The sequence below is a fragment of the Clinocottus analis genome, unplaced genomic scaffold (assembly GCF_023055335.1).
Source record: "Clinocottus analis isolate CAN_PGR_092001 unplaced genomic scaffold, fCliAna1.0.p SCAF_17, whole genome shotgun sequence".
Classification (NCBI taxonomy): Eukaryota; Metazoa; Chordata; class Actinopteri; order Perciformes; family Cottidae; genus Clinocottus; species Clinocottus analis.
The window spans coordinates 5,640,943-5,753,682 of record NW_027175898.1 but is presented as its reverse complement, the minus strand read 5'-3'; the positions used below and the strand labels follow the sequence as shown (position 1 = coordinate 5,753,682).

At 43.2% G+C, this 112,740-nt stretch overlaps 8 protein-coding genes across 21 annotated transcripts; 6 read left to right on the top strand and 2 right to left on the bottom strand.

Moving 5' to 3' along the window:
- Window positions 1–2,936: 2,936 nt before the first annotated feature.
- gchfr (GTP cyclohydrolase I feedback regulator) lies at window positions 2,937–5,083 on the top strand. 2 transcript variants are annotated; one of them, XM_068580742.1, is made up of 4 exons: window positions 2,937–3,065; window positions 3,097–3,161; window positions 3,702–3,796; window positions 4,413–5,083. In XM_068580742.1, the coding sequence occupies exons 1-4, from the start codon at window positions 2,969–2,971 to the stop codon at window positions 4,540–4,542; spliced, it is 387 nt and encodes a 128-aa protein (XP_068436843.1). In that variant the 5' UTR covers window positions 2,937–2,968; the 3' UTR covers window positions 4,543–5,083. The 2 variants fall into 2 exon arrangements, with proteins under 2 accessions (XP_068436843.1, XP_068436842.1); XM_068580741.1 differs by having other exon boundaries at window positions 3,030–3,161.
- A 1,475-nt stretch (window positions 5,084–6,558) lies between these two features.
- On the bottom strand, window positions 6,559–36,458 carry dnajc17 (DnaJ (Hsp40) homolog, subfamily C, member 17). Of its 2 annotated transcripts, XM_068580948.1 has the most exons (12): window positions 36,259–36,458; window positions 30,698–30,767; window positions 29,069–29,127; window positions 28,891–28,978; window positions 28,537–28,613; window positions 27,729–27,840; window positions 26,772–26,821; window positions 25,361–25,438; window positions 23,437–23,517; window positions 22,674–22,793; window positions 6,863–7,004; window positions 6,559–6,694 (listed from the first exon to the last, which is right to left on the bottom strand). In XM_068580948.1, exons 1-11 carry the CDS (start codon window positions 36,337–36,339, stop codon window positions 6,879–6,881), a joined length of 942 nt encoding a protein of 313 aa, XP_068437049.1. In that variant the 5' UTR covers window positions 36,340–36,458; the 3' UTR covers window positions 6,559–6,694; window positions 6,863–6,878. The 2 variants fall into 2 exon arrangements, with proteins under 2 accessions (XP_068437049.1, XP_068437048.1); XM_068580947.1 differs by lacking the exon at window positions 6,559–6,694 and having other exon boundaries at window positions 6,734–7,004.
- LOC137788119 (cdc42 effector protein 3-like) lies at window positions 16,462–17,172 on the top strand. Its single transcript, XM_068580949.1, has one exon. It carries the CDS (start codon window positions 16,462–16,464, stop codon window positions 17,077–17,079), a length of 618 nt encoding a protein of 205 aa, XP_068437050.1. The 3' UTR covers window positions 17,080–17,172.
- A 4,344-nt stretch (window positions 36,459–40,802) lies between the features above and the next one.
- Window positions 40,803–53,575, top strand: inf2 (inverted formin 2). 9 transcript variants are annotated; one of them, XR_011077657.1, is made up of 23 exons: window positions 40,803–41,039; window positions 43,983–44,384; window positions 45,097–45,212; window positions 45,412–45,571; window positions 46,353–46,386; window positions 46,661–46,802; window positions 47,020–47,152; window positions 47,374–47,952; window positions 48,360–48,505; window positions 48,606–48,667; window positions 48,762–48,864; window positions 48,986–49,071; window positions 49,188–49,288; window positions 49,388–49,458; window positions 49,548–49,655; window positions 49,749–49,819; window positions 49,934–50,054; window positions 50,150–50,314; window positions 50,581–50,683; window positions 50,796–50,948; window positions 51,268–52,082; window positions 52,345–53,069; window positions 53,148–53,179. XR_011077657.1 is itself a non-coding variant. In XM_068580016.1 (23 exons), the coding sequence occupies exons 2-22, from the start codon at window positions 43,988–43,990 to the stop codon at window positions 52,390–52,392; spliced, it is 3,714 nt and encodes a 1,237-aa protein (XP_068436117.1). In that variant the 5' UTR covers window positions 40,803–41,039; window positions 43,983–43,987; the 3' UTR covers window position 52,393; window positions 53,148–53,575. The 9 variants fall into 9 exon arrangements, 8 of the variants coding, with proteins under 8 accessions (XP_068436117.1, XP_068436119.1, XP_068436118.1 ...); XM_068580016.1 differs by having other exon boundaries at window positions 52,345–52,393; window positions 53,148–53,575; XM_068580018.1 differs by lacking the exon at window positions 52,345–53,069 and having other exon boundaries at window positions 51,268–52,077; window positions 53,148–53,575.
- A 271-nt stretch (window positions 53,576–53,846) lies between these two features.
- Window positions 53,847–58,174, top strand: adss1 (adenylosuccinate synthase 1). The gene is made up of 13 exons (XM_068580024.1): window positions 53,847–54,086; window positions 55,024–55,126; window positions 55,220–55,282; window positions 55,384–55,434; window positions 55,553–55,619; window positions 55,738–55,845; window positions 55,932–56,013; window positions 56,098–56,224; window positions 56,405–56,559; window positions 57,142–57,266; window positions 57,399–57,496; window positions 57,593–57,742; window positions 58,015–58,174. Exons 1-13 carry the CDS (start codon window positions 53,898–53,900, stop codon window positions 58,065–58,067), a joined length of 1,371 nt encoding a protein of 456 aa, XP_068436125.1. The 5' UTR covers window positions 53,847–53,897; the 3' UTR covers window positions 58,068–58,174.
- A 454-nt stretch (window positions 58,175–58,628) lies between these two features.
- siva1 (SIVA1, apoptosis-inducing factor) lies at window positions 58,629–62,388 on the top strand. Its single transcript, XM_068580824.1, has 4 exons — window positions 58,629–58,803; window positions 59,187–59,360; window positions 60,422–60,575; window positions 62,170–62,388. The coding sequence occupies exons 1-4, from the start codon at window positions 58,683–58,685 to the stop codon at window positions 62,216–62,218; spliced, it is 498 nt and encodes a 165-aa protein (XP_068436925.1). The 5' UTR covers window positions 58,629–58,682; the 3' UTR covers window positions 62,219–62,388.
- Window positions 62,389–66,557: 4,169 nt separating this feature from the next.
- On the bottom strand, window positions 66,558–73,609 carry zbtb42 (zinc finger and BTB domain containing 42). 2 transcript variants are annotated; one of them, XM_068580931.1, is made up of 2 exons: window positions 73,490–73,609; window positions 66,558–72,216 (listed from the first exon to the last, which is right to left on the bottom strand). In XM_068580931.1, exon 2 carries the CDS (start codon window positions 72,200–72,202, stop codon window positions 70,607–70,609), a length of 1,596 nt encoding a protein of 531 aa, XP_068437032.1. In that variant the 5' UTR covers window positions 72,203–72,216; window positions 73,490–73,609; the 3' UTR covers window positions 66,558–70,606. The 2 variants fall into 2 exon arrangements, with proteins under 2 accessions (XP_068437032.1, XP_068437031.1); XM_068580930.1 differs by lacking the exon at window positions 73,490–73,609 and adding an exon at window positions 72,561–72,749.
- A 5,084-nt stretch (window positions 73,610–78,693) lies between these two features.
- On the top strand, window positions 78,694–109,394 carry akt1 (v-akt murine thymoma viral oncogene homolog 1). Of its 3 annotated transcripts, XM_068579996.1 has the most exons (15): window positions 78,694–78,846; window positions 80,819–80,838; window positions 82,628–82,814; window positions 95,560–95,688; window positions 97,335–97,446; window positions 97,752–97,878; window positions 98,444–98,575; window positions 98,708–98,773; window positions 99,346–99,414; window positions 99,561–99,686; window positions 101,401–101,529; window positions 104,511–104,725; window positions 104,912–104,999; window positions 105,221–105,323; window positions 107,472–109,394. In XM_068579996.1, exons 3-15 carry the CDS (start codon window positions 82,769–82,771, stop codon window positions 107,549–107,551), a joined length of 1,422 nt encoding a protein of 473 aa, XP_068436097.1. In that variant the 5' UTR covers window positions 78,694–78,846; window positions 80,819–80,838; window positions 82,628–82,768; the 3' UTR covers window positions 107,552–109,394. The 3 variants fall into 3 exon arrangements, with proteins under 3 accessions (XP_068436097.1, XP_068436096.1, XP_068436098.1); XM_068579995.1 differs by lacking the exon at window positions 80,819–80,838; XM_068579997.1 differs by lacking the exon at window positions 80,819–80,838 and having other exon boundaries at window positions 78,694–78,903.
- The last annotated feature ends 3,346 nt before the right edge of the window (window positions 109,395–112,740 follow it).

Sequence of the window (112,740 nt, the reverse complement as noted above, 5' to 3'; positions counted from 1 at the left end):
CCCTCGTAAATCTCTCTTCTGTATTAATTATGCATCATGTTGTTTCCTGTTAGTAATCGTCCAATCGATCCCAGTTGTAGTCGTCCATAGAGACACCAAATCCAGCTCTGAATCGAGCTGCCGAGAGGAAAGACACACTGTGTAACAGCGTGTCGTTCCAAACCTCTCAGGACATTACTCTTAATCATTGAGAGAAAGTCTCCTAAAAACAAACCCTTCCAGCGTGCACAACCACTGAAACCGCATTCTGCTTTTTCTCAACAAAACGTTCACCTGGTGACAGCGCCTGACATGTTTCACAGCGATGCACGTACAGCGATGTTGGGTTGTGTAATCCCTCGACCCAGCGGTATCATCTATCAGCGAGCGCAGCATAAAAAAGTGGAGAGGTGAACTTGGGTGAAAAGAAGAACGTAACCCTGCCAAGGCTGCTGTGTAATATCTCTGCAGCATGGAGACACTTCACGTAAGCTGCCGGGTGCAATCTGGAAAACAGCAAAGGAAAGGAGGTCAATGATGAATCTACTGGCAGAGGAGGGACTGCGCGGCGCTGCAGAGGGGACTGCAGTTCCCGGGCAGTTGCAGACACACAGAAGTATACATGCGAAAGTCTCAAGAAGAAACTCATGGCCCAACAATACAGTGATTCATCACAATTAGGCAGATGTAAACCTATACGGAGTGTAACCCTAACACCTAATCTGTCAGAGAGCTGCCTGTTGTCTCTGCTCTCCCACCGTTTAAATCTTTCCACTGAAGAATGGAATATTACTGCAACACACACCTCCAGTAAATCATCGTATACACACACCACCTGCTGTATAATTCATTCCCGTTCAGTCCCCACGAAGCGATTTAAAGCGATGGCTTTAGCAGCGCAGCTCTCCTGTGCAGGTCTTCAACCACACATTCACAGTGAGTAAATCCGTCAGACACATTTATCACAGAGCGCTTGATGTTGTGTGTGGGATATCTAAGGGCCTGGGGATTTACACACTGTGCTGATCTGACAGTGATTTGTGTTTCTATTTTGAATAAATACCACATGTGAATAGATTTTCCTGTGTGGAATTCAATAATTGTTTTTCACTTTGAATGTGTAATTTTACGGCTGCAACATGCATTACAGGTTACGTGAAGAAGGATATTTTCATCAACCCTGAGCCTGTTGCAGGACAAGATCAAGGTGTTGCGTTCAATTAATTTATTATATCATATAAAAATAATTTGCAGTATGGATATTGCTTTTTTGTCTATTTTTAAGGCCTCTGCATAGTAGAGACAGATTAACATCTTATATGGTATTTAGTTATTTTACTTTTTATAACTATAGTATAGTGAGGAAACACATGTTGAAGCTCACAAGGTTTTCTTCCTTAAGTTGCACACGATTCTTTATATACTAGTAGTTCATTTGACGGAAGCGCCGCGGCAACAGGCCATCACACTTTAACCGAGCAGGCGAAGGCAAAGGCCTCATCAAAAGATCAAGCTGCTTCCTGTGGACACACTGGGGATGTGCTCCACTGTCCCCACAGGTCACAGAGGAGGTGACCCCGCACTTCAATAACTAGCAGCAGATGAGCCGGCGCAGGAAGACGCCGCTGGAGTCCAGGAAGTGGCCCGGGTATGAACATGTTTAGAGAGAGTGTTCTTTTGCAAGAGGGGGGTCCCCAGTATATTTTTGGGGCCTCGGCGACGACCCTGCTGCTTTCCTGTTTTCTTTGCTGAAGCCGCTCTCAGGTTAGCGGGGACGGATTAAAAAAGCAACATTCCAGAGGAAAACTCCTCCAAAGGATTCAGACGGAAGCTCATTCATCTCTTACTTAGATTACCGAAAGACAAAACAATAACATGTCTACCCCCCCAAAGGGAAAAGCAGTGGGACAGTTTTTCTTCATTCAAATGTTCAGTATGTGAAAGATGTGGTGGGTAAAATCAAAGGGAACGAGCAACTCAAACTTCATGACAGTTATCTTGGAAGCCAGTAGGTGGCAATCTTCTCAGAAATCCTCACTAAGCACCTGTGTCCCTCTGAGTGAAGGGGCCACAGATTACAGCCTCTACATCCTTTCAGGCAGTAATGACATTACCATAGGAGACACACTCAACAGTATTCATTCGTTTTCACGATGCAGAGTTGTGTTAAATGTAGCAGGAATGTATGATCAAGTCTAAAATAAACAACATCTAATGTAACAGTAAACCACTTGGGCATGATTAGGTGTTCACTGATTGTAGGACAGATCACTACTGAATGGGCTCTGGTTTGCTTCATGTTAGCCTCTCACAACATCCAGCTTTAAATTACCCTTCCCACTGAGCATGACATGCAAAGCCTTGCTGAATGTCCACCGGGCTCCTCCGGCATCAGTGTGACATTTCCTTCATATTGCTGATTTTATCAAAGTCCTCTGCATTGTTTTTTGCTCTGCGTCTCTGACTATCACTTTCCCTCCTCTGTCACCAGGCTGATCCAAAATTATTACTGTTGCGCTGAGGAGGAAATTAAAAAAACTCTCAGGAGGAAATGACTTCGCGTCCCAGACACTGTGTTGTTTTTCCCCTTGTATTGCATAAACTGAATCCATGTGAATTGATGGGCAGTGTGGGCTAAATTGTAATGTTTCATATAATGTATATGTCTTTGCAAAAAGCAAGACCTGGAATAAAAAGAAAACGTGTAATGCAAGTGGCTGCACTGTCATGTTGTTCTGAACTTTGCTTATTTAAAACAGCAACAACGTGAGTCAACGGCAATGCAGATAACTATACTAGACATGTTTACTTTTTAAGGACAAGGGACCTCTGCACTGAGGGCATACCATTCCAAATAATGAGCACTCAGCACAAAGTGCATTTCCTGGCCTGCATGCACACGCTGGCCACCTTTCCTAACGTCAACAAACAAGCGATCGCATCAATTGAGCAAGACTTCAAGCGCTGCAGCGAGCAACGCTGTTGACAGATGCTGCAAGGAGGGCTGCGATTGGTCCGTGGTCGTGGGTGTTTCCGCATTCCGGGAAGGGCTTTTCTTCAGGAGCGCAAACTGAGAGAGGACCGCCGCCGCGTCCCCGTGAACAAGCCCCTCCGGAGGAATAGCTGCGCGTCGCCAGGGAGCAGGGATGCCTCACATGTTCGTCAGCACGCAGATCCGACTGGTGTGTGTCTCACATCTGTATAACTGGCTTGTGTTGTTGTTTTTTTCTTAGAAGAGACGCGCTCGAGTCGGGGAGATTCAGGGATTTGTTTATTTGCCAGAGCAGCCTCGCGCAAAGCAGTAATCAGTCAGCGTTGCCGCTCGCAGATTGCGGCGATGTAATATTCCGCATGCTGGAAACAACAAACAGTCAAGCCGACAAGCGGAGCGAGCAATGTGCGGATGTTGGTTGTTGTTTTTTTGTGCCAGGGTGCCCTCAATCAAAACCACGTGTTCCTCAGTGGTCGACCTCTTGTTGCGCTGTTCCTGTATTTGACTGTACGACTCGGGCAACCTAATTCTATAGCCTGAGTCTCTCGTGATCTATTTATAGTCCGTCTAGTAATTATAGATTATGATGTGCACCTGCCAGAGGGCTCCTGGTGTAGCCAGTGATATGCAGCCAGAGACATACAGATATTGTTTTCCCAAAGCATTCATGTCTCAATAAATCAATTCAACCATCAGCTGTTTAGTTAATGTACTTAATTACTTCTTACAGGAGACTGGTCCAACAAATGTGGGGGATGAATATTCAGATCCAGCGATCATGAATTACCTGGGAGCAAGGAAAACAACCATGCTGGGGAACAATTTGTAAGTATTGCAAATCCTTACGTGAATGATGCAGGTAACTCGTCAAATGTGGGCAATATATGAAGTTACAGAGTAAACGGAGAGATTTGTGGGCATTGTTCAGCTCAGGGCATGCAGCGTCTCACAGGACGAAGAAGCTCTACCCTGATTTGATTTTATGAGACAATCTCACGAACAGGGAGAAGTAAACTGTAATGGCACCGCTCTGATGCAGCATCGGCTCCCAGGTGAACTGTGAGTGTGACCACACCATGTTTCCATATTTAGGCAATTAACACTGGTCTTCATTTCATTTTGGCAGTTGATGCGTCCATATTGATAAAAGAGCTGAGATCAGGTCACATGGAGGGGGGAAAAACCCCATCCAATGTGGTTGAGGAAGGCTGCTGCTTTGCACATTTAGAATAAACCATTCAAGCTGATGCAATGCAGCTTAGGGAAGTGTTGTCATTGGCAATCTGATTCAAATGCTGCTGGGAAATGAACCAAGGTGTGGAAGGAAGTGAACAAGCACCAGAACAATTAACAGCATTCAACTTTCCAAGCAAAGTTTACTGAAACGCAGAAATCCCACATCTGTGGGAAGTTGAATGACTTTGTGTTTATGCTCATTTAGTTCCGAGTACCATGTGGACGACCCGCCTCGCCTGGTGTTGGACAAGCTGGAGAAGATTGGCTTCCGCGTGCTGACGATGACGGGGGTGGGACAGACGCTGGTGTGGTGCCTCCACAAGGAGACGGAGTGATGGAGCGAGTATTGACTGTATCAAACAGCATCGAGCAGCCTTTAAAAGGGATGAATGAACCATACTGAACTCTGTCAACCTTTCAGCTACAGAATCAGCCTTTTGTCAAATAAAAATAAAGTCCAAGAGTTGAGATTATCCCAGACGTAAAGTTTCAGATCAATAGGTGACAGGTCACCAATTTCAAGGGAATATAAAACATTCCAAGGTATTTTGTCAGGTCCTTAGTCCATATTGTTTGCTATTTACTCGGTGAGTGGTGACCAGGAGGCAGTGTTGAGCGAGTTCCAGTTGAACTGTTAATATATAAGGATGTAGTAAAACGTAAAGGCATATCTCTAAATTCAGCCGTAGCAAAAGACGTACAATTCGGCAGATAAACATTTGTCCTTCAAGCACCATGTAAAGATGTTTTTGAAAGTGTATCAGATGCATATAATTAAATAATCTAATGATGTGGATTGATTGTGTAATTATGAATAGATGGAAACAATTTGAAATCCTGGTCTAATCTTCTGATAATCCATTAAACAGACAAACATTACACGTGAAAAAGGATTAACATGCCGTTATTGTGAGCCCTCGCAGCGCTGTGGCACCTTACAGGGATGCCGCGCTAGCGCTGCACGCACACCGAGTGCAGCAGTCAGCCTGTGAGAGCCAAAAACACTGGGTGGTTTCAGTACCGCCCCAGGTCTGGGAGCACATGTCTGGGGCCAGCCCGGATCACTAACCCACAAACCAGAAACTATTCCAGCCAGCTTACAGCCAAACTCTTACCCTCACACATGACTTGGCGTCCACAGAGAACACATACGCTGTTTGCCTACTAAGACGTGACCGGTTCTGACTCGAACATAAGGGAAATGGGCCGGAAGACGATACTTTGAAGAGTCCAAGGCTGTGCGGTAATGTTGATGGGACGGAGCGTACAGCAGGCTCATCCTCCCATCCGGATTGGCATGCAGCACAAGCCACTGTCGGATCACGGCGGGGTTGGTGGTAATTGTGTTTCCTGTAATTGTATTTCCTCTGTTGTCATTTGGACACAGTTTGTGTGTTCCTGGGCTTTTTGTCTTTTTCACATTGCCGGGATATGAAAAAGGCTATGCATAAACAGAACCATGTGATGAGGGGATTTTGCAGGAGGAGAGGAGCAGATGTCTCCCACCACACCACTCTGCTCCACAGCTGGACATTGTGTAACAGAACCACGGCCAGGCAGTGCAGGAGTGGTAGAGAGATGGCTGGGTCGGATGGTGCAAAGCTGCCATGTGGCTCCTAAATAACACAATGACAGGAGAAATACAGGCCCACAAACACAGACGCAGCATTACGCCATTGTCTCCCGAGGGACAGGAAAATAAGACTATTTGGAGGGATGGATGTTCCACAAGCAGAAGACCTTGCAACAAAACAAAAACAGTGACCGCAAACAGTTTGGCACTGTAACGTCTGACTTAATGTGGGTCACAGAGCGGTAGCATGTCACTTCAGAGAGCATGAATAAGCAATAGAGTATCTTCTAGGCATCGGTTACATAATCCTATTGTAAAACAGCTTAGAGTAAGAGCCCAACTTAGACTAAATGTTAGTTCTTTTTGAAGCAAGAGACATGTTTTTTTAAATTGAAGATGAGCTACAGCATGTGACATCAGGACGAAGGCTGCAGTGAAGTGGATGAAATGAAAACACTGAGGTGGGTAGGTTTGCCCTAAAAACAAGCAAAATTATTGCTACAAAATCATGTCTGCAGAAGTTAATTTACTACTCACGCGTAGCGGAGCAGTTATCACGAGGTAAAAGGCGTTCAGAAAGCATTTCAGTTGGTTTTACTGGTTTAACATATTTGACCATGTGGAAATGTAATCCAATGAATTTAATTTAAATTTCTGTTTATTGTAGTTCCTTGCAGACTCATTTTGGAACTGCAAGCATGAACTGTTTATTTTAAACAAAACATTCAATCTGGAAATAAAATATTGATCAATAATAAATTGTAAAAATCTCACTGGCATCCCAATATGGTAACACAAGTGGTGTGCAGTAATGACTCATCCCTGCAGCCTCAGTATTAGGACTCGTACCTCCCTGTCTGCACTGAAGGAGGCCTCACTTCTTCTCTCTGTAACTCCCTCAGTCATCCTGCACTCTTAATAAAAAGAAATAACAGGCTGATAAACACCATAGATGTTTTTTTAAGTAAAATTATTTATTTTACCACACAGTGTATTGCATACAAAATAAATCAAACCACATAAAAGGCTTTATGAAACTAAAGCCTGAAACAGGTGTTTATTTAAGAGGTGCCGGCTGGTACCGAGGTGGGTGCTGCGCTAGGACCTGGCAGCCTCCTCGTCGTCGTCTCGCTGCATCTGTTCTATGAGCTTTTGGCGTTCGGCGGCCTGCCTCATCCTCATCATCACCACGCTCTCGTAGTCGCGCTCATTTGAAATGGCGCCCTGCAAGTGAGAGAGACACACAGAGAGGTTATAACATGGAACAAGTTAGTGGTATCTGAAAGTCACAACTCATATCTGATAATACAGACAAAATGAGGCTGTATTGTTAGTACTTGAGTCCAAGAGTTCAGTCTTTCTTTTTTAAAGATTTACAAACAATTGGAACACAACTAGACAAGTTGAATAGAAGAACATTTTCTACTCATGTCATGTCCCATGGAAAAATGTGTTTTACAAGTGAACAACTTTGGGTTTTGCATTGTTAGTCGACAAACAGTTGAAGACATCAGCTTGAATTTAAATCGGTATTTACAATATTTTCAGAGGAACATTACTGAGCCATTGCACTGGAAGGTTATCGAAAACATGCCTGTCTTTTACATCATGACAACATCGGCTTGGGCAGCACATGGAGTGAATGACATCGCGGTCACCGTCCGCTGTCTGTTTGCTTTCACGGCAGGGCTTGTGGGCACACAGCGGCAAAGAGGGGGGACTCCTACAGATGCCCCTCATCTCAGTTACCATCAGCATCACGGCGGAGTGAACATGTATGAGACAGCAGCCTGCAGAGCAACTCTGACAGGGTAATTCCGCTGCCTGAGGTCATTAAACCCCAAAATGAGGGCTGGGATTAAGCCTGGCAGTCGCCCTGCCTCTCACTGTGTGTGAGTGATTTCTTTGAAGGGCTTGGACGACGATGGCGACAGAGTCTCTTACTGCGGGGGGAATCGGAGAGGGCAACTAATGGCTAATCAAGCAGAGTGGAAAACAGGCGAGACGTGTCTCTCTCACTCTCACTCTCTCTCTCACACACACACACACACACACACACACACACACACACACACACACACACACACACACACACACAGCGGTCACAATTGCCACACACATTGTCTGAAAGCCATGGAGACACTTTTTAAATGTTTCATTTGCACCTAGGATGATGCAATAACACACTTATTATGGACTCAAAGAGACTGCTATACAATTTGAAGCGGCGGCCATGTGTCCACAGAGTAAGCCATTGTTTTATAGGATTGTATTCAGGAAGTCTGCTGGGCCAAGGAAGTGTCTCTTTAACAAGACAGTGAGCGAGAAAGCGAGTGAGTGTGTGAATAAAGGACTGGGCGAGTGAGAGCAATCTGAGGAGGAGAGGTTGATTTTTGTCAATGCTCAGCATCTGGAAAACATCACGGGGACTCCAGCATCCATGTGCTAAGAGAAAGAGGGTTAGTATAAAGGAGGAGGAGAAGAGAGGGTCGGTGAGGGGAAGTTACTCCCCCTCAACCCCTGGATTGAGGAAAGCTGCTATTATCATTCCAGTAATGTGAGCTCAAGCCCTTGTCTGACACGTAACTCTGAAATATCACGCAAACGACATTAGGTAAATAAACAACTCTTGCATCTTCAAATTAAACACAAGCAAGCAAGCGAGATATAAAATGCTCCCTCTTTCCTCAGCAAATATCTCTCCGCTCTACCCTGCCCTCTTCTGGCCACTACACGGAAGTGCAGTAAGAGATTAGTCTGACCACTCGCGCTGTAACTAAACACTCGCTTGTGTACGTGCGTGTGAGTGTGTGTGCGTTACAGTAACACTGGGGCCCAGGGTGAGTAAGAGACCACAGAACACAAACAATGGGCCTCCGTACAAAGCCACCGCAGAGGTAGTATGGTAGTAAAACACACACCGACACACACAAACAAGCTGAGCATTATCTATGTGACATCAGCACATGGCTAGGCCTCCAACCAGCACACCCCAGCCCAACCTCCGGCCAAAAATGACATCATGAACCCAGAGCTGTGAGTCAGGCAGTGTAACACACACACACACACACACACACACACACACACACACTCACACTCTTTCCCCACACACAGCAGGAGGCATCTTGCTGCGCAGGTGGCCATTGGGCTCCCTTGGCACAAGTTGTCAGATCAGCTGCACATTACACTATTCCGCCATGTGTGTTTGTGTGAGCTGTGTGGGAACATGTAAGCGTGTGAGCGCGAGTGAATAAAGAGGTGAGGAAACAAGTGAGTGTGTGTCTGCAATAGAGAAGGAAGAGTGTCGGCACTACGATCAGCATCTCTATATAATTGGAGAAAAAGAAAAGAACTATTCCAGACAACAATCACAAACAAAGAGGGGATTTCTTCCCCTAAAAAGTGTGAGAACGGTAATTTATATGCAGACATGTCATGTAGTGTCTTAAGAGACTCAGGTTTAGCTTCAGTGCTGCTTGACACAGAACCTGCAAATCTCATTGGATCAGATCCAAAAATTTCCTCTCAACTGGGTGTAGATCTTGTGATTGTTAAGGCCATTGTATATTGTTCAAATCATGTACTTTCTGTGCACTACATCCATTACGTCTCCCTACTCATTTATTCAGGTTTTCTACGTAATTTGTTGCATACACATAAATATTACTACTGCCAACGTCCCTGTCCTTTGTTACTGCGCTCCATTGATGCGAACACCACACTACAACCTCATTGCCAGAAAGAGGAGACACAAGAAGCAAGAAAATGCTTTATTCTACCTCTCAGTTTCCTTGAAATCAAAATCAAATAATATAAACTCATGATCATTTTGCCGAGTTAATTGTAGTGACACAATGTCTCCGCTTGGCCAAGAGCATTAACCCCATGACAAAATAAAAACTGTAGCATTAACCCTATGACAAAATAAAAACTGTGAATGTAAATTAGCACAAAGGAGAAGCACGCACAGAGAAAGTGAGAGACGTATGGCAGAGACGCGCTTGTGCAGCAACCTGATGAAAAAGGAAGCATTCAAAGTATTGAAGCTTCAAGTTAACAACTCTCCAAGAACATTTGGTTTACCGGTGTCTCTTGTCGGATTTTATTACTTCAGGAACTGAAATTACACTTTAGTGACTTTTTAAACATTTTTAAATACCGTTTCATGCTCATAGTCTCTTCACCTTGCATCCTGAGAGGCTACCAATGTGTCTTTGATAGTTTGGTTACTCATTAACACCCTGACCCTTCAGATATCTCTAACACTGAGCCATGAAGAGACTTTACAGAGTGTGCTCCCAAGAGAAGAAATGTCTTCTCCTTAACAAGCCCGCTCTGTGGTCCAGGCTGACATGTCCGCCTCTATTGCACTCTGGTAAAGTTAATCAAGGAACTATTTATCCCGAGCGTGTGCGGTGGCGTGGTGTGTGTTTCTATGTGTGTGTCACAGAGCTATGGAGTAGGTGATTTATGAGAGGCGAACACTTATTTAGAAATCATTTGTGTGAGTGCGTGTGTGTCTGGGGGGGGCGTAGCACTCCTGCTAACTCAAACAAACAGGCAGGGGTACCGCACCACGCAACGCTGGAGCCAAGGTGAAATTCCTCTGCAGAGAAAAGTCAAGCTTTGTAAATGGTGGTGGATTAATCATCATTCATTATAAGACACGGCAGACGTAAAACCCTTAAGATCTCGTCTATTATGCTGTTTTTGTTAGTGAAGGACAAGCACTACACAGAGATTAAGGCCCAAATCTACTTCCTGTATTCAACTTCTTCAATGCACATGTCCTGCATACTTCTAGCTTTTGGAAAAAACTCCAAGACAAGACCTCCTTATGTTTGACAATGGAGGCCAAATAATGTGTGAGTTTTTCTGTCTGAACACAATGTCTCGGTGAATACATCTAGAGATCACTGACTGTGACAATTATTGCATCTGAATTTACAGCCATCCCTCAAAAATATCTACTGTTATTTAATAAATCAAAACAGAAACCTTGAGACCTCGTGAACGCTCACTCATAATTTCCTTGCTTTCATTGTTCGAGGCGGTCAATTGTGTGATCGTGTGTTAACGTCAGCTGATTACGTCCATCCAACAGCGCAGCGACACGCCTACATGTCAGCCTATCCTCTTGCTGCGGTCTCTTTAAAAAGATATAGGCTTCTCTCTCTGCCTTTTGTACATCCAAGGTGCAGTTACACACTCGCCTCCACCTCCCCAAAAGCGCTGAGTCCTTGCAGACTTATCAGCCTCCTCGGCCCACTTGTCACAGCAGAACCATCAGCTACCAAAACACAGAGTCTCTGGACTCCACTTGGGGTTCATCCCTTGATTACAAATCTCCCAGAAGAGCCTAAGCGCCGAAGACTTTCTGTCAAGACCTTGTTATCACTCATAATCTGTAATATTAAACCCTTATCTTTTCTATAATACTCTTTTCTTCGTCTACGTGTTTGACAGTACAGCGCCTGAATGAACACTGTGCCGACAGTGGTGGTTGCGTGTCGACTGTGGGTTCAGCCATTAACAATCAAAGTGCAAAGTGAAGGGGGGGAAAAGGCAGCAGTGGATGTGAGGTACCGTGGAAGTGTGCGTGCGTGTGTGTTCGTGTGTGTGCGTGTGTGGACATGTACGCATGTGGTTGTACGTGGTCACGGTATTGGACAAAGAAGAAGCCTGTTGGATGGAGACGGAGGGCCTTTGGAAACTGTTAAAGTTAAGGAAACAAACAGTGAAAAGAGAAATGGCAGCAAAGGCCTGAACTCCTGGTGCCCTGGCATTTCTCTTTATGATGGATGAGCTCAGGGATCCTAGAATAGTGAGATGTGGGGGTTTGGCCTCTTTAATATCCAACAATGCATCGTTGTAAAAGCAAAACTATGTCTTTCACATCCTGGCCTTACGGGAAAAGCCCTCTGATTGCAATAGATTTCTTATTAAAACAAAAGTGGCCGCAGGACTTGTAAGAATGCAGCCTGACCTTGGAGATGTCTAGAAGAACTCAGACATTATGAGGGGAGAAGAGAAAAGAAAATTAAGTCAAGGTTTCAAACATTAAGTTTTGAAGTATGTGTTCCCATATCAATGTGAGACCTTCACTGTTTAATGTGCACAACAAACATTACCTGCTTTATATTGTTTATTTCATGTCCCCAGTCTACAAAGAAATTTAAATATCCCAATCATGATTTTATATTATTTATTTAATAACATGTATGGAGAGGGAAACTTATTGAACAGTTGAGAATGGCAGCAGAGGAGACGGCGGCTCAATAGTTTGTAGTTTACATATAATTACCCTGCAATAAAAAAATTATGATTCATTTTTTAAATTATAATTATTTATATGTAGAAATTAATTATGCTGGGATTTGTAAATGGTGAACAGTGTATGATGAACGGTGCTAGAAGGCCAAAACAGGTCTCTCAACACTTTGTCTAAAACGTACATAAGTAACCTATAACTGCATGCATCAGGTTATTAAAGCATTACCTCATCAGAAATGTACGTTTCTTCATGAATTATCTAGCCGATCCCCCCCTCAGTGTGTTGGACCCGACACGGCCTTACTTAACTGATTAGAGGCTACTGTAAGCGCTGTCAGGTGGGAATGAGTCGGCTCTTGGTTCAGCACCTGGACTTTGAATGGTGTCAGATCTCAGTCAGGAGGCAGTCACGTGACTGAGTGACTGCACTTCCTCTTAACAGCCTGCCAAGTTTCAGTTGAAGATCATCATCGAGTCATAAAACCTTCGCAGACAAACAGTCATGACGGTGGTTGGGATGATGCAAACTTGGATGTTCTCACAAGAATTGGCGAAAGCCTATTACAAAGAGTAGCTCCGGGAAACTGCTGTAGAGACAGGATGGCCCAATTTCAAGTAAGGAGTTGACGGTCCAGTCTCATTGTCTGGTTTCAAAGCACAGTAAGTCCTGTGTTTGTCGTAATCGAAAAATTCATATAAAAATCAGTTTGGGCTGTAAATCTAATCTAAATGCTGGCAGTCCGAGGGCCTCAATACAGCGGAAGCTGGAGAACACACAACAAAGGACCAGAAGAATATCCACCAAAGCCTCAGTTTGGGCTTCTAGCGCCAGTCAAAGCAATATCTGGAAACACTCTTTATCCTGCAACAACAAAAACACGCAGCATCCCAGATTTCAGGCCCAGCATAGCTGCATCAAACCACACTGCCCGCTATGGTCAGGCCTTAGAAAAGAAGATTTCACAGAAATCCAGCTCGGGTTTAACGCATCGGCCCAGAGGCTACACAGCATGACAACCAAACTAGAAGAGTGAGCCGAACGGGGGTCAGACAGAAGGTTGTGTGAGGTCATTTCAATACAGCAGATAACACGAGCACTTCACCCTGATTGTCTTCCAGCATTGCAGCAGTATTGTGGCTGTAGCTGGAAGGAGGAGGGGGTTTCTACAAAGAGAAATGTTCTGTTTCAGTCTTGAGTAAATGTTATGATCATTTTGTTTGCGTGAGTAATTGTGTCTGGTCTCGCAGACTGCTCTGGTGCTAGAGAGCGGAGCGGGAGAACAAAAGAGGATCAGGCGGCACACCCTTTGTTTATTGGATCAATATGAAAGGACTAGAGGAACAGTGAAAGATATGATTTGTTCATTTTATTCACATCCTGTATGTTCAAGTTTAATGAATGAGGAGGAGGAGCATTAAGACTCTGAACAAAGGGATCCACAGCCGTGACCTTGTTTCTGCTGGAACGCAATGTCCATTTTAAGACTGGGATTGCATGTTCATCTTAATATATTCTCTTTAAAAACTTAAAAAGGGGCACAGATTGTCTATGATAATACAAAATGTACTCTCCAAACCATAAGACAACCAAAAGGGCATGACCAGCACCAAATTACTGCCTTTAAGAGCACAACAAAATGCTGCGACCGTGCCACTTTTAACACAAACTAATTCCATGGAGCAGAAAAAGAGTTTTGCTGTTCAAACACAATTTCCATTGCTGTGTTGATAAAGCATTCCAAAAGGCAAAGACAACACGCTGAAGGCGTGAGAAGTGGAAACGCAACAAGTTATCTTTCTTGTGCAACCCAGCGTGCTTGTACATACATGTCCGTTTGTGAGAGTGCGCTTTGATTGCACAGAGGAGCTATAGGCCTCCAGTCAGGCAGAAGGGCCTGTGCAGTGGGCTCGACTCGGGGCTTTAGACATGCGGACAGCAGGCAGGAAATCAGGAAATCGGCAGAGCACACAGACAATGACATGGAGATTAGAGATCAGTTAACCCCTCCTCTGAGGGGCTGACCTGTTTGCCCACTGACTATGACTTCTTTTTAGATACAAGCACACAATCTATGACACACACACCTATTCACACTCCACATCCTCTCTCGCAAACAGCTCTTGAAATGAGTTGGGTGCCATAGTTTCTCCCACATTTTAATATCACAGGAATTAAAATCAGCAGCTCCCGTTTTGCACCCACTTTCCCACAGGTAATGGGTGCAGTCATCCAACCAGCAGGACGTATTTTAACACTCATGAGTAAATGGCCAACATTCACCGCAACCAGGATGATATCATCTGATGTCTGGCAACCATTTTAAGGTGGGATGACTGCAAATGTAAAGTAAGAAAACAAATGGAAGGCAAGCCTCCACCTGGATACCTTAACACGCTTGTACTCTGACCTCACCTGGCTTATCTCTTAGGCTGAGAAGACTTTCACAGGCAACACACCTGGAGAGCTCTGCAATGCGAGACGGAGTTCACACTGGGAGAGATTAGCAAAAAAAAAAGAAAAAAGACAAGACGGATCAAATGTCCCGGGACTGAAACCACTCACCAAGCAACAGCAAAGGACGGTAAGAAACACCGGACGGTTAAATGTTACAATTTAATGTAAAAGTCGACAAGGTTGTGACAGGAGAGGAAAGTCCCTCACTAGGTTTCTGTTTAAGGATGTGCAACGTAACTGTTGAACAAGTCCCATCATGTCAAGAAAGAGTTTGTCAGGGTGTGCAGGTAGACGCGGCTCAGTTTCCTGACGGAGACGTGTGTGCATGTGTTGGATTCAAACATTCTGTATTTGCTCAGCCGGACAGGTAAGAACTAATCAGTCTTTATCGATCCTATTGCTCTTTTTATCCAAATACACAAACAACCGCAAGAAAAGGAAAAACCTTGGAACCAATTTCTTTTAACTAGTGGTTAGATTTTCATCAGATAAATTCCTCATGCGTGTCAAAGATAGATTGTTTATGGCAGCATGAGAAAGATCATTTTAAAATTGTTTCTTGGCCAATGTGTTTTAATGGGCTTCTTTAATTTCTACTTGGCCATGAAGTGTTTCCTGAACATGATACTCATGGCAGAAATCCTAAGACTCCTCCTCGGCCAAACTGACATGTTTGGAAAGGAATGCTGTTGTATCCACGCTATCCAATCTCCCGCTGCTACTAAAGTGCCGATAAAACCTTTACGGGCCAACAAAACCTGTTTGCTGTAGTGGCGTACAAATTTACAGAGTGAGTGTTTCAAGTCACGAACACAGATCTAATGTGGGTAAAGCTGTTTGGGAGACCGTAAAATCACAGACACTGGGCACATTATGTAATCGGTATGCCAGAGTTGATTAACTAAGTTCTGTTTTACTCAATAAAATGATTACAGGTCACGGAACGCAAACGTGCTCTTGTTTTTTTTTTTCATGAAAAGTTAGACTTTCATTTGTAGTATTGTATTGTTTCATATTGACAGAGAAGAAGAATGATTCCTCTTAAGTTTGGCTAATGGATGTGAAATTTGTATAATAGGAAATCCCCTGACTAAAACGGATAACTTAGTTTGAAATGTAATGCCGACAGTGTTATTTATGAGGAAAAAATATTGAACTCTTTTTCCATATCCAGTCACTGCATAACTCTCACACTACAGCAAAATAAACTGACTGCATCCCGGCTATTTAGAGTTTTCACAAAATCAAAAACATGTGTTCCAAAGTCAAATTATTATGATTTCTGACAGAAGTTTTGGTAAAACCTCATGTTCTCCTAAAACAAAATGTGAAGAGATATATAATTCCCTTACATGCAGGGCAACAGTTACCATTTGGGAACCTGAATTGTTGTTGGTTTTGTTACTGGAAGTCCTAAGTAGGCTGAATGACTTCCTTTAGGAATGGCTGCAGACCACACCTGATTTATGGGAGGGGGGGGATGGGATTGGAAAAGTAAATATTTAGAAATGAAAGCTTCAAAGCATTGTTGGAACAGCCCCCTGCTGCAAAATTATATTGAATTTCATTAAATCAAAATCAAGGGGAGCAGGTGCAATCTCTAAAAACATTGGCTGCCGATTCACATGAAGCTGTCTGATTCAGTGCAATACCCACATCTGGTGCTCCATTAGAAGAGCAAGCACAGACCTGCTCAATATTGGAGCATGGTGTGAGAGACGCCTCGATTATCAAAAAGGGGTTCATTATGTAGCATCATGAACTTGGTATTAGACTTGGGTTGGCAAAACTATAACTTCTCTTTTCTTGTGTTTGATGCAGATGGAATTGTGTTCATGAGCTTCACCACTTCCTGAGGATTCACTGTCAAACAAAAAGGAGGACACACAAAGACTGAGGAGCTATATAAAAAGGACAAATAGAAACATTCCGGTCTCAACCAGATCCGCCACGATGCCACTTCGAGCATCGATGCACAGAAAGCCATCTTCTCGTTGGCCCAGCAGGAACAGCAAGCGCAGGGAGGTGCTGTCTGTCAACATGATTAGCCTACCACTGGCCGATTTCCGCCACATCACACATATTGGCAACGATGCACACACAGACAGCTTTGGAGACCTGTCCTTCTTAAAGATGGGCCATAATCTGCTTCTGCAGAGCTCCCAAAGTGAGCAGAATATCTTCCTGGCCTGCTCTCCACCGCCAAAGCCTCCTCGTCTGAACCTCGATGAGGCCGACGGCTCCGAGAGCCCTGACTGGCATGTGCGCCACCTGCACAGCGCCGGACAGAGGAGAAAGAAATGCAGCTCTATGCCGCTGCTGGACAGTGAGGAAGGGGAAGCAGAGATGGAAAAGGAAGACGGGTACCAAAGTGGGAATAATGTTGCTCCCAATCTGGCTCACAGCCTCGGACGGGGCAGCCTGAATTCAGACAAGGATGAGGACTCCACAGAGACCTGTGACAAAACTGTTGGACAGCACAAGGAGGAGGACAGTGGCTTTTCATTCAGCCTTGATCTGGGCCCTTCAATCCTCGATGATGTTCTCCAGGTGATGGATAAACGGGAGTAGCCAGGCGTTACAGGAAGACTTTATTAAACGTGTGGAATATGGGGGGACCCGCTTCCACACACGCCTGATTGTGGACAAATTAATATCCTCAAGCTCATTGAAATTGATCCGGAGGTATATGATGGTGTGATCCCATTGCTACCATGTACAGACAAACTTACCTAAACTATGTTTTAATGGAGGTAAACTACACTGAAAACACTGATACACAGGATGATTACTATGTGACTTTTTAACTTGAGTTCTCAATTAAAAAAGGTAATTATTAACTAACTTTAACACTAAACAGTCATTATTCTCCTTTGATACACAGTTTAAGTTAATTATTTAATCCATGATGCACATTTTCACCTACTTTTACTTCCCTCTTTTGCTATTGAAATTCCCCAAACCACATAGCACGGCACAGCACTGAAGACGTCTGTTAAGACTTAAGAGTGTTGTGTTTAAGAAAAGAAAAGCTGCGGCTGGAGTCCAAGGTCCTCGAGCTGTGATGTCTTGGCTCTTGGCGTGCTTGCCAATCTATTGTGTGCAGAGGGCAATTTTTCCTCCGCACGCATCCCAGAGGCCCCACTCAAAGGTAGACCAAGGTACCCCCCATCTCTCATTCCCAACAATGCAGTGAAAACAAACACTTAGCCCTGCTTCCAATAAAAGCCAGCCAGTGGTGGCAGGTTGGGCTGCAGACCAAGCCAGGCCACAGGTCCAAGACCTTAAAGAAAAAAAAAAGAAGCAGGCTGTTTTCTTAGCTGCAAATCAGAGTCTGATGCTCTGGTGAGTGGCGCACGAGAAGGAAAGTGGTAAAGGGTAACGTGATACTTCCACATATGCAGGGGGTGTCGAGGGAGGAGGACCAGAGACATCCATTACTGCAGCAAAAGTCCTGATGAGGGTTTAAACACTACCTTCTGACCAAACAGACACCAGACACTTGAAAAAGAAAAGTGATTCTCACGTACACTGACGATGCGTGCGTTCATGTTCATGCAGTACGCATGTGTGTGCCAAACCGAGATTTGTGCAGACAAGCTAGGTCCACTTTGCCCAGGTCTGGAGAAGGGAGAGTCAGGGCAGAGCCTCAGTCTGTGCCTTAGTGGGAGGTTGCCAGGAAAGGCCGAGGGGCAAACCCAGAACCAGTCGCATTCCTGCGTTCCCCACGGGGTCATGCTGCGAAATATAGGAACCACAAGCGTCCCGCTGGGAGCGATAGATTTAGCATTCTATGTACGTCCAAACAGAAACAGCAATGTTTGTGGATACGTCTGCAGTGTATGTTTGTTTTGCCATCTCCAATTATACATCAGATATCACTGACCATCTTTCTCTTGTATGTTACAACAATAACACATTGTGAAACCTTTTTTTCTGCAAAGAAAAATGTACTGTTTTGTATTTTGGGGAAGTAAAGAAAAATATCTTTCACATTCCAAGATTGGTGGTTTTGTGGATAAAACTGCTCTCGTCAACATTTAAAAAGAGGTCGTATGAGACTGTTTACACATCTTGACGGACAGACGTATATTTGGCTTTTTAGCGGTCAGAAGCCACTGCGAGGGCCGTTAGCCTCGCCGAACAGTTTCTACAGAGTGTACAGCCTTGGATTATTCACTGCAACATGCAGTACAACGTTATTTGAAGGTGGGAAAACACACAAACCCAAATTAGACGGACATGACGAGCAGGATTTTTATGAGTCACAAACAATGTATTACAGTAAACTGGACTTTGTGATACTGGTGTGCCTCACCAAAGAGGTGACATTCAATAGCTAACCAGGGTGTGGCTGCAATTTCTCAGACATTTTTATACAGGCCACCTTTTCCAGATAAGCAGGAGAGAGTTATTCAGTCACAGACTTTACATTGGACAGTTATCTACTGTCTGCTTCATTTATTCGCAAGAGAAGGAAGAATTGTTCAATATCACGCAGATACAGTGGAAACAAATGATTGAGCTAATGAGTAGATGTGAAAAAAGAAGGTATTTCATGTCCTTCAACTGTAATTGATAAAGAAATCTACTGACACATGTTATGATATCCCATACTTATTCATTAATGTCTTCAAATATTCACATTTTCTGTCTGTTTTTTCTAAAAGGAACCTTCCTGCAGACAAGAGTCCTTGGCTGCTTTGACTCGTCCACACAAGAGCTCTCGGTGTGAAGAATCACATAAACTTAAGCTCAACAAGTGTTCAGCCACATGACTGATGTGAGAAGAAAGAGCCCATAATTGAAGACAAATCATCTTGTCTGTGCAGCACAAACTGACCGAGCTGTGAAGTAACCCATCACATCTGGTACCACTTCTCTCCCTCCAAAAAAACTAAACTTGCTGTCATACAGAATACCAGGAAGCTCCGTCATCTCGCTGAAGAGCAGCTCTTATGAGTTATTTATTTTGTCAGGTACTAACTAAAAAACTAAAAATATTGTTTTGGCAAATACGTCTGTCTACTGTAATTGAGTCTCCCGGTTCAACCTGATGTTACTGAAATATGCTGCATGGTTCCACACACACACTAAAGGGGATTTTTTGAAAGCGATATTGTTTGAGCGCTGTGTATTGCGTCAGGATGTATTATAAAGCTATAGACACGAGGGCCAAGCAGACTCATAACCGCTATCCCCTCTCATGATATGCATGATGAATTGGGCGTAATCATGAAATTCTGACTACAACATAATCACACCCGACATTTCCTTTTGTGAGAAAATACCAAAATGCGTCTATACAGTTCAAGCTACCCAAAAGCGTTGTATCCTTTCTATAAACTGTCTGGGATTCTGTTCCAATTTTACAGAAACGATTCATCACCAAACACTCCAACCTCGTATATTACGAGGTGCGCTGCCTCTTTCGTTTTTTTGTTTTTTTTTACATATGAACTACTCTTAGTTGTTTATTGTACCATATGATTTATTGTGAGTAATCCTAAGGGATGCAATGTGAGCTTGAGTTGTTTAAGGCACTATTAAATTAAATTGACTTTTTATTATTTACTATATCCATCCGTATTATCAGGAACAAATCAATAACAACAACAACAATATGATGTCCTCATTTTGGGTTTGCTGTCAGCAAATATCAGAAGCCCGCTGGTCTCCCGAAACAGAAGTCTTATCTCCAATCAGAGAGCGGTCTGACCAGGGTTGACTGTGCCAAAAGCACGGCAACATACAATGCATCTCTTCCAGACTTAGAGGCTACTTTAGATGAGAGTGCACTTTTTGAGCGCGAGCAAACCGTTGAGCTGGAAAAACAATCCCAGAATAGCTGATCTGCTGCATCTGGTTTGTGTCGTGACAGGCCGACGATGACTCTCCAGCTCAAAAGGAAGGAGCAGGGCTCGAACACTCAAACTAAAATCCTTTATGATAGGTTCATGTTAAATAATATGGTATGTTAAACTGCGCAATAAACAATGAATTAAGACACAGGGATTGATGACGGGATTACATCTCTCAAGAGACACACACACACCTTACGTCTGGCAAAAACAGAACAAATGGTGAGATACTGATTCCTTAACCAAGACAGTCTGGAAGGTGAGATGTGAGTCATTACTCAGACTCAGTGGAATCGGCCACACATGTGAAATCAAATATTGATGCAGCCGCCATTTACAGCTTTTATTAAACACTGCAATCACATGTAGAGTATATGAGCCCTGCGGTGTTTCTGTTCGCACACAGGCCATAATTATACACCACAGACAAACAAGAGTTTATGTTATGTTTATGCACAATGACTGATTCAGAAATCACTGAGATGTGCAGAACAATGGTACAATGACTTGGGAAACGACTTCACTTTACATGACTTCAGCACTTCTTTCATAAACATTCCCCTTTCCCAATCTGTCACTTTGACAGTTTATTATGTCAGAGGGTAAAGACAAAACAAAAACACAGTCTATAGATGAAACTAGATCCTTTCCCAAAAGAGGGGACACAATTGAAAAGCCCGGAGCATGAGGAGCATTTCCACACAGTCTGGAAGATGGAAGATGTGGCCCTTTCCCATTTTGTTTAATTCGTGGTGAGTATAACTCGCTGAATGCAGTGAAGGGAGGGGGCGGGAGGGCTCTTATAAATTATGGACAAGGTCTCTGGATCCCTCTTAAGGGGAATTTGTCCCCCCAGTAAACTGGGACTGAGGCTGAAGTCATACGTCTGCATCTCTGAGCTCCCTGTAGTGAGACCATGACTCTCTGAGGACAGTTTTTGGATTGATGAGGTTAAAGAAGCCGCTTGCCCAAGCTGCTCCTATGTGATTGCAGCTGGCTGATGTGGGCTTGTGTTGGGATGGGAAAGACAATAGGAGAGGAATCTGACTTTCAGATGTCAGATAGAGTCCGTAGAGAAGGACCTCCAAGGCTCTGGCTTCTTATAACCTCTATTTCTCTTTCTCAAATGCCCCCCATGTCTAGGCCAGATGTGGAACAACATGACTAATATTGACACTGGTTCACCCATTATGTAATGTGGGGCCTCTTTAGCAAGACGTATTCTCGCTGAGGGCTAATGTGAAAATTACCCGGCCAAAGGTGCAGGACAAAAAAAAGAAAAATGAACCAATCCGCTTTGGATATCTGTAAGGCAAACCGGGTTACCATAATAACATTTGAAGAGATTAGAGTGACAAGTCCCAGTGTGCAGGCTGAGTCTCACATGCTAGCCTTGACAAGGGGGTCTGAGACACCGCACTGAGTTTAGGGGTGAAACCCAGTTCAGCAGCAGCTCTGGAGACACAAATAAGTAGACGGATAGAGTCTGCTGAGCTGAAATCCCTCACAGTTAAAGATCACAACATTGGAGAAGAGAAATGGACACAGTGGGTAAAAAAAACATTACTTCATACTAATCTAATGACAACGAAGAAACACGTTGTAGAGTCTCAGTGGATTCAGCTGAAATTAGATTTTTCAAAAGAGTTCATCTCTCTGGTGTCTGAATGTGGGCGGGCAGCTGAAGACAAAATATTAGGTGCGCAAAATCAATTAAAAACGTTGATATCGCAGTATTGACTACCGTGATTTTCCCATCACAAGAGGCCACACGTACGCCTAAAAGGAAACATGATTTTCTTAAGGAAGCATTTTGGGTTTGTGCAGCAAAATTTAAATCTAAAAAATGACTATTTTATATGATGCGATATCAGTCGCAACATATAGACGAAGGCACCGATCACAGATGGGGACATTCGGTCAGACTTACGTGCCAGGCTACCATTATTGCACATGGCTTCTTCTGTGTTGCTTTGCGGAGCGCAGCATTCCTGGCGTCTCTCAGGTCAGGCCTGTTAATGAGTGGCCGACCAGGGGCTTTGGGCCAGTCCCAGATCAGCGCCTCACCTCTCCAAATCAAATAAACTGAGGTTTATTTAACCAAACACATTGTTCTAGACCACGCGAGGGGAGTGCAAGCACTGGGGTAATACTCACACCACTGATACAAAAATAAAACCTCACAAGGCTTACATACTTCCCTTTGTGAGACAGTGTTTAGCCAATAGTATTTTTGTTGGAAGCTGTGTACATGGGAACATTATGTGTAACATAACATGCTTTATGAGGGAGAATGCATGGTACCTGTGAAGATGTGAACTGGCCAGGTTGAGACGCTGGAGCAATAACCTCGGGTTGTCCCTCGAGCCACGAAATCTTCAAAGGGTTTTTACTCAGGCCAACTTCATTTTTAGCTGCCAGCTCCTAAAAACACAAAACATGAGTGGATATTTGGTTTTGTTTTTCTATCAGTATTTATTAGGACAAAAAGAACTTCCTCCTTCCCCCGTCCTGATAGTTGTAAGAAATTGTGTTATATCCTTCTTACACCTGGGTATTATATACATATGAAAAACACATGTAGACGAGGACAACAGTGGATTGTAACTGGGCCAACTCCCAGAGCAAGACTGGGACCTGGAGATGGACCACAGGACCTGTGCCCAAATCCCTTTAGACTGGCAGACATGTTCTGTGGAGGGAAACCACACGTTGTGGAGAGGAAACCACAACAAAATAGTACACCATCAAGACAAAGGGCCTGAGGATCCAGACAGTGTGGAACAATGAAGCGGCTCAAGTTCTTCCGTCCAATAGTTCCCATCCGCTCAGAGAACTCGACACGGCAGAATGACTACAACATTACTTTAGGTTGCAACAACCGTCCTGAGGCTGGGAAATCTAAGACGGGTGTCATTCTTAGTAATAACTAAACTCAACAGGTAACCGTAGACTAAAAATAAGTGAAAAACAAATGTGGCTGCATAAAAATGTCTGTTTTGAAGAAGATTTGTATCATTGAACCAGCAGAATGAAGACACTGAGCGGGGAAGAGTTGGGTACTTACAGCTGCTCTCACAGTTGCAAATTCAACCACAGCGCTTCCTCTCTTCTTACTCGACACGATCACATTCGAAACGTCTCCATACTAGAGGTAAGAAAGGGGAGAATGAAAGAAAAGAGGAGAGAGGCAGAACATTCAAATTAGTATTGCCTTTCACAGCAAAACCCATAAGCATGAAAACACAAAGCATATGCAGACCGACAAACTGAAAACATGGGTGAATACAAAAGACTTTTGGAATAAAAAGTTAGGCTTTAATATGCGTTTGGTTATTAAACCTAATCTCCAATGATAGGGTTTGTGTGTTCGGGACTGAGTTAGTAAAGCTACAACGAACATCGTGTACCAAAGTGAGGCAAGAGGCAGCATTGGATCATTTTAGCTATTGCTTGTGCAATTGCATTTGATAAACAATATTTTGGGATGTAAACTGAAATTAGACGCGTCTCGAATCCAACTCCCTGCCACCAATCAAAACAGGGAGGAAAAGCCGGGCAAAGAGCATCTCAGAAATTCCTGGATCTCTGTCCAAGAGATGGAGAGAAGAGGAGGAAGACTAGAAACAAGCAGGGGAGACAAAAACCTGGTCCCTATTGAAGGAAGCCATTAGCAGTATTTTTTTTTAAATCCCTCAGTGTTTTGTCATTATTTATAACTGAGGCCTTTTGTATGAAACCTCTTCCCGCCAAAAGCAGGGGCTCGTGAGAAAGGAGGATGATGGACGGAGCCTTAGAGAATCTCATCCTGTGAAAAATTAGCTTTCCGGGAATCGGAAAGTCCATGAATGCTCGTATCTACCAAGGACATTCTGGAGCAAGCCAACAGTGACAAAAGAGACTCTCAAAGGTCTCGGTTTTCACAGAATATCAATGTTTTAACATGCTTTATTTCAAGCGGCCAAAGTAGACAACTCTGCACACGTACGTATGCACAAGTATACACATAACATACTTTCCCACACAGCGGTGGCTATTTTGACTTGCCCAAAACTTTAACTGTCACTCATTGTGTTTGCAATCTCAAAAGCAATCTTTACCTAAAATGTCCTCCCTCCCTTTGCTTCAGACGTTAAAAAAGAAACAACACTTCTTGTTTCACAGTGTTTACGATGATACAGGCCTCCTGCCTGGAACCATATTGATTGAGTTCGTGCAAAGGAGCAATTCATACGCCTTTTTCTGGACCAGCTTGACGTCACTGACACTCGCCCTATCCTCTTTTCAGGCCAACCTATGCCCCAACAAAAAGCCCTTGTGACGGATCACGGCAGAAGGTGGTACTAGGTTGCATGAGAAGAGCACATTTCCTAATGCCCCCCTCGGCAATGCTTAATCACCTGGTAGGAAGGGCACAAACAATGGCGTGCATGGCTTTAAAAGAGCACTACAACATTGCCCTCAGCACTTTCACTGCAACAAAACTTAATGGGCCTTGTTTAAGGGGAAGAATAAAACAATCTACAGTGATGTCATGCAGACCTCAAATATGGCCGGACTCTGCAGGCAAGTTTGTTACAGCATAGCTCTGCTTTGGGACAGTAAGAATAGAGATACGATGAAACGATTAATGGAATTTTTATTATTTTATTTATATTTCAATAATAATATGTAACCTCATATAAGGAGTTTAAGGATCATTTAATCAGAAAACAAAGATTAAGTATTCTGATGTCTGTTTTTATTTCATGCAGTTTAATAAATTCCCCACATTTATGCAAAATTCCTCAGAAGCAGTCTTGCTCATTAATTTTCAACACTGCCTACGATGTCGAATATGGATATATTTAAGAGGTAGTTACTTAGCCTTAAAGATTATTTCATTATATCATTCAATTGAAAATGGTACAGATACTGATAATTGTGTGAAAAGACAGGAATTATAAAGGGGTGTTTTTCTGTAACATTGTGGAAGAACTTAGGATGTTTACCTTTTGTAGAAGTGTGAAAATAATATCTTGAGAGTAGCCGCCATTCGTCTCGTCGTCTTTTTTACACTTCCACTTTAACTAGAATGAGAAAGTAGACAAAAAGAGAGGTCTTTATTAGTCAAGAAGTGCATGAGAGTGTCTAATCGTTAGAGCACAGTTGGTTAGACGCTGCTGATGAGGAGATAAAGTATGCCAAGTAACCGTGGCTGTGATGACACAGATTACTATAACCAGCAGGACAGGCTGGAGCTATGGGAAAGAAACATTGTTAAACTCTTGGAACATCACCCTGTCACCACCTGTGAGACCTGCAGTCAATTTCCATTCATACCAAAGATGACTGCCGGACAGTGAGAATGGTAAGAATTAACACAAACACTACAGGATGAACTGCTAAACTACGACTCCACAGAAAAAGCTCAACACCAGACACAACCATGACAATAACAAAGTCGTTTGCAAAAGACGCTAAGCTAATGCATGAATTTATTGTATTTATTTTGAGTCCTTAATTGTCTAATAGTCTCAGAGATTTGTTAAATCTAAAAATCAGGTTTGTGTTAACAAAGCCAGGAGAAGCTCAGATAACCACAGAGGGAGACCTCTGTGGCCCAAGTCTTTGGATGATTTTCTTCTCTGCTTAGGTAGTCAAAAATGACTCAACTATATCTTTACATATAGTCGTTTGTGGCTTTTTTAATGTTCAGAATGTTAAATAAAAATAATAATATAATATAATAATAGCAGATCATTTTGAATCGGGTTAAAGATATATTACTTTTACCGGACAGGAAAGGTATTGTACCCAATCTGATTCTAGAAACTACATAAGAAATACATTTAAGGAAAAATTAGATGCAATTAAATTCCCAAATTGTAATTTTATCTTTGAATGTCGACATGACATGAGCCAACAGTCTCTGAGATAGATTTATGTACTGATGCACCACGATAACGTCAGTCTGACGACTGCCGTTTGTTTTTCCAATTGAATACACAAATGTTGGGGGAATATACTGTTTTTAAAACCAGATTTAATGTCTAAACAGATTAGCTAACATCCCCAGTGTCCGATAATATGCACAGGCTCGGCAGTTTCCAGAAGGAAATATAATAAGCTCTCTCTTGGCATAGTTACAGGTCTCCCGAGGACATCAGGCCCACTCTGGAGGAAAGGGCGTCAGAACAGCCCGTGCGCTCAGTGGCAAGACAGCGAATGTGGTCTCCAAATAATGAATTACAAATGTCTTTGGTTCCATCAAAAGCCCTGTTGAGGTTCTACCTTCACTTTTGTTCAGATAGAGATGTGCCTCTTTTCCCATGTCCCTGTGTTACTCTTAATAAACTGTAAGCCTCATCCGGACTTCTCTATCTCGTACTCTGAATTAAAACCTATAGTTGCAAACCTTACCTTCAATTTTGGGGTCACATTGCTCTTGAAACATCTCTCCACTCCTGAATCTGATAATAAAAAAAAAACATGAGATGGAAATAAGATAGTGAAGTGAAAAGACAGGGAACCAACTGTTTTGTTGAGGAAAGAAATGCAGCACTCGAGATAGCAGTCAAGTCAAGCAGATGGTCAGCGATTTTGGGCTGTCATATGGAAAATGTAAAGCCCTTAGTACAGTCTGATGATCCACCGAGTGCCTCTCGAGAACAGACAGAGCACTGATCGAGCGGAGGGCTGCGGAGGCCTGACTGCGTGCAAATGGAGGAGACTTAAAAGACGTGCTGACTATGCATGAGTAATTGTCCAGCCACAAAAATGGATCCAAGTCCAGGGCCAAGAATCAGTACTTCCCCTAAATACACACACTTCCATAGCCTTCTTTTACAAGTCTCTTACTTTTTTCATGTGACCGAAATGGAGACGCTGTAGCTTTAAAGCAAAAGTATTATCAGGCGGTTAAAAGTTTGATGGAAAACTCTGTGTGTGTGTGTGTGTGTGTGTGTGTGTGTGTGTGTGTGTGTGTGTGTGTGTGTGTGTGTGTGTGTGTGTGTATGTGTGTGTATGTGTGGTGCTTGGCATTGCTCTGTTACCATGTCACTTTCCGTACTGCCAAGAAACTAAAATAGACTTCATCGAGCGCAAAACAAAAATTCAAAAATACATTCACTTATTTTTATTGGGTTTTTTATGTGAACAATATTTGGCAAACAACAGGGAACCGAGTGACTGCTGTGGTTTGACTGACAGTATGACGGTTGGGAAACAGAGTTTCACTCCGCTGAGGTTTTCGGGATTGTTAGAGGACTTCACTGGATCTAACTGGATTTATCCAAGCAGAACAGGACTGCGCTGAACTGGTTTGGTGAACAGGCCTGACGCAGACTGAGCTTGGTTAAATCTTGGAAGTGTACATACGTCCGTCTCTCGTTTGCTGCTGCTGTGCTTCTCTCTCTCTCTGGATCTGCTCTCTGATGAGCCTCTGTTCCTCCTCAAGCTGCCGGGATCCCTCCTCTCTCAAACGGGCTATCTGGTAGAAACAGACACACGCAATACTGTAAAGTGCTCAAACAGACATATTCAAAACACAGCAAATTATGAATCTTTCTTCTTCGTTGATCACTGATGTAATTCATCACCGATATGAGTCTCACATTCTAAGTCTGCTATTTTGTTTCTAGGAGAGAGTGCAGACAATCTTATTTCTTCAGTTAAGGCAATAACCCCTTGAGATGGGAAATAAAATGGAACAGTGCCACCTAGTGGTTACCTCCTCACCCCGAGGCACGTGGCCACATATTTATATGCATTTATTAGCACATTAAGCACAGGCCATGACTCACCTTGGAAGCGTTTACACCATTTTTATTTAGCATTGGCTTTCTAGACAAAGTGCACAAAGTCATGCAATATCACCTAATGGGTTTACTGATAATTGAGATATGGCAGTGAAGAAATAGCCTCTCTCAGACACAGCCTTTGTTCCTGGCCCAAGTCTTTGAATGATTTCAAGTAAATCAGAAGGGAGTATTTGACAAAAAACAGAATAGAAACACCTGGGTGCACTTCAGAGTTTCCTGGATGCACTGGACTACCTTCTTCCCAGTAAACTGCTACAGGCCTGTCGTACAGTGACATACAGTATTTATTTTGAACTTTCAACGTCCGCCCCGGGCAATGTTTGCTGTGTAATCATCTCGCATATGGTTTCTATAAATTCTCTTACCTCTTCTTCAAGTGTTCTTGTGATTTGCACCTCATCCTGGCTCTGAGCTTCTGCTTGTTGCTCTCTGGCCTCCAAGTCTGTCAGAGCAACACACATGCACGCAAACTGTGATAACAGACAAAACTGTGCAAAACTAATTTTTTATTTTTTTATTTTTTTAAGCTGCTCTTGTTTAATTTCCTGCTTGATAATCTATGCCGTCAAAATACGTCAAAATATACTAGCCAGTTAAACCTGGAATATGTATGACAACAAAATTGTTTAATATGACCTTTTACAATCCCAATAGAAAAATTGCTGTATAATAAAAACAGAAAATCAAGAGCTTTGAGGTGTTGTACCAAAGACACTCACCGAGCTTAACTTTCTTCCTCTTATCATCTAACTTCCTGGTTCGTTCTGCTGCTTGTTTCTTGGCAGCGCAGATCTTGTCATAAGCAGCCTGAAAACAGTATTAGACACCAGGATGAATCATGTCTGTGTGAGTGTGTATCAGCAGTTAAGACTTGGTGAGAGGCATCTGTGGCCTTACCTTGGCAGCGGCATCAGTTAACACCTCAAGAGCCTGGGACAACTGGTAGAAGAGCTCCACTAGAAAGAAAAGGGACGAGAAAAGCCAAAACAATGAAAACCCTCAAGTAGAAAACACTTTTTCTTTTTGCATCAGGAACCATTTTTTTACACATGGATTTGAGTGGCTACAATTAACTCTCAATTGTTATACACCAGAGATAAAAAGAAAGTGACGTGGCGTCAAGAAAGGGAGGAGAACATTGCATCTAGAGGGGACTTATGCCAAAAAAAGGAACTATGTGCTCAGCATGATATCTTCAAGCAGAAGCTTGGACGCGGGCCTGAATCAAAACGGAGACCTTTTATGCTTTAAAAAGGTGACATGAGTGTCACGAAGACTGTTATCTTCAATGACACAGACTACATTCCAACACAGACCTTTAGCCTCTCCATTTATCTTCCATTAGAGACACTGCCGCAATGCCCACGCATAACTCTCTCTCTCTCACACTCACACACGCACACACACACACAGTCTCCATCAAACAACGCCACACTACTGCATTATTCTAGACAAGCTTAATCATTCACTGATGTGAGGCCTAACGGGCCGATACTGTTTCTCCCTGTGGGGACCGGCAGTGCTCACTAACAGGAGGCTCTGGAGATCGTGCTGCCAGTGGAGGCAGTCAGGTTACCTTCACGCATATAATGGGCTGGAATGAAATGAAACTGGGGGGGACCTGCCATGCCCACGAGGCAGCTCAAAGTGTCACAACATGGGTGGTTGAGGAAAGTGAGGAAATACTGGGAGAAGAGGGGAGGGGGGTACTTCAGTCAATGAGGAATCATGACCCCCAAGTCACCTCTAACATGCATACAACCATCCCCTGAGGAGCAGCAAATCCCGAGACTTGCTCCGCTCTCGTGCGATAGAGAAAGAGTCTGTCCATGTGCGGGTTCAAGTGTTGAGGCCCTCCAAACCACGTCTTTTCCATTTCAGGGAAACCGACCCCCTGCCTTTGCATTATCCCTCTCTACCCACCAAACCAAACCAATTTCCCAGTTTTTTTTTCTTGACATAATCAGGAATTGTCTGAACTCTCCAGAAACCACACAAACCGCACTTGAAAACACGCCTCAAGGCCAGTCTTTGTCCAAGGTGCCTTTTTTTATTTTATTTAACCCTCCCAACAAAAAAAAGCGACATTGGGATTTCCTGCTCTAATTGTTGACATGCTGATTGGCGACAGGCCGCAGAAGGACTCAAGCCAACGACTGTGGGGGTGTGGAAAGGCTGGTGGTGATGGTGGTGCTGTTGGTGTTTGGCCGGTCCTGTCTGGCTAGAAAGCCAGCGGGAGAGACGGGCGCTGGTTAGACGTCTTACAAAGTTCTGTGGCTCGGCCGTCTGGCAGGGCACAACTTGCTGACAGCGCTACTCTCGAGCGTTCATTTATGGTTTTGGAGATTGAGTTTCTCTCAGTCAGGCGATTAACGCGAGTACGTCAGAAAACAATTCAGAAATTGCATGAAGAAATAACACATCTTGCTCCAGTTCTACTAGGAGACTGAGAGAGGTCAGTGGCTCAGAATGGAGAGACGGTGAAGATGGACAAACACAGATAAGCACACAAAGAGGATCGCTCACCTGCTTTTGGGTTGTCTGGGTTCTTGTCTGGATGGCATGTCAAGGCCTTCTGTCTATAAGCTTTCTTGATCTAGGAGAAAAACAGAAGAACCCCCAGAGTTATGGGGAGTGGAAAATGTTGATTAGGAACAAAGTGAACGAATCATCCACTTAAGCACAAAGTTTGGCCATGTGAAAGTTAAATTCTTACTCTCAATACCAATTATCTTTATCCTCGTCCTTGGTCCAGGAAACCAAAGAAACAATGGTCCCATTGGAATAATGCCATAAATGTAAGAGTGACATGAACAAAACAGTGGGAGTGAAATGTGGTCTGCATTTACATTCTTATTTTTATTTTTTTTAATGGATTGTATTATGGGGATCAAATCAACACCTGAGTTGATCCTCTGCTTCATGTCCTTTTGACATGTTGTTAATGGACTCAAACCACTTCGGCACAAACTCCACAGTGAATTATCCCGCACAAGAATTCTTAACTATTCTCAGGCCCATCGCCAGTGTGCAAGATGAATGTGTCCCAAGTTGCGGCCTAGTATGAGTCCACCTTTAGTCAAACTCAAAAAATGTTAAAACAACATGCACAAACAGAGTGCCATTGTCCATAACACATCTGAGAAGGCTGCCATTAATATTTTAGGCAGGGAGCCAAAACTTTTGGGGGGCGTTCAGAAAACCAAAGTGGAAAGATTAAACAATACTTTTGAGTATTGTAATGTCATATGAGGTTTTAGTTATAGCTGATTTTTTAACTCTAGGTCACTGCTTGGAATGTTAACCATTCATTGGTCCTTCTAGGGATCAGTTAATGACAAGGTGGCTTTCATTAGATCTCTGCTCTTCTGGAGAAAGAAGGGAAACTTTCCGAGGAGACAACCTCAAAAACACACGCTCATATGCATTGCAGGCTAAACACTTGGCGTAAACATCCACTATACATCCAAGCACACACACACTGATATACACTTTTTCACCAGTCTTAACCAGCCATGCCGACGTTGTGAATATTTTTCCATTTTTAGCAACTCCAATGAGTCTCCAAGACAACTTAGTCAACTTAAGCGCATTAGGCTGGTTGTCTATTGTCCAGGAACAAGAGCTCAGACGTGAAGCCTCAGATAGCGCCTTAATGTCACACGTCCTTTCTTCTTTCTCATGGTCAACATCAAGTTGTTCTTATTGTTGCAGTTCCAGTAAATGGGGACTTGGTTCATTCAGAGGGCTTTGAGAGACTGAAAATCATTGTGAGATTGTTTGTCTTGCTGCTTGGCACAAAGAGCCTCCCTACAGATCGAAACTGACACATGGGGCTGTGGACCGGGGCCAAACACGTAGAGTATGCTTACTGTTGGCCTACGCTTACTTCCCTATTCTAGCCTCCATGTCTCCTTTTCCCTTTTCTTTTCTATGTGTTCGCCATCATACTCTTGTGGCTTTGTCCAAATTTCTCCAAAGACTTTTGGTGAGGTAGGTACAAGAAAGGAAATGATAACTCAAGCTGAGGTTTGAATGCATCTTCATCCAGGCGTGTACAGGTTTCCAGTTGAAAGAAAGGCAGTTCCTCTCTGGGACCAAGATCAAGCAACGGGTAAAAAAAAAGACATATGAAAGCCATTGCATTGGGAGTAATGGATTGGTTTGTGCTTTCACAACGCACAGTAAAAGAGAGTCTGCTTTAAAGGATCTATACCAGTGTGTTAAACGGTTTTAGTTCAGAGTTCAGGCATGGTTTTATTTACTAACCCTCCAAGCAGCAATTTCATAAACTTGCATGTGTTAAATTATAATAAAAATCCACCACAGTGGACAACTCTGCATTATTTTTGTGTCGGTGTTGTAATGCAGTTAAAGTGAAAATTGATACAAAACGTATGGACTACATTACCTTCCACAAGAATAGTGAAAGTTGCAAGGTGCTTACTGTAATGCAGTAATAAAGAAGGCAGAATCGCTGCTCTAGTCCTTTAAGAGCTGATGCTGTGTCCTGAGTTCACACAAACTCTACTTCTCATGTTCATCATCACCTAAAGCCAGCTGATAAGATAAACACATCTCCACATCTGCTGGAAACACGGCAGATGTTTGACATGGTCGGGACAAAAGTCTAGCCAGCTGTGCTGTTTGACAAGTTCAACCTGTCATCATGGATGTTGTTCTGGTGGAGAGCAGCGAGGTTGCACGTCATCACCTTTGTCTCGCCGAGTTCAGTTCAGTTGAAGATCTAGTTAATACTTTTCTTCATTCCAGTTAATTATCCAACCTTCTTTTCGCTCCATCTCCTCCACCTTTCTTTTCCGTTTCTCTCCCTCACGCATCCTTCCCGATGTGCCTTGTTTCTCCCGCGCCTCCAGTGTCGTTTTGTTAAATAATACATGATTACTTCCATCAATGCAGTAACACGCTAGCCTTAATTGATGCTGGAAGACCCTGGAGCCCTTTGGTCCTACAAACTAGAAGCAAAAGCGGGCCAACTTTTGAAGAGGTTAGCACATGTGTGGATAAGAGCGCTCAGATTGAGTGGCACCTTCCTACAGGACTCGACAATTACTGTCGTTATTATCTTTGTGCAGTTCACCATGAGCTTTAGGGTTCCCAAAGGGGTTCCTAAATCAATTAAGAGTAAGACCATGTAAAGGAAAAACCATAGGAACGCCTAGGCTGAACCTAGATGCTGCCCACTGTCCCCTAATATGAGCAGATATATGCATATTTGATTATGTTATGTCATCCATCTCTTTCAATTCAAATTATTCAAGACTGTCACATGCCTTTTTTCTTGACTGCAGTCCAAACAAACCGAATTGCAGAAATGTCAACTATTTCCCACGCTTCAGTTCACAGGAGGAGCCAAGAAATCAAGGAAAGACTGATCATGCAGCAGCAGGCTTACAGTAGCCTAATGCTTCGTGACCAGTGAAAAACAGACTCTCTGTACCCGCTTGATCCCTGCCTGCCACAGTCGTAACTGCATGCCCACATCTTGTCCTCATTACGCCAATCTTTAGTGCCAATTATAGTTGACAAACTGGGCCCAGTGCAGCCTCAGCACAGCCTCTCGTCTGTGTGGCTGATTAGCTGCCTGATCTGCCATGGGCCCATCCTCCTTAATTACAATGCTCTGCTATTTACGGGACATTATCAGCTGGAAGAAAATAATAATAGGCACTGCAGGGAAAAGGAAGAGGAGGAGTGAAGACAGGGCAAAGATGATGTGACCGCAAGTAATAAGAACAATTGGATGTAATAAAGAGAGAAACAGTGAGACACTGTGATGGGCTTTCCATGTGTTTGTGAACCTGATGAAACAAACCTCCAGTCAAACTCTGCATTCATTCAATAAGACCCCTTGTTCACTTCAACAGTTATTCTTCACATCTTGATTCAAGACTAGACCCGTGTGCATTACCATTCCCATGAATTCAACCAAATTGACACTTTGGTGATTCTGTTTTTTGTTTGAATCGCATAACGGTTTGTCTGATATAATAACTGTAGCACTGTGCAACACAGATTAATGCATTGAACGTGAGTCGGCTTGGCGCCTCTTTCTGATGTTAAAAGACCTGAAATATCCGTCAATTCCAGGCGCCCCAGGATGCAATAGTAAACACACTTTACCTACCCTGACCAAGCAGACACTCAAAGAAGACATTCAGGTATGGAGTAAATACGGTATGTAATGTACCATACCACGTCAGGTACACAACAATGTAAGTAGCTGAACAAACCACAATGCATTTTGTGTGGTCTTGGCTGTTACCATCGTCTCACCAAGCAATCTGTGGTAGGTACACACACTTAGCAATCATTACTCAAGTCCAGCGGATATGCATGAGAATGACTCTTTAAGCGGTGGATAGCCTTCAGCATCAGCTTCCCGCAGCACACGGATAAAGTGAACCCCAGTCATCCATAGTCATTAAATCATAGACTGACATGCCAGTTCCTCCAGCATGCATCAGCCAGCCAAACTCATAAGAAGGTCAACAGCAGTGATAAGAGAAAGGGATGCTAAATAGAACCAGGAGGATATGCAGAACGTAAATCTCCTACGTCAAGACAATGTTTTACAAGCTGTGGCTGAGCCCACATAAACAGGCTGTGGGATGCGCTTCTTCTCCTAAACAACATGCCCGATAGCGGTGGAACAGCGGGTAAAATAGCTGGGATAAGTAGTTCATCTGATGGCATCTGTCTTCACACACTTGATGACTTGACTCCATGCAAACAACACACACACACACACACACACACTCGCTCTCGAACATCAACAGACCTCACAGAACCAGCTTTCTGCATGTTGGAGTCTCAATTGTACCCAAGCCATAACCGCTAACTTCCTCCAGGATAATACTCCAGGGAGGACAGGACTTTGAAATCCAATTAAGAAATTACATTCTTCCCTCATTTTGGCTGTAATTTTTATTTCCCATTGGGCTTGTGGATTCTCGATGCTGGAAACTGTGATGAGAGGGGGTCGTGGGGAAGAGGCAGTATTCAGGATATTATGGTAAACCACTCTGGACTGGGAAAAGAAATACAGAGTAGTTGATGAGTTCAAAAGACATGCAGGGAAAAAAAAGACGTTTGTCCTGTGCAGAGGTGAGCATAACTGATTTGTAGAGATAGCTTGTCAATTTGTATGACAGCATTTTTCAGGCCTCATCAGATATATTTGTGATCAGATATGTTTGTTTAGTTTTAGATAAAGAATATACTAAAAAAACATAAATTTAATTTAGCATCCATACTTTTGCTAATTTGTTAAGCACTGACATAATTAGTCTAATAATCGATTGGTTGATAAATAGGAAAATAATTGTTAAACATTGTGACAATCAAAGAGAAAAGCCAAACAGTCCATTTTTCTGGCTTCTACATTATGATCGTTCACTGCTGTATAACATTATTGTAAATTGAATATTTTTGGGTTGTGGACTACGGTGTCACCAAAAACCAGCTACATTGTCACTGCCATTTTGTACCTAAATTAAGATTTTATAAACCAAACCTATTTATTGGGGGAAATAACTGTCAGGGTACTTGAAGATTATTTTTTTTTTGCAGCCTTCGAATATATATTTACGATCACCAAATGCATTTCACGTCATTCTCGCAAAAGACTGATGCGTGACCGCCCCCGTGTGGCCTTTTGGTGTATTACAGCTCTGCGATTCAGCCATAAGCCCGTCTTTATGTCTTTTGCTGCATGCGTCTCATTTACTGGACCGAGCATTTCCGTCCTCGTTTTCATTTGCTAGTATTTCTCCTAACAGAAAAATACTCCTGTCTAGTTAACATGCACGACACACACAAGCACGCAAACACACACAAACTGCTGCATGCTCCATGATAGCAAGCTAATACAACCTCCTGCTGGCAGGCAAACACGTCACACAGTCTCTCCTGGTGAAAACACAAGTGCTGTGACCTTTAACGTTAACTAAGCCAAAAGTCCGAGGGACTGTCTGCTTAAACAGCCTCCTCCAGTCCGCCATGCGCCTGTAAAATAACGACTGTATATCGAGCTAACTAGCTTATTAGCTAGCTCATTTACACACCTCTTTCGATGTAGCAGTGTTTCCAACGTCGAGTAAACCATACAGATCCAGCTTCAGGATATCTTTGGCCTTTCCAGACATGTTTGCCGACAACGAGCGACGATACCAACACAGAATAAATAATAAATGTGAACGCAATGTAAACGTTTGGCTAATTCTATGGTTTGTTGTTGTTTTTCCCGGTCAGGAAGCATGCGTTTTACGTCTTCGACCTTTCAACTAAGATGCGCGCGATGCACCCTGGGAAGTGTAGTTTTTGTTCCGTTGTTCCGTTCTGCTGTTGTGAAATGGTTTTACAGTGTGTATCTGAGCCGTATTGTGATCTCAAACATGTATCTTCATTTTTTACTTCACAGCATTATGATGCTTTTGCTGTTACGGCTATTTTAAATATGCATAGTTGGGAGTAAAGAAGACAGTAAAGAATGTATTGGTCTTCATTATTTTTTCACGTAAACCCATGGTCAATGCGAACATGTTAAGCTTAAGTTCCCTAAACTCTCTCAAGACTTGTGACATGTTATTTTTTAATAATTTATACGTGTTCAATGTATCGTGTTGTAATGAGTACAGAGTGCTCTCTCCTGGACAAATTGTGAAACAGCAACACTGTCTCCAAAAATGACCTCAAACTCTTACCTGTATTTTAAGGACTACATTGCAAATCTGCCAATAAAAACATAAATTATTGTGCTTAAGTCAATATCAGCTCATAACACACTGCAAGGGATCAGTCAGGTTTTACAGGAGTAATTACACCTTTGTTCCCAACTTTGTTGTAATAGTGGGCCGCTGGGCTCCACCTTTGTTTATTGAATACTGGTGTCGGCTGTTTTTACTAAACCTGACAACACCTTGTATCAATTGTAAAATGTAAACAGAGAACTCTGCTGTTTAGACATAGTCACCCATGGCCATTTTATGTGTATGTATCTTTTTAGTTGCAGCTATATACTTTTTAAAGTCATGATTATAGCTTTTCTGGGATCATTTCAGCTTGTCGGCTAATGCGGTGTCCAAACTAGGATCCACATACTCTTGACACTTGAGGGGTGCTCGATAGCCACCAGGATGAGGAATGCAGTTAAATACTAAAGAGGGGTGAACTATTTGGGTTTTCTAGATATGGGAATGTTGTTGTTGTTTAGTGATAACGCAGCCACTGTTGCCACAATGGATCAAACAATGTGATGCAGTATCAGGAACTTGCCCTAACATGTTATATAGCAGCTCTGTTTTTCTAAAATGTAAATCAATTAAAGGTTAGGGCAAAGCTACATTTACAAGCTATTCCCAGGTTATTAAAAAAAGATTGCCTTCGCTTAAGATAACAATCCAAACAAGCGGTGTCACAGCCTTCTATTGAGGAAACTACCAACTAATCCTATAATCACTGACACACCTTTATAAAGATCTGTATGGGTAACATTGTGACAGTAGGACTAGTAGGTTAAGCGTTTTGACTGAAAATCAAAACCACTTGATGTGTACCTACCTACATTTATACACAACAATAAAGAGAAATTATGTAGACTATTGAGTTTTGGTAGCTTGTTTCCAACTGTGTTTCATCATCCTGTTCAACTAGCTAAGCGAGTTGTTGCTCCATTCAAACAAAGTGTGGCCAGGCTCAACTATCTTGCACATTCTGTGTTGTTGCAACTTGGGTATTGCAGCTGATTTCTTAGTGGTCTCCCTGATAGAAATCCCATTTTCCTCTGGTTAAACAAAAGATCTTATGGTGCCGGCACATTGGCTCAGGAGACCTAAAGTAGCATAACAATGCATTTACCATGAAGCTGATTCCCTCCGAGGCAGTGAAACTTAATTGCCTCGAGCAACGGGGGTATTGATAACAAATTCTCAACAAATTACCTAGATCGTTACTGTCTTTAAGGAGATATGCAAACACATTCAAGCAGTTGATCGTTTCTTGAACATCTTGACTCCCACCTCCAGGATGATTTAGAAATTTCTGGATAATTGTCTCCATGCGCTGTTGGTACTTTAAGTGTGACACATTAGCATATGCCCTCTCATACACTTCTTTGATGAAGTAGTGGATCAAACTGGGCCTTGGGGAGATTTTTACAATTCTCAACCCCTGGAGCCATGTAAACAAACCATCAAGAAAAGATGTGTCAGTGTGTCTCCAGATTATGTCTGGATTCTGATTTAAACAATTCAAATGATAATTTGGGATTTAGTTTGAAGTAAAGAACTGCAATTTTAGTGAAAGAAAGGAGTAGTTCTGGTCTCGGTCATAGTTAACTAAAAGTCTCATGTTAGGCAATAATCTTAGAGCATGCTTCAGGGCGGTCAGACCCAAGCACCCTGAGGGTTGGACATTGTCTCAGCAATTCTCAAACAAAGCTGCATTCATTCAGAATGAAACAGAGCTGATTTGTTACTGTGATGGGCATCTTGTGCTGTCGAGAATCGTGCACTGGCTTAGATTAACGCGGGTTAATTTTCCTCCTGCAACGACTGCCCGCTTGAGGTCAAACCCAGCTGATGGGATGGGGGTACGGGAGGAGGGCCTACAACCACTGGCTGCATTCTGCCTCACAGTCAGCATCAAGCCAGAACACGACAGACACACCAAGTCCGGAAGTTAGGCAATTTTGCCTCCAAAATAAAACGCTGTCCTTAAAATTAATTTATAAAGTATGCAATAGAACAGTGGTTCTCAACTTTTTCCACTGCTGTACCCCGTGTGTAATGTTCTTTCAACCAAGTAGCCCGTAACTAGTGCAAAGCATCTTTGGTTGAATAAAAGATATATCGTTTATACACAGCGCTTTATCAGTGTCTTGTTTACGAGGGCGCAGGTTTGGTCTCAGCATTGGCAGGGACAGCTTATAGGACAAGAATAAAGATCATTACTGACATTGTATTGCTATTTTACCTGTTATAACTAGCAAACTCTTTTAAAGAGGAGAAAACAAATACAGTCACGTGTCAATTATGACAGGGCCTAGAGTCCTATCAATATTTAATGTCGTAGGGTGAGGTTTCCAATTTAAAACTCATATGTTTTGCTCCGTTTACAGTGAGCGTCACGCTGGACTTTTAGATCACCGCAAACGGAGGATGGATATGTTTTTACTAGCGGACGCTTTACTGTCTCATGAGCTGCCACATAACTAGCAGCAGAGTTTGGACTTGATGTACTTCCTGAAAGTATATCTACTTTACTCAGTTTGCTGCAGCAGCTGAGGAATCGTTCATCTGCAGCTTCATACTTTTCAGCAGATGCTGTGTGATTGTTCTGGAAGAGTCTATTAACATTACATGTTTGGTTTGCTAATTTATCAAGCACACACGTCAGCAGCTACGTTGGCAGTGAAAGCTAATTAAAATGTCCACACAGAATGTAACTCTACTTTTCTCCGTGACTTTTAAAAAAAAAATTATTCCATCCATTATCCAAACCGCTTATCTTCATTAGAGTCGCGTCACGTGGCGCTGGAACCGGAATAATTATTTACCGTTGATTGTTTACTGAGGGTGTAAATTGGTGTGTGAATTACAAGTAGCCAGCTGCAGGGAAAGGTGCTTGACATTGATATAATAGAATGTGACGCACATTTTAGTAAAACAAATAAAACAAAATAAATATTTCCTTGAAGAAATTTTCCACTTGGCTAAGCGTTAAATCGGAGCCGCGGTGTTGCCGACCCCGCTTCCTCAACCTGCACATCATCTCCTCCTGCAAGTCAAGACTCACGTAGCGTTTCTGATTCGCCACTTCAGCCAATCAAATGACTGCATCTTGCATCGGCGGCTCGAAGGCGCATTGGAAAACGTGGAAATATGTTTTTTCTCTTCTGGGTGACGAGCATAGATAATAATATGAATACGTTTAGAAATACATTGTGCAAAATGATTTTTCCGTATTGGTGAGGACAATTGTGTCTTTTCCAAACTTTGGTTGTGACTAGTCCCTATGGACTGTATGCAAACCTACGCCCTTGCTTATTTATAATAACATACATACAATTAATTTTATGAATGACTATTTTTAAAGGATTTCAGAACCACTGCAATAGAAAATACATTTGATGATCTAACACATCAGTTAGGTAACGTTACTTATCAGTTGCAGTTCACCTAAATTGTGCAAGTTGTGACTGAGCTACTACTCGTATCCAAATACTTCGGTTGGACCTTTTTTTTATAGGTAACGTACGTTACTCCATTTATAATTAACCTTTTGTTTGTTCGTTTTTATTTTTAACAATAAATTCTCACGGCAAGGTTTTTTTTTTAAAGTTGGCAGCTCTGCTTAACGTTACTGGAGGTAACCGAGCTAACGCTAACTTAGGTAACTTAACGCTGCATTTTGACGTGAGTTTTATTTTCAATCTTTGAGGTTTGTTCGAGTAAACATTATAAGGGTCAAATCCTATGTTTGAGCCCATATTAGAACTGCGCGAAGCTTTTAATTTTAAATGTATGAATATACACTCAGCCATGAGTAACACGTGTTTTATTCTGATGGTCTCGACCGGATGTCACAGCGCTGTAATGTCGTCGTCTTGATGCGGTCCGACTCTCAAGTGAACGAAAGCTCAGGGGCCGTAACGTTTTGAAAACGGGTGCCATCCGCATACCACACAAGACTTGACTTGCCACACTGTGCCCAAATCTCCGGGGCACCGTGCACATCTTTTTTGTCAGTTTAAAATGTCCGGATGACTGCAAAGCACTCCCTGATTTGAGACCACATCAGAGGACGCGGCTGTTCAAGTGTCTTCATATTCATGGGATAAAAGCAGGTAAGGTGTCATAGTCATCATATAGGTTATCTTTACTGATGCACCGAGGCATCGGGATGTGACACGTGTAGCAGGAAGAGTAATGTTAACCGTCACCGGTGGTTGTCTGCTGTCAGTTATTAGGTGACTACAGTCCCGTTATGCCCCTTGGTATGTGGGGAAATAAATCGCAGCGCAAAGTAGTGAATTTGCACCGATAATGTTGCTCCTAATGTCCGTTTTTTATTGTCATAATGGACCAATGCACATAATGAAGATTGGCACACACTGGCATTTGCATTTTAGTCTGACAAGATTGTCGATCCATCCTGGAGGAGGCAATCGTCTCCTCTTACCCTCCTTTCCTCGAACAGAGCGAAGAGGAAGACGGCTGTGAGGAAAACAGCTGTGTTTGCCAAAATGCACTTGAACGGAGTATTCCAGTTTTGAGTCTGTGCGTTGGACCATATGGACCAAATGTATTTGTCAATGCAGATGTTTAACCGATCTGACAATTGCTGTATTGCTGTCTGCAGAGTCTGGGAATACAGGAAACTACACCTAAAAGGATACACTGTGGAGTTGCACAGTGTGTTTGTAGACTTTCAGGCCTTTCGGTCACTCCCTTAAATAGCAAAGGGAAAGAGAGATGTTAGGAAGTCAGTAAATGACTCCCAGATGTTTTATGTCGTAATAATCGCTTCGGGAAGGCTGTAATAAAATGTACTGCATTGATGAAGCTTGAATAATTACCTGTATATGCAACATTTGCAACATTTGTTTGTGTATCAATAAATCCACTATCATGTCAGTGCTCAAAAGCTAAAATATAACATATAAGTATCCAACGTTTATTTCCCAACTATTTTGGTGGTTTGAAACAAAATGCAGTGAGAGATAGACGTTTAAAACTGGCCCGTGCTATTTATTTAAAGATAATATGGTATTTACTCATGTATTATTGCTGACTTGCAATCACCATTTGTAGAAAAACATGCAATCATGCCAGTGAGCTTTGCATATGTCTGAGAGGAAATAAATCAGAGGAGATATTTCTGCGTTTTCCAAGGTGTTGATGCTGTGCAGTAGCAGTGGGCTGCTGTGTGGGCGCTTCAACAAGAGGGCAGATGAGTAGGTGTGCAGTGAATCAGCCCGCTATTAGTGGTACATGTGGGAGACTTGGCAGACAAGGTCAGCGTGTGAAATTTTCTTATATTTGAGGACAAATGGAATGCACAAAAGAATGTGCAACATCTTTTTTCTGTCGCAGTTGATCTTTGATACGGCTTGACATGTCACCCGGATGTTTACTCATGGGCAACATTTTCTCGAGTCATCATCCATAGAAACGAAAATGAAGTTTTTCAAAAGAAGAACATAAGGCGTCACCGCAGTGTGTTTATCTGGAGCCGAGTTTCCTGTCCAGGGAAAGTCTTTTCCTTCCTTGTTAGAGTGTTTGTACACGCAGCGATTCCCTTCAACTGTCTTCGCAATAGCTGTCGCTTTGCAGGACGTGAGTCCATTTAACAACACTCTTGGTAGCTTCACAAAGTGTTCATCTTATCGCATCAACTTGCAACTTTTGTTCCTCACACTAGACATGAACGCCAAATGTACTCGAGAATCAGAAAGTGTTTAACTGGTTTTCTGGCCACAACTCCTGTTCTCCTGAAAGGGGGCAGGGAGCCATCCATCCATTTTGTGGCCACTGAACACAGCCCTTTGAAGAGTATTGAGAAGGCCTGTTGTAAAACACCATTGTCTGTCTGCTTGCTGCCACGGTAACACTCTCACACTGGCAGCAGGACTAAAACGCTGCAGTCAGAGCCGACAAATGCCTTGCCAGAATATGTGAGAAAAGGAAGGGAAAAAAGCCTCTTTTTACCTTGATTCTGCCAACTGAATAGAAAACCAATTTGTCAAATTGTTTAAAAGGTCATTACTTTAGCAAATTACCTTTTGAAAAGAGAGAAATCACAAATATCATTTTGCTGTGTAAGTTTACGGAGCTCCTAAAACACATAGAATTAAAATGATGCAGGATTCCTGAGGATAGCCTCATATGTCTCAATGGTAAGATATAAGACTTGGAAAGTCCTTCCAGATTGACTTGACTGCCCCTTTTACAGAGCATTGTGTTTGTACGTGCTCATCACTCAATGCCTCGTCTGTATATCTTATGTTTGCCAAGTGTGAAGTCAACAACAGGAGACAGAAGGACCACTCAGGCATGTCTTTTTATTCTGCACCCCCTAATATAACAACTCCAGCACTGGGAGAAAGTATTTTTAGACTTTTGGAGAACATTTCTACCATTTTTTGGCCAGAGCTCCTGTTGATTTTATTAGATTGGGAAAATGTGTTTTTACTTGCAACTTGTATTTAGAAACGTGTATGTTAGGCTGGTTGGTAAAAGAGGGGACTGTGCTCTCAAGTAATAGCAGAAACGGTCACTTGTAGTGATCAATGTGTGCATTCACGTCAATGTCACGTAATGTTGGTATATGATGTTTAAGAACTGTTGCTCCTAGACAGTTGTTTCTATGTTTTAGCTCATCACGAGTGTGCCTGTTTTGTCAATGTTTATATCCCAGACAGCCTGGCTTTGCAGAGGTTCGACAAGCTGACGGCCATTCTCTTTAGGATTAGATTGGAATGTTTGGCAGAGCTGGTGGGGACCGGACTGCTGACATATCTTTGAATCATCCACAAATGTGCAGAGTTATCATTTCCTATTCTGCTTTCCTGTCTGGTAGGGCGTTATTTTGGCCCGCTTACCCTTGTCTAAATAGCAATGACAACGTGGTATCCTGGACAATTCCATAAATATCTTTGTAGACAGACAGCATCCGCCGTCCAAAACAAGTAGCATTCTTTTTTAGAGAAACTATAGCTGAAAACTGTCTCTTGTCATCTGCACACATTGAAAAAAAACTGTGACCGTTTCCCTTCTGTCCTCCACAGCCATCATGTCAGGGAAGTCAGATGGGAAAAAGAAGTGGGCGGCAGTCAGGGGTCGCCTTGGCTCCTCGCAGGACTCTGACACCCAGCAGGAGGCCAACCTGGAGAGTGCCGACCCAGAGCTGTGCATCAGACTGCTGCAAGTTCCCACCGTGGTCAACTACTCGGGGTTGAAGCGTCGTCTGGAGGGCAGCGATCAGACATGGATGATCCAGTTCCTGGAGCTCAGTGGGTTGGATCTCCTCCTGGAGGCCCTAGACCGACTTTCGGGTCGGGGATGCTCTCGCATAGCCGATGCCCTGCTGCAGCTCACGTGTGTCAGCTGCGTCCGGGCTGTCATGAACTCCTCGACTGGGATCCACTTCATTATCGAGAACGAGGGATACATTCGGAAGCTCTCCCAAGGTTGACCATATCCCTTTCTTTGGGAAAAATCATCACATCTACCGCACTCATTTTTCCATATAGTGTTCGTTTGAGTATGTCTCAGAGTAGCTTACACATGGAAAGGGAGGCCCAGGTGGTCCAGAAAATATATACAGAATAATTAGGTCAAGATATTTAGAGCAGCCTGTGTATTCTAAAGAAAGCCAAGTTTAAGGACCTGGGTGGGTTTCATACATACATACATACATATACATACATATATATATATATATATATATATATATATATATATATATATATATATATATATATATATATATATATATATATATATATATATATATAATGTAACATTTGGAATATAATAGGTCATAACGGTACGACAGCATGACTCACTGAGCTGAGCTGCATTTTCCTGATATGTACAGAGATGATTCAGTAAGGGTTGCTTCAGGACATTCCTCAAAATGTAGTATCACAGTGAGTGAATATTGATTTCTCCAACTTCAGATACACTCTCACACACACACACACAAACACAAGTTTATCTACAGTGCAACACATCATCCTCAGAGGGCAAAGTTCAAGTGAAGTTGTTAAATAAAGCATCTTGCTTGAGTCCACACACAAAGGGGGATGACTAGATATGGAGGCTTTTGCTTTCAGAGAAACTAGTGTAAAATATGAGTGCTTGACCTGTACTGATGTGTGTGATCATGATGCTCTGCAGCTTTGGACACGTCCAACACCATGGTGAAGAAGCAGGTGTTTGAGCTACTTGCCGCCCTCAGCGTGTTCTCCGCAGACGGACATCGGCTGGCACTGGATGCCCTGGACCACTACAAGGCAAGAAGATGTAGAAGTTTATTTATTTAGTTATTTGAAAAGTTAAGCTGTTGTTGGATTGACCTCACGTGATACTGCGCTCTGAATGATAAGTACCCTAACGACGCCCTCTAGTGGTGGGTTGCATGCACAAGCGTTGTAATCACAAATCTTCCTCATTGAAGTTTATGACTTACACTGACTTTAATTTCCCCTTAAGGGAGTGAAGACGCAGCAGTATCGCTTCAGCGTGATCATGAATGAGCTGCAGGCCACAGATAACGTCCCTTACATGGTGACCCTCCTCAGTGTCATCAACGCCCTCATCTTCGGGAGAGATGACCTCCGGCAGAGAGATAAGATGAGAAAGCAGTTCATCGGTAGGTTCGCCATTCAACGGCTATTTAACAATTAATTGGAAGTCTGGAGTCCCATCGTGAGTAATGTCACGCTGCGGTAAAGTGAATGCAGATAGGAAAGCAGGCCATCAGCAGGAGCTCCATTACAAATATGTCTGTCACTGATATGTCTAAGAATAGGTCTAATGGCCTTATTCTCACTCATATAACGCCTGAGAACTAAGCAAACCTCAAGTGTATGAAGCATTGTGTATTTAGACTTTATTGCTGTATTCAGATTTTACACCAATAACAGTGACTATCACAATAGTGGGAGTTTAGAGAACATGTCATCACTCTTGCACTGATTAAATCACATTGACCTAATGTGATATTTAATGTTGTCTCCTGAGTTAAATTCCCTCTCGATCCATCCATTTTTCTGTAGTGGATTTTTCTTTTTTTATAATGTCCGGTGGAGTCTGTCCCTGCATTTACTGCACAACAGTTTCACTAACCTTGGTCTGAAACCTGGACCTTTTTTGCACTGAGCTACCTCTGCCTGAAGATCACCACGGTCGAGATAGTTTGACAAATGTCATCAATGCAGCAGCTATATTAACCCTCCGAAAAAACATAAAAACGCCACCCACCACCTTGGACCAATCAGCCATTTGTTTGGCCACTCATCTTGTGATTGCTCACCTGTGACTTCTTGCCAATTTCCTCAAAACTAACATGCCACTGTGGAGATGTCAATGACACATTTTGGAGATAAACCTTCTTAAAATACTGATAATTGAGTGTTTTGATGCTCTTGCAGGGCTCCAGTTACTTGATATTCTGCCAAAGTTAAGGTGAGCCTTCTTTCCATTGTTCTCATTTGATTTTATCAGTTTTTCTTAGTCTCTGAAGAAGATTTTATGCAACAAATTAAGTTTAACTTAAGAGGTAGTTTGAAAGTCCGTAATCATTGAGAGTAAAATGGCTCTTTTGAGACTCGATGTTGCAGTTTGTATCTATAATCAGGCAATAATTTGAGGCCCTTGTCATTGTTTTTCAAAAATGTAAAATGTCCTTTATTCGTGATGAGGTGTCCCCATCAGTGATCTGTATGAGTGTCTTGTGCAGGGAGCAGGAGGATGAAGACTTGATTATTCAATGTGAGACTTTTGAAGAGGCAATGGCTGAAGATGAGGAGGAACTGCTTCGGGTGTATGGTGGCATTGACATGGGTGATCACCTGGAGGTTTTCACTACACTCTTTAACAAGGTGTGAGAGCTGACTGTTTAGCTTTTTAAACTAAGATAGCCCGATGAACAAGGAGACAGAATGAATCAATGTTTTGTTACAGTAAAGAAAACGTGTCTTGATGTTTCTGATCTAAACTGTTTTTTTGAGTTTTTCTGGTACTGGCACACATTATTTAACTTGTGTTAACCTGACAACCTCACTTAATTTGTGCATATGCATGTGCTGTTGTGTGCAGGTGAGCAGCTCTCCAGTCTCCCTCCAGCTGCTGTCCATCCTGCAGACGTTGTTGGTGCTGGGGCCGGGCCGCTCTGATATCTGGCTGGCTCTGGAGGCCATCACTAACAGAGCCATAATGCTGGCCCAGGACTGTGAGTCAGCACTGAGGCAGCAATACATTCACTTTAGGGCAAGTCTCCGGAGAGGCCGATGGGTAGCTAATGGCCTCCTCTGGTTTTTATGTGGGAAGGGGAGTGATTATCCAGGAAAAAAGATAATCGCAATGAAACAGTGTCAGGGTGGCTGGAAGCGTATGTTTTAGTGAGAGGAGTTTAAATTGGGGTTCTTATGTGTTTTTGTGTTTGTGCTCCAGCTCAGATGGAGTCCTGTGAGAAGATCATGCAGCGGCTGACGTTCTCCAAACGCAGGAGCTATGGAGGTCACCATGAAATGGACGGGCAGCTTGTGAAAGTGGATAAGGCCGTGCAGACGGATCTGCATCATCGGCATGAAGAGAAGTTGGAAAAAAGCGGTGCATCCCCTCAGAAGCCACTGTGTGCCGCTCCTCCGCCACCCCCGCCTCCACCTCCTCCTCCACTCCCTGGTATGATGGGGTTCCAACCTTCTAACCTGTGTCCACCTCCGCCCCCACCACCTCCTCCTCCTCCTCCTCCACTTGGTGGGTTTGGTGGACCCCCGCCACCTCCCCCCTTGCCCGGCGGTCTAGGTATGCCACCCCCACCACCTCCGCCACCTCTACCAGGGATGGGTGGTGGACCACCACCGCCACCACCTCCCTTACCTGGCATGCCAGCTCCACCTCCTCCTCCCCCGGGCATGATTGCGGCTCAGAGTACCCAGGCTCTCGGGTGCGCTGCACCCTTAAAGCTACACCGATGCCCCACCCTGAGGATGAAAAAGCTCAACTGGCAGAAACTCCGCACTGTTACTGGTGAGTGGATTCATCGTTCATTAACAGCAACTTCACAACTACAAACTGTTATCTACGTATGATGGCAGTAAACAAATTTCAAGAGTATCATGTGTATGCTATATCACCTTTTTGCCTCGATCCGTCAAGATATTAGTCACCCCTTTTGGCCATTTCAGAAATGGACCATTATGGGAAATGCGAGTGAAGACATTGGCAGAAGGCCTCTGTGTTGAGAATAGTTGATTAGGATGGAACAATAACATAAGCAGAACCGTTCTTCCAAATTCGAGTGGGTGTATCGGAGGATTCTCCTGGATTTTGGGAAGGAAAACATCACTGTAAAAATGGATTTCAGCCATGGTAGGATGTTGATGCAAAATGGAGCCACATGAGCTCATGACGGGTTCCTCTCTGCGCGCTCACAGATGGTCACTCCATGTGGTCCTCGGCTCAGGAAGAGCCTCCTCCTCCGGAGCCGGACTACAGCAGTATCGAGCAGCTGTTCTGTCTCCCGGTGACCGAGCACAAAGACAAGGGGGCAGCTGCTCCTGTCAAGAAGGAGGCTAAAGAGGTGTGCTTGGTCAACACTCGACACCGCTCAGAACAAACACACCTGATTATCAAAGCTGAATAATCAATATGCCTCTCGAAAATCTCTTTTTATTCTATAGATAACATTCATTGATCCAAAGAAAAACTTAAATTTGAACATATTCCTAAAGCAGTTCAAATGGTAAGAAATTCCCCCTCCTTCCCCCCCAAAAAAAGTGTATTTCATTTTTTACATCTTTTTTTCTAAGTTCGAATTTTGTATTTTGTCTGTCCAGCAAAAATGAGGACTTTGTAGCCATGATTCAGAAGGGGGACCGTACCAGGTTTGATGTCGAGGTGCTGAAGCAGCTCATTAAGCTGCTACCAGAGAAGCATGAGGTTTGTACTCTTACCTATTCTCCATCCTTACCTAGAAACATTTATCGCCCACGTACCGACCATTAAGGGCCTACTTTGGAAATGGCAAACGTCTGAGTCACTGTCTTGTGCTCTCACGTAGATTGAAAATTTGAAATCCTTCCAAGGAGAAAAGGACAAGTTGGCAAATGTTGATCGCTTCTACACCTCCCTTCTCACTGTACCATGGTAACCTTTTATTTGTCTTAGTTTTTGCTGCAGGTCTGTTATTTTTGCCTGTGAATTATGTGCATACTTTATACGTTCATACCTGCCTTCTTTTGCTTTCTGTCTCTTTTCTCCAGTTATCAGTTAAGGATTGACTGCATGTTGCTGTGTGAGGAGACTTCATCCGTGTTGGATATGCTCAAACCTAAAGTCAAGCTGGTGGAGGAGGCCTGCCAGTGTAAGAAACCCTAGGCCTTCAGCTATATTCGTATGCACGCAGTTGTCATTCTGAGGTTATACATTATACTCAAATTAACGCATGTAACAAATCTCTCAGCTCTCAGAACGAGCACGCTCATGCCCATTTTCTGCAGGCGCATCCTTGACGTTGGGAATTTTCTCAACTATGTAAGAACCTCTTCTGACTCTTATATATTTTACTTTTAAGCTGACATTAAGACGGAGTTTGTATTTTTTAATCATCATTCCACTTCCAGGGAAGTCACACGGGGAACGCCGAGGGGTTCAAGATCAGCTCTCTGCTCAAGCTCACAGAGACAAAGGCCAACAAGAGCCGCATCACGCTGCTTCATCACATCCTGGAGGTACACAAAGTGGCTCACAGCTGCCATAACTTTTTTTTTTTCCCCCTCTCAGTTATGAACCTGTTTAATTACTTAAGTACTTGTTTTGCAAAGGAAGCGGACTTGAAACACCCAGAGCTGTTGGCGCTGCCAGATGATATTGAGATCTGTGAAAAGGCAGCAGGGTATAGAAACCTTTTCACATCTACTTCTGCGCATGTGCTTCATTATGTTTAAATTGCTTCTCGGCCGCTTTTTGACTAGACTTATAATCAATTGGTTTAAACTTTGTCCTCTAGAGTTAATGTGGACTCCGTTCAGTCAGAAGCCAATGCTTTACTAAAACGACTGAATGAGACGACCAAGAAGGTCTCCAACTCTGTCGACGAGTTGAAGGAGCAATATGAGAAAGTTCTCCAGGTAACACGATCGTCTCTGCTTTGCCTACAAATGGAGCCAACATCAATACTCCATTTTGAAACTGGATCCAAATGCCTTAATTTTCTCTGCTGCAGGAAAGTCTGGAGGCATGTCAGGCTTTATGTGAAAGGCTCTCTGCAGTTGAGACGCTGAAGAGCGAGCTGGCTGTTTACTTGTGTGAGGATGCCAATCAGCTGTCGCTTGAGGATCTCTTCGGAACCATCAGGACTTTCCGAGGACTTTTCATCAAGTCACTGAAGGTCAGGGACGATACTTTGTTTACGTTAGTAGTTGCATGACTTTCCCTGGGATTGTCTTTTTATATTGTGTAGTTTTAGATGTACAACTTCTCAATCACTTGTGCCATTTGTGAATGAATATGGTTTTCTGTGGAACATGGGGATTATTATCTACGGTGACAAAACTGGAAAATGTTGCTTTGTCTCTTCCGAAATCATACAAAAAGAAATTGCCATGTACATTTTGTACTTGACAGTGAGTGACATCTTTACTTCTATGATAACAGGAAAACAAAACCAGAAGTGAGCTGGCAGCCAAGGCAGAGAAGAGAAAGAGGCAGCTTGCAGAGGAAGAGTCCAAGAGACAAAAGGGAGAAAATGGTAAAATCAGTAAGTTGTAAACGGCCCCTCCTTTTTATTCACTGTGCTCTAGAAATTCCAAACCAAGATGGCATTTGAATGGTGTGTGTTTTCAGCCCACTTTTTACCTTTCTGTTACCAGTCAAGAAAGGCTTTGTGCCAAAGGACGACGGCTGCATCATTGACCACCTCTTGGCGGATATCAGGAAAGGTTTCAGCCTCAGAAAGACCAGGCCAAGGTGCGATTCGGAAAGCCTCCCTTCTAGTGAAAAGCGTAGGGATACCTGCCCGTCTGGTAAGGACAAGAGACTGTGGCCTCCATTCGCAGTTCCTCGCTGTGCTCCTGAGCCACTTAACTGCGAGCCACAACACTGCTTTGCTGCTTTTTATCTCAGCGACTTGATATATGCTTAAACACCACCGGGCCTAGCCACCATCAGCTAGCTCCATTGTTTAGTTGCTTTGTCACGCTATCTTAGCATTTGTTTGCATAGAGAGCATTTTCTTTTGCTGCAGCTTTGCTCACTGTGAAATATATCAATCCATTTTTAAGATAATAATGATCTAAATGTGTACACCTTCACCATCAACACTATCTTCTTCTCACCCTTCAGGACCAAGTGTCAAGCCTGTAAACGAAAAAGCTGGAGAAGTGGCCGCCGTTTCCTCTCCCGCCAATCCTCAGACGGAGGGTCACCAAGCCAGCACAGGAGAAGTGAACGGCTTCATCAGCCCATCGGAAAAGACCCAGAGTGCGGTTCAAAACGGACAAGGTGTGCTTCTCACGGCACTCCCAAGAGAACCGGCCTCCACGATTCAGGCACACCTAGAAAGACCTGCGTCACTGCAGGAGGGGCAACACCCACATACGCCGGTCGTATCACCACCAGTTACGACGCAACCTCAACCTCGGGTTGAAGCGGAAGATCTCCCATGCCTCCCCACAAATGGCTTTTCATTGGATTCAACTGAGACGAGCATCCTGAGCCCATCTTCCCTCTCGGATTCTGACCCCCTCGAAGCTGCGTTCGATGCCACTTCCACTCTGGTGTCTGAGAAACCGATGCCTGAGAAGCCAGCGGACATTCACGTTAATGTTCAGATAAAGGAAAGTCCTTTACTTAATGCAGAAAATGTGACACAGTGCAGTGAAAGCACTATACGGGGAGATGAAGGTGAAACGGGTCATAAAATAAGCCGTCTAGCAGAGACTGAACAAGAGAAGGGTCGAGACGAGTGGAAATGCATTATAGTTAAATCATCCGTGACTACACTCAGAGGAGGCATCGAGGGGTGCGATGTCCCAGATGGACTGGAATCGGATGATCTCCCATCATTGTCTGAAGCAGTGCCTGCATCCCTTCAGCCCGAACCAAAGAAACAGAGGAGCATCTTTAAACGAAACAAAAAGAAGAGTAACCAAGGTAACCTATCCATTAACTTGAATAAAGATCGTGTTTGGAATGCTAGTCGCCTGATGTGTCGTAAATGGAAAGTAGTAATTTGTTTTTTACTGCATTTAACATTTTATATTACATATTTTAAGTATTTTGCATGATGTGTATTTCAAGAGAATGCTGTGTGCTCATTTTGATTTGTTGATTTTTTTAATATTGAATGGATTTGAATCTCTGAAACCGTTTTGTTTGAATGCTCTGTTCTCGTTCTGACTCTCTAAAACACAAGGTAACAGTGGGAAAGGACAGACTAAACATAAAAAAGGCTGTGTATTGCAGTGAGGTAGGTCAAATCAATGGGATGGCAAACTGTAAGCAGGAACATCATCCTAATGAACTCAATCACCTTCAAAGCGTTGTCCAAGTAACACGTCATTTGTTGGTCTAACTGAATTCTGGATTTCATTTGTCTCTGTTGTCCGGCTTTTAACACTCGCTCTCTCTTTAAAACTTTTTCCAACTCTGTTACGAGACCAAAATATTAATTCCAATTGATCTAAACGCACGCGTCTTGCTCTGATTTTAATGTGGGTCAAACCTGGGAACACTAACCCTAAATGTGCCCTTATGTACAGCAATTAATCCTCTGGAATCAGTGGTTAAGTAATCTTGCATCACTTTTCTGATCTCAAATCTTCCCGTTTGTGAAGTCATTGTGACGTCATTGTGGACTGAGTTATTTCATGAAAGCTGCCACTTTTGTGTCTTTCCTTCCATATTTTTTTGTCCATTACCTAAATCTGCAACTGGGACTGTTCAACATACTAACGCAGTCTGGTGTGCTTCCTGTAAACTGTGCTTTAATCTGATTTTGATGTAAATGCTGATTGTGATGTAAATGCATTAAAACTATTTTTTACCACAAAATAAGTTTACATTTTAAAGCCAATCCAGGCATGCCTGCAAGTGAATATATTTCACAACGTCAAGTGCAGTTAAGCAAATGGATTTATTCACATGTAAATGCAAAAACTTTAAAAGGTATTCAAATAATTTGTTTTTTTTTCTTCTACTAATTTTAGTCTTTGTTCCCGTAGGTGACTCCAGAAAAAGGAAAACAAGAAGAAAATGTTAATTTCACACGGGAGTTGTGAGTGGAAAGGATTCCCATTTATTTAGTGAGACTATAAGAAAGTAAACATCTACAGCTGTGTGGATGTCAACATGTCACTTTAAGTAAATCACTTGTATTTTTGTGTGTGTTTTGGATTCAGAACTATTCCAAAAAAAGTTAATATGCTTTGTTTTGTATAATTGTTGTAATATGCAGTAAATGTGTTTTTTGCTAAATGCTCTATTTAACTTTCAGCACCAAGAGAGAGAGACGACGCAATGTTGTTGGTTCAAGATATTTAATTAACTCATCAAAACAAAAATGCTGTTTATTTCTTTATATATTAACCAGATTATATTTAACAGCGACTTGTAAGAAAAGCATCACATGGATTGTAACTTTTAATGTTAAATATATTTTAATAAAAGTGAATTTAGTGTTCAGCTGTTTGTCTTTAATCAACCAACTCACGACATTGAAAAGCTCTCATGCAGGCTGCATACAATGCGCGTTATAAATGGATTTAATCTATCTCCATTCATCCCCGTGCGTGCTGCGTAAAGGCTATTTTCTCGTTGCTCTCACAGCCCTGGAGACAAGTTGCCGGAACACAGCGACGCGCTTCTGTGCGTCTGGCTCTGACATCATCGGCTATGAAGTTACAGATATGGCAATGCCTCTCTTGGAGACCGCTTAGTCTTCTTGAGACGGGCAGGCACACGCCACCGCCATCATGTCACTCACCTGGTCGGCGAAAGACCACAAAAACATGAGTCAACCCGCCGCGACCGGGCAGAAGCGATCGCGCAACGACACGGGGAACAAAGTGTCGGTGGTGCTCGGTGCGCAATGGGGAGACGAGGGCAAAGGGAAAGTCGTCGACTTGCTGGCGACTGAAGCTGACGTTGTCTGCAGATGTCAGGTAAATGTTTAGATTCGTGTTTCAGACGAGCATTTACGTAATGTGTCTCTATTGTTGCCTCATGCCGTTTGTTTCCCCCTCGGAATTCATAACGAAATCTGTCAAAAAAAACTGAGGAATGTTAAAACGCAACAGGTGCTCAGAGTGAAAACCCTTGCACCTCCGTGATTTTGGGAAATGCTCAAGAAAATATCGTAAATATTAGCTGGGAAACCTTTTTCTCTATTACAGTTAACCATGTTAAAACATGTATTGTGGTTTCATAACTGCACTGAAGGGGTTAAACGATAGGATAGGAGAATTATGGCCATCAAAGTCAAATTGCAAAACATTTCACAGACTCCAAATGTCTTCACTTACCACTTTAGGAAGAGGCGAGTGCAACTTGCTATAGCCTGACTATTCCACTGCATGCATCTCTAAACCTCGTGTGAAGGTGCACTGACTGACTCATTCAGCGGATCACACAGAGATTACATTTGAGACGCATTGACTTCATAATAAAAACGACTATATAGGCCAGTTGCTATTCACTCATATAGGACACGTCTCTGGTCAGATATCAGAGGTCACTCCAGCAACGGGTCACACAGTGAAACCTGCCAACAGTTGCTGTGTTGTACTCTCTCCACTGACAGGACTAGCACCCTGTGTTCTGGAGGCTTGAGAGCCCCACCCACTGGGCTAGCGAGAGGTCACATTCTCAGGGAGGCGTGATATGTGAGAAGGCCAGGACTTAGCCAGGGCGGACAGAGTGGTGGCTCCACCAGCAGCAGCCAAGTCTGTTAAAATAGGTGCTGGAGAGGCTCAGTGAATTGGGAAAAGGGTGGCTTATCACCGTCTCACTCAAAATATAACGAGACGTGTTTGATAATATCATCATTGAAACGAGACAAGATAAACTATCACCTCATGTGTACCCTGCTTTGATTTACAGGGGGGCAACAATGCAGGACACACGGTGGTCGTGGACGGCAAGGAGTACGACTTCCACCTTCTCCCCAGTGGAATCATCAACTCCAAAAGCATCTCCCTCATCGGTAAAGGCTTAAATATTCAGCTGTATTGAGACGGCATGCTCACGAATCCTAGTGCAGTTGCAACTTCAGATTCTTCTTCCTCTGCTCTTGTAGGCAATGGAGTGGTCATACATCTACCCGGCCTGTTTGAAGAAGGCGATAAAAATGAAAAGAAAGGTATTTTATAAGAAACAATACTCTTTACACACAATGCAAGTATGAAATTAGGATTAGGATGAGTGTATACTCACATAGATGTCCCTTTATGCTTTGACCAGGTCTGAAAGGCTGGGAGAAGAGACTAATTGTCTCAGACAGAGCTCACCTTGGTATGTACAGTACATTATATTGCTTAGAGTGATGTACTTGATTCAAATAAGTACAGCCTGAATAAATCATTCAATCACTTTTTGAGGGTGTGAGGCCTTGTTGTCTGTCTCTCCACAGTGTTTGATTTCCACCAGGTTGTTGATGGTTTACAGGAGACTGAAAGGCAAGCACATGAAGGAAAGACGTAAGGACATGAAGAACAGACCTGCCAACATCTTACAACATCTTACACTACAGTCAGTACAAATCTATGTGGATTCCATGTGTTATTTTACATCCCTGCCCTTTGGCTTGTGTTTTAGCATTGGAACAACCAAGAAAGGCATTGGACCCGCATACTCCAGCAAAGCGTCTCGCACCGGCCTCCGTGTGTGTGACCTCCTGGGTGACTTTAAGGACTTCTCCATGAGGTAGGGATCGTATTAATGTGCCAAACACCAAGACCAATACTGCGATGAACAGTTGTGGCATGAATCGCGATTTCCTTTCCTTTCAGATTCAAGAACCTTGTCCGCCAGCATCAGTCCATGTACCCAGCCTTGACAGTTGACGTTGAGGACCAATTGAAAAAACTCAAGGTAACCTGACTGTTGTGAGAGTGATGGATTATTGCCATTCCTAACATCAATAAATCATGTTTTTGTTGTTCTCGTTTTGTGCAGGAGTACTCTGAGAGATTGCGGCCGATGGTGAGAGACGGGGTCTATTACATGTATGAAGCTCTTCATGGATCTCCAAAGAAAATTTTGGTGGAAGGGGCCAATGCTGCTCTCCTTGACATTGACTTTGGTAGAGATTTTGATTTACAATATTTGTAGTTTAGAATATATATGTGTGTGTGTGTGTGTGTGTGTGTGTGTGTGTGTGTGTGTGTGTGTGTGTGTGTGTGTGTGCGCGCGGTTGATTTTCGTGGATCTTGGAGAGAGTCAGTGACATAAAACAATGTTCTCATATTTTTCTCATGTATAGGCACATATCCTTTTGTGACATCATCAAACTGCACTGTGGGCGGGGCATGCACTGGTCTTGGCATCCCTCCGGTGAATATTGGGGATGTGTTTGGTGTATCAAAGGCCTACACTACCAGAGTGGGAATCGGAGCCTTCCCCACAGAACAACTCAATGTAAGAGCTTGATGTTACCTCAGGAAATCAGTGAGCTTGCTGGGACGCTGTCACATGTCCTTGCTTTCTTGGCCTTCGTATTATCCGAAGAAGAAACCCATGACGTGTTGTGTAATTCACTGATATTGATCTTGACATGTACAGTTTGAATGTGATCATGTGGCTGACACACAAACTGCAGGGCTGGTGGAGGGAGTGGAGTGCAGGGGGGGTTCTCTGGCTGAGTGCAGCTGTCAAATTTTGTGAGACACGGGTTCAATCGCTCTTTAACTCTTATGCAGGTCACATGTTCACAGGGATAAATTTAGGGCCAGAGTCCGGGTTCAGGATATATTTACTGTGTGAGCTGGGGTTATGTTTCCTGTCACGGGAGCTAAAAATATGGACATAGGAGGTCAAGATGCTAAAAACTTTATCCCTCCCAGTCCATATGATGTTTTTTTATTGTACTCAGCTGTATTTGTAACTGGTGTAGGGATTGGTACATTTGTAGGTTCCTGTGGAATTATTAAATGCCTAACATAGTTCACTTCATGAATAATAAAGTAATATAGAGGGCTGTTTTCCCCTTGTTTACCGTAGGCAGTAGGAGAGCTGCTGCAGACCAGGGGTCATGAGGTGGGTGTAACCACAGGAAGAAAGCGGCGTTGCGGCTGGTTGGATCTTGTCATCGTGAGATACGCTCACATGATTAATGGCTTCACCGGGTGAGTGGCTAGAACGGTTTAAGCAAATCATCAGGTGTTTTGTGATCAATTAAAAATCATGAAATTACATTATAATAATGACTAACGGCACATGTTAAATAGTTTTCTTATGACATGCCACTTGTCCAACAGCATTGCTTTGACAAAACTTGACATTCTGGATGTGATGGATGAAATTAAAGTCGGAATTGCCTACAAAGTCAATGGAAAAAGAATTCCCCATTTCCCAGGTAATTTAACAGAAGAAACCATATGTGCAATGAATATTATAAACCCATTCTGTATTCATTTAAAGATTGGTAATTATGTTTTGCTTTCAATAATAGCCAACATGGACGTGTTGCACAAAGTGGAGGTTGAGTATGAGACCTTCCCCGGATGGAAGACAGACACGTCTGCAGCGAGGAAGTGGAACGACCTCCCAGCCAAAGCACAAAACTACATCCACTTCATTGAGAACCACATTGGAGTTCCCAGTATGTTTGACACAAAATAACAAACGTACAAATCTCAAGTTTTACTTTGCAGAGCACATAAACAAATTAAAAAATATAGCAGAAAACTATTATCAACACTTCCCATAAAGGCATCTAAATCAAAATACAGAAGAAATGTAGAAACTGCATGACATCCTTTAGATGGCACTGTTACATTTATCAAAAATAGCCTTTTCCAATGTGGTTTATTATAACTTCTACAGTTTTGTTAACTTTTCTAATCTTTCTCTCTATTTCTTTGTCTCTTTTAGTCAAGTGGATTGGTGTTGGAAAGTCCAGGGAGTGCATGATCCAGATGTTCTAAAAGGAAACCTCCCCCTGATAGGAGCACAGAGGATGTGGCATCTTTCCATTATCTAAACTGACTTTCTCCTCATTATTTAATAAACAAAACATCTATGTTACCTTTGAGCAGTGTTGGCTATGTTTGTTTAGTTACAATCAAATAGTCTTGTTATTTTTAATTGTTAGATTCACTTATAGGGTATGTTTCAATGTGTTGGTCGTATCACCAATTAAACCTGCACAAATGTTATTAATTAATGAAGATAAATAAATATCAACCATTAATTTAAGTCACGCCTACATAATGAAAATAGTAGCACGCATTCTTTCAAACTTGTGAGTGCTCAAACAGTTGTTCTTTCTGTTATTGGTTGTAATATATTTATACTTTGCCCATTTACTCCAGCAATCTCCAACTTTTCATTTCTGGAATGAAAAAAGATGAAATACAAAATGAACGGCAGCCCTTGAAGGCAGCATCGCGCCAAAGATCACGTGGCAAAAGAATCGTTGTTGGATTGGCTGCGAGCTTTCACGTGACATTAAAGGGCGTGTGTGATTGGGTCGTTGCAGTCTCCGTTCCAGTTTTCCCGCACCAGTCTGTTGAAAACGTCTGGAGTTATTTGCAGAGAAAATGCCGAAACGAGCATGTCCTTTTCCGGAAACCTTCTCCTCTCAATATAAAATACATGTCGGACAACAGGAGCTGAATAACTATGGCGTGTTTGGAAACAAATACCGTCAAGAAATATACGGTAAGTGGATGTTAGGAAGTTTATCGCTGCGTTGCCCTGTTAGCTCATGCTAGCGTCGTCGTTGCGCAAATGGAGTTGTTTGTTTACGTAGCAGAAACAACGCAGCTATCTCGTTAGCTACAACTATCAAACAGTCGCGTTGGTCACTTTTTGTGCATTTGTTCATGTTCCTATGACTATGTCATGCGATTGCTTCAGTTAGGCCTGTTGACATAAAACACATTACGGTGAGTAACGTTGGTTTAGCGTTAGTTACTGCCAGCTGGCCTCTGAACGACCACAACACAGTCCTACTTGTAAACATTAGCTTCTTGGGATCCCCGGGGGTCAGCGGAGTTAATCATGTGTCTTTTCACTTAACAGTGGATGACTTTTTTTCACAGCCAAAACAAAGAACTTGCTCTTCAACGGTGCCAAGGTTGTGATGAACACAATATGGACCGGAGAGGAGAGGTCCGCTGGACAAGCGGAGACTCCTGCATGCAGCCAGTCCCTGCTGAGAGGACAGACTCTGATTGGACATGACGGGAGACTGACGAGAGCCAACGCTGCACAAGGTGAGCCCAAACTGACGACCGGGAGCATGATGACACTGAAGGATGGTGTGACAAATCTATTCTGGTGTGTCAAATAACAGGATCTTATCATGTATCTCAAATGCCTTTGGCCATGCGTATGCCCTGTCAACAATCTTCCTTAATTAACCACAGGGCACGTTTGGGTGAGATCCACAGTCTGTGACAGGCTAGATGGTGGTAACTAAAACAGAAAATCATTTAATAGTAGAAAACATTGGATTTATCTTAAAACAATACTGACGTTGAAAAAGTTATCAGTGATCCCTCCTTAAGCAATTTAACTGCATGTGATGGGATACAACATCCACAGTTCTTTTATGTGTAAAGAAAAAGATTAAGTTAAATTATACACACTTCAAGTTGGTGCAAGGCCATCAGGAAAAGGTCAAAAAGTCTACATACTTGCTAAACTTAAGATTTAGATCTTTAGGTCACAATCAAAAAAATATCATAGTTCAGCTGAAGCTAATATGGGGCTTCAGCTGCATGAATAATCAAATCAAGTAGGTATCTTACAGTATTTTAAGTACAAAAGTTCAAACTATTACTACACCTACAACACAACTCCTCACAGAAACTAGCAAAAAGGGGTAATGTCCTACTAAAGTAACTGCAAACAAACTTGATTTCGATCTATTTGTGGCCAGTATTACAGGAAAGAGAAAAGATTGCACCAATACTGTCCCAATTTGTGTGTTATTTAAAGAAAGGTTGACATTTTAAGTCTATCTTTTGTTTACTTCTTAAACGCATTCCAAATGTGATGTGGTTTTATTTCCTAATTTTACTGGGTTACATGTTTCCATACACAATAATCATTAATTAATTTAAAAACTGGACCAAAGAAATATCACTTTGTGTGCAAGAAGGCACACAATAAGTTATTTAGCTCAAGAGGCTAAAAGCTCATGGTTAGTTCAGTTCAGTTCATGCTTTTCACCAGCAGATGTCAGGGCTGTGTCACAGATGGATGCTCATTTTGGTTAATTTTATTGTGTTAAATGCTCATCCAGCCTGCTGTATGTGTGTTTTGATTCTAGGTTCACCAGTGGCTCTTACATGCTGCTGTGTATGTCAGAAAAGCCAGACGTCCAGGACACCATGCTCTCAATGTGACCGCCTAGCCTGTCCCTCCTGCACACGACAGTGCTCTTGCTGCTCCGGCCTCTGCTGCTCCGTCTGCACCATCATAGAGTAAGTCCAAAAAAATGTTTCCCAACGGACTTTGACGCACAGACATATTTACAAGCTTTCTAAACCGGTCATAGTTGGAGTTAAAAAGCAGTCCCTGCCCTCCTTGCATTGTTTATGGCAAGTTGTGACCGGTGTTTTCTTTTTTACATCTTTTTCTAATTGGTATGGAAGAAAACTAGAATGTTCTGTAAGGCTCCACCCCTTTCTGCCGTTATGATGAATTAAAATGCAATGCGTTTTATTTGTTATAATTAAGCCTTTATTTAACCAGGAGAGTGCCCTTGAGATTAAAAATCTGTTTTTCTAGGGAGACCTGGCCAAGACAGGCAGCAGCATATAAAACACATAGTTACAGACAAAAAACACAAAACAAGACAAGTTAAACCAAACTAAAAGAGACGGTGACGTAACGGAGTCAATTTAAGAAACATTTACATTTTTGGGAACCTGCCTCTATTTCTTTCATTCTAGATTTAAAAGTGGTCAGTGGTATCGGTTTTTTGAGGTTTAAAACATTCTGCAACATATTCCTTGTTGAAGGGCAGACTACACAAAAGCCCTTTTTCCCATTTCTGTTCTGGCATTTGGGACAGTGAGCATAAAAAAGTTCTGAGAATGCAAAGAGTATTGCTCGACACTTCTCTTTATGATGAAAACACACAGGTGGTTTGGGAGCAAACCAATGATTGCCTTTATAAATAAAGCTATACCGGTGACGGAGCCTACGGGTGGCCAAAGCACGTTTTATAGTCTAACGTAGGCAGGAAAAATACAGACATTTCATGTTATCCTGAGCTACTAGCTTCAAAGATCCTATTAAAAAGAGAGACTGTTCAGGTCAAGGTTAATTAGGTTTCACTTAGAAAATCAATTGCTTTAAAGACATGTTTATATGAGGTGTAGGGTGCAGCTGTTTCTCATCCGTTTTGTGAAATGCATTCCTCTTGTGCTTGTACTGAAGGGTTATGTGCATCAATGTCACTGCACCAAAACAGTCCTGTAAACCTATTGTCTATGACAAATTGAAATGCAACAAAATTAAATAACTTGTAGACAGGCAAAAAGCATCACCCAAATGAACCCTGATCCTTGTTGGGTTCAAATCAGTTCTGGCCAGTATGAGCGGAGCTCTTAAAGAGGATTTTCTGGGTGTTAAGATGTCCAAAAGCAACATAGGCCGGAAGGAAAATGGCTGCTTATTCATCTTTTGCGTATGAAGAAACAAACTATGCACTTTTACAGCCACCGTACAAGCCAACATGGTGAGTTGGCAGATGTGATGCTAAAAATAACTGGTAGGAATTTTTGGTGAGTGACCATGGTACAAGAGCTATTTTAGCAAAATGGCAATCTGTTACATTTTATATTCAGTTACTCATATTTGTTGAGCAGGATCCCCCATCGTTGCATATAGTTTTCCAATTGTGTAGCAAAGGTTAGCCGTTATTTAGAGTTGTTGTGGGTGGTTAAAAAAAAAAAGTATAACAATAATAATTGAAACTGGACCTCACTATGTGTGTGCAGAACAATGAGAAACATGTGTCTTTAATTAAAGTGTTCACCATTGTAATGTAATATTTTCTGTGTTCCACAGTTACAGCGGGCAATACGATGAAGTACTGTGCTGCAGTTGCTCGACGTAAAGGACGACCGACGGAGGGATCAGGAGTTTATATGCAGTTGCCACACATGATATTTCTAAGACTGAATTTTATACCTTTTTTCTGTTTTTATGTGCTCTAAAAGTTTTCTTGTGTATATTGCAATTCTAAAGTAACTGAAATAAACTTAAACACTTTTGTATACAGTTAAATGTTGTGATCCATTGTCTCCAGTGCATCTTTAAGTCACAGAATGTACTTTGATTAAAGGGGCAGAGTAATTGTTGGATTTATGAATAATTGTCTCTTGAATAATGCAGGAATCAAAATTGGATGTCTGAACGAAAAATCAGCCAATTAGCTAAAAGGTTATTCAACCGTCTTCATGTGCTGCCGACACATCAGCAGGTGGCAGCACACCTCAAAGCCTCTGCTGAAGGATGAGTTCCTTTCAGCCGGGGTCATGGCAATAATACACAAACCCTGCTTCCTCGCTGGATGAACGCATTCATCTCGGTGTGCTAAAGAAGCACATTTTCAGCCTTTTAGTTGAAGTATTAATGTTTTTGTCTTGGCAATGAAAAGGAAATTCCAATCCAGACTGTCTGGACTGACCTTGAGGATCTATCAAATATATTTATTAAAACGAGACGACCTAGAGGTTGAGTGGAACCGGGGCTTTGCAGCAGACTGTTTGGCTGCAATTATCCCTCTTGGACATGACCTTGATGTGCGGTCATCACTTTCTCTTGGCTGAGGATCGTCACTGATGATGACTGGTTTCAGGGTCGAGTATTCTACACTGAGTAATTGTTCTTGGTGGCAGAAGTCCTGAACACAGACTGCCTTTTATTGAAATCTATCACGTGGGATGGTGTTAGATATTCGCGTGGATGAGTGCACTTCCTGGAGCTCATTGCAAGTGCCTCTGAGCCGTTGAGTCACATCCCCTGCTCAGCAGGCCAGTTGTGGCTCCAGTCTTTGGGGACCTCTGCAGTTGGTGTTGGAGGGCACCGCTTGACTTCCGGCTGAACGAACGGACAGCTGCTGGCAGGCAAGGCGTCAAGTTGTCTGCATATTTCTTGATAAGGCTTTAAGAAACTGAGTTGGACAAACACTTTTGATTTGCTTTTATTGATGAAAAAACAATCTGAATCATTAATAAATCCACTTATGTCAATTACGCTAAAGTTTAAGAGGAACTGTTTTGAGCCAATTATTCGTGATGATTTTATGTGAAACCTTTAGTCAACTAGCAAAGTGAAGAGTTGAGTAAAGTCCTTTTTCAAGATGTTTGAAATATCCTGTGTCTTAAATGTAGGAATTTAACTTATTTAAAATATCAAATCAACAAGTAAAGCACAACTTTTTCAACAAAATGTATTCTATTGATAGTATGTTGAAATTACGATCGTTTGAAATGTCTAATGATCGACTCCAAAGCTCACTGTGACTGTATTGTTGACGAAATGTAGCCTTAATGCGCTTTTGTGGTCTGAAGACTGGAAAAGCGCGAGACAAGTACGAGTCCATTCTACATCTATTGTTTCGCTTCAAGGACCTAATGCGTTTTTGAACATTTTGTCCGTGGACACCTTTTGTTATGTTTACAAAAGAGAAAAGAAACTCCTAGTCTCTCTTCTCTCCAATGGCGGAGCGAGCATCCCACTGGTCCTTTTTGACCTGGAAGAAGAGTTTGTCTTAACCAGCGATAATGAGTCAAAGTGACCCAAAAGTATCCAAAGCTCTGTCAAAAAGTCACTTCATCATCCAGTTGTTTGAGCCAATTCCCTGTGATGCATCATTGCGTCAAACCTCCCTTCAGTAGGCTTTGTAACCTAAAAGAAAGGAACTCATGTAAGGCATGACAGTGGAGGGGGGCGGGGTGTTGTCTACAAAGAGCCCAATCTTATGATTCATTCACTATTCCCTAAGCCATTGTCTCAATAATAACACCATAGTGATATAAAAGAAAATCCAAAAAATCCTTTCCCCTGATTATTACAGTGGTTTGGGCGCTACTTTTCTGTCCAAAACATTTACTATATTATTTTTTAAGGTATTGGAGAGAAGGATGCTGATGCGTACAGCCTCTCCACGCTGCTCTCTGTTAACTCCATAATGATGTTTTCATGTACCTTCAAGTGCAGCTGTCAATGTTTTCAGCACATCCCCATCCGTGACATTCAAAGAAGAAGAAGAAGAAAAAAGGTCACAGCGTGCCCCCCTCCCTCCCTCCACGAATCCTCCTCATCTTCTCTCTGGTGCATGTATGGACTGGGTGTCTGCGAGGAGAAGGGGGCCACATAATCACCCACGGCGCTCCAGACAGGACCAACTGCAGTCGGCCAGCGGGAGCACGTGGCTTTGTCTTTCACCCATTCTTGTGGGGGACCAGCTGTGGTCTGAGTGTGGCGAGCGTCAAGCCCAGTGATGCTGCTGCTATAAATATGCGTCAACGAGTGTGAGTAAGTGACAGCTGTACAGTGGACCAAGGACACACTGTCTTGGCACTGTCAGGGCGAGCCACTCCAAAAAAGGCCAACCCACTGTGAGAGCACTAGTTGATATGTATTTATGCACTTGTAGCAATTGATGTGTGGTATATACACAGTTCAGATTGTAGCTTTAGATAGTGGCGAAGAGCCTAAATGCTGCTTCAAATGTGGTTGAAGCCTTAAAATGTGGCAATAATGGTCACTTATTACAGCAGACTATTATATTATTAATTGGGAATTACATTATCATTCTGAAAGTCAAAAGAATTGCTCCTCTAAAATTAAGTGGATGTTAACCATATGCATGTGTGTTCATACAAAGAGAGAAAAAGAAAACGACCCACGTATGTGTGTGTGTGCATTGTCTGTACACAAGTGCATGTGTAACTGTGTTTGTGTGCCCTTTTCAAGTGTGACCACCTGTCTTTTGTTAAGAAATAAATAAATAAAAACAGGCCACACCAGCTGTCCCTGGCAGTCCGTCCCTTCAGAGGTCAAGGGCTCCCACCGCTGGCCTTGGTGGTGGACACTTACAACTTTCCTCTCAACTTCTCTCAAGTACCTCTAAACACGCACACACACACACACACACACACAAACACACACACAAATACACAAAACCTCTAACAGCCAAATGAGCCGGGCTTTGAGCCTCAGAGAGGAATGTTTTATTACACCATCGAGTTACATTGCACACATCCCAGCTCGTCACCCTGCAGCTAAGCCCTGTCACATGGCCCCTACTTTCCATGTGAAGGTGTGGGTCCATAAGAAAAGCACACACACCAGGCCGTCTAAGCCCTCGGTCGCGTTGGGCAGATGTGAGATGGTGGTGCCAGCGAGCGCTCCGAGGCCTGCTGCTGTGGATGTTTACAGTGCGAGGTGGCCACAGCGTTGCAGCGGGCCTTTATTTACTGTGAGCTGGCTGGGGCTGTTCAGGGTGTTTATGAATGATCTTGGGAGGACATTGTTTTCTTTATGTTGGAGCTGCCTGGCTAGCGCCGCTGTGTCGTCTGTTTGTGCATAAAGTACGTGCTGGGGAGCTGCGCCAGACAATAGCCTGGCTGAGCTACTACCCACGAACACAATAGGGTGGTGGGATGAGGCCGCGGTTTGGGGGCCACGGTTTTGGGGTCTGTGGGGGTGGAGGTAGGATAGATGGGGGCAGGGGCGGTTGGATGCGGCCCTTGTCTGTATGGCGTTCCCAGAATGGGCGAGCGGGATTGGGGGGAGGGCGGTGGGAACCCGAGCACATCCCCATTGGGATCACGTAGCAGAGCAGCTGGATTTCTTTCATGGTGCAGCAGGGAAATAATTAAAAGTTCTCGCCATTGTAAATGTCCAGTGAATTGGCATGAAGTTCTCAAGCTGACACATGTTTGGTTGGATTGTTTACTTATAAATAGATGTAGTGTGTGTGTGCGTGTGTGTGTGTGTGTGTGTGTGTCGCAGATATAATCAAGTTTTAGTAATAATAACGGAACAAAGTCAACAAGCTTTGTGATCTGTGGTTTATCTCTTCTAGAGAGTATTGGCAACAGGTCAGGGACAATGGGAGCCCATCTTGAAATTGCCCCGTCCTTGAGCTGAGTTTATGGTTTCAGAGGGAAAAGGCCTGTAAGACCAGCAGTATCTGTTGTCTCTGTACACATTGCAGTGCAGGCCACACAATCGCAATCTGGCTGATTGTTGCTGCTGCGTGTCAGACGAGGGCTCTTACAAGGTTCTTTTTTTGTTAGTGTATCAGAGTTTACTTTGACTTGAAATACATGTAATTCAAAGCTCATCTTCAGCTATTTTGTCTGAAATTGATACCAGTGAAAATTAGTGTGAGTGCACAGAAATGAAAAGTATAGTGAATGAATAGAATCCACACACAGAGAGAAAGTTGTTCCATTTAATTCTATGCATATTTTTAAGAAAGACCTAAATCAAGATTGTCACATTTCCACAGCACACGCACACAAGCACACTCCAAAAGCGCAAACAAAGAAAATGCACAGACAGTTATAGATCAAAAGTAAATTGCCTCAATATCTAAGCAATGTCAATTCTGCATAAAGATTGTCCTCTAATCTCTACACCACTAACAATGAAGCAATTGATTACTATAAAATATACCTTTATTATTAAAAAAATTATATTAAATTCTAATGGCACTTCTACAAATTCTATTAGAAAGATTTTTTGTTCAACTTTTAGAAGCTTTTTTTTTACCAAATTAAAACTGAGACAGTCAAATGTTGCGAAAGAAGCAAATGTAATAATAAATATGTATCATGATTATACACAATTTCACAGTTGTAACCTGCAGAGGACAAAATTCCAGTATCAGTAAAGTCATGTTTTTAGATTTAAAGATCATACAGCATGAGTTAGGCAACGTAGCCCTCAATCAAGAGATCAAGAGATAGTAGTCAACAATCAAAATCTCAGTGTTTCACATTCAACAGTGACATTAACTAAAGGAACAGACGGTTAGCTCCCAGTAGTATTGGCAACTAAAAAAAAAAACCACATAAAAAAATGCTTGTCTTCAGTTCAACGCATTGATAACAGATATATTCACATGAACAGAAATGGTCAAAGTCATCTCAAACGTCGTCTCTTGCAAAGCAGCAAAAATAAATGGACTTGAAAACGTTTATTTTGTCAGATTATTTCGACATGATGGAAAAACAGGAACAACAGTTGTGTATCACTTCAGTGGGCTACTGTCGCTGTGATGTGAACTTTACTGCCGCAGTCAAGGGCAAATACGTACAGTATAGAAAACAGGCTTCTCCAGATGCAACACCTATTCATGTGTCTCCAAGGCACGTTTGGTGATCATTCTGGAGGTATAAATAAAGACTGCAAACAATACAAGAAAAAAATCTTCACATAGTTTTTTTTCCACCTCTGAACACATGTACATTAGAGAATTAAGCAATTTAATTTGCACCACATAAGAAACGTACCTTAGAAACAGTGACAAACTACATTCCTGTGTGTTCTGATTGAAATAAACGTTATTATCACTATGCAACAGCTATGTCTCTGATATCTTTCTAAGTGATTAAACTCTCGGGGCGTGCGAACGGCAGGAAGGCTTATGCCAGTTTCTAGGGAGTCAAAACACGTTTCTTGTAAAATTACACACTAGCCTCATTCATTCATCCTGACTTCAAGTCAGGGAGTAAAGGATGAAAACAGATTGTGGTCATTCTGAGAGAAATGCTTCGACTCGTACTCATCTTTCGGCCCTCTGTCAGAAAAACTGACCAACCATTGCAAATGCTAAGAAAGCCCATGTGAATTCATGTCTGTGTCCTGAAAGAAGGCTTGGTGATTAACATGAAGGAAAACAAACAAAAAGAGAAACACCTTTGGGTGCGCTAACCTGAAATGGATACGCAACACCTACATTTTTGACCTGTATCATCACAGCCAGACAGTCACCAACAGTTCTTCTAGATTTAGTACTTTGAAAACAACACTGTGATCATTCTGATATTGTCTTGATGGATGTGCAATCAAATCACCATGGTATCTCCTCCATGTAGAGGAACAATAAAGCATTTATCTACTGCGTGTTGGGGAGGGGGGGGCTGTTCCTGGATGCCTCCAAACAACACACCTGTTTACGGTGTCCTTGGTCTCCCTTTGCTAAATACATTTCTCACATTCCAATGGCTCCATTCAAGACTGAAAAGTGCAAAGAGAGGCTTGCGCTGCCCTTTCTCCCCACAGCTAGCAGAGACATACACAATGATCCCTTGAGAACTACCTGGGATCATGGGTGATGGTGTGTGTGTGTGTGTGTGTGTGGGTAGGGGGAAGTAACAATGCCTGTATTGTCTCCGTTCTATAGGTAGCCGCTAGCCAATGCCCTACCAGTGTGGCTGTGCTTGTGAACAACTGTTTCCTGTGGCAGACGGAGCGGTTTTAACTGTTCAGATTTGTAGTAAATCCAATCAAGTCTTGAAAACGGAGAAGGAACTCCCTGGGGAAGACGTGACGCTTTAAGAGACTGCAGCCTTAATAAGACACCCGGCTCTCTCCGCCTTACATGTGTTGTAACAACAAAACAGTTTGATAAATATAATATATATTTACATTAAATATACATATAGTAAGAAATAGCAGCCTAGACAATAGTGTTGAAACTATATGCATGCTAAAAACAAGTGCTTCTCTATGTTCCATGTGACAAATCTTGAGCAGTGATTTCTACACGGCATATTAAAATACAATTACAGTAACTCGATTTGCACAAAGAAAATGAACAGACAGCCCCAATACCAGTTAATGAGTACCAAGATAGCTAGGCAAGACGCGACGTCTTTTGAGCTTCTAGAAACAAGTAGTACACCTACAGTAAATCCTCAACCAAGTCAAACTAATAAATAAATTCTGATCAAGTCTTCTCAGGACAGATTAGACGAGTATTATGAACTTTTAGTGCGACACCCTCTGCTAAGAGTCCGGATAGCATCTATGTGAAAAGCCAAACAAAAACAATTTCCTGCCCAAAGATTCTTTCCAGGAAAGCATCACTAAAGGCTCCAGCTTCATCAGTAGTAATGTACTCGCATACAGTAAGAAGATAGGATGATGTGACGAGGGCAATTCAAAAGAAAAGTCAGTATATTCAGCTGAATGGCACGTGGAGCACAGCGTTGATGACTAACGAAGTGCTGAATAATATCCACCTGTCCCTCTACCTCCTTGCTGAAGTTGTGTACCCTCCACACCTTTATGCCATACCAGGAAAAAACAATGTAATTTACTGGCAACCATTTGCTTTTAACACAAACGAGTAAATAAACGTTTAATTGACGAAACCTTTATGTACGTACTTTAATGACATTCTTGTAAATTATTCAATTAAGGACACGCCTGGATTCCAGAGCAGATAATTACCTTTGTTACCACCTGGTATGTGGAGTTTAATCCAGATTCTTTTCAAGGCCTGAAAACTCACTTGTTTTTTTTACAAGAAGGCATAGTGATATCTCATTCTTGTTTAAGTAAGTACACTAGGTGAAGTGTTCTGCATTTCAGGCACCAGTGTTACAGGCATCAGCTTTTAACTCATATCCAGCCCTCCTATGATTATATAACTTATCTTAAATAGCAAATTAAAAGGCCATTCCATCAAAATGAGCTCACTCACATTAACAACTAAAGATCTGGTAACTCAACCCCAGGCAAAAAAAGAAATATGGTGATATGATGGTCTGCTTGCCTCTTGTTATAAACATAAATATGTACCCAACTTCATTTCAAACAAACAAAAATTCTACTTTCATGAAAGAAAATAGTTATACTTCCAGTAGTCAAACTTTATTAGTTTTGCTGCCTTATGAAAGTTTACTTGTTAAGGACTAGACAAATACCAAAAATAAATAATAATAATAATAATGTAGGAGTTAAAAAATCATATATTGCTACTTACGGACGGTTCTGATCTCCCATGTGCACAAATAAAAATCTCACTCACGTCTTACGATTGTATTAACATATGTTAGCATTAGCTATCACCAATTTGCCCTTGAGTATGAACATGGGATGCTTTTTTTTTCAGCAAATATACTCTTCAAAATAAACTCAACAGATTGACACAAACAGAAACCAAACAAGTGCATCATCTGATTTGTTCACCTTCGTTGTCACAGATCCAGCTTGGGTTTCACAGCACCCGTGTTTATCCACCTTTAACTTTCTGCCTCCGACCATCACTAATGCCAGTGACACAGTCCAGCACAGAGAACAGCTCCAGTTTTACGTTGCTACACCTTGAGAAAAATGCCACATGGGGTAGAATCCAAAGAGATAGGTCTCCAACAAACTGCCAACATGTGTGTACTAATGTGGAAAGTGTTCAGTAGTAGTATTCAGTGTATGAAAAGACATTCGGTCTTCTGTCATGGCACTGGTGAGAGGCGTTTTATCCAATGGCAAGAGTCTTGACAAGGCCACAGTGAAACTTCCTGATGTGGCGGTAGAGGTCCCCAGACTGGGTGAAGCGCCGCTCGCACCACTTACAAGCGTGAGGCTTCTCACGTGTGTGAACTACAGCGTGCCGACTCAAGTTATGGGAGTACTGGAAGCTCTTGCCACACTGGCCACAGGTGTACGGCTTCTCGCCAGAGTGCGTGCGCTCGTGGCGCTTAAGCGTGTACATGCAGGAGAAGGTCTTGTTGCACTGCATGCAGGTGGGGACCGAGCCGTCGGGGGACAGCTTGGAGCGAGCGCCGTCCTTCTCGCGGAAGTGGGAGCTGAGGTGCAGTTGCAGCACATGGGGGCTGGGGAAGACTTTGCTGCAGAGGGGGCACACGCACACCTGTTGCCCCGGGGGCAGGAGCACCCCGCTGGAGGTGGAGATGTCCGAGGAGGCCAAGTCGTCCTCCTCCTCTTCCTCGCTGTCCCCCAGCAGCCTACCCCTCCTCTCCTCTACCTCCCGGCCCGGGGCGCCCTCCCTCCCTCTGCAGGCCTCCCCCTCCTCGTCCATCAGGTCTTCCTCCTGGGAGAGCAGGGCGGCTGTGGAGCCGTTGTTGCCTGGGAAGAGGGCAGCGAACCCTGTCACCACTGAGCTCCTGGCACTATTCCCAAAGCGCTGGCTCTCAGGGCTCATCGGCTCACTGTCCTCCTGCTCTGACAGCAAGTCGTGTTCGTCTTTAACAAGTGGCTCAGTGCCCTGCTGCTGGCTGTCGAGGGCCAGCTGTCCCGAGACGTAGGAGGGGTGTAAGGGATCTCTGCTAGACAGAGGCTTGAAAGACAAATCCAGTGCACAGTCCATGTCATCTGAAGCCCGGGACCTCTGGGACAGCGATACGGTGGAACTACTGACATCAGCTTTTGTTTTTCCAGCTGTTTGGACGCAGGGCTCGGCCTCTGCTGACAAATAATTGACACCTACAAGGTCCGGGGACCTGCCGGAGTGACCGTTTGCCTTCTGCCTGCTCCGTGCAGACCTATCACAATCTGTGACAGCCAGCCTGACTTCGCTGTTGTCCATGTCAAACTCCTCTGCCGGGGGGGCCCTGTGAAGCCCCTGAGACTGTGTCTGGGGCTGTCGCCGGATGAGCTGCTTACTGTGCAGCTTGCCTTCAGAGAAATTTTCCCTACCCAGACAGCCGAGACTCAAACCCTCAGTCATCTTTTCATCCGGAGATGAGACTTCCTTTTCTTTAAGCTTTCCTTTACACACTTTCACTATATCATACATGTGGAGGTAACTGGCTGCTGCCAGGACATCCTCCACCGGGAGAGAGCTGAATTCCAACTTCCCCTCATACATAAATTCAAGGAGCAGACTGAAAGCCTGGGCTGTCACAATGTCACTGTTGAGATGCACAACGTCCCTTTTGTCCAGCTGGTCCCTGTAGAAGAGATGGAAGTACATGCTGCAGGAGGCCAGCACGGCTCTGTGCGCTTTGAATCGAGCCTCCCCGACAAGAACAGTGCAGTCACAGAGGAAACCTTGGTGACGCTGCTGACTCAGACACTGCAGCAACTGGCGGCTATGGTCTGGGAACTCCATTCTTCCTTCATAACCTGATGAAAAACAGGAAAAACAGGATACTGGATAAACGCAGTGAAGCCATTTAGAGGGCAGCGCGGAGCTGCCGCCGCCTCTCAGACACGACGCAGCCAAAAGCAGAGAAAGTGTGAGGAATAACTTCCGCCAATTTATGTAAAAGTAGGATCAAACACACGAGACAATGAACCTGCCGTATATTAAAATACAAGTCCACAGAAGCATTCACAGTTGAACAAACTTTATTCAGAAAGATAGAAGTCACCGAAAAGATCTACATCAATAACTTTGTCCAACTTGAGAGCAGAAAGCCAACATTTCTTTCCAGTGGTGCAGGACACGCTACGCTGCGCTCACCCACCCATGTATCGCGGAGTAAACGGATCTACTCTCCAGATCAACCGAAAGGAGTCCGGCTTGTGGTGGTCAGCCTACTTCTCCAGCTTCCAAAATGTGCACACACACACACAAACAAAAAAAAAAAAAGTGGCGCACCGGCGCGTTTCCAAACAGCGGTGTTAACAGGACAAGCACACGGGACTGAATGCTAGCGCTCTTCCATCGGGGGGGAAGGAGGCTATACCGTGAAAAAATAAGACCAGCACAGAGTGAGTAAACTGCTGCTCTGTTTGCTAATTACACTGCAAGCTGTGGAGTCAGCTGCTCTGACATCACCGCAATGGAAACGTTACCTCCAGCTGTGCTCCCCTTTATGCCATATGTTAACTCTGGGCGACGCAGCCCAAACTACACAACTTGTACCAAAAGAAGAAGAAGAAAGTGGATTAATAAGTGTCACAGGATTACATTTCTAACTTTTTTACCTTCTATGTATCGGGTAATTTATCAGCAAAAGGAAACTGCAGCCGACACCCGCGGTGGATAATAAAAACGCTTACGCACTCATCAGACACACGCGCACAACTGTGACATATTTGTTGAAAGGGGTTGATCCCAAACATAACCGGCAAATTGTAAGAAAGAAAAAAAAAAAGAAATCACGTGAATTTGGATGTTAAAGTTTGATGCTTCCGAGAAGAACGTGCATGAGTATCGGCTATAATTTTGCACGCAGTCGTTATCTTTTAATAAGAGAAAAGAAGAAAAAAAGTGTCGCGGATTCTAGAGAGCCAAGGGCGCAGTAAACTGAGCTCCATGTCCGTGTTGGGAAACGCATTGCGAGGAGCCTTTTAAACAGCAGAGGAACTCAACTGCGCTGAACGAAGCGGCGAGGGGGCACTCTTTAACTTTGTCTTTCTCCGTTTCAAAGCACACAAACACTGGACTTACATTTATTTCCGCCCGGTCCGTCGTGTTCGTTCCTAGAAGCCCCGACGTCCTTTCATGATGTGCAGCCAGATGTTCGCTTCTCCTTGTCGTTTCTTGAGCTTCAGTCCGACCCTGGCAAGGCAGGCTGCACTCAGCGCTGCTGTGTGTCAAGCAGGTTGATAATGGCACAAGTCTCGCGATATCGCGCGGCCACAATAACTTCTGTACTACTCCGTGAATTCACACAGCGGCAGCAAGTAGCGGAGTACACTGGGAACATCCATTGGCTTGTCTTATTTAAACACCTGTCCCATTCAGTAGGATACATCCGGAAGTATAGCAATGTACATATATATCTACATTCTGGATTCATATATTCTGAATTCATGTATATATATATATATATATATATATATATATATATATATATATATATATATATATATATATATATATACATACATACATACATACATACATACATACATACATACATACATACATACATACATACATACATACATACATACACATAATATAGGGGTGTTTAAACATTTAATCTCCGACTGTACATTTCTAAGCTGAATATTATACCTGTGGTTTTAAGTCTGCTTTGGGTGAAAAAGAGAAGCTGTTATCTGTGAAAGCAAACTGATACAGAGAATTATGAATGCTTTGTTCATTTGGAGGGCCAGTGGACTATTGGGAACTTTGTAAGAGCCGTTCTCGTTAATCCTGGGTTGTGGAATTCCTTGGCACCACATCACCCAGCGCCTTTGTTTTCTGGGACCACACCACGGTCTTGGCTGTGACTTATTTAGCCTTAATTGTCTGAAGACAGGTACAAATGTATGTGGACCACGTTTAAAAAAAATAGTCACACATTTTGGTATTGGGTACTATTAAAACACACACACACACACACACACACACACACACACACACACACACACACACACAGTCTCCAGAGTCTGTTCTGTAATTGTTAAAGCTAGAGATGGTGGCACAGCGGAGACACAAGGGCTCGAGGTTGCAGCTGCTCATCTCGTGCCCCCCCTCCTGTCCCTCGCTGTGCTCCCCCAACTGCTTTGGTCACCTTTGCCCTGTGTTCCAGCTGCCGTGTGTTTTGAAAGGGCCATTTGCAGCTCCTCTCAGCCTTCTGACACAGAGGGGAATGAGCAATGTGACGGGAGGCGGCAGCCACTGGTCGGAAGGGGCCACCGGCTAGATTCTTATCCACTTACCGCTTTATTCCATTTTTAGTTTGGCTCTTACTCTTACAGAGGGTGGATATCTGCACTCTGGTCATGTCCAGATGATCATAAATGAGACAGTGTCATGCTCTCTAAATAAAAACTCTCTTTATCTCTAAACAAATATATTTGCTGTTGCGCCAAACAGACACTAACTTTTTAGTTTTGACAAAACACCAATAAGATAAATGTTTGTACTGAAGCATCAGATGAGTGTGTGCCACATGAAAAACAATTTGCCATTCAGAACACACACACACGCACACACACACACACACCATGCAGGAGCAGCGATGTGGATAAGAATAGTAGCAGTGGCCCTGTGTTTCCCTGGCAAACGTAGGCACCCAGTAGAGGAGGGGTGTGTGTTCACAAGGCAAGACAAAGCAGTGGTTGTGCCTGGGGACCGTGGCCTCAGAGAGAGAGGCTCGGCACGGTGAAGGTTCTCACACACAGAAAAAGATAGAGACAGAGAGAGAGAGAGGGAGAGAGAGAGAATGAGAGTGGGAGAGTGGGGGTCGGGGGGTAGAGAGAGAACACTTCCTGGAGGTTCATTCTTCCTCTCTGCAATCATCAATGGCATTCTCCCCCTGACCCACTCCTCTCTCAGACAAACAAAAGACCCCGCATTCCAGTGTAGCCTGACCGGCCAACCAGCCAGCCAGCCTGCCACAGTTGAACCACATCCACTCCCCACTGGACCAAAGTCTCACCATAGGGGTGGGCTTGAGTTGTGTTTGAGAGGTCTGTCTGAGGAAGCTCCTAATGTGCCTCCTAATGCGTCGAAAATCATCTTAGAACAGCTCAACATACAATTCACGCAGTGTTGTTATCCGCAAAGTCATAATATGAGTGCACTTTTTCTTCACCTGCGTCATTCCAACATTTGGAAATCTCCTTAATATCGTGGAAGGAAATTTTGTGATTTTGAACTATATTTGGCATGAGGCTTTAACGACCGTCAATCCTCAACAAGAAAGGTTGAATTATGGTCAGAGCTGTTATTCCAGTTGAATAAAATGAGTATCCCTATCCTTGTGATTGGTCTGTTGTGATTTGTTTTTGTATTCTACAGGCTTTTACACAAATATACAGTATATACAGTACTGTGGGGCAACAGATTTGTATTCATTGTTGCACAATTTATACCACAGATTTGAGCTGTTGGACCTAAACAAAGTAACACTCGCATATTTAAATAGATTTTTTAAAATGTAAACACAAACAAATAAAAAATCTAAATGTAGGATCTAAATTTAGCAAATGTTGTACAAATTGTAAATTTGGGCTCAACAAAACTAACTTCATTTCATTTGGCGTTAAGGTTTTCTACAAATAAGCTGGGAAAATCCATCATTTAATGCAAAGAATTCTCTGCATATTTAATCTTTGAATCTTGAATCTTTGATACTGTATGGAAAGCCGCATAACAGGTGGACAATACATTAAGGAAAAAAATGTGACAGTTGTCGCAACACTGCACTGCTGTTGCCGGGAGATGTCGTATTGGTCAGACCCCCCACCACTTCCTCCCTGTTATGGCCCTCCTGTCCTTCTGTGTCTAAGTGTTGCTGCCGCATGTTATCTGCTCTCCTTCAACAGCCCATTAAGTTCTGTGCTGTTTGTTACTGTCGGAACAGATACTGCAAGCTGACGGGAAAAGAGATCAGATGAGTCTCTGACGGGAAAGACATTATTAACTCACTTTGACTCTTTGATCTTGTTACTTTTGCTTCAAACCTGCAAAACAACCGGGTATAGGCATTTTTATCACCGGACCAAAGACAGCCGAGGAGGAGGAAGAGGAGGGCACCACTGAATAACAGCAGCAGAAAATATGGGATACCCTCACTCAGCTCTGTTTGTATGACAGGAACAGCTTGGCAAGGCTGACACATAGTAGCAGTGAGGAACACATGACAGTGTGAATGATAACAGAGGGGAAATGACAACAGAGGAGGCTGAGCGACAGAGGGCAAAGAGGCCAATGTGGGTTTCATCACAGAGGGAACGTTGACTGGTGTCCCTTCTATCCTGCGCTAGTGACATTATTTATCAGTTAATTGCACAACCTTTCAAAAGCATTGCCTTGCATTTTAATATCAAACACATTTGTAGTTCACTGCACGTTCACTGCTGATAAAGAAGGCCGTGTTTTGCAAACAGATACACAAATATGTAATGTGTCTTCATCAGAAATTAAACTGCAAAAATAGTCCAAATATAATATGTAAAGCAAAGTGATAGAAATATTGTATGGAGAGGTCTTTTATAAATTCTAATGAGAATTTAAAGACATATTAGACGGAGTGATATGATGTCTTTATATGATACAGAGGATCCCTGACTTCCTTTGGTCATAACTGAGCTGACTGGGCTGTACCTGTCCAACTGGTTTAACTCCTACCTCTCTGGAAGGCAGTGTTTGTAGATGTAGAATACTGTATGGAAAAAAATAATTTGCTATAAAAAACAGAGGTATAACCTGTTGACACAACTGATGCCATTCATAAATTAAAGCCTGACTAGAGTTTTGAGGATTGAAATAATACTTAATTTCCAATCCCAATCCACGTACAGTTTTTTGGGGGACCTTTCACACAGTCTTTAGCAGTGGATAAAGCATTTATCACAAACATGGCCCTGCAAGCTTAGTATTTGTTGCGATCCCATCATGCAGTTGAAAGCTCCAGTAAAAAACGTGTTCACATCTTAAGCAGCATACAGCCAATGTGCTGGGGTGCCGCAATAAATAACGGCAGTAAAAGTATATCCAGTAGGATTCTTTTTTTTTAGAAGTCATAAATCAAGATGTCTGCAGCTTGAGTGCCGACAAGCAACAGAAGGACAGTAGCATCCACTGCTTACAATGGTACCTGTTTTTTGTTTTAATCGATTTTAAATCATTTGTTCATCATGTTTGAAATGATTTTAAGCACCAAAGCCAGGTCCTGTGGAAGTAGCTGTGTGAGTGTTGTCAAAAAATGTTGCTCTGAATAGCTTTCTTCCTCAAATATGATTTCAAAGTCACCTTTATCTACAATGTTTCACTTTTTACATGTTTTACTTGTTATTTATTACTCATTATTATTTTAATCTTATAATTTGTATCATTTTGTATCATTTCTGAAAAAGTGGTTAGCCTCTTAAATACAGCTTTGAAAGCGGAAAAGCACCAGACTATATGCCTTTCTTTTGCTATATACAGGGGCATTCACCAGACTATATGCCTTTCTTTTGATATATATATATATATATATATATATATATATATATATATATATACATATATATATATATATATATATATATATATATATATATATATATATATATATATATATATATATATATATATATATATTGATGAAATTGACTGCTTCTTGCTCCTCAAATGTGAATATTTGCTGGTTTTCTTAGTCTCTATTGTATTAATGTGAACATTTTGTGGTTTTATCATTATTTATAATATAAAAAGCATCTGCCAGTTTGGGCTATTAGAGATTGTGATTTTACATAATGTTCTGACATTATATAAAGATTAATCATGAAATTAATCTGTGGATGAATTAATAATACAAATAACAACAATCAACATTGTACAGCAGGTGGCAAAGTACAAACATTTAATCATGAATGGAACTGGAACAAAAAAAGTCGGTCGTGTACATGTACACTATCTCGTGCGATTGTTTCAGGAAGTGAAAAACAGATATGCCTCATTGTACTGAAGATCCCCTGGAAATCTAACAGGGCCCTTTATACAACCCCGGACCCTATTTTGGAAAACAACGGCACAGATAAATACAACGCAGAGTTCAGCAAGGCCACGCTGCCCCTCATAAGCCCCTGTAGAAACATTGCAGTTTTTTTTCAATGGGACGCTGACAGCCTACCACTGCTCCTCTGAGTGGGACACATAAAGGGTCGGCTCTAGGACCCGGGAGAGCAGGCTGCCACAGAGGCATTGCAGACAGCGCGTTTGGGAGGTGTAGTGGAAGAAAGGCAAAGAAACGGAGTAAATGAGAGCACTTTTGTCCAGATTGTTGAAGGACTTATCAACTTAATATACCGCCGAAACAGCTCACTATAATGAGACGGACACATTGTTGAATTCCTGTCCAGGTAAATGTCCGCGTTTCCTTCGCATGGTTAACTACAAGAGGTCGACAGCTAGACAGGGTAGGTCCCCATTGTACTTACATGGGATGCGGTTATTCTCACCCAAGCTGCCCTGCTAGGCCCCATATCCTTTCTTTCGCTAAATGCAAACCTGAAATGAGGTACTTTCCTGACTTCACTTCGTTGTGGAAGTTATTTAGCTGTAAAGTCAAGGGCGTGTAAACTTCTTAGCGTATCATGCGTTGTTATGTTTCTACAAACAGCGAGTCTGTCTTCAGTTAACCATTTTTTTTGGTGACAATTACCACTTTTGAGACGCAGCCCTCAGGCCAAAATATCTGCAGTCATGTTACTTTAAACGGTTCACCTCTACGAGAAAGTTGTTTTCGCTGGTACTTTATGGCCCAGGAGGCAAATGAAAACAAATGAGCTCAACAAGAGAGTAGCTCATTCATTGTTATGAATCACCGCTGCGTTTGTTTACTTGTTTGAGTGAGAAATGTACGGCCAGACGATAATTGCACAGTTGCTCGTTAGCTTTGCTAGCTTGTTGCTGTTCTGTTGTACCGTTGGTGCATTCACATCCAGGTATACAACGTAGTACATCTTTGTTATGACTAGATGCCACCTTGTAGTGGTTCTCAATATTGGGCCCTTTAGGTCCACAGTTTGCTCACCAGGGATGGCACAAATGAAAGGTATAATAGAGTGATATTCATATTTTCCTCCCTTGTAATCAGTGTAATTGCTAAATGCATGTGGGTAGTTGTTTTGGTGTTTTACTGTCTCCACTGTTGACATCCCACCTACTATGATGACAGTCATGCATTTCTTCACTCAAATCACTGTTTACTACAGAAATTTAGTCAAGAAGGTTTATTTTTGAAGCGTCTGTGATGTGCAGCATAACGTTGCTGATGTGATGGGAGTCAAAATGATTGTTTGTCAGCCAGACATCTGAGCAGCACCATTTTAATGTTCATGCAAGATGCAAAGCTTAAATGTCCAACTTGAGATTGAGCTAAACCTCACTCAACCTATGTTACTGTCAGTTTGCCTCGCAGAGGTCACTTGTATGTACAGGCTGGAAAGAGTACATTGTCCCCTGGCATGTTGTACCATAACGCCTTTAGTGTCAGAGTATTTTTTACCAGTCATGAGACCTAACACTACATCTGTCCAGTGTGTGTATATGCTGGGGTACTTGGCATGTGACCGAGGAAGATGCAACAAGCTGGCGTAATGATGCAGCCAGTGGCTCTCCCTGTTCTATTTAGAAAATACCAGTTGCATCCCACCCAATCCCCTCGCAGCTCTGTTGACGCAAATGTGCCACCAGTTGCATGCCGAATCTGGGGAATGCTCCTTGAAAATGTTCCCTTGTACACAGGCAAACTTATTGTGCTCCACAGGAGTTTAGATGTATTATCTCTGCGAAGGATACGCTTCTAATGATGGTAGCCCACCATCAGAATCACATGACGGCTTTCTGTGTCACAAACTGAGAACACTGTGGCCTAACATACTTTTCTTCTTTATTTGTCTTGTTTCCTGGTTGCTCACATTTACAGCAAGGTCATTTTTGGTTTGCAACCAATCAAGTATAGCAGGACATTTTTTGTGTGTTATGGAAATTTTATTTTGAAGGACCGAGAACGTATGTTACAATATGTATAAACTGAATAAATCAATCTTGTTGATCCATCATTGATGTAGTTCATGGCTTGTTTCAGCAGCATGAAAATACATTTTCTACAAGAGTCAAAAACGGGCTGCTGTTTATGTCATCACAAGATTAAAGTAGTGAGTCTAGATTATAGTAGCTGTGGTTTGGTAGTCAGCCTCACCTACCCACTATTCTTATCATTAGTGATGTGTTTTCAGAGAACTTGATTGAGGAACTTGGCACTGTGAAGTAGAGTGCACTTGTACTGGTTTCATTTTGGCATTGAACTCAAAACAAGTGTCGTTTCAGGAGCTGTTTTCCAGCAGCAGGTGAGCATATTCGATCTCAATTTGTCATTTCATTTTAAATATTTGAGTGTAATGTTCTACCATTGTAAACGTAAATCAGCTGCTGATGCTCTTGTTTACTCAAGCGGCAGCAGTGGAAAATAGAGCAAAAACAGAGTTGTATATCGATCTGTGTTGAAGGAAGTAGCGTGGTGGTGATGTTGGCCTGATTTTCTGTTTCCTGCTCCAAACGCATGGGACTGTCCTCCGCGGCCCAGTGACAGACTCGGTGTGTGGCATCTTTGCTGCATGAGACTGATTTGCATTGAATGGGATGGCCCCTAGCACCAGAGCCAGAAAGATGAATGATTGAAAGCTGCACTGACAGCAGGGCAGGCAGGCAGGCGGTGGCCCAGAGGCCTGAGGACCATGTGACCTGCTGTCAGGGTACTGGGTTCATTCAGTGGCTGCTAGCTGCAGCGCTGGCTGCAACCCAGCTTTTCCACACAGGCCGCAGTAGCAACAGGTCGCTCCCATTAAAACAGCAGTGCTCTGTTGTGGCTCCAGAGCCGGTCTTGTGCATGTTTTGCTTTTTTGGCTGTGGTGTGTGCGCACAAGTTTGTTTGTGTGATGTATCCAAATGTGTATATAATGTGTGTGTGCCTGTGTCACAGAGTACACACTAAGATGCCGGAGAGATCCAACGGTTTGTGTGATCCCTAGTTTGAATAGCACTCAGTGTGCTTTTCAAATCTTGCTCCAAGATCCTCCCAACATCGACTGTGTGACACAAGCACCACAACCCCAGTGCAATAAACACAAACACTAAGCAAAAATAAACTGTGCTTTCACAAACTCACTTTGGCTCATTGATGGAAGTGAGGAGAATCGGCAGTAAAAGGCGTGTTAATCGCACATTCAGATGTATTCGAGCCTGGGGCTGTACTGATATGACTCAAAGTCTGTCAATAGTCACATCCACTTCCTGTTGTTGTCCTCACCAGTAAGCTAGATGAGGCCACTCAAACAGAGCTTTCTTTTGATGGCCTTACTCTGACTGAGCAGCAGCAGCAGGCAAATTGATTTCAGTTGATGGTAGAAGATGGCCTGGTGCAGTGTGTGACATTTGTGTGAACAAGCATGGTAATTGATCATTCTTTTGCTACTGCCCTGCGTTCAAAGCAGTTTTTATGGAAAAAAGAAGTACTGAATGAATCAAAAGGTCAAGTGTTTGGTTACGATAGCCTGCATGTTTTTTTTTCATTCGATGTTGATGAATAACCGATAAGTCTGTGATAGAATTCAGCCCTTTATCGGATAAACCTAATTCAGTTTATCTGATAACTGTCAATTCAGTCTTATCCTGTTTTCTCTCATACATGTTGAGCTCATTGTTATATCATTATATATTACCCATATTTAGTTTCTATGCTCAACTTGCTAACTTGCACATCTTTCTGAAGACAGTTACATATCGTACAATGGGTGTCACATTTTTCTATGTGAAAGTTGACCGCAGTTTCATGCCTGTTTTCATTTGTGAATAGGTGCCCGTGTTTTTGTAAACACCCGCATGGCAGTTTGCCACGCACAGAAATTGAGCAGGGGTCCGCGCAGAAATTTGAACGTTGCAAAGTTGCAGGTTCCCCATGTGAAAGGGACTAGGCTGTGGTTTGAGCACATCCTCTACTAACTGGGCCATAAAACACTAAGGTCCTCTCTCTTCTACTGCCTCTCCTCTACTATGTTGACCTGAGGGTTAATATTCAGACAAGTGGAAAAATCTTTCACCTCAATATGGGGCTAATTTTTACTCTTCTTTAACTAATAGGTAACCACCATTGAGAAGGGCAGCTGTAAACCCCAGGACCTCGTCTCCAAGCTCTTGCACAGAGCTGAGTGAAGGAAACTTGGTAAACAAAGCTGTGTCTCTCCCTGCGGGAAACCTGGATCCTCCACCCTGCCCACCAACATGACCAATGTGGTGATTGTCAAGGAGGGATGGCTGCATAAAAGAGGTAAAGGCAAATATAAAGTTTGCACTTTATAGTTTGAGAGTTTTATTTTTTAAAACAGATATGTGTGTGTGTTTTTTTTACAACTGAAGTTATCATGAATACATGGGCTGCACTTTGGTGTAGTGGCTACGACTGACGCCTCAAAGCAAGAGGGGCCAAGGTTCGGATCCCGGTCTGGGCGGGGTTTGAATACTGGTCTGGCAGGTCCTTCTGTGTGGAGCTTGCATGTTCTCCCCGTTCTCCCCATCTCCCCGGTTCTCTGGCTTCCTCCCATAGTCCAAAGACATGCAGCTTAGGTTAATTGGACTCTAAATTGCCCATAGGTGTAGATATGAGCGTGAATGGTTGTCTGTCTATATGTCTGCCTTGCGATGGACTGGTGACTTGTCCAGGGTGTACGCTGTCTTCGCCCATTGACAGCTGGGATCGCCTCCAGCGCCCCGTAACCCTAAAACAGGATAAGTGGTTTGGATAATGGATGAACGGGATGGATGAAATACATGCACATGGCAGCTTGTATGTACTCATAAACTACATTGCGTTTTGGGGCCTAAATGGTGTACAAATGTTTATTTTTCCTTGATTGGTTCAAGTATTTCCCAAATCCACATTATCTTCATTCCTGAGGTACGTGGATTAGCAAGACTTTACTATGGTGCACTATTGACAGATTTATTTTCTTTATGCTGCAGAAATGTATAAACAGAATGATATATGTACACGGTTATTGATCATGTGTACACAGGATTTATGCAAGATCTAATGTAAAGAGCCATGCAGTTGCAGAGTCCCTGGTGAGCCCCATTTAGCTGCTCTGACAGTGCCGTGTGGCGTGACATGGCTCTATGCCGGGCGTGACTCCTGTTGTTTGGACAAAGAAGCATTCCTCACATATCTGCTGGCTTGGAGCAGCTTTATGTGTGCATACTAACTCTGCCTTCAAACTGCAGCTGCCTCACGGAGCCCACTCCACAACCACCTACACCTCCAGGGGCAAAATAGGATAAGTAACTTCTCCAAAACCACTGAAGGCTCGCAGGCCCAGTGCCAAGGAACGAGGCTTTTACTGGAAAAGAAGAAAGACTCTGACTTAGGGGATACGGTGATGAGAGCAGGTCACAAGGAGAGATCCTGGGACTCTTGGGGGGAACAGCGTGCCGCTCTAGTGTGCCCCCCTCAAGGTTTGGGCTAAGAGCATAACAGGCTGCTGTTTTAGGAAAGAGTCACCATGGTTCGACTCAATTAGTCTCAGGCAGACACACCCTGGTCCTTCCAGTGAGTGAAAGGATAAAACGTTGGATGCTAGGAGTGTTCCATTTGCAGATGCTCTGTTGAGTAGTTGGAAAGTAGATGACAAAAATATAGTTTTATCCAAGCCACAAAAAAGGATTTCCTACAGCTCTTTATCAAATTTGACAAAGCAAAATTGAAATGTAATTATGTAGCTTTTGTATATTATTTGTGGCTCAAAACATGCACGGGTCAATTGTTTTTCATACCTTCTGCAGTACTGATGAGACTGTATGATGAGAATATTCTAATGGAGAGCACGTGTAAAATGTAACTGGAAGAGTAGTCAAATAGTGACGAGTAGAGTAACATGTGGCAGGAGACACACACACACACACACACACACACACACACACACACTCACAGAGTTATATTATTAAAACCCCTCTAGTTGAGATACACGCACGCGCACACGAACTAAACAAACAACCCTTCAGGAATAGTGAGTTGGCATGCTGTCGCAGCCCAGCAGCTGTGCCCTGTGAAATGTCACCCAGAGCCTCTGTGTTTTGATTGGAGAGCGTCCACCTGCCTCCTTGACAGGAAGGCTTTTAGTGTCGCGTCACTGTCATGTGGTCTTTGCCCCAGAGCGACTACACAGAAGGTGAACCTGCCGTATGTCCTGTCTTGCTGTCCATCACCTCAGCCAAGAAGCCCCCGCTCAACCACCATCATCCCATGTTGCACCTTGAGTGTAGCTTTATTGTGTGGTGGCGCCACCCAAGTGACTCACATCTCCATGTGGGCGTAATAATAAATGGCTTATACCGCTTCCAAGTGTGTTGAGCATGCTCATTACTCCCATGTGTGCACTCAAAACACCAATTTAATGTTTTACAAAAGATAGCACTCCATACTTCCATCAACATTTTGTGTGTGTTCCATGGACACCATCTAGCACCAAACTACATTCATATTGGCCTCGGCAAAAGAAGATTAAGGCCTTTTCCTCCAATAATGATCATTTAATGGTGCTACATGATGAATGGATTTAATGGTGGGTCAGTCACGTGCATAGAGCACAGCAGCTTGGACACATCCTGTACACATCCATGCCATTCACTCCAATTATTCATGTTCAGCATGCACCTGTAAACTCTGTTGAGGCTCCTGAATGAAAGTAGAGCAAGCATTGTGCCTTAGTACCCTGTAAACCCCCCAGTAGAGCTAATCTGTCATTAGTGCTGCAGATTCTCAGCCTTGAGGTGCCTTGCACATTTGTTCCAGACAGGCTGCGCACAGTCAAATGATCTCATTCTGAAGGACACACCTTCAGACTTTCTCCCTAAGCCTTGTGCTGCAGTAATGTGTCTGGATTGTGGACACTGCCTGCAATGTGTTGTTGTGACTGTTATCTTGGCTGTCTGTTTTGGAAGGACAGTCTTGGAATGCAAGACGAAGAAGCCGAGTAGGTTGGGAATAGTGTGTACGTACGTCTGGACATGCATATGCAGATGTTTGAGTGTATGGACAGTGTGAAGCATATTTATTCAAAAGTTACACTGCCAGCAGAACATTACCCAGTGCCCGTATGCACAGACCGCATCACAAGTACAGGCTTTCTAAAAGACTGTAACTTTGTTACTATCACAACCAGTTGTTATGCGTCCCCAAATGGTACTTCCCTTTTAGATCCTTCACAGAGTGCACCCACACACTTTGAATGTGCCTACGGCCTCTAGTGGCCACAGAGACCGAGCAGCATGTTATTCCTTTTGCAAGTGTGTTTTTCCAAAGTTTCCATCAAAGCCAGAGCATCATCAGACATCAAAGAGGCAGATTGTGGGTTCCCTAGTTTCCAGGGAAGTGCTGCGGCCAAGAACCCAGTCAAGCTCAACAGAACAGCGCTCGCTTGTCCTCCCCTCTTCCCTGGCCCTTGTTTGTTTGACTCATTTGCTCCCTGACAAGTATAAAGAGTCGGCCCCTTCGTTAGGCTAACGAAGGCCGCAACAACTGTTGGATTTGGGTAGCACGCTCAGCTGGCTCCGACTCATGAGGGGTGGGGTGAGAGAGGGAGGAGAGGCAGAGGGCACACAAGTACAGATAGCGAGGGGAAACATAAAGAGAGAGTGAGACAGAAGTTGAGCAGCGTCTTTGTGATGTTCCCAGAACATTGCTCAGTGACCCAGTCGTCCTCGGGAGAGGGGATGGATGTTGTGTGCGACATGCCACACGGACCATCTCGCGGCCCGGAGCTCATCAGCTGATTGGTTCCTTTGCTGGTCATGCGACTGAAGGACGGCCATGAGCTGCTCCTCCTAAGCGAGACCTTGTTGGTGGTCCAGGAAATTGCATGAGACACAGAGTGGGAATAAAAAGGGGGGAGAGACATCGGAAAAAAGTATGCATGAGTTTTGTGAAACACTAGACGCAGTAGTAACTGTGAATCTAAACTTTTTTTCCTTAATCTTTTGCATATCCGTGTCTGATGCATCTGGTGAACAGGCGTCTAATAATTCAGACAGACTATTTTACAGTAATTTTCTCTCTGCGTTTGTGGTCTCAGTTTGGGAATGTGGTGTTCCCCACACAGTGAAATGCTCTTCAAAGGAGCAGGCCCACCTGATTAAGAATGTCTCATGATGCTGCAATGCTGACTGGCTGCCAGCTCTGCTGCTCCTACACATCCCCTCATTATGGCTGTCATGGGCCACACACTGCTGCAGCACAAACACAAACGCACACCTTAAGTACTGCAGAACTGGAGCAATACCTCCTCCAATTTGCAAATATACGCCTATGTTGTGAGGCTTTTACACATAACAAACAAGTCTCAAGTGCACATAAAGTTATTAAGTCCTTTTTAAGTGGATCCCAAAATGTTTATCTTGACGCTTGTGGATAATGTCATGGTAATAAAGTTACCTTAATTAGAAACAAAGTTATGCAACACTCTACTATTTACTAAGTAATGTGATTGGACTATTTATATTGTGTGAAGTTATATGCATAATTACACTTATTGTGTACTCTATTTGTTGTACAATTTAAAGAAACTTGATTGCCATTATTCAATAACTGATGTCCAAGGATTGAAAAGTCCATTTAGCAAATGTTTCATCAGCAATTTGCTGATCAGTACACCAATGTCATTGTCATCATTTACACAACAATTCTCTCTAACAAGTTATTCAAAGATATCAAATTAAAGAAGATATACGGTTCCTACAATATTTGTTATAACCAGTGAACAGTCATAAAAGGGCAATGTGCGGGGAAAACAAATCCTAGAAGTTCAGGAAAAGATAATGGGGATTTTTTGTAGAAGGCACAACTGAGTAAACTGGGGGATATAATTCTGAGATGATGGGTAATTTTGTGGTTTGACTTCAACTAATATATGTAGCATGTATAACTTTAGATAACTTTTTCCGAATAGCTAAACAACAGATTACTCATATTTTGATAATGGTATATGCAGACACTACCAGTCGACGTGCCAGGCCGGTCTAGCAATCGAGCCCCTGTCGGCGGCGTCCAGCAGCAGAGGGTGTCGCACCGGGAAGCCAGCGCGCTGGCCGGGGGTCTGGCCGTCAGCGCGGACCCCCTGCTCAGGTAATGGGAAGCAGTTTTCCTGCTAAATGTGGTGGAGAGAAGTAAATTACTGGCGTGCAGCTGTCGGCAGACAGACAGACAGGCTGGCATGGTGGGGGGACCAGGACGCTGAGGGCGGTGGCACCTCCACCACTCGCCTCCTCACAACGAGCCCGCTGTGAGCTTACTTTGCTGTGTAAAGTCCGCCTGCTCACCACAACTGTGGTGTTCGGCAGCGCACTGTTTCTCTCTTCCTCTCTTTGTCTCAGTTGTTTCCTCACTTTCCTCCTATCTGTCCTTCCTCTTGTTCTCTTCTTTTCTTAATCCCACATTCTGCCTGTTCTTCTCATCTCTTCTAATTCCCCTCTTTTCTCTCTGCCTCTGTCCACCCCCACCAGTTCACCCCCTCTTGGTCCTCCCACTTCCAGCGCACTCTCCTCACCCACAGCTCCACCATCCTGTTGCTAGGATAATGACCCTGCTGACAACTCAGACCCATGGCGGAAGCGGCTATGGACCAGCAAAAAGCTCCCAGTCTCCGACATCAATCACTTCACTGGCACCTCGCTCCAGTTTAGGGAGGGTAGGGGAGACAAGAGTTAGTGGGGATGCTCAGCTGTCTGCAAACCAAGAGTTGACTGTACCCTCAGATATGGCCCCACATCCTCCACATCAGCTTATTGTGTTACTCTGAACATATTTTACAAGTTATTCAGAGGCCTTACAAAAAGGTTTATCATACTTTTTAAAATTACATTTTCCACAGCTGTCTCCAGAAAAAAAAATGCATCCTCTGGATTAACTCCTTGATCGTTTGAGGGGATTTGATCTTACACTGGTCATTGAGAGTTCATTGGCACTAATTTGCTCTAAATAATGTGTGTTTATTTGTTTGCCATGCAGTAACCCAGTTAACTAATCCATGGACTGCTTGTTTACCCAGGGAGAGGGGGCAAATCTCAGCCCCAGTGAGGCAGGGGGGAACTTCCCACAGTGTCTCTATGGTAATCAGCAGGTGTCACTCACCACGGAGAAGAAGTGAGGGCTTTCTTACGAGCGTGAGAAAGAAGGGCAGCCTCCATCGCACAACCCCCATCCCCCATGCTTTTTTTTTTTCCTGTTGGGGTAGCAGCGGCAACCACAGTGACAGAGAGAAAGAGAGAGGGATAAGGGGACGAGACAGAGAGGGCTACATTGGAGGCCAGGGTGGCCCTTCCCCGCAACCTGTTGATGCCGCTGCCAAAGCCCTGGCAATGGAGTCCCCCATCCAGCTGCATGGGAGAGAGAGGGGCCAACAAAAGAGGTTTGGAGAGGAGGGGATGTCAGGAAGACATAAAGAGAAGGGCAAAAAATGTAGGAGCCCATACTCCTGGACAGTTTAGGATGGCATACGAGCCTGGTGCTGCCTTATATGGTCACAGTGAGAGAGGCAAATGGGGAGATGGGTGTCCAGGCAGCACGAGAAGCCCAGCCCAGAGCTCTGTGGCTCAGAGCATCGGATGGTGTGGGGCGGAGTTTGTGGTTGCTGGGGCTCAGTGGTGACCCCTGCATCAGGGAGCCCCATCTCCTCTGGAGCGGGCGGCCCGTGGCTCATTGAGATGCAGGGCACAGGGTGGCAGGCCGCAGCTGCAGCCTACAGGCAGAACCCGGCAGAAAAGGGCCGAAGGGATGGCGGGGGCGGCTGAGGAAAAACCAACAAAAGGCGCAGCCCGCTCCCTCCTCCTCCCTCGCTTTGGAGTTCTAATTCCCTAATCCTCAACCTCCGCCTACCCCCCCTTCTCATCCGATTCTCACCACTCAAACACATACACATGCACAGTTCATGCAGTTACCACTGGCTCCCTCCCTTCCATCCCCAAGCCATGAATGGCCAGACGGGGACAAAACCCAACAGCAGCCCCCTCAGGAAGTCCAACCACTGGGTGTGGGCACTGAGAGGCGCATTTTGTCTGACCCTCCCTTGGTTCCTCTCACTATGTGTGAGTGCTTACATTCAGTCACATGTCGTGTGTGTGCATAGTTTATCTGGTGGCAAATGATTGAGGTGGGCCTCTTTATTTATATCGGTCTTGAAATTTTATTAAATTCCTTTTGAAGTGGAAAGAAACAGGATAGAACAGGCGGAGAGAAAGGGGTGACGTGCAACAGAGCTGTTAGTTTGGACACATTGTAAGGACACTGTGGCCTCTCCTTTTGGGGGCCGCACGATGAATGCTGCATGATGTGTCTTATTAAAAGCCAACAAGCCACAGCAGCTGGGACCTCAACATTCCTGTCGTTGTCACTTAGAGACGGACAGAACAGGACGCTCCTCACTAACCTCTGTCACTCTCTCTCCCCCCCTTCTGTCTGAAGCCTTCCACAATTTTTTTTCCTTTTTATTTATTGACCTCTTGATGAGCCTGCCTGGCCATTCCTTACTGCTAAGGCCTCATAAGCCAAAGTTGAACTGGCTTCAGAGTCACAAGAAAACATGAATGTACATTTAAATCCCTGCGGTTCCTTGAGGTCTTGGGTGAAACCTTTTAAATTTGTAACGCTGCTTACAGTCTCCTGATGATTTCAGCATCTGAATAATGATTAACTTTTAAAAGATGTTGAAGATATATTGTTGATAAGGGTTTACCTTGTTTTAAGTTAAAGTTGGCTGGGGTACTTTTTCAGATCACAAACTAATACGCAACGACATGTAGTAAATTATGATTTGTAAAACAAGATGATGCTCCACAATGTACAGCTGTGGCTCTACCTTGCTGATGTCGTATGTTTGGGGTGTGGCGGTGACAGGCTGGTGCTGTCCGCACACAGGGCCATGCAGCAGTTGGCAAATAAAGATGAATTCTGTTGTGTTTGGCAGCGGTTCTTCGTTCATTATTTTCCACTTTGCCCAGCGCGCATCCCAGACCTCAGCAGCTGCTTGTCATGTAAAGACACTCTATCAGGCCCTGACAGCTCCTCCCATGCACACACACACGGTACGCATGGCTCATACACACTTCACTTGAGCTCACACCCCCGCTCACAGTCCTGCATATGTGGGGAACATATGTAGTGATCTGTCTCACTACCACTCCACTCAGCACAACTCTTTGCGCACTGCGTAGCTTTTTCATCCCCTCTCGTTCTCTCATCTGGTGTCAAATCCTTTCCCTAATTTGATTGAGTTCAGCCACATGTCTGCTGTCACACTTTACTTTTTTATTAGAAAAGCTTTGACTCTGGGAGGCAGATTGTTCGTGGATTTCCTCACAGCAAAGTGTGTCTTGTGTGTCTCGGCAGTTACAGTGAGACCGGACACTCAAAGGAGGTTTTATCTTATCTTGGTTGTGGTCAGTCTGCCTGTTGGCCAGTTTCCTGTTTTGAAGAGCGTGTTGACATCAAAAGGGTTTAGTTTACATCAGTGATGATGGACTGACTTGAAAGCAGAAGGCTCTCCAGTGTTATGAGGCCCATTGTCTTTTGTCAGCAGCCTGCACTGTGTTTCTCACTGTACACAGGATGTATTAGAGGTTTACTTTGTGAAGCATTGAAGTTTAGTCACATAAAATATTGAAAGCAGGGATGGGGATCAATTTATTTGCTGGTCTAAATGACAGTTTAATATAATGCTTTCTCCACATTTACTCTCTAAACAGCTGTCAGTTTCACTTGTCATGTCAGTGTTTAAGAAAGGCCACAGTGTGGAAAGTAGAACTGAATAAAAGTAGAAGGGGAAATGGGTGTAAATAGGAAGCTGACAAGGGTCATCTTTGTTGTTTATGCTCCGAGCGCAGACTGTGGAAGCCGTTGCGCTGCAGAGTGGTACACGCACACGCGCACACAGTGCGGGCACTAAGAGGCGCATTTTGTCTGACCCTCCCTTGGTTCCTCTCACTGCGTGTGAGTGCTTACATTCAGTCACATGTAGTGTGTGTGCATAGTTTATCTGGTAGCAATACACACAGAGACAGACAACCGGATAGAGCTGCTTCCACTGTTGTCATGTGACCAGGTTTGTGGTCACAGACGAGGAAGTTGCAGTGTCCTCCTGTCTAGAAAGAGCCTCATGGATGTGCATCAAAGATTAAATTCTTGGTCTTGCATCTCAGTGTCTGTCTTTGTGAAAGATGTGTGTTGGTGTAGTATGTGATGACACAAGCCTCACAAACATTTTCCTTTTTATTTACATCCACCCATGAAACGAGTGATTGAAGACTTTCTGCAGATACAGTATCACAGTAGCTGTCATTAATCTCAGGAAGGGTTTAGACCTGGAGTGTCACATTCCTTCAGGAGCTTGTTTTGCGCTTTGTGTGGCCTCGCCCCAGTGCAGACTTGTCATGTCCTCAATAATACAGTGACATAATTCAAGAGTGACAGTTATTTAAAGGGGCTAGTGACTGAGAATGGTGAGCTGGCATCGCCATCTTCCCAACACCCACGTGACCGAGGCCACCTCAGTGACGGAGAATGTCTAGCTTGCTGACACAAGCCGTGCCATGCGCTGCTGCGTCACCTATGACCACCCATGCTTCTGCTGGTGGGTGCTGTGCGTCAGTGGAGCTGGCAGGAAAAGCTCAGAGGCTTCCAAAACTGAATATTGTTGTAATCCTTTAACACACAAATACCTTTCACTGCTCACAGGACAGTGTGCACAGGAAGATGTATTTACACACAAATACATACATGTGTACACATAACACCTGTCTCTACCCATCAGGATCTGAGGACTATAATGTATAAAATATCCTCACTCATTCTGGAAGTGATTAGCTGCATTTCTTCTGCCAAACTAAAACTTTTGAACTGAAAGTTTAGTCTCCACGGGCAAGACGAGCATGTATCTTTTGGTCTGATGTCATGGTGTCAGGTAGGAGGCTGATTATTCTGTTTCTGCATTGTGCACATACTGTCCTCACTGTGGGCTGGCAAGGACTATAGCTGGGGGATATGGGTCAGCCAAAACCTGACCACAGAACGCGGCACCAGCTGGGGCCCAGCTGAGGAAAACAAGGATTGGTATGGAAGGCTCAGGAGACTTTCTGGCTGCAGTGTAAAATATTTAGGCTTGTGTTGAACAGGCTGTTGGTTTAAGTCACATTTGATACTTCAATGGCGACATGCGCGCCTAAATAGCACCTTTTCTGTGCTTCAATTATTTTCATTTTATGCTGAAGTAAGGGAGTCTGCTTCTCTTGAAGGCCTATGATAAATAATGCTATGCATGTGGATTCTCTGGAGACCAACTGGTACGTGACAAGGGTGACTGATGTGGAAGTTGATTGGTGAGGCTTGTAGTTTAAAACGGACAAACGGCTCATCACAGTAATTGTGTTGCATTGAAACGGGCATGAGGGAAATCCACTAAACTGATTCAGGCCAGTGTGTATTTTAATTAGGACAGCACATCTCATACAAGTGGCTTTGTTGGAAGGCGTCAAGAATGGCAATCTGAAGTTGGAGCTAATTTTCTAAATGAGCTTTGTTTAGAGTAAAAACTCTTACTCTGCAAAAAAAAGGAGATTTAAAACCTCCTGTGCCACGATGAAAAATGTAATAACATATTTGACATCTGCTGTGGATTGAAGACTTAAGTATGTTGTGCTATGGGGCAGATGTTTCCTCTACTGTTTTGATTGGTGCCACAAGTTTGCCAATGGTAGTAAATCAGGTGTTTTTACACATGTATGTTTGCTTTGGGGTAGATGGCTTGATGCTCTGCTGGAAGGTGATGCAAAGACAGTCGGCATTACGAGGCCTCGTCCTGCTGGAGGTCAACTAGATTGTGCCTCTCCAAAGTGTCCTTTTCCTGTCCTTCTCACTTTGTGTTGGCAGAGAAAAAGCATATGGAAAATGTCCTATTTAGGTTTGCAAAGGCTCCAGAAAGTGTCCTTTAACCACTGGTTTGGGGTTTGATCCCCGGCTTCTACTATACTGTATGCATGCTTTATAGCAGACGGCTGCTCCTAAATGCAAATGGAGGGTTAAATGTTGAGGTACAATTGTTATGAACATGTGCGTTCTGGATGTTATTGACGATTGAATCTAAGATTCTTTTTTATTGCACTTCATTTCATGTGTTCCCATTCCAATGTGCAGTTTCCTCCTTAAATATTGGATGAATTTGCTACCCTTGTCTTATCAGTTTGTTGCTCATGTTGTAACTAAAAAAGAAAAAACCAGGAAGAGGAAGTTCATCAATTTGAGATTATCCAAACTTACGAATCTTAAAGTACGATTCAGCCAGTGTTGTAAATTCTTGTACTCTCCTTTTAAATATTTTATCAGGACGACCACTAAACTGTGGAGACATTACTAGCTGCTGTTTTGATCTGCACCGTCTCGGACAGACATATTATCAGCGTCATCAGTCAGAGGTGTGGGTTTGAAGGATGGTAACAGAAGCTCATATTGACAGATCTCCTGCCTCCCCCCTGCAGACACACTCACACCCTCTCTCACACGCTCGCACACGCACACACACACGCCACACTTCTGTGTTAGAGGAAATGGGGCAATTAAGGACAGCTTGCTACAGCTCTGCATGGGGTTAATATGCGGCTCCGTAATTAAAAATAAATTACACTTTTCCTGTATAAATATTCAAGTCCCTCCACTGTGTGCCGCTGCCTTGTTATGGTATGTAAGCTATTTTTCCCTCGTCTGCACAACATCTGGCCCAACATTTCTTGAAGCATCACCGGAATAAATTGAGTTTTGTCTGCCTGCAAGAGATTCATTTGTGTGATGCTGTGTCTAAGTGAGTGGGATGCATGCACATGGCCTGAAGTTATGGGTGTTGTCCAGAAAATTGGAATTGTGGAAAGTTTTATTTGAAAATCAATTTGAGGCTTTGGCAAACATGACGCGGGTGTTACAAAGTGATTGATAGAAAAGAGGCAGATGAGTGGTTGCGGTTTATCAAACTATTAACTAAAATATGGGAACCCTAACTCCACCGATTCTTTAGCTATGCAACATTTGACAGATTGCACCAATCGTGTCATTTAAAGCAGTATTTGTTTGGGCTGATGACCGTAAATTTATAAATTAAAAAAATCTGTGTGACTGGAGTTGGAGCAAAGGGAGCTTACCAGACAACTGTAGCTTGTTTCACTTATTGTTTTTAGGCTTGCACAACAAGGCTACTTGAACCTCTACTAGCATAACACACCTAATTCTCCGGCTAAACTGTTGCCAGTCAAGTTGCATTGTGGGTAATGTAGGTGCCAGGCTTCAACGGGGAAGAATAATGGGTGGAATTTAAAAAAAGGACATCTTTGGTTTTGCTGATTTTGATACGACTTGTTTTAAACGGTCCATCTTGAAAACAACAGTGTTCGAGGAGTGCAATGATAAATTGACGGAGTACGCTTGAATATACACCGTAAGTTGATTTTCAGCTTTACTTTGTCTAAGTCGAACTGAGAGCCTGAATGTAACTTGCCAGTTTATGGAAAGGGTAGCAAGACAGAAAGCGTTTGAACCATTTGAACATTCACTTAGAGTCTACACATTGCAAGTGACTGCTGCAAAGGGGACAGACAGGGCGGGGGAGAGGGTCCTGACTCTACTAAAACCACCATTTGTCCTGCAGCTGACCTACACTAAAAGAGAGATGGGGACACGGTGGTCATTTTAGGGCGCACTACTGAACAGCATAGTAATTAGATTGCGGGAAATGGGTTGCACCTCTGGGAATTAAAACATAGAGAGAAAGGACAACACTGTTTTGTCATTAATCATGAAACCACAATGTAAACAAAATGGTTGCGCATTATTGAGCAATTTTTGGAATGTGAAAGCATTTGATGTTTCTCATTTAATGTTTTTCTGTGAGCAGAAACACTCTGAAAATCTCTCTTGCTTTGTCACAAGTTGTTTTTGTCTCGTCTCTTATACAGTAACTCACCAGTGTGTTTCAATCTTTTTCTCATATCAGGTGAATACATCAAAACCTGGAGGCCAAGGTATTTTCTCCTGAAGAGTGATGGTACATTCATTGGCTACAAAGAGCGACCGCAAGATGTTGACCAGCTGGAAACCCCCTTAAATAACTTCTCTGTCGCACGTGAGTATCTACTTCAGAGAAACCATTGCATTTTTCCCCTGATGTCTCTTGCAGCTTGTCTTACCATATTTTTTTCTTCTGCCCTTTGTTTCTACTTGTATTATTGTAACAGATATGTTCACATACTTGTTTTGGTTTTACATGTATCTGAATTCTCTATCCACCCTAAAAAAGGGATTATTCACAGGGAAAAAACAGCTTATCAAAGCATACCCAAGTGCCTGTGAGGTCAAAGTATGAAGAGGAGGCCTCTAATATTATCAGCTATACATTTATCATTGTATGTCACTGGTTCTGAGTAGAGACATTAGCAAAATGTCTGTAGTCTCATTGCAACGGCTTCACTGCTAGTTTCTTTCAACAAGGGCAGTGCTCCAGGGCAAAGCCAGCTTTGTAACTGAACATGCATGCAAGAAGTCTGGCTCCTTGTGTTAATATATCAGATGCCGTTCCTCTTCTCTGTGTGCGCCCCCACCCTCAACTCTCAGTTTTTATACTGTGACAGAAAATAACAACAACAAAATGAAATGCCCAGAGCAGCCCAGCCCACTCCATCTTCATATCAGAGAAAGTTGCTGTGATAAGCTGTGCAGATGACTGAACACAGCAATTAGACAGCATACTGTTTGTTTAACAAAATGTTTCCTCTCCGACGCTCTTGAGTTATCGTGGCTATTAGCTGCCTGATTTCAAGTATTTATCTGGGCGCCGCTCTGAGGCTCTGTCTCCATCAGCGGCGTTGGTTTTTGTCACCACTGCGACCCCACCACGGAGGACACATGGTGCGCTGCTGCTGACGGGGCTGCTGCAGCTGGATTACATATTCAGCCTGATGGAGCCATGTTGGATCTCAGTGGTGGTCCACTCCCCTGTCCTCCATCTATCAGACAGAGGCCATTTTGTGTCACGTTCTGACATATTTGCTGACATGTTTCATTTGGGAACAGATGTTGATTTGAAGGAGGTGCAGATGGGAATCTCTGCTTTCTAAATTCAGTTATTAGACATTCTTGAGTAATTGTTTTTGCAAACTGCTTACAAGACAATTATTTGCTGCAAAAGTGTGAGAATTGAGCGTAACGGAGGGAAAGGATGTGATGATGTGCTTCATAAGAATGAGTCAAATTGATCTCTGCAATATGACATGGTCTCTGTTCACTCTCAATGTCTTTGTGTTTGGAGAAAACAAATACTCTGAAGACGTTGCCTTGGGTTCTGGGATATTATATAGGGCTTCTCTCGCTATAATGTGACGTTTTACATTCAAAACACTCCATGTATTTATAAATCTTTGCAAACAATTTAATTGCTTATATTAGAATGTGTATTAATTGATCCATTTATTCATTCATTCGAGGGAGTTTGGAATATTTAGAGTATTACATCAAATCCCAAATTATGATCCAAACGTATAGTAGCAAAGTTTTAATGGGGCTGACAAGTTAAAGATTGGAGTTGTTTTCCTCCACCAAAGTGCACCTGTTCGTTTCCAAATTGGCCGACAGTGTCTGTTCGGGTGGCGATAAAGATAAATGGCTATAACTGTGGGTCTGTCTCTCCCCTCTGCTCCCCTACACACTGGCCCTTCTCGCCATCTCCTTCCCCTCCCGCCTTCTCTCCCTCCTTTCCTCCGTGGCTGTGGTCAGAGTGCCAGCTGATGAAGACGGAACGGCCCAAGCCCAACACATTTATCATCCGCTGCCTGCAGTGGACCACTGTCATCGAGCGCACCTTCCACGTGGAGACCCCCGAGGAGAGGCAAGCAAGAAGCGCACACTTCTCAGCTCACAGAGCAGTAAAACACAAATCATTCATATGCATATAATTTGCCCCTGTTGCTAGAAAGCAGTTTAACAGCTCTGTTTTTCTAACATGTAGAAGCACTCACAAACATACACATTTAATCTTGTTATGCGCTTGCGTAAGGTCCACTAGCTACTGGCAGAACTCACACTTGAAATTGCCTTCCTGTTGATAAGAAGACAATTACATGATTGGGCTGCTGGGCTTGCATGATGGTAAATGGGCTGATGTAATCTCTCTGCTGCCTGTCCCTCCCTCAGGGAAGAATGGACTAAAGTCATCCAAGCCGTGGCTGAAGGCCTGCAGAAACAAGAGGAGGAGATGATGGACTCCTCTCCAGACCCCATGGACATGGAGGTCTACCTGACCAAACCCAGGCAGAAAGTGGTATGGTCACTTTCCTGCTTTGTATCTGCTCGTCTCTGCTGTCCACGCATTGACAAACCTCAGTGGCCATTACCATAGATGTTTAAGTCACCACACCTATATTCTACCTGACCCTGACCCTGGTCCCCCAAGTTGACCATTGCAATGCTTTCCCACCCAGCTCTGCCTTATTTGCACTTGCTCAACTTAAGCCCACTTTCCTTCGCTTCTCCAAAGCTACTTTTCCAACATCAGCCGTGGGTGGCTTAGCACCAGATAGTGTGTCCACCAGGTTTCACAACCCCCACATGTGTCATGACATCAAGGTCCAAGGCCACCGGATTGGATGTCGCTCACATAACCATTTTCAACATTCTCCTTAGTGCTGGGGTCAGAGGTTAACGTAGACACAACTCCATATAGGCCAAACTATTAGAGGAGTGGAAATTGAATGATGGGTGAAATAGTGCTTTAAATGCTTCTGTGTTGTCGTCTGTGGGAATGTGTGCCCTGGCTAGTTAGAGCATGCGTTTGTTAATGCTTCTGTTTGTAACCAGATTCCACTTTCTTTCCCCTGGCTCTCCAGACTATGCATGACTTTGAATACCTCAAACTCCTGGGAAAAGGCACTTTTGGCAAAGTTATCCTGGTAAAGGAGAAGGCCACAGGACGCTACTACGCCATGAAGATCCTAAAGAAGGAGGTGATCGTAGCAAAAGTGAGTGGATGCCAATGAGCAAGTAAATCGGGAGGGGGAGACACTAAAGGGAGGGCAGTGGAGCAATGACTGATACCTAAATGGGTAGCCATTATGAGAGTTGCACAAACACTCTTTGTGTTTTTTTTTCAGGATGAAGTGGCGCACACACTCACAGAGAACAGAGTCCTCCAGAATTCAAAGCATCCGTTCTTGACGGTAAGGAGCCCCTCCATATACCTAAACCAAACCTTATTTTAACTCACAGAGATCCTCTGGAGCCTCTTCAATCCAACACGGCAGCATCCATTCAGAAAAAAAGGCGCAGTTTTAGCAGGAATGTTTTGAAGAGCTGCTCTTACAAAGGCAGCAGTCGAGCCGGGCCTTTTATAGCAACACTGGATGTTTCTTCTTTTTTTATTTTATCCGTTAACTTTTTCTCTGTAAGTCTGAGGTGGGTTGTAGTGAAAAGCTCCCCCAAAATGTTAGTTCTAAGTGGTGGGTGGAGGCAACACATAATGTGATGTGCTCAGTGCAATGAATGGGACCAATGTTTGCCACACAGCAGTTGTTGAAAAGGCTCAATACACTGACTGGATACACTTGGCTGCAGTTTAAGTTATCTTTCACTTGACATTTGTGTTTAAAAAATGTAACTGAACGTTCAGAGCTGCAACGTGCATTGTGATGTTTGATGTAACAATCGTCTGGTTTTAAATGTCAGCTTCCTCTTGAATTCACTGGAAACATCATCAAGTTCTGCTTTGAGCGTTGTCGTTCTTTTTCTGCAGGGACTGAAATACTCCTTCCAGACACATGACCGATTGTGCTTTGTCATGGAGTATGCAAACGGTGGTGAGGTAAACCATTTTAACAATCACAAAATCTGCACCTGAAGGTGAACCGGAATACTGTTGAACAGTGTGACTGTTACTATTCTCAGTGTACTAAACAACTTCCTCTTCCTCTGCCTTCTCACTGTCCATTTTCCCCTGATTCCCCTCAGCTTTTCTTCCATCTATCAAGGGACCGTGTATTCTCAGAGGAGCGGGCACGGTTCTACGGTGCAGAGATAGTGTCAGCGCTGGACTACCTGCATGCTGAAAGAAACGTGGTCTATCGAGATCTAAAGGTAGATGTCATCCTCGTGGTCAGCCTGCCTTCTGTCTTTCTATTTCCCCCCTTTCTCTTCCTTCCCCCTTTTTCAAGATATAAATAGGGTTTTCCTCCATCGAGAGCAGTGACAGTGGCCAGGGTTTATTGATCTGCCTCCCCCAGATCAGTCTCCAGACCTCACTGCAGCTGGAGGGAGGCTCGGTCCATACGCTTACTGCAGCTCGCCAGAAATAACCACCAGTCCTGTTTGAACACATTGCCACCGCCTCCTGTTATAGCATGCGCACAGTGTTCTTGGAGAGGGATTTTTGGGTACTTTATGCGTAATTGATGGCATTTTATATACTGGCAGTACAGCACTATTAAATAACAAATAGATAATGTCCGTCATCATCAAGTAAAGATGCTGCAAGCTGCTGTTTTTTTAATTTATATATCTGTTTTTAAAAGCGACACAAAAGTCTAAAGACTGGATCAGAGATGGATTGAATTTAGAAGGACTGTGGGTATCGGTGTTGAAGTGGACACATCTAGCCCCACTACTTCCAGCTGATAAAACTGTAGCAGCCAGGTCAGCACAGCACTCTCTCTCTCCCTCCCTCCATCTCCCTTGGGTTTATGAGGCAGGCTCCCAGCCTGCTTGGGTTCTCCTGAAAATGCGAGGGTAGCAGGATTGGAGGATGTGCTGACTCTGGCCGGCGCTGCTGGCCACGTGTGAGCTACAGCTGCCAGGTGACTTTAACTGAGAGCGAGACAGAGAGAGACAGAGAGGGTGGGAGGACACAATATTAACTCATGACGCTGCATGATGCACAATAAGTCAATTTACTTGATCACAAACAATATAAGGTATGTTGCCATTAACCTGTGTTTATAGGAATTTTCAACTTTTGTATTTAAGTTTTTTTATTTTTGGCTGTGGTGGGAAAGAGAAGATGCAATAAAGGCTCATAGTAACTTGTTTTTCAAGTAGATCTTTGTCATTAGGATTCCTCCAGTTTATTCTACTTTATAAAAGGCATTCGTGGCACACTACCACTCATCAGTATATGTCTGTGCTCCACTCGACAGCCCATACAAAAATGGATATAAGGAACTTTGAATCAGCATTGTGGTAACCTTTGATATCAGTTCAAGATAGTGGGGCCCTTTTAACATCTCACCTCTTTCTATCACCATAGCAGCAGATGGAAACACCACACTGTGCACATGACTCATTCATTCATTCAAACAAAAAGATCGGTAACATAATTAATAATACTTTAATTGTATAAAGCGCTTTCTAAATACTCAAAGACGCTTTACATAGGGCAGAGAGAAACGGAGCAGAACAAAACAAAAAATAGAAAGACAAAGAAACTGAACATTTTTGGTACAAAAGACAACTGGAGAAGCTGTGCGGTATGAGTCATGTAGTAGAGGGTATGGTGCAAGTTCATGTTAACATAAATGATAACATGAGCGCTAAGCAGTGATGAAATGTCATCACAGTTGGCGTTATCTTTGCATCAAGAACTCATCACTGATTGAGATTTTACTTTTGCCAAAATTTCTGAAATTCACTTGCTCAATAATTTAGTGGAACCATAAGTAACACAGACACACATCGTTTTGTACTTTTTAATAACATTAATATTCCCGTCACCTCCCTCCGTGCTTGTTAACTCTTCTTAACAGTGATTTAGTGATGAGTCCTTTTACGATGATGCTAACATCTGTTTCCCCTTCAGCTGGAAAACCTTATGCTGGACAAAGACGGACACATAAAGATCACAGATTTTGGCCTGTGTAAGGAAGGGATCACAGACGGCGCAACCATGAAAACGTTCTGTGGGACGCCAGAGTACCTCGCACCTGAGGTAACCATGACAGTGATTCAGTCTCCCTGGAATATTGACTTCACCCTTTCATGCAACAAAGCAATGTTTATGTTTGTACATCAGATGGAGAACAAATTAAAGGAAAAACAAACATGAAGTCACCTTTCAGGTCACTTTAGAGAACAAAACGTCAAAGTCTATGAATCCCCGTGGTGGGATGAAAACTATTCTTTGATGGTTAGACTGAGTATGACGCTGCCTTAAATGGGATGTTGAGTGGGTTGAGATCAAATCATTCAGTGATCATTTGCGTCCTTCAAGGAAGCCTGTGCATTCAATACGTTTCAGTCCTTACCTGGCCAACGACCTGAGATCATTTTGATTAGATGCCGGACAAAAATGCAACGTGTGTTGTTGCGTATCACTGGATGAAAAGCATGGGGAAGAAAGGGCAGCTGTCCCAAAATGCCTTTCTAATCTCCAGCTGAAGTCTGTGAGTTAATGAGTGTGCCGTGTGCCCAGGGCAGGGCAGCCTGCTCTCATATTTGCTGTACGAGGAGGGGTGTGGCTACTCCCTATTCCGTGCAGGTATGACAAGTGTTGGAGTGGGCTGTGTAACCCGATATCGCATTGTGAGTGTTGGCTGCGTGTGTGAGTAAGTACATAAGTGTTTGCGCTAGACCCTCGCCTGTTGCCGTAAAAATGTTTTCCGGGAGAAGGGTGTCCATGTTGACACAGTTGCCGTATCGTTGTTTTTAGCCTTCATTTGGAATTTTCTGGTTGGCGGAGCCGGAGGGTCGATTGGCTGGCAGCGCGTCTGGAAACGTGAGCTTCCGTCCTGAGAAAAAAAAAAAAAAAAAATTCACATTGGCTACAGCTGCTGTGTGTCACCAAGGGGGGCCACAGCACCACTGCTGCCCTGGATGCCTCGCCTGACCCGGGCAGAGCCAGAGCTATGCCACAATGCTTCAGGCGGCCTCATAGGAACACATACCTGTTACTTTCATCTGTCAGACTGAACCTGCCTCCAACCATCAGCACTGAGCCATCGAGGCAAACGGCTGGGCAGCGCGTGTGATTGTGTCCTCGCTCACGTCTGGTCACATGTCAAATAAAAATGTTTATTTTCTCTACTTCTATGAACCTCAGTTCCCCAATGTTCCATCCTAAACTCTGTCCAGCCCTCGTCGCTCCTCCACAGGGTAGCACAGTCCGCGGCGGCGCAGGCAGCGCAGAGCGGGGATACATCAGGGGGCGTTACCATGGCAACAGGGTCGCCGGAGAGTGTCTCTGTGGAGCGCGGGGCGGGCAGTGTTACAGGTTGTTCTGCAGTAAACAATGACCTTGTTGTGTGTGCTGCACAGGAATGCTGTAACGTCTGGGAATATTCCACCCAGAGCAGGGGGGAGTGAGAGGGAGGAGAGACTCAATCCACCGGACCAGTTTGTCTCTGGAGTAAAGAGTGGTACAAATTCACTTTGTCACTTTTATTAAGTAGTTACAAGAGGAGAAAATGTTATTGGCTTTTAGGGAATATCCACAAAGAAAAATGCGGACAGGTTTAATCTCGCCACTGAAACTGATCTGGATTCACAATCGTGGAAGATTAATGGCTGTCAGCGAGGAACTTTGTGAGCATAAAAAGTGCAGAATACAGAGGAGGGCTTCAGAGCAGCAGCAGCAAGTGTTGGGGCTTTTATCCGCTCTCTCCTCCCCCTGTCTGTGCTCCTTTGGGGCAGTGTAACAGTATTAGATTGGGGCTGGGGCCCAAGCAGGCAGGCAGGCAGTCCTGGTTACGTATATGAGGGATGAGCTTGGCTCCTGCGCTCCTGGCAGCTTCACAGCTGTGGCGCTCTTCTACATATATGGGGCAGCTGCGGGCCCAGCTGTCGCACGGTGTGAATCACACGACAGCGGCGCTGGAAATAGAGACGGCCCAGTAATCCTAGCCTCACACCGGCTTCACGTTACTCCCCCTGCCCTCCCAATCCTCTTCGACGCTCACCGCAGCGCCAGGCGGAGTGCCCACTGCCACACGCGCGGCTGCGTGCACATGCACACACACACGCAGTAGTTTTGTTCCTTTTACGGACACATCCGTCCATCTGTTTTCCGGGACCCTCTCTCCTGGCCTGTGCACTGTTGTGTCCATATCTAATTCTATTAATCCGCCCACGTCTTTTTACCGAAGTTTCTATTCTTGGGTCTGAATTGCCCAGCATCACGCTGCTCGAGGTTTAAGAGAACAGACTGTTCTCCTTGTCTTGATTTCACCTTCAACATCCGCCTGGCGAGGTATAATCCAGTACATGTCCCCGGAGACCTTGGAACAACTCCGCTCAGCAGCACATTAGTCATGCAACAGGTTGCGCTGTTCAGTGAGCACAACACTGGCGGATTTTGTCTCATTAAGAACTGTCGAGAAAAGTCATCCTATGGAAAATATAAGACGACAATATTTCCCCCTCTCTGGCCGGACTGGTTGTGCTCATTGAGCGGTTTGTTTGGAGGACTGGTCTGTGTTTGTTGCTCCACATTTGCTTATTTAAGCGACCCACACCTCTGCTGTTTGTTGATCTGTATGTGTGTGTTTGTGTGGAAGGTCCTGTGGTGATTAAATATGCAGGGCTCCAGGGGAAACTCTACCCATGCTCCTAATGTGAGATGTGAGTCAGGGCTGGCTGAGGCCGCTGCCTCAAAAGACCAGGCCAGAGGGGAGAGCAGGTGATTTTGGTGGGGGAGGGGCGATGGGGGGACAGTTGCTTTAGGGTTGGTATAAGCCTAAAGAGCTGCTGTCTTCACAGCCTTCTGATATCCAAACGCAACCTTATTGGTCGAACCCTAAACTGTCACCGAAAAGTCATCGCAACTAGACTTTTTCTTTAGCTTGTTGTACAAATATTCTGTGAAAAAGAACATAATCCCTACGTGCTATAACCCCTCTCCAAGTAGTTAAAATGGCTCATGAGCATCCCAACAGCTGCATTAAATAAACTTTTACACCCCTCTTCATCCCCAAGGTGCTAGAAGACAACGACTACGGCCGTGCTGTGGACTGGTGGGGTCTGGGGGTGGTGATGTACGAGATGATGTGCGGCAGACTGCCTTTCTACAACCAGGACCACGAGAAGCTGTTCGAGCTCATCCTCATGGAAGACATCCGCTTTCCTCGGACTCTCGGCCCCGAGGCACGCTCGCTGCTGTCTGGCCTTCTTAAGAAGGAACCCATGCAGAGGTCAGGCGCCTCTACTGCAGCTAGTACATCCAATTGTTTACGATTCAAAAAGTGTATTACTAACATGAGTTTTCAGCTTTTCTTATGATAAAATAGATGGAAAAGTGAAAAGAACTGTTTTCAAAGCAGCAATGAAGATGATCAGTGACGTACATCCTTATTTGGCCTTTTGTACTTGTCTTGCAGGTTAGGTGGAGGTCCAGACGATGCCAAGGAAATCATGCAGCACAAGTTCTTCGCAGGAATCGAATGGCAAGACGTGTATGAGAAGAAGGTCAGTCGCTTTGGTTCAACTTCATTTTCTTGAAATTGTCATCACTGAAAGGACATAAAGCTCAGAAAAACATCCCTTCCCCTAGGGATCAATAAAGTTGTGTCACTTCAAGTGCCACCATTGAGAAAAGACGTAGACTGCCGTCAAGAGGACAACCGTTACCAAACTGACTGACGCCCCTGATGTGCCGATATATTTGTATCTCTTCTCCTCTCCAACAGCTGGTCCCGCCGTTTAAGCCCCAAGTTACCTCGGAGACGGACACTCGATATTTTGACGAGGAGTTCACAGCACAGACCATCACTATTACGCCTCCCGGACAAGGTACCACCAAACCGTGCGCTCCCACACATTCAGCACACTTAATACACACAGTCGAATCATCAGACGTTCCTTATTGTGTGACAGTAAGGCAGATGTGACCTGAGCACAGAGCAAAAGAAGAAGAATTGCAAACCAACTTGTGTAATAAATGTCCCTCCACCTCCTGTGAGACTTTATTAAGAATGAAGAATTACACTTTCAATTCACTCGAGACAAAAGCAGACTTTTTTTTTTACCGCCTTGGGTTACTACATTACTAACCGTTAAAAAAGGGGTTCCTGACTCTGTGTCCCTGAACGTGAGTAAAGAAAACAGAGCAGAGAATTGAGAGGAGTCTCCCCTCTCCTGGAGAGTTGGTGTCATTATACAGAGTGTCGTGTCTCACCAAGTCACCTAATGCATGTGAATTACAGCCAGTCTGTAAAAGCAGAGATGACCAGTATAAGAAAAATAGTTACACTGATATAGACTAAATTAAGTAAACTAATAAAAGCGTGGATATGATGGCTAGGCAGGTGCAGCATTAACGGTTAATTTCAGAAAATTATACCACTACTTGTCTTGCTTTTAAGATTAGGAAAAGTCAACGTCTTACTACATTACGATAAGCGACATTTAAGACGATAACTAGTCTGATGTCACAATGCAACATTTGAACTCCCAGCTATAAGAATAATTAGATTAGTGTGTACTTGAGTAAGTTACCAGAGTAGGCGATGTAGATCAAATCCACAGTCACACTATTGGTATATTGTTAAACAGCCAACACACCAAATATGTGTCTGTTATGTAAGTGTATCTTGTATATTTAACTGTGTGTAGCCGTGATGGATGTACCTCAAACTCACCTCGGGGCGGCTCGTCGTGGAGCTCTGCCTCCGGCACTGGTGGCCCGATCAGCGAGAATTGAATTGAAATAAAGGGCTACGGATGCGCTGACTTGTTTAAACTTTATCCATCAATATTTATTTCAACAAAAGATAGAAAAGGATGTACCAGTTACAAATGCAACTTTAAAAATACTTAGAAGGAAAACTGAGAATTTAGGAGAATAGAGGCTCTACTGAAAGTGCGGAGAAAGTAAAGAACTCAACTACACTGAAGTATCACTACAACGCTTCACCTAACACGGCAAAAACACATCTGAATAAACTCTTGACTCCACTTCCCACACTCTACTGCCTCGCCCAAGTTCCCAGTTTAATATTTTTATCAAAAAATCACACGAAGGTACAAAGTATTAATGAACACCAGACATCCTGATTGCACATTTGAACTTAATACAGACGTGCGATTACAATTCTTCATTTATAATACATTTAGCCAAGCATTGATTATATGGTGCAAGCGTCACCTAAATAAATTATACTCTATGCAAGGTGGATAAAAGATCTCTAATAAACACCTTTAAGCCCAACACCTGAGCATCACTATGTCATATTGAAATAAACACATACGTAACCATCTGCTTCGTTTGCTTATCTTAATTTAGCAATTCCAAGATAAAACTATCTAGCCACGCAGGCATATTTGACATCCTGCCAGCTTTCACACAGGAACTACAGCGGGCTTGACCTAGCTGTCCCCCTGGAACTAACGAAGAGTTGACCGAACAGTCATATGCCATCTATAGCCCCCTCCCCTAAGGGTGTCCTGCTTTCTTGGTGCCTGGGCACTTTGCCTTTTTCTATGTAAGGTTTTTAGCTGACTTTTTCCAAAGAAGGTATTTAGTCTTCCTCTATCTGAAAAAAAGTTACGTTTTGTATGTTAAAGCTGCAATGAACGATCAGGGTCTCTTGTTGATAAGACATTCACATAATAATCACTGCAGGTTGTCCTACAACCTCTCTTTCGATCAATGGCAACCTCCTAAAGGAATGTTCCATTCAGATAAACCTTCCTATAACTTACCCTATATCTGTGCTAACCTGTACCGCTATCTCTCGCTATAAAAATAGTATGCAACTTTGCTCACAATGGTGTAACTCATATTAATACACACGCATATTAAAGGGGGAGATGCAAAGGAATAAGTGGGGTGGCAAAATCTCAGTTTGACAGTAACTGATGTATATTGTCTCACAGTATGTGTTGTAATATCACCCACGATAAACGATGAATAAGCAGTTGTTTGTCCTCTATCCTCAGAGGACAGTATGGAGTCATTCGACAGCGAGCGAAGGCCCCACTTCCCCCAGTTCTCCTACTCTGCCAGTGGGACGGCCTAAAGGACTCTCATGGATTCCCTCGGTCCCACATCTCCCCTCACCCCACCCGACTGCACTCTCAAAAGACCGGGGCCACAGCCCCATCCTCCCTGCATTGTCTGCAGATGTCGTTGGTGGATGTAACATTTTCAATCTGCAAGTTGTGTTTTCCAGGAAGGAGGAAATTCAAGACAAAACAAAGATACCTGTGGTTGTTCTGTGAGGCCTTTGAAGACTGACCACGGAGAGAGTTAACACGACCTGCATCTCCTAGTTGTTATGTTGTATACTGAGCAGGCATCCATACACCATAATGAATGGGGACATGTAGTTATGTTATGCACAAATTAGGCCACTGATGTTAATTTTGTATTGAAAATATACAAGCGAATATGAACCAACCATTTCAAATAGAAATATGAATACTGTGGACCAAAAAGATCATTTGAGCAGAGTGTTGTTTGTTGAGTGGATAATAAATCCATGTTTTCTTCTCTCAGACTTCTGAACAATTCAAATACCATTCAGACTTTGAGACATTTTTGGCTTTTAAAGTGAATGTACCGTGTCAAATAAAGTCAATCATTCTGCATACTTCCGTGTTGCAACACATGGCTGATTCTGCTCAGACTGAAACACCATCTTCTGGAGGGGATTTTTATCACTTTTCTACTACCCTGATGCAAAACTGTCTGTTGTTTTTGTCATGCTACACCACAATGAGTCTGATCAATTGTGCAATACGGTCTGATGTGAGGAATGGTGGACGCGCAAAAAAAAAAAGCAAAGTGATTAGTCATTAAGGTAAAAGTTGTCCTACAATGGATTCCTCTTGACTGGTTTCACACCAGTCACTGAGAGAAACCCAGATTCTGGTTCAGGATAACAAATAGCTCCTCCAGCCCCTTGAAGTAAGTGCTTATAGTTCCTGATGCCTTCCTATCTTGACGCTGTGCTGCAGACTCCTCCTGGTTTCCTTCTGATCAGCGATCATTCATGGCTGACCCATCAGAAACTCTTCTCTCCTCTGGACTTTTCCTCCATGTACAGTACAGTATTGGGTGTTTTCCACCCAGTGCATTCACTGCAGCCTCAATGAGGTCACTTTAACATAATAGACTTCTTTAGAAATACTTTGCTAACAAACTGGGCTTCAGGGGAAACGCACACAGTCATCTTTGATTTGCTTCTTTAGCGCCCTTTAGTCCCTTCACAAGTTTCTGAGTTATTTATATGAGACCAGCATTGACTAAATCGAGTTTTACTGTGCCAATGATATGCACTTTGCTGCCCCGAAATGATTGTATTTGGAATCTTATTTGTTTACTTTATGGTTGGTAAAAGACTAAATTAGCTTCTTTTTTAAGTTCAAATGTTGTGGATACAAATAAAACAAGAATTGCTTGTGTGAATGATTACTCCCCTTTTTTTTTTTTTTTTTTTTTTTTTTTTATAGAGACAGCTGAGGCTAAACTGAGATGCTTGGGAACTGAAAGTCCTGTTTCAAAGTGTTTAAGAAGTCTCCAAAAGCGCTTTAGTGATTTCTTTTTTTTTTTGGAAGATGACAAATTTTTCAAAATTGCATCATACGTTATTGAATGTAATGGTTTTTATGATGTTTTCACTTCAATCATTTGCAAACCTTTTTGTTCAGTTTCTGATTGTTACTTATTCCTATGCACGCTCACCCTTTTGCTGTCACCTTCTGAAAATAGGGAAATTCATTTTTATATTTTTGTTTTTTTATTTCAACTTCTTTTGTACCTGCCCTCCCATATTCCTGAGACTGAGGACACCAGCTTTAGTAAACAAATAATATAAACTTTGTACACAGTTTTTACTTGTTGCTTTCAAATTCATGAAATAAAAGGTCTTAACAAAAAGCTGTATAGACTCTTAGACTTTTATTGTGAAGTATTTTAGTTTTGACCTTGAAGACAAATTAATTCAAGAGCCCAGAACTCAATACATAAATTGACTAAATAAATCCATTGTGGAATACTGATTGTGTCTAGACATTCCCACAGCTAATTAACATATTATAATGTTGAGTTTTTAAGAAAAGAACTTTTCATGGTTTTCCATCTTGCATAGTTCTTCCCGAATGTTCTATTTCCACCTGATCATGTTTTTTTTATTCCATGTTTCTTTATCTTTGCACTTTTCATAAAAGGGAACTTCAGTTTCATTAACATAGGAATTAATATGGCGACGTCTGACCTCCGAGGTCCTTTAAGTCAGCGGGCTGGACCTTCACTCTGCCTGTAAATAGGAGTTGTGTTGTCATCTCAACCTCCCTGTGATTGCACCCAACAGATAAAACAAAGCTAAGTGTGTGAGACAAATGTTCCTGCACATGGCGGCTCTGGCTGTGTCTTGGCCGCGTTCTCTGCCTCTGCAGGACCGCTCGGGTCCACGTCTGGGGCTCTGCAGCTGGTCTGAGATGGGAGAGGTGCTCCCCCCGAGGCCCCGGGGCAGATGGTACAGTCTCTGGAGCAGATGTTGACAGCCAGGGCTCACAGTCTGTCTTCTGGCCAGCTGTAATACACAGCGCCACACAGCGAGATCGAGGCCTGGCCCAGTGTGGCGCTCACCTGACAACCATCCCTCACCTGACTCGAGCTGCACAGCCCAAAACAGAGCGCAGAGCTGGGGCTGCGGCTCCGCCACAGGCCTCCCCCGGGGGATGTAGTGTTGTGCTGCATGAGGAAAGTGTCACTCACGCAGCCTGCAAGCCAGAACTCCTCTCTTCTTTGTGCTAGAGACAAAAACGCTTCCTCTTATATGTCATAACATGGAACCAGTGGAGGCTGGCATTGATGTACACTAAAGGTGTACTATGAGGAAGTGTGCCTCTTGATTAGGAGAACAATGATGGGGTCAAAGACACTTTCCCATATTGATTTAGCTTTTAGAAGCGATAGAATGAGAAGTTGTAGCAGGCAGACAGATGGACAAAACACATATAAACTGGAGGATGAGACTAAAAGCTGGAGGATCAGATTTTATTTGTAATGCCCCAAACCACATATCACAAACTAGCCTCAAGGGGCTTTACAATCTGTACGTCTTACCACACCCTCTGGCCTCACACCCTCAATTCTGATAAGTAACAGACCTTAGACACACAACCTCCTCCTTCACCATGGAGATCTAGAGAACACACAAGAGACCAAACTCAAGCACGAGAGAGAGAGGGAGAGAGAGAGAGAGAGAGAAAATAGGAGAGAGAGGTATAGGAGAGGCTGGATCTCCTGGAGGACAAAGATCCAGATATAATCATCTGGAATGAGGCACCATCAGCCAGGAGAGAAAGGGACAAGGTTGGAGAGATGCAGCGGTTTTCAGGAAGTGATAGTTGTCGGTGTGACACATCATGGACTATAAATAATCAACGTAGCAAATTGTTCAAGTAGGACAATAACAGTGGTAACTAGTAACATCAACCGTGTCTCTGTTCTATTCATGGCTCCCAGTAAGCCGTGACAGTGTTACAGTCATCCGTCATCCACTACACCAGGACCCGGAAACTGAAGCAGCTAAATGGAATTCAGCCGTCATTAATTTGACTATTTAAACCTGTGCTTTTCCGACTGTGAACTATTAAAGTGTCTTCAGTGAAAACCCCCCAAAATATGCCCTTTTGCTGTTTCAATGGGCTGGTAGACTAAACTGGTGGCATGATTTGATGAAAGACAGGGCCCCTGGAAACTGGTTTAACCTGTTGACGACAAGCCCCTTTATAACAACACCCAACCTGGTAGTGACCTTAATTTGTACAAAAAATGGGCGCTACTTCTTTTTTTAAGAGTGACACACTTATGAAGAATTGTAAGCAGAATACAATCCATATTGTGTGAGGGAAGATTATTTTAGAAAATATTTTCCTCACATAGATACTGACTGGAGGTAATCACTCTTCTCCTGTTTTACTTACACTAAGAGCAACACTACTGGTGGGTTGAAATAATTCATGAATGAAGATGGTTTATGTCGACAGGGAGACACCGTGACTTTCTGGCTTCACTGAAAATCTCCCTTAACATCCTGAATTTATCTTGTGACAAAAAAAATAAAAATGAAAATTTCGCTGTTTATCAAATTGTTAAATTGGAACAAGAGCGCCATCTGGTGGGTGTTAGGTTTATGCAACACGTATTTCCGTTGGCTTAATATTCCATATTAACAAATAATCACTAAAGGTTTTGTTTGAGAATAATTGAAAGCAGATTAATGTATACACTCCGTACTACAAATGCAATTTAATTTGGGGTATGCTATTTGTGTTACTTATGTCTCATAAGCTCTACACACTTCAACAACAATAATAAATAAACATTATTTGAATATATTCTGTGACGCAGCAGTTTTGATTTTAGCTCGTTCAAAGCAAAACAATACTTTTATTTTATTTTAAGCCGAGATACTTCCTTTTCTGTTGTCCTCGCGGCGTTAGACAACAAGATAAACAAAGTCCTATGTCTGCGAATAAAGGCGAAGATCGTCTATTATGAAGATGCCTTATCAGATGGCTAAAAGATAAATTTACATTTAATTTACACATTGTACCTCTACAATTAACACACAGCTGCTTTCAGCATTATCGGCTCATTGCTTTGCAGATGTAGATTTTCTTTCAAAACAACTGATGAACCTATCAAATGGAAACCATGGAAAAATGTCTAAATTAATACCCATATTTTGGCCATACATATTCAATCAATATTTCAGTGGTTAGGTATTTCTAAAACTATAAATACATATACTATAATAAATATATTTTGTGTGTATTTGTGACCAAGCGATAGACAATTTACAGTTGAAATATTAAGTTGTCAGTTCTTTCAGATGAACAAACAATATTATGAAGCAACAGTTTCTATATTACATTATTTGGCTTTTCTGCAGACCCATAATGTTACATCTGCAATAAGGCCATAGCAGTGTATCTGCCTGCTCGATTCATTAGTCCAAAGGAATTAAACTCTACCTTTACTTCAACATTAAAATTATGCTTTCATGTTAATCAATTAATGACAATAATCCAGTAAGATCATATGTTATGTATGACTCTGAAATAACCCATTATGTATACTCTTTTATTTTAGAATGTAATACTTTTATTTATTTTTTATACTTCAGAAAAAAAGGTTGAGTACTTTTATCGTGTGCCATTGGTAGTTTTACTTTTGTAAAGGTCAAGGATATAT

What these genes read in the sequence shown, in the direction of transcription:
- gchfr (XM_068580742.1), top strand. Translation starts at nt 2,969, where the DNA reads ATGCTGCAAGGAGGGCTGCGATTGGTCCGTGGTCGTGGGTGTTTCCGC. An exon ending in CAAACTGAGAGAGGACCGCC is followed by an intron (nt 3,066 to 3,096) that starts GCCGCGTCCCCG and finishes GCCCCTCCGGAG; the next exon opens with GAATAGCTGCGCGTCGCCAG. An exon ending in TCAGCACGCAGATCCGACTG is followed by an intron (nt 3,162 to 3,701) that starts GTGTGTGTCTCA and finishes TACTTCTTACAG; the next exon opens with GAGACTGGTCCAACAAATGT.
- LOC137788119 (XM_068580949.1), top strand. Translation starts at nt 16,462, where the DNA reads ATGCCACTTCGAGCATCGATGCACAGAAAGCCATCTTCTCGTTGGCCC.
- dnajc17 (XM_068580948.1), bottom strand. Translation starts at nt 36,339, where the DNA reads ATGTCTGGAAAGGCCAAAGATATCCTGAAGCTGGATCTGTATGGTTTA. An exon ending in ACACTGCTACATCGAAAGAG is followed by an intron (nt 30,768 to 36,258) that starts GTGTGTAAATGA and finishes TTTTTCTCCTAG; the next exon opens with ATCAAGAAAGCTTATAGACA. An exon ending in TTGCAACTGTGAGAGCAGCT is followed by an intron (nt 22,794 to 23,436) that starts GTAAGTACCCAA and finishes TTGTGTTTTTAG; the next exon opens with GAGCTGGCAGCTAAAAATGA.
- inf2 (XM_068580016.1), top strand. Translation starts at nt 43,988, where the DNA reads ATGTCAGGGAAGTCAGATGGGAAAAAGAAGTGGGCGGCAGTCAGGGGT. An exon ending in TCAAGAAGGAGGCTAAAGAG is followed by an intron (nt 48,506 to 48,605) that starts GTGTGCTTGGTC and finishes TTTATTCTATAG; the next exon opens with ATAACATTCATTGATCCAAA. An exon ending in TAGGGATACCTGCCCGTCTG is followed by an intron (nt 50,949 to 51,267) that starts GTAAGGACAAGA and finishes CTCACCCTTCAG; the next exon opens with GACCAAGTGTCAAGCCTGTA.
- adss1 (XM_068580024.1), top strand. Translation starts at nt 53,898, where the DNA reads ATGTCACTCACCTGGTCGGCGAAAGACCACAAAAACATGAGTCAACCC. An exon ending in CAAAAGCATCTCCCTCATCG is followed by an intron (nt 55,127 to 55,219) that starts GTAAAGGCTTAA and finishes CTGCTCTTGTAG; the next exon opens with GCAATGGAGTGGTCATACAT. An exon ending in TTTAAGGACTTCTCCATGAG is followed by an intron (nt 55,846 to 55,931) that starts GTAGGGATCGTA and finishes CTTTCCTTTCAG; the next exon opens with ATTCAAGAACCTTGTCCGCC.
- siva1 (XM_068580824.1), top strand. Translation starts at nt 58,683, where the DNA reads ATGCCGAAACGAGCATGTCCTTTTCCGGAAACCTTCTCCTCTCAATAT. An exon ending in ATACCGTCAAGAAATATACG is followed by an intron (nt 58,804 to 59,186) that starts GTAAGTGGATGT and finishes TTTTTTTCACAG; the next exon opens with CCAAAACAAAGAACTTGCTC. An exon ending in TCCGTCTGCACCATCATAGA is followed by an intron (nt 60,576 to 62,169) that starts GTAAGTCCAAAA and finishes TGTGTTCCACAG; the next exon opens with TTACAGCGGGCAATACGATG.
- akt1 (XM_068579995.1), top strand. Translation starts at nt 82,769, where the DNA reads ATGACCAATGTGGTGATTGTCAAGGAGGGATGGCTGCATAAAAGAG. An exon ending in CAAAGCATCCGTTCTTGACG is followed by an intron (nt 98,774 to 99,345) that starts GTAAGGAGCCCC and finishes CTTTTTCTGCAG; the next exon opens with GGACTGAAATACTCCTTCCA. An exon ending in CAGAGTACCTCGCACCTGAG is followed by an intron (nt 101,530 to 104,510) that starts GTAACCATGACA and finishes TTCATCCCCAAG; the next exon opens with GTGCTAGAAGACAACGACTA.